The sequence below is a fragment of the Pholis gunnellus genome (assembly GCF_910591455.1).
Source record: "Pholis gunnellus genome assembly, chromosome: 6".
NCBI lineage: Eukaryota > Metazoa > Chordata > Actinopteri > Perciformes > Pholidae > Pholis > Pholis gunnellus.
The window spans coordinates 6,617,334-6,756,819 of record NC_136532.1 but is presented as its reverse complement, the minus strand read 5'-3'; the positions used below and the strand labels follow the sequence as shown (position 1 = coordinate 6,756,819).

The 139,486-nt window shown below is 43.6% G+C and overlaps 13 protein-coding genes across 18 annotated transcripts in view; 6 read left to right on the top strand and 7 right to left on the bottom strand.

Moving 5' to 3' along the window:
- commd10 (COMM domain containing 10) overlaps positions 1-21,602 on the bottom strand; it is a 60,322-nt gene extending 38,720 nt beyond the window's left edge. Inside the window, exons 1-5 of the mRNA XM_079160982.1 lie at positions 21,485-21,602; positions 19,983-20,073; positions 19,242-19,352; positions 18,446-18,601; positions 15,314-15,424 (exon numbers count right to left, since the gene is read on the bottom strand). Of these exons, the coding sequence (XP_079017108.1) occupies positions 15,314-15,424; positions 18,446-18,601; positions 19,242-19,352; positions 19,983-20,073; positions 21,485-21,513 (498 nt within the window). The 5' untranslated portion in view covers positions 21,514-21,602. The remainder of the gene's footprint in view (positions 1-15,313; positions 15,425-18,445; positions 18,602-19,241; positions 19,353-19,982; positions 20,074-21,484) is intronic.
- Positions 21,603-22,824: 1,222 nt separating this feature from the next.
- Positions 22,825-34,641, bottom strand: ap3s1 (adaptor related protein complex 3 subunit sigma 1). Of its 2 annotated transcripts, XM_079161450.1 has the most exons (7): positions 34,360-34,641; positions 30,634-30,725; positions 29,911-30,022; positions 29,408-29,479; positions 28,522-28,629; positions 27,059-27,100; positions 23,802-23,911 (listed from the first exon to the last, which is right to left on the bottom strand). In XM_079161450.1, the coding sequence occupies exons 1-6, from the start codon at positions 34,426-34,428 to the stop codon at positions 27,065-27,067; spliced, it is 489 nt and encodes a 162-aa protein (XP_079017576.1). In that variant the 5' UTR covers positions 34,429-34,641; the 3' UTR covers positions 23,802-23,911; positions 27,059-27,064. The 2 variants fall into 2 exon arrangements, with proteins under 2 accessions (XP_079017575.1, XP_079017576.1); XM_079161449.1 differs by lacking the exon at positions 27,059-27,100 and having other exon boundaries at positions 22,825-23,911.
- A 2,713-nt stretch (positions 34,642-37,354) lies between these two features.
- Positions 37,355-42,980, top strand: cdo1 (cysteine dioxygenase, type I). Its single transcript, XM_079160757.1, has 5 exons — positions 37,355-37,602; positions 38,911-38,988; positions 39,645-39,802; positions 40,755-40,924; positions 41,917-42,980. The coding sequence occupies exons 1-5, from the start codon at positions 37,433-37,435 to the stop codon at positions 41,944-41,946; spliced, it is 606 nt and encodes a 201-aa protein (XP_079016883.1). The 5' UTR covers positions 37,355-37,432; the 3' UTR covers positions 41,947-42,980.
- Positions 42,981-46,814: 3,834 nt separating this feature from the next.
- cep78 (centrosomal protein 78) lies at positions 46,815-55,428 on the bottom strand. Its single transcript, XM_079160882.1, has 16 exons — positions 55,308-55,428; positions 54,353-54,621; positions 54,003-54,178; positions 53,737-53,809; positions 53,544-53,647; positions 53,250-53,424; positions 53,006-53,119; positions 52,596-52,660; positions 52,392-52,494; positions 51,602-51,719; positions 51,329-51,371; positions 51,034-51,192; positions 50,843-50,920; positions 50,401-50,582; positions 48,944-49,118; positions 46,815-47,926 (listed from the first exon to the last, which is right to left on the bottom strand). Exons 2-16 carry the CDS (start codon positions 54,612-54,614, stop codon positions 47,342-47,344), a joined length of 2,412 nt encoding a protein of 803 aa, XP_079017008.1. The 5' UTR covers positions 54,615-54,621; positions 55,308-55,428; the 3' UTR covers positions 46,815-47,341.
- A 1,350-nt stretch (positions 55,429-56,778) lies between these two features.
- lifra (LIF receptor subunit alpha a) lies at positions 56,779-69,560 on the top strand. The gene is made up of 18 exons (XM_079161770.1): positions 56,779-56,901; positions 62,368-62,558; positions 62,730-62,866; positions 63,290-63,443; positions 63,622-63,897; positions 64,114-64,240; positions 65,146-65,282; positions 65,408-65,550; positions 65,810-65,963; positions 66,571-66,635; positions 66,892-67,117; positions 67,286-67,471; positions 67,584-67,685; positions 67,826-67,972; positions 68,132-68,269; positions 68,408-68,501; positions 68,622-68,688; positions 68,851-69,560. The coding sequence occupies exons 2-18, from the start codon at positions 62,477-62,479 to the stop codon at positions 69,538-69,540; spliced, it is 2,925 nt and encodes a 974-aa protein (XP_079017896.1). The 5' UTR covers positions 56,779-56,901; positions 62,368-62,476; the 3' UTR covers positions 69,541-69,560.
- A 4,023-nt stretch (positions 69,561-73,583) lies between these two features.
- spef2 (sperm flagellar 2) lies at positions 73,584-88,447 on the top strand (the record flags this gene model as incomplete). Its single annotated transcript, XM_079160676.1, is given in 38 exon segments — positions 73,584-73,641; positions 74,288-74,390; positions 74,501-74,753; positions 74,941-75,030; positions 75,275-75,427; positions 75,881-75,954; positions 76,090-76,303; positions 76,434-76,622; positions 77,456-77,643; positions 78,656-78,827; positions 78,954-79,176; positions 79,311-79,384; positions 79,602-79,668; positions 79,828-79,862; positions 80,096-80,199; positions 80,364-80,611; positions 80,752-80,824; positions 80,917-81,071; positions 81,303-81,494; positions 81,867-81,895; positions 81,897-82,013; positions 82,288-82,415; positions 82,930-83,068; positions 83,181-83,318; positions 83,486-83,635; positions 83,637-83,657; positions 84,170-84,229; positions 84,339-84,456; positions 84,675-84,813; positions 85,289-85,361; positions 85,553-85,709; positions 85,797-85,903; positions 86,064-86,246; positions 86,540-86,632; positions 86,972-87,142; positions 87,323-87,538; positions 88,042-88,164; positions 88,391-88,447. Coding segments are annotated over 38 exon segments (4,884 nt in total).
- Positions 88,448-89,583: 1,136 nt separating this feature from the next.
- LOC306697712 (UDP-glucuronosyltransferase 3A1-like) lies at positions 89,584-93,104 on the top strand (the record flags this gene model as incomplete). Its single annotated transcript, XM_079161741.1, has 10 exons — positions 89,584-89,691; positions 90,112-90,213; positions 90,345-90,465; positions 90,681-90,844; positions 90,999-91,163; positions 91,478-91,686; positions 91,815-91,960; positions 92,133-92,218; positions 92,529-92,748; positions 92,837-93,104. Exons 1-10 carry the CDS (start codon positions 89,610-89,612, stop codon positions 93,102-93,104), a joined length of 1,563 nt encoding a protein of 520 aa, XP_079017867.1. The 5' UTR covers positions 89,584-89,609.
- A 3,903-nt stretch (positions 93,105-97,007) lies between these two features.
- Positions 97,008-100,086, top strand: pdxp (pyridoxal (pyridoxine, vitamin B6) phosphatase). Its single transcript, XM_079162034.1, has 2 exons — positions 97,008-97,753; positions 99,049-100,086. Exons 1-2 carry the CDS (start codon positions 97,156-97,158, stop codon positions 99,402-99,404), a joined length of 954 nt encoding a protein of 317 aa, XP_079018160.1. The 5' UTR covers positions 97,008-97,155; the 3' UTR covers positions 99,405-100,086.
- A 101-nt stretch (positions 100,087-100,187) lies between these two features.
- Positions 100,188-103,227, bottom strand: kgd4 (alpha-ketoglutarate dehydrogenase subunit 4). 2 transcript variants are annotated; one of them, XM_079161600.1, is made up of 6 exons: positions 103,202-103,227; positions 102,901-103,007; positions 102,533-102,631; positions 101,469-101,532; positions 101,016-101,206; positions 100,188-100,743 (listed from the first exon to the last, which is right to left on the bottom strand). In XM_079161600.1, exons 3-6 carry the CDS (start codon positions 102,584-102,586, stop codon positions 100,726-100,728), a joined length of 327 nt encoding a protein of 108 aa, XP_079017726.1. In that variant the 5' UTR covers positions 102,587-102,631; positions 102,901-103,007; positions 103,202-103,227; the 3' UTR covers positions 100,188-100,725. The 2 variants fall into 2 exon arrangements, with proteins under 2 accessions (XP_079017726.1, XP_079017727.1); XM_079161601.1 differs by lacking the exon at positions 103,202-103,227 and having other exon boundaries at positions 102,901-103,149.
- Positions 103,228-104,254: 1,027 nt separating this feature from the next.
- Positions 104,255-107,829, bottom strand: LOC306696818 (betaine--homocysteine S-methyltransferase 1-like). Its single transcript, XM_079160525.1, has 8 exons — positions 107,716-107,829; positions 106,669-106,801; positions 106,378-106,490; positions 106,044-106,235; positions 105,792-105,939; positions 105,233-105,415; positions 104,822-105,050; positions 104,255-104,730 (listed from the first exon to the last, which is right to left on the bottom strand). Exons 1-8 carry the CDS (start codon positions 107,731-107,733, stop codon positions 104,553-104,555), a joined length of 1,194 nt encoding a protein of 397 aa, XP_079016651.1. The 5' UTR covers positions 107,734-107,829; the 3' UTR covers positions 104,255-104,552.
- A 332-nt stretch (positions 107,830-108,161) lies between these two features.
- LOC306697867 (betaine--homocysteine S-methyltransferase 1-like) lies at positions 108,162-113,768 on the bottom strand. Of its 2 annotated transcripts, none has more exons than XM_079161950.1 (8): positions 113,684-113,768; positions 109,925-110,057; positions 109,716-109,828; positions 109,429-109,620; positions 109,166-109,313; positions 108,898-109,080; positions 108,578-108,806; positions 108,162-108,467 (listed from the first exon to the last, which is right to left on the bottom strand). In XM_079161950.1, exons 1-8 carry the CDS (start codon positions 113,711-113,713, stop codon positions 108,284-108,286), a joined length of 1,212 nt encoding a protein of 403 aa, XP_079018076.1. In that variant the 5' UTR covers positions 113,714-113,768; the 3' UTR covers positions 108,162-108,283. The 2 variants fall into 2 exon arrangements, with proteins under 2 accessions (XP_079018076.1, XP_079018077.1); XM_079161951.1 differs by lacking the exon at positions 113,684-113,768 and adding an exon at positions 110,902-110,982.
- Positions 113,769-119,041: 5,273 nt separating this feature from the next.
- On the top strand, positions 119,042-131,459 carry LOC306697193 (LHFPL tetraspan subfamily member 2a protein-like). 3 transcript variants are annotated; one of them, XM_079160963.1, is made up of 4 exons: positions 119,042-119,209; positions 121,260-121,303; positions 127,577-128,223; positions 129,859-131,459. In XM_079160963.1, the coding sequence occupies exons 3-4, from the start codon at positions 127,824-127,826 to the stop codon at positions 130,113-130,115; spliced, it is 657 nt and encodes a 218-aa protein (XP_079017089.1). In that variant the 5' UTR covers positions 119,042-119,209; positions 121,260-121,303; positions 127,577-127,823; the 3' UTR covers positions 130,116-131,459. The 3 variants fall into 3 exon arrangements, with proteins under 3 accessions (XP_079017089.1, XP_079017090.1, XP_079017091.1); XM_079160964.1 differs by lacking the exon at positions 121,260-121,303; XM_079160965.1 differs by lacking the exons at positions 119,042-119,209; positions 121,260-121,303 and adding an exon at positions 121,349-121,376.
- Positions 131,460-131,901: 442 nt separating this feature from the next.
- Positions 131,902-138,392, bottom strand: LOC306697176 (secretory carrier-associated membrane protein 1-like). Its single transcript, XM_079160941.1, has 10 exons — positions 138,262-138,392; positions 136,875-136,955; positions 136,532-136,645; positions 136,377-136,388; positions 135,975-136,086; positions 135,590-135,718; positions 135,129-135,288; positions 134,689-134,790; positions 134,486-134,603; positions 131,902-134,393 (listed from the first exon to the last, which is right to left on the bottom strand). The coding sequence occupies exons 1-10, from the start codon at positions 138,316-138,318 to the stop codon at positions 134,232-134,234; spliced, it is 1,047 nt and encodes a 348-aa protein (XP_079017067.1). The 5' UTR covers positions 138,319-138,392; the 3' UTR covers positions 131,902-134,231.
- Positions 138,393-139,486: the final 1,094 nt, after the last annotated feature.

The following is a 139,486-nucleotide window of genomic DNA, read 5'->3' as shown; positions in this document are numbered from 1 at the left end:
AACAAAGGCTCTTTCAACGCCGTGTCATTTTGCCCTTGTTGTGACAGACACCTGTAATCCCCCCGCCCCACACACACACACACTCACTCACCGGGAGGAGAAGCATGTAATATTTAGAAACCCCGTCGGGAAGATGCAAGATTCATAACCGGCTGGCTGTTGAGGTTCGTCTCATCTGCTGCACGGGCTGAAGCTTGTCGAATAAGTCATATGCACCACTCTTACCTAAAGAAAGACTTTCTGGACCATTTTCTTTCCAACTTAAAGGTGGGTAGCAGTCAAAGATATTTCTATATCAGTGAACGGACACTATTTTAAAGCTCTGATAGAAAGGAGATTCAAATTACTCAGTGATACTGAAATGATTGTGTGATCAATTCAACATTCAAACCCACAATAACTTGATTTGTTTTAGATTTAGCGGCCCAAAGACAACGCTCTGAGAGCAGCGAGAGTGAACCAAAACAGTAAAGCTGTGGGCCTGACTGCTAAACAAAGAGCTGAAACTCACTATAGAGCTCTGAAAAGGTGATTCAGGTGATGCTCGTCTGTGTACACCGTGACACTGTTTACATTGTCGTCTATCATCTATTATCGCCCCTTAAATTCCCAACATTCCCTTGAGTCAGTTGCGTTAGAGACACAATCATTTGACGATCTGACAACCTGGCAATCGTCCAACAAACACGTCAACTGGTTGAGTTATTTTTGTAAATAATCAATGTGAATCTGTTACATGCTCAGACGTATTGTGATGATAGCATACAAACTAGAGAAGTCATGGAGAGCCAGAAAGTCCGCAAACTTCCTCAGCAATGTCAGCTACACAGAAATACAGCATCTATGTGAGGTTTGCGAACATGGTCGTACCAGACCAAATAAGGCTGCTGCAGCAGAGTGTACTGTATGAATATGAATTTGCACTTCAGATTTTGGACGATTTTGTAAAAAATAATCAAACATCTGCTGCTTCTGGCTTCTGCAATGTGAAGGTTTGCTGCTTTTCTTTGTTTCACATCATTGTAAATTGAATTATCAGACAACAAAGAAATAGTTTGAAGTCACTTTTGGAAATTGTGACGGCATTTTCACTCATTCCTGACATCTAATATTGAGTCAGTAAATAAAAAAAAAAATGATCTTCGTTGCATCCCTAAACCCTGTATCGTCACTGTTTAAAGGAGCAGTGTGTGAGATTGAGTGGCGTCTAGTGGTGAGGTTGCAGATTGCAAGCAGCAACATAACCTTTAGAATATTACTCCCACTAGGAGCTGCTCTTATCAATACTCGGTTCTCTTTCATTACTTAGTTTAAAAACCAATAAATTCAGAACAGGATTAGAATTTATTTATATTTTGCAAATAACTAAATGTAGTTTAGCAGCAACAGTAAGGTTTACAACAGCAAAGTCTCTATATAAAGTCATTCATATCTCACGGGAAACAAATCTAAAAAGTCAATATAATAAATAGCATTCATGAGTTTATAAATGATAATCAATAATGAAGAAGTCATTCCTCCTGGCTGCTTTGGCTCAACCAGCAGGGAAGTTACGAGGAGTTTGGCCGGGCTCTCGCGCCGGGCTTGTGTGTAAACATAGCGGACAAAGTCGAGTGAATTAGGTTTCGCTTTTGTTTACATGTGTCTCCACTGCAGCCTCTGAACGCTGACTTCGTTCTGTGTGTTTGTACGTTGTGTGTATGTGTGTGTTTGTGTAGTTGGAGGAGCTCAGCCCCGACAGAGAGAGCAGAGGAGATGCTCGCTGCAGCGCGATAATAAATGACACCACAACACTAAAGCGTACTAATATAAAGCACCAGTAACGTCGGTGCTTATCAATACGCCGGTCATTAAGAATTCAGCTCTGGTGCCCTTTTAATACGTAGATTCGTTTCGCATCCTTAACTTTAGGTAATGTAAAAAACGCAAAAGGCTCTCGCTAGAGACGAAAACATAGTTATGCATATTGTATTCCATTTCAGCCAATTAATCCCCCTGAATGTTACACACCGTCCCTTTAAAATACTGCATACCTAATTCCAACACGTTAATATATAAAGCTGCGGCTCTTAATGGTGACATCAGGTGTCAGTTTCAGCAGCATTTGACAGCCTCATCACACATCAGATAACGCCAACGGGACGCGCTGCAGCGTCTGTGTATTCAGTGTGCATTGAGATGTCACGACGGCTCCACGGGGCCCTTCCTTACGTCTGCTCCTGTGAGCCTCGCTTTCAATACCTCCATTATCGGTGGGACACGCATAATGAAAATGTTACATACCGCTAATAGCAGGTGACACATGTGGTGCTGTAAACACATAAATTGTCATGGGCCCCGGCTATCAATGTGATGTTTGCTCCAATTATCACAAAGACAAACGAGCCAAGCCGATTCCGTGTGTGTGTGTGTGTGTGTGTGTGTGTGTGTGTGTGTGTGTGTGTGTGTGTGTGTGTGTGTGTGTGTGTGTGTGGGGGGGGGGGGGGAACAACAAACAAACAGAGGAGAGAGATGGCAAAAAGAGATAAATTGAATATTGAAAACATAAAGATGACAGATTGTAGGGATGGCTAGATAATGACACAAAGAAATGGTACCGAGGTGGCAATGACGGAGTGGGAAAAGTGGCCTTTCGTAACTGATGGAGGGATCATTTCTTATCTATTCATATGTCACACGGTGACTCATCCTTTAGAGCAGCCAAAAATAGCTTTCCCACCGACTGCAGACATACACACACATACACACACACACATACACACAGTACGTCTCTCCTCTCATTCATTTTCCTCAACTGAAACACTGAGCAACAATCAGAGGATGTGCAGCAGAAGGGGGGGGGGGTGAAGGAGGAGTTATAGGAGTGTTATAGTGCACAGGAAATAAAGTGTCAATATGTTTAATGGGGAGAGAATTACGTTTCATAAATGGCTGCATGTTCCTAATAGAGGCCGGAGAGCTTACATGTACTAGAACGGTATTGTACCTCGTACAGAAGATATGTCATTGTTACTGCTCTGTTTACAAGAAGGCACAATGTAAACACAACTACTTTTGTTATAATATATATATATACACATATATATATATATATATATATATATATATATATATATATATATATATATATATATATATATATATACACACACACACACACACACACACACACACACATCACAACAATAAGTGCCTTATGATAGTTATAGACATCCAGAAAGCCTCACTACAGCGATATCTTGACTAAAGAAGGAAAAGCAGAATCAGAGATGGAATATCACAAGAGGCCCAGTCCAACAGAGGAAATGATCAGCAAAGAAATAGTACTGAGGGTTTTAAAAGCAACGTGTACAGTATATTCTATTTAAATGGCACCTGACTAAGGAAAAAAAAAAGAAATGTCTGGAAATAGCGCGGTGCTTTCACTTTGTTTGTTCACACCTCCCACACTTCCTAGAGGGAGGGTGCAAACACTGAAAGGAGACAAATCACATTAAGCACCTTAAAAAACTGTGGAACCCTGAATTGGGATGACTGGAGCTGGCAGTTTATCCGTGGGCAGAGGGAGCTCTGCCTCTGCACACTGTTTATCCGAGGCTTACTGTTTACAAGACTTCCAGCTCAACCCCCCAAGCCTTTCAACTCTTGTATTTAGGCCATGCCCACACCATCGAGGACACATCAGAAAATTCCGCGAAACATGTAAAAGCGGGTTTCTGGCATAGAAAGATAGAAAGAATATATTCTAGTCTGTTTCTAAAAGCTTGCTGTTTTTTTAAAAAAAAAGGAAAATATCTTCTTTCTTGAGCACCTGTGCTTGAGTCGGACTTAGGAAGAGGCAGTGGTAACAGAAAGTTGAGTTGACAATATGTTTCCCTATACAAAGCTGTAGAGACAAACTAAATGGAATATTCATACTTAGAAGTTGATGTTGTGTGTTTGGTATTCACAGTGCATCGCCTTTTATCAACCAAAAAGAGCTGCAGTGCTCTGCAGTGAAAATATAAATATGGTTATATTTATAAAAATATAACCATATTTTTCACCCACGCACTGATCTAACATTTCCTTAAAAAAAAAAAGTCATCCCCGGGTATCTTCTTAAACCGAAAATAAATCTTCCTGTTTAAGCGCCTCTAAATCGGGACGCTTGACGCTGCAGAGCCAGGCAGAACGGAGACACTCACCGGCTCCGGCGCCAAGATAAACAAGCCAAGCAACACAAGCCGTGTGTGAGCCATAACACGGCGATTACGGTCGGCTGGTGGTTTATACCGTCGCCTGATACGGAGAAAGAGGGAAAGGTGCCGCGTCATGCCAGGCCTCCGCTGCCAAGCCCGTAAACTCTGTCGGTCATCCAACGGAGCCGGGAGACGGTGTTCTGACTGACGAGCAGACGCCGTGGGAGAGCTGTGACTGTGCATTCTGGCCTATCCTGGTGACGATCAACAAGTTCATCGAAGTTTCTTCCTTCAAACTTCACCTCAGAATCTGCGACTTGGGGGAAAAAAAAGCTGCTTCGACCTTTAATCTTCTAAATGTGCGCGGCGAGTCTCAAACAAGAAACCGAGGCTACGGCCAACGTGTAGTGTGAGCCTCGCCGAACCATCGGCGTGCCAGGTTTCTAGGATAAGTGGCACTCAACCCCTTCAGCCGAGGGCTCCTTTTTTTCGAAACAGTATGCATTTTAATGTATTGGCTTGGCACGCGGTTGGAGTGCGGGGGGGGGGGGGGGGGGGTTGGGTGTCACGGGGCAACAAACCGAGCTGTGTGTGTGGGGGGGAACGCGGCTCGCACAAGACGAGTAACGGCCGCTATTCACGACTGTAAGGCCCCGTTTTTTCCACTGCGTGGCAAAACTCGAAGATCGCCAAGGCAGCCAGCCTGTGCCCCCATGGTATGTAGACACTGTCGCTCTCATGCACAAGGACAGAGGACGAGGGAGGGGGGGGACGGTAAAATGTGTGTGTGTGTGTGTGTGTGTGTGTGTGTGTGTGTGTGTGTGTGTGTGTGTGTGTGTGAGAGAAAGAGCGTTGAAGAGAGAGAGAGAGTTTACAGTACAGCTTGCAGGAGACAACGTCCGCTGCCCCTCTGATAAAGCAAAAAACGTTTCATCACTAACCGACAGACATAAACATGGCGTCATCAACAAACACACTGTAGCTATGATAAGAGACTGTGACGTTTTCCACCTCTTTGCAGATATTTATTTATGTATTTGAATCAGAATTTAGCACATTTTTTGACTGTAAGTTTGTGCTCGTTTTAAGTTTGGTTCTTTTTGTAATATGAAAACAAAGTGTTTTATAGAAAATCCTGTTTATAATCCTCACAATGAAGTCTTGCATACACCGCTTCTATTCAATTTAAATGAATACAGCCGTCCACACAGGCACAGTATTTCACTCGCGCTTTACACTCACAGTCGCAACCAAAAATGTATTTATTCTTTACTCTTCGAGACTTTTCCTTTCCCTTTCATGTGCGTAATGAGAGGGATACTGAGGACTGAGGCGGCTGTATTGTAATGAAAGACGCGGTGTGACGTGTCGAAAGGTATCGGTACCAAAAAAGCGATACCCAGCTCGACCAAACACTCTGAGCCTGGAGAGCGTTTTCTAAAGCAATACTTTAACTTTCAACTAGACAGACGACGCTAAGAGGTGGGGTGTTCAGTGAGACGCTGGTGACAATTTGTTGATACAGGCGGAGGAAGCTCTCCGTGCCCTATCATTGCATGTGGGATGACAACAGTGCCAGGCTCCAACCCACTCATTATAATCATTATTTCAAGGACGGGAAGAAGCCTAAAGCTCATATCCTTTCATTGCCATTACACCCCCATCTCAGCGGGATGCAAGCAGACAAAGACGACCGCCGTCAAGATGAATTGCAGCACAATGCAGAAAACAAAAAGAAAGCAGCGACGATCAAAAACCACACGAATAACAATGCCCGGACCTGCTAATGATGCGAACATATATCTGCAGCCGTACAAATATTCTGCATTTAGATGAACCAACAAAAAAAAAAACAGCTTTTTTTTTTTTTCCCATCAGCCAACTTTCACTGGAATGAATGGAGGTGATTTGGCTCCGTGCTTCTGCAATCAGCGCGTCTTGTTTAAACTGAAATAGATTTCCCACCCCGGCATAGTTCAGCCAAGAGGCAGAGCAGCCTCTCGGAAATGAACTCCAACAACAACAAAAAAAACACACACACACACACACACACACACACACACACACACACACACACACACACACACACACACACACACACACACGCATGTACATCTGAAAATCGGAGTCTTGAACACTCTTTTACCAGCGCTACCGGCTATGGCAAAACGGCACCACATTATCAGGGGATTAATGATTACTTCACAAGACAAGTGTGAAACAAAACAGACTGAATCACCCCAGAGAAATAAAAGCTGATCACAGGACTGGAGAGATGTGGGAATAAAAGGAGGGACGTTAAATCAATGAGATTTAAAATGGGAGTTGCAGTTGGATTTGCGGGGTTGATGGCCTCCCTATCTGGGTGTCAAGGCATGTATCGTGGGTGTGCTGAACAACATCCAAACATCCCCAAATCCCCCAGGCGCCTTTTGAGAAGCAAAAGAATCTGGGAAAGGGACTGGCTGAGGGAAAGCAGGAGAGGAGGTAGAGGGGGGGGGGAGGGGGAGAGGTAGAGGGAGATATAGAGAGTGTGTAATAGGGAGAGAGAATCAATGGGTGCCATGACATCATCGTATGGCAAGGAGCAAGGAGCGGGGTGCCGAGGAGCAGGGGGAGAGAGAGAGAGCGAGAGAGAGAGACAAGAGCACCCACAGTCGCCCATTCCGCCTCTCGGGGCCCATCCTCTGGAATGGATAAGAGGCGAACAATGCGCCCCCCAATGAATGGCATCCCAAATCCCACAGGAGAAAAAACAAATCACCAGTGGGAACGAGGGGAGGACGAGGGGAGAGAAGGAGAAAATAGACGGAGTGAGAGATGGAGAGAGAGAGAGACGCTTAAAAAGATGTGCACACAAAGCAACAAAGCATCTCGGGACATGTAGAGCAAGGCAAGTAGAGATTGAGGACAAAGCTGCCTTTGTCCCTCCAGGCTGGTGGGTGGCTCGGTGGAAGGATTTGAAGGCGGCAGCGTTTACATTCGGAGCTCTCCGATATATTGATCGGGTCGTGTAATCCCTCAAGCGATCAATGGGAAAAGGTTGGATGGACTCCGGGTGTTTGTCGGGTTTACATGACGGGGGGCACGTGGGAGGCGGGAACGGGGCTTCGCGCCACTCCTCAGGGGCGCTTCGAAGTTACGCTCTCGAAGTTTTGGCCCGCCGCTCGAGATGCCGGTTTGACGGAGGAGGCGCGGGGCAGGGTGGGATGTTCAGGGACCCCTCCCATCACAGCATTTCCTCGCGGAAGTCAAAATGGGATGTTTAATTGCATTCCTCATCACACGGCGTTAATAAATAAAGTCACAGCCGTCACTGGGAGGGCTTGATTTGTGTGTTTCCACGCAAGTTGTGTGTGCGCGTTCAAGACAAAGAGCTTCCGCTCCTCCGTGATTACAACAGTGGCGCTGGAAGCCAGAACAGAGAAAATAAATTAGAATGACAAGAAGGGAAGTCTTTCATGTCTGATGCTTTGATAACAAAAAAACAAAAAGAAAACAAGCAGGTTCCCACAAACTAGCATAAGTTGGCTCATGATTTCGGAGCTAGCTGGGGACAACTTGACACAAAATGGAAGCTTCGCTCATGAATAAGTCACAAATGAAAGAAGAGAAAGGAGGAGCTGCGTTATGACATTTATTTTTGGGATCAACAACAACAACAACAAAAAAAGGAAGATGCTGTAAAAAGAGGCAGAGCATGTGTTGAAGTAGAATAAACGTGAATGTGAAGGAGTCAAAGAAAGTGATAAGGCTCTGATCTGGCAGAAATGTGATCTTTCTGACAATTCAGAAGCACTTGTGTATGAATGAGCACAACTAACAGCAGGGCTGCTGTGATGTTTCCTCCTATGAGAAACGCTTTTATGAAACGAGAGACAGCTGGAACGCCATTTAAAGCAGACGCTTTACTGAAAGCACGCTGAACTACTTTGGCATCCAAAAGGTACAGTGAGGGGGGAAAAAACACTTGTTTTCTTGTTTCTTGGGCTGCAAGAAATCAAACTAAGGTTTTTGTTTTTCAATATATCGATTTGGTCGTACAATGTGACATTTAATAAAAGAACTGCGTGCAGTTAAGACGCAGGAAAGTTTGCTTTTTAATTTCATTTGTAATGGGAAAAGTGGAGACGAGACATTGACCCGAAGTCCAGGACACAGGCCTCAGAGAGAATAATCATTGCCTGAACGTATACTGAAATAAAAAACTTACCTCAGTGTAAAGGCTGCGGCTAACCTCTGACATTTATTTTTGAACAACACATGAATCAATTGGTCCACAAAATGTTGCTCGTATTGTCCAGCTAAAACAGTCCCAACACCCACACATATTTCATTTGATACCAAAAAAATACAAAAACTGCGAATCTACAGTCTACAAAGTCATTCTCAAGTTAATTATCAGTTTTAGCGTCCTATCCAGCATCTTGGGGACTCCCGCTCTGGGAGAGAGCCGTCTTTGTTGGCAAATTTTGATTGAATGTTCGAGGGAGAAACACAAGAAAAATCTGTTTGGGATTTGGTCTTGAAGCTAGATTAAGTTCACTTCCCCCTTTTGCGGTTTGAAACCCAAAGGAGCTTTGCAGTATCAATTCTCATCAAGTCGGTCTACAGCTATCAGTTAAACATTTCCTTTGAAGTCTGAGCGAGCGAGTGGAAGCTACATCAGCTCACTAGCTCTTACCCCGTCCCTTTGTGGCCTAGCGTGTGCACGATAAATATTGAAATCGGCGGCGGATGCCTTGCAAGTGGATGCTCTGTATTATGAATGTCACCCTGCTCTTGTTCGGCGGAGCAGTGGCTCACTCTAATGCCACAGGACAGAGAGAGAGAGAGAGAGAGAGAGAGAGAGAGAGAGACGACTGGCGAGGGATTTCAACTCTCAGATTCAAAGCGACATCAGAGTGTCTACTTGCATGTTTATGAATAAAAAAAGAAGATGGATACTGAGGGGAGGAAAAGAGGGCGAAAGCGATAGAGTGAGCCAGCACTCCCGTGTCACCAAACGTTCAGCGTGCCCCAGAAGAAGTGGAAGTTGTCGCGACGTCACCCATTGGTTTGAGGACCGCCGTTTCGATGCCTCGAGTTCGGCATTTTAGCCATCGCCATCTTGGGTTTTCGCAACCAGAAGTGATACTGGAGGGTGGAGCCACCGAAGTACAAACGAACGCTGGATTAGGTCATTTTGGGTGACCAAAAACTTTACAACTTTTGCAAACACACACTGTGAAAGGGTTAAAGACGAGAACACAGACAACTCCAAGACCGGAGAACGCTGTGGTAACGACCTGTCAATCACTGTGTAGCCCCGCCCTAAAGCATACTCTGCTTTATGGTCTATTTGACTCTAAATGGACCAGAATTTACTAAATGAACATCATGCTGTGTGGAAGGAGACTTGAAACTAGAGATTGAGACCATAAACTCACGTTCACAATGTTTACTGAGGTAATGAATCAAGAGAGAAGTAGAGTCATCTTCTCATAGACTTCTATACAATCTGATTACGTTACGTTTTGCAGGAGTCGCCCCCTGATTGCCATTACATAGAATGTTAATCACAGTGTTTTACATACAGTAGCATACACAAGAGTACAGTAGACTCAAAGGAGTCAAAAAAAGGAACAAAAATTATGTTTTTTGGGGTGTAATCTGTTTTTTCTGTTTAAGCTTAAAGCCATTTAGATTATCCAAACGTGTTGCTTAAGGTGCTGACAGTAAGTAGAACTATGTAACCTCTGATAAGGGGTTTTGAGTATACTTAAATGTCTCGTTTAACCCTGAGCTAGACTCCTTCTGACGGCCCCTGGTACTGATGATATGGGAAGTCTGCCTGTTGCATATTTCTGGAACAACGTCGCTCTTACGCTCTTAATGTCAACCGCAGTCCATGACGGTGCCAACTACCATATCGTCTGTCCCCGTAAATGATTTGTCAATGCTAGGCAGTGTTTTAAAAAGACACACTGTGCCAGCTGTTTTAAGAATATGATACCCACTCATTAACAGCCTCCTCATTATCTCTCCATCAAACACTGAATCTGTTCTTTTCTTCCTGTCTTATAGCAAACCTGGAGCTTTCTACTGCTCACAATGTATGATTAATGCTGCTGATTCTGTGCCCAATATCTTTGAAATATGACTAATGGCACTTACGCTTACCTTGATCATATATTAAATGTTTTATTCATAATGTCCCTCTTATTATCGTCGTCTTATTTTTAGCTACTCTTTGCTTGTTCTCCTCAGGCTTTTGTGTTTTATGTTGCATGTTAATAGAGTTAAAGAAAAAGTTGATCACAAAAGAACGTTGACTTTCTTAATACCACTAAATACATGTTTACGACATGGCTCATTCATCTGAAAATGTTAGCAGCTTAGTCCGAAACACAGTTGTAAAGACTTAAATTGCTGTGCACTCATTCAGGCTTTCACCACTCAGGTTTCTTCTTCAACCCCATGTCAGATAATTGTGGCGTGTGTGCGTGTGTGTGTGTGTGTGTGTGTGTGTTTCTGGGCAGAGAAGCAGGCATCTTAACCTACAAAACCAATGATTTTTTTCTTCCGTAATCTTTGTGCATCATATTCTTAGAATCTCCTTTTCCTCCGCAAGAGAGTGGAAGATATAAAGTGACCGATTAACTACACAACAACATAAAATGTTGTATTAGTGTGTGTGTGTGTGTGTTTGTGTGTGTGTGTGTGTGTGCTACACCTTCCAGCAGGAAGCCACGTATTGGCGTTTTTACTTGCTTCTCTTTGAGCACACCTTTACGCCTCATAATTAAAATGGGTAGATTGTACTAGAACTAGTCTTGATAGTGTGCTTAAAACACAGATAAAAGCACAGATTCTTGCTGCTGCTTTAGTGTTTCAATGAAAGGGAAACTCTGCACATTGATACAACTGTAACTGCCTGAGGGGAAGAGACATTCCATCCAGAACATGCTACTATTAGTACTTCTACTATACTGCCATTAATCCATAAATCACATCCAATTATAAAGCTCTCTGTCTTTCCAGATGTCTCATATCTAGAGAACCATTGATCCGATCCACTTCACATTTGGCGGGTGTTTAGCCGGGGACCCGAGGGAGTGCTTCTGTCAAATTTGGTGCAATTTGGACACGCGATGTGTTCAATATTAAAGGAACTTTGAATAAGCAAGCGAACAGTGATTCATGTCGGCTTCAGGGCTCCAGCATGTCATCCGCAGCTTGCTTTACAACCGAACTCTTCTTCACTTCCCTGGAGACAACACCAGCGTATAGCCAACAGGAAGCAGAATCAAACCAAAAGCGCATTTCCCCGGTGTAACCGTGAGTACTTGGGTGACAGTATCTTCCACAGACAGTATCAAGTCTTACAGCAGGGAAATACAAACTTATCACACTAATAACGTTACCGCCAGCAAAATAACTCCGCTATTTAAATCGCTGCTCTGTTTGGAGATAATCTCCACTAAGTGGATTTCACCAATGTTTGTGGCGAGTCAGATCACTGACTTTGGGTTTTTTCCAGGTGCGTCTTGCTTTACTCTTTACCCTCTCTCTAACTAGGAATGTTGGTATTGGCACTGGTAGAAGAAGTAGACCTACTCAAAACATTTTTTTAATGCCACACAGTAAAAATCTTGCATTACAATTTGTACTCGAGTGAAGAGTGAAAGAGAGGCATTATCAGCACAATGTCCCTTCATTTACTGAGCGTCTGTTCAAGGTGGAGCCTTCAATTCTAATACGATGAGAATATTATGGCTCCACATTTCAATTGGGATATTTTTAAAGGCAAATCTGAATCTGCAACGTAACCCCGGAACATTTCTCTGTCAAGTAAATGTAGTACTACAGTGCTTCCCTCTGAGGGAGAAGTACAAAGAAGAAGTATACAGTTGAGTTGCATATTGTTTTTACATGATGTTGGGCCTTTTGTAAGTTATTTCTGGGTACAATGAGTAACAAACTTCAATAGGTTTCATATATAAACATCATAATAAATGAGGTTGCCTACATTGCCTGACGGTAAAGTCTTCCCCAGGTGAACAGAGTGTATTTCTCTGGAGTATGTAACCGTGAGCAGCCACAACCTGAGCATGTGACGCAACTATGTCATGGCAGGTGTATTCCTGAGGACCAAAGGAAGCGCAGTGTTGAGTGTGAAGTTGTCTGTATGAGCGGTTCAGCCATATTATCAACGGCACTGCTCTAGTTAAAGAAGGACATTGACACAAATCCCCCACGTTTTATTGTCGTTGTTGTTGTTGTTGTTGTTGACGCCTATACCCATCCATCTTTTCATCCTTTCCCACTGTCATCTCTCCGTTGTCATCCTCCAATTTTCCTCATCCTCACTTCTATTTATTCTGCGTCCTTCCCATCACCTTCCCCTGCATCCTCATCTTCTTCCTTCAATTCCATGCTCAGATCCTTCTAATGCCTCAGCTGCTTCTCCTTTGGGATAACAGACGAGCTGTGCAACAGGTCTCGTGTCAAACCTACAACGATTGAGGCCATTCCCCCCCATCCTTACGGGGATAAACTGGAGATCTCACCCGTGTAACATTAAGGGGTGAGGGTGAGGACATTCACCATGGCGTGGATGTACTGCAACTCTCCACAGAAGCCGATACAAATTCAGTTTAGAGACACAGCAGCTCTCCTGGGTGGGGTGTTATACGCCGACTGCTGCACGGCAGCAGGAACGGTGATCTATAATTTCAATATATGTTGCTTTGGAGGCGGAGGGCGGAATTTTATAAAGAAGAAATCCCCGCCGACAATAAATGCTTCGATGAAAACAGAAAACAAAATCTAAAACATGAAAGCGGTCCCCTTATTTGTCCAAATATATCGTCCAACATCTGCTCCACTGTACTGTGGATATACTGTGTGTCACATGAAGGACATGTGAAGCTCCCTGCAGTCCTCTTCCACCTCCTCCTCCTCTTCCTCCTCGGGGAGAGTGTTAATGAAGCAGGAGGCTGGTCAGATGGGGGAGTCTCTGACTCTCCACCTCGGTTCCACGGAAATCAATAATATACAGACGGCCACCCTCGCCTTTTCCTCTCCTCTCCTTCCCTTTCCTTTATCCTCTTCATCCCCATTATTTTACTCCCTATGTGTTTTCACTCCATCTCCCTCTCCCCTCATACCTCCCCTCCCCTGACCCCTGTCACCTGTTATCCTCTAATTTCTCCCTTTTTTCCCCAGTTTTGCCCCCCCCCCCCCCCCCCCCCCCTTTTCTTTTACACTGTTGGCAGTGAGGATGTTGTAAATCTGCCTTGTAATTAGCATGACACTGGCAGCTGAGTTTCACTTGTATTCGCAGCTAATTTACTCCTCAGTCATGGGAGCAGCAGTGTTTTGACAATCCGGAAGCTGCGCCGAGCAATTCTCAGAGAGTTTGGTAGGAAACAAACTTACTGTCAGGAAACTGTGATTTGAAAACACACCGGTGGAAATGGAAAAAAATAAAAACCACGCACGCTCAAACCGCCTTAACACAAAGTTAAACGAGGTATCCTATCCATCGCTCAGACACTTTACTGCCCACGAGGGGCGCTTTTCGGACCTGTGAGGCAACAGTGCCCCCTGCAGTTCACCGGAGGAGGTGAACCCCGTCGACGCTCAGTGAAGTTGGTCCTCTACACTTTAAACCAGCCTTGCTTTAGCCCCCCCCCCCCCCCAGCTATCTCCTCCCACAAGGGGAATTGTGTAAGTGGATTTAAATAAATTAATGCCTCTTCTGCTAGCCTCGGGAAAACACAGCAGAAAATAGTCCAAAACAAAAACAGAAAAAAAAAAGAAATTCAAACTGCTGTCACATTCGCAAAGATAAAGAAGAACATATATATTTTTTTCTAGCTCAAGCCTATAGGGCCCGCATTTTAGGACGGCAGCGATTTGAATATGTCATGCCTAATTCCACGTTTAGGCTGAGCCGGCATTCTCTGGGGACTGAATACAAAGCAGCCTGCAAGAAAAGACACTTGACTAGTCAGCTGGAACAACGCTATCCAGGCTCGGGGCATAATCAGTCCCACCATTTTCAGACCAAAACTGCTTTGAAAAAAAAAAAAAAAGCACCCATAACTCAAATTATTTCCAGCGTCCAAGCCAACAAACAGCCGCCATGTGCAGCATTTACAGTCTACAGAAAACAATTCAAATATTTGTCAAAGCATCGACGAGGGCACTTGACTCGTGTTATCTGGCTCAGTGTGTGGGCACATTTGAGGTCGTTGGAAGAAAGGAAACATTAAGTCATAGCCTGGTGAGGTCTCACTCCTTCTGCTCCAGCAACAGAGCAATGCTTCTCCCAGTGGAACAGAAAGAAGGGAGTGAGGGAGGCTCATGAGGTCTTGGCTATTAGAGTAACTGCACAGCATTAGCTAATTGGGATCCAAACAAACTCCCCTGAATACCAATGAATGGGAACAGGGAACCGCTACAGTCAAAACCATATTTGTATCATGGTCCTTGGTGGGGTTTTTTCTTTTCATCATACAAATATTTAGGGCAAGGCTTCGTTAGGATGCTGCACCAAAAATCCTTTATGTAATATGCTGCTTTAAATTGACTCCATGCAAAGACTCAGTACTGAGAATATAAACCATATATATAAGCATCACTAATAAGGCACACAGACTGAATCTAAAACGTATTGTCAACAAGCCTGGATACAGTTCAAAGCTAGTTCCCCCCCCCCCCCCTCTCAATGAATGCATATACTGTCCAATTGTAGCTATAGAGAAAAGTCTCCCGAGAGAACAAAAACACCCTGGAGGTTTCCGATAACAAGCTCCCGGATCTCTGGTCTTTACACTGCAGTTACTCTGCAGCCAGATGTGCGTCTACCTCTGGGTCAAGACAGACACCAGCGGGATTACCATCCATTAGCAAAGAAAGAGAAACAGGTTGGGGATGCTTCTCATTTGGCATAAACAGGGAACAGCTCTCTGTGACCACTCTGGATAATCAGTTGTTTTTTTTAAAAGTAGTTAGTGTGAATGGTATTAGCGAAGCAGAGCAAGAAAACTAATGACAGCTGTGTAGTCTGTGTATGTACGCATGTGTGTGTGTGTGTGTGTGTGTGTGTGTGTGTGTGTGTGTGTGTGTGTGTCGGTTCACACCTCAGAGTCTTCATTGCGTAGCCCCAGTTGGAGGACAGCACTGGGAGACTTCAGTCTGGCTTGGCTGGACTGGGCCATCTGCAGGTTCAACTGCCAGCCGACATACTCCAGCTGCAACACACAAACGGAGCCAGTTAAGTCAATTTAATAGATGCCCTCGACACATTTGACTCTATGAAAAGCTGTTTCCCACAAAATAACAGCCCAAGCAGAATTCCTAATGAAATATATGTATATTTATGAGTATATTGATATTGCATTAGGGCTTTTTTTCCTCAAGCGCTCACCATTTGACGTAGATTTTTCATCGCTACTCAATCATTAGTATTGTTTCATTCATACAAAGCTCTTTGGAATCGTTGATTTTGATAAGCACTATATCACTTAACTTAATAACATAGTTATCATAAATGAAAATAGGCAGATCAAACTGTTAAATATAAATTATAGTACTCATCATTTCACAAGATAGTAGAGTACACGGTGATGTCAGCAACAGTCCCAAACACAAACGTATTCAATTTACTATAACGTTACACCACAAGCAGCAAATTGGCACATTTGACAACCTGGAATCAAATGTTTGGCCTTTTATTTTTGCTTGCTCCATTATCATAATAGCTAAAGATTCATTTTTCATTCAATGAAGGCTTATTCACGATAAGTTGGGACTTTCTCACGCTTGTGTTCCTATTTTATGAAAGACGAGACAGCAAACCAAGACCTAAACAGGAACACATTTCACGACTTATTACCGGCTCGTTAGCCGACCATGGACTGACCGGGTTGACCTCGAGCTAAACTCATCATAAGCAGCCACTGCATTACCACACTTATGAATATGGTAATTAGCATAGACATTCAATTTAACTCTGTAGAACTTCTCAAAGTTTTAAGCCACCTTGTTTCCAAGCTGCCTGTTGTCAGACTATACCTCCCAGCCAGCTGTAGCAGCAGCGTGATAGATTAGCAGCACTGAGTCAAGGCAGGCCAGTTAAGTGTTTTATGATGCAGAGAGAGGCCGTAATAATAAACCATGTGTGACTTAATGGGTCTGGATGCTTCCGCGGCATCAGACGACAGGTGTGAGGTGGGGAAGGGCTGGGCCACATTAATACCACAATACTCATTAGCATGAATAAACATTGCAGCTCAATGATGTCTTACTTATTTTCTGGGAATAAAATAAATGGAAATCCAGACTGATTTATGTCTGCATTTCCTTGCTCCGTCGCGTTAATATTTTTGTTGGGTGTGTTGTGTGGCACAATCCCAGCAGCAGTTCACTCATTTAGAAGAAGAAGAAATCAGGGAACTAAAAGGTATCCTCACTGTTCACCGCAGACAAAGACAAATGTCTTCATTCTCCTGAAAGCAGCAACGTTGATTAAAACGGCAGCGGGGCTAATCAATCAGGCAACTGGCAGTGGGCAACATAAAGAATAACGTCCTGTCAAGTCCAGCCGGGAAAAGGTAATTCCAGTGAGCAGCGCACCTCAACGAAGATCGTTATGGAAAGACATTAGTCTCTTTAGCGTCAAAGTCTGGACGTCCGAGTCTTCCGGCTGCCCTTTAAACGCAGCACGCATTTATGGATCGGAGGCTGTGAGAAGAAAACGCCGCGCACAAACGCAACCGAACCCACAAATGTCACGTGACTGGTGCAATAAATAAATAAATAAAAAGTTGATATGAGTAGAATACTGATATTTGTTCAAGTTGGGTTGTATTTAGGTGTTGTATTGTTTTGCATTTGTTCAAATCAGTTGGTATTTGTTTGTGTATTGGAAAAAGAATTTGTTAAAAAGCAACCAATTACCCACAGAACACAATGTTAAATCTTGTTTTTTATTTGTGGAGCTAGAAACTGATTTGTCCCCGGTACTGAGAATAATTTATCTCCATAGTTAAAGGGATAGTTCATCTTAAAACCAAAAATACATATTTTCCCCTCTTACCTGAGCTATTCATCCATCTAGATTGTTTTGGTGTGAGATGTCTAGTTTTGGAGATATCTGCCGTAGAGATGTCTAACTTCTCCCCAATATAACAGGACTATATGGCACTCGGCTTATGGAAACTCAACAGCAATGTCATTTTCCAGCCGACATAAAACTGCTCACAACAAGTTCTGTGGATCACCTTGAGAAACCGGTTCATGATTTCTGAAACAAACCCAGTGCCATATAGCCCCGTTATATTAGAGAGAAGTCAGACATCTTTATGGTCGATATCTCCAAAACTAGACAACTCACACCAAAACAATCTGGATTGATGAATAGCTCTACAGGTAAGAGGAAAAATACGTACGTTTTTTTGATTTTGGGGTGAACCGTCCCTTTAACCTCTAGTTTGATCGGTTAAAGCGTCACTTTTGGGACAGCGGCTGAGAATTTCATGACACATCATATTCATCTAATATGCGGAAGTTGTTATAAGGTGGCAAAGGTATGAATCCTAAAAAAAAGAGCCATTCATCCTACTCAAAGTCTCAAAACCCTGCTTTCTATTCAACAGAAAAAGAGGATTAGAAAAAATATATACATGTAAGTTATGAAGTTAAAACGTAGCAGAGGTTTTTTTCCAGGATCAATGGCTGTCACGGCCTTCTGCTGGCAGCAACAAATCCACGGGGGAAGAGAGAGATGACTTGCGAGACCCGGGCAGGTGAGAAGTCTGATGTGACTGATGGTTACACGCTGCTTGCTTACTGGCTGTTAGATCTTAATTCCCTTGACTTTGTAAGGAATGCCGTTTGATGTGTCAGTGCTTAATCAACTTATAGGGAGGAATTTAAAAAATGGATGTGACAACTTGTGAGCTGCGAAGGAACTCTTTGTAAGCCAAAACAGCTGGAATGAATTCACACAAAATCCGGTCGGTCTTAATATGGATCGCGTTGATTCTCAATTTAGTATGGAGTGACTATAATGTTTTCTCGCTGAACAGTGCTCCGCTCAAAGGGATGAAACAGTGTGAAAAATGAAAGCTGTAATTACAGAGTGTCTGGCAGAGGATTAATCGTACACGTCAGCAACATGCTCATGGTTGAGGTTTGCGCTAGTCGACGGAGCCAAAGTTCAGAGCTACAGCTGTCTGACGGCAACAACGGCCGTTGTTCATCAGCCTCACCTTCTTCGGAGCAAAGGTGTTTTGCTTTAGTTTCTCCACCAGCTCGGGTCCGGCCGCGGCCCAGGTTTGAGAGAACACCTCGGCCTTGTCTGGGTTTAGATGAACCGCCTCCAGCTGTTGCTGCAGAGAGGCCGGCTTTACGTTATGATACACCGCCTACAGACGAGAGGAGATACGGGTTAGAGTGACTTTACACATCATTAACCGTGTCTTAACAGTTCCCTCTCACAATCGCAGTCCTATTCAACTCTATACACTCAACATGGCTCCAATACAACAACTCGTGATGCAACAGTGACCCCAGCTGGAGAAATGGGCTCACAAGGAGATCCACACTAACACAAATGCTACATGCCAATTTCTACCTGTCTCACTTTCTTTCTGAAAATATGCACTTAAGCAAAGTAGCAATAGTAACTTTGCATGGTCATTTACTCAGTCTTTTTGTTTTCTGATGATTCTTCTCAGTTAAATGCTTGTGTGTAATGTAAACAAGCCCTGCAGGTAAGTGGACAGACAATTCTGTCGGCACTGAAACAACATACTTAAGTGGGTTGAAGTCATGTTATTTCTTTCCCAATACCAAAGCAATGTAAATCCTCATACAGAACTTTTTTTTACTTACTTGACCTCCTCCATCACATCTAATGTTGAACCCTTCTATTAATTACATCTAATAACTAAATATTAAGAATGAAAGAACAATCATTTTTTAAAAAGAACTCAAACCTAGAAAAATGAGATGAAACCCTAACAGTGCCCCCCCCCCCTCTCCTCCCCCTTCTCCTCTCCTCACCTGCTCGAGTATAAACGCAGCAGTTTCCAGGACTAGATTGAGAGCCTGTTTGTCCAATGAGAGAGCAGCCTGAAGTTTCTCTTCCTCCTCGTCACTGAATGTCCGCTCGCCCTGTGTAGAAGACATGGTTTACTCTGTGTTTTCAAGAACTGGAGAGAATAGTTGAAATGCTGATTTCTGATTGAGAGTCAACAACTTTTTAAAATCTAAAATATGAAACATTTTTAGAGTAGATTGTGTGTGTGTCAGAAGCCAGAATACAATGTTTAACAGTTCAAATTCTATATAATCTGACATTTGAAAACAAACACCGTGGAGTCAACCATCACAGATTAAACTAATAACATTAACAATGGCTCTACTTATTACATGCAGCAGGAAGCCATACCAGTGAGGCAAACCAGTTCAATGTAGTTGGTTACACCTGTGCTTTTCAGGCTTTGACATGTCTATGTGTCTTTTATAATTATTCTCATTAAACAAACTTTCTCTCAGCAAATCAAAAAAACTGAACTCAACAGACGAATTGTTCTTAGCATCAATGACTGACACACCTCGACAGCCCGCTCAACAGGGCCAGGCCTGCGTGTGCATTCATTAGAGCCGAGTGTGACTGATGCTCCAGTAAGTCATTATGCATGCACTGCTCTCTCTGGCACTACAGCTTTGCAGCAAAAGCCTCAAAAGCCTCAAAAAGCCTCTTGTCTTTGGCTCGGTTAACAGTGTGCGCAGTCTCCGCACCTTCAGATGAAGCTTTTGTATGATGCGGGAGATCAGCCTGGAGAACTTGTTCACATCAATCGCGTTGATGAAAGTCACCGCTTCTTTGATGCTGTTCGGAGAGAAGAGTCGCGAGCGTTAATGACGGCGGCGCAGAAAGCGCTCAGATCTTTGAGTTAAGAAACAGAATCACAGGTTCACTGCCAAGAGTATGATGTCATACATGAAAGGTGTGTCACGCGGGCTGTCATTGCATTTCAAAAGGCACTTCTATACATTGACAACAAAACAGACATTAGCTATAAACAATACAGCAGTGACAACACATACAGCATCAGCAAATAGAAGTGTCTGCTATATATTGCAATAGGTTCCACGGGGATAACAGCATCAGTATGAGGGTGAAGAGTGAAGAGAGCATCCTAAAATAAGGTACACGTGTGAACATAAGTGTTAAGACTACTACGCACACACAGACATAACAGCTACTGCAGAGTAAACAGGCTGTATGCTGAACGATATTAAAAATATATCTAACTGTGATTATTTGGACTGATATTGTAATAGGGATATGATTTACGATATTAGAGGGAATGATACTTTTTACATAATTGTTCTAATTTTGATTGAAAAACAAATTAAAATGATTATGGTTTGATTTTTGTCTGTACCAAACAAATATGTTTTCTATAGATATGTGTAGGCCAGGACGTCTCTGCACCTCCTGTGATTTGAAATATGCAGCAGCCCATAATGAAATGTCAATAGAATGCCAAATAATTGTGCAGCCCTACTGTTTTCACAGCTATTTCACTAGCTGTACATGTGTGCATTAAAAACTAAGTTAGTAATACCACAAAGCTAATACACTGCATCAGAAGGGAGAAGTCCTGCTTGAGTCAAGTAGAAGCACTACAAACATTGATGCAATACAAATTACCAGCTCTGATACATTTGAGACGTTTTCACACACACACACACACACACAAAAACACTACATTGACGTTATTATATTAGATCACACATGGCGTGTGTTATATTTCATTGGAGGTGGTTTGATTGCCCAATGCTACCTAGTTAACCTAGAACAGTGAATCATAGCTACATGTTTTTGGAAACAAATTGTAAGTCGAAAACCTTTTGTCTGCAAAGTGAAATGTATCCTTTAAGATTTTACTTAATTTACATTTCCGTCTGAAATATTGTGGTTGATTGTACAAAGTCTTAATAGAAGCGGAAACAGACTAAAAGGACATTTCCTGACACGTTAAATGTTACTGTGAATTAGAAGTAAGAGAGCGAGAAAACCGAATAAACACACAGCTTAATGAGGACAGCAGTAACGTTAGTCATTCCCACGCTAGTGTGACATGTTTGCTAAGGTCCATGTATGCACCAGATCACAATACCGGTAACTTTGAGGATGCCTTCCTTTCTCGGGATTTGGCTACAGGTATCTTTACGTAAGATAACGTTACTGGAAGGATTTATTTTCTGTAAATAGAAAAATAAAAGCTGCTTACCTTTGTGTTTCTTTTAAAAAAGAAGTCATTGTTGTCTGTTGCTTTCTGAAAATGAGAAATTAAGAGTTGAAAAGTGTCAAAGCAGCAGCATCCTCTCTGTTGTCATTCCTTCTTCCTGATGTCACGAGACGACTCACGTGACAGTCAAAGCTGCGCGATAATGCGCAGTAAAGGGCAGGATAGAGACAAATAAATAAACTATGAGGTAAATGAATGCAAGTTTAAACGTATGTCACTGGTGTATTCTAACACAACAATGTCGACAACAACTGTATCTTAAAGCCAGTGTGGCCGCGCAATAGAATTCATTGCACCGTTAAATGCATAAAAGCTGCGCACGATAAATCTGCTACAAGAGTCACTACGGAATAAGCGATGGACAAACAGAGCTGGCACCAAATGCGCGACAGCAGAAGCATCATTGTTGTTTTAAAGCCATGTTTTAAAAAGGCTAGGTTAAGTTACACTTTATAATCTCACTGCTAGTAGATGTACCGTACATCATATGTTATATTCTAAAATAATAATACTCCATTGCAAATAAAAGTCAATGTTAGTAAAAAGTACATAAGTATTATCAGAAAAAGTGCTCAAAGTAATTGGACTCATTATGTAAAATGGCTCTTTTCAAAGTTTATAATATTTTATTTAGTTTTTGTCACTAACAAGCATTTCATTGTTCTTGTTCGACAATGTGGTATTTTACGAGTTTAAAACAAGATTTTTATTAGAGTCGTCATATACATATACACATACATGAAATTTAACTTCTGCATTTAACCCATCCCTAGCTTATTGGGAGCAGTGGGCTGCTGAGAAGCACCCGGGGAGCAGTATATTAGTAGTATAGTACTGCATCCTATCAAGTATGCACATCATGTCTTTTACATGTAAAGGTGTGCCAAATAACTGTGGCAAAGTAACAATTACAACATTTCCATCATAAATGTAGAAGTATAAAGAAGCATAAAATGCAAAGACTTAAGTGTGTACTTAATTCCACCACTGCTTACTAGTACTTCTCTCTAATAGATCACCTTTTGTAAAAGGGCTTATATGATAATTCACGCTTGTTATGGTTCATAAATGATTTATTAATGCCTTATAGGTCTATGGAGACATCAATAAGACACATTATGGGTTGCCAGGTTATTACAAAATCCCCATTTCCTTTTGGATATATATATATATATATATATATATATATATATATATATATATATATATATATATATATATATATCTGTTGATCTGCAACAGTAAATGTTCATAAGGTGTTAAACAGATCATATGCAGCCCTTTTCTACAAGTGTGGAAATGGGCTGACCAGGCAAAGAGCTTTCAATCTAAAATGTATTCTTAAGAACTGCTCATAACAGATGTATAAAGCATAAGTGATGTTTAATTAATTATTAATACAGTCATCAGTGGAGCATCATCACCAGGGACGACGTAACGACATCCTACATCTCCAGACATACGGCGTGTTAAATATACCATATTTGACACATGTTGACAATATGAAAATAGAAATTACCAAATAAGGCAAAGACAAAGGTTGAATTCTGACAGTTTATGTTGAAAAAGAAGAGGAAAAAAAAAGTCATGCACACATTAAAATTAAGATAACTATTTGATAAGACATGATGAATCATTTAAAAATATTTTGCGTACAAATAAGAAAAGAGAAAATCATTTCAGCATATATATATATCCATGTTTCTGTCACACAGCAGATCTGTAATACAATAATATTCTTTGCTCTGATTTTACAAACGAGCTGTAATGCAGGACTATCAATACTGTGGCAGACCTGTTTCCATTTGGAATTCGAAATAGTTTCATGCTCTTTCCTCCACCGATTCATTTCTCTGGTCTGGACTAACCAAACCAATAAGACTGTCCCACAACGTCACCACCCGCCACGCTCTCTCCTTTAAGTAAACACTTGAGTCAGTGAAATCATTTGAGTTACAAACCGACACAGATCTGTACTGTAGCAGCTGAACGCCGAGGGCCAACCTCCATCGAGGCTGAAGGAATGTACCACAAATAAATAAATACTTCATTTTTCCTTCTAACAGAGAGAACAAACAAAACACGTAAAACCTTTATTTTTTTTCTTTAACAGGAAAAAAAAAAAAAAAGAGATAACACCAAAACAAGGAGTGTCAAAATCAAACAGTACCTTCAAGCTGTATAGTTTGGATAAAAGTTAGTAATTTGAGGTTTTGGTAAACAGATTGCATCGCGGTAAACATTGGCTGACATCTGCAGCTTCACGGTCTCTTGCTGCCACTACTTGAAGGAGGGTAAATTTGGCACTTTGATGCTGATGTCACCAATGTTGATGTTTCTGGGCATTTCCGGCAGGTTCATGTTCTTTACAGCTGACACGGCACGAGCAGGCGCTCCTGCAATACCGGCCTGTACACACACACACACACACACACACGCGCGCACACACACACACACACGCGCACACACACGCACGCACACACAGGCACACACACACACGCACACACACACACGCACACACGCACACACGGAGGGGTTGATAAGATACAAATCAGTGAATTAAAAAAAAACATGTTACACAACACACTGAACATCGGACACACGCACACACTGTGCTACACAAAGCACTAGACAAAAAAAATAAACAGTCAACTGCTGACAAAATGCAAAAGCACTGACAGCGACTAAGACAGACAACGTGTGCAAATGTACATTCAGATGCCTTCATAGCTTCATATGCACATGCATTAGTTGGTTCTATAATGACTTGCATCACAACCAGAGGCAATTATGAATCAACTGTGAGGACACACTGTACTAGACCATTCGCTAAAGTTTGATGTATTGAGAAGTACTGGACATTCATCCAATGGACAAACGGCTGCATTGCTTTGGAAAGTGAACCCATCGGACTCTCGAGGACCGATAAGGGCAAAAATGCAAGGAGAGAACTGGGTAAAGAGGAAAAAAATGGATTTGGATGTGAAGACGGAAATGATGTTTGGATAGATAGGTTTGTATAGAATGTGTGTGTCATATTTTGAAAACATGTCAACATACTATTAGCCATAACAATACAGGTGTTACGGTACTTCTAGTGGGTTCGATGACTTCTGGAAAAGACTACACACGACTATAGCTATCCCAATACATATTTGTGAGTGGAGGAACGAGAATATTGTGCCATTTACACAGCTAAAGTGTTAACTATTGATGACATGAGGAGGCTGTGAGTCTGGTAGTACTAAAGTACAATGGGAAATCTATTCTCAGGGACAGAGGGGGGCACTTCACTCTAACACAATGAATCTCAGTATGCAACCATTGAAGAGCAATTGAGCATTTTTTTAAAAAAGGAAAGCATCATTTTTTTTATTTAGGAACAATAAAGAACATCCGTGGAGAGTGAATGATTTGACGTTTTCGTCTCAAGTGTAAGTGCAGACATTTGAGAGTCACTGTGGTTAGAGATCCCCCGAATGAATCTTCAGCAGACAGACCCAAAAATGACCCATAGGGTTTAAGCCACCCTAGAGAGCTGTATGTTCTCATTGCCTCCGTTAGGAGCACATTCGAACGAGCAGCCCCGTAAATCATTTAGTGATATGACGCACAGAAGCTATGTCTAGAATGTGGATTTGTCCACTTCACTTGTTTTCACAAGGTTATTTCAATGGACCGCTTGTCTTATGGGGCATTCCTCCTTCTGCCAGGAATCAAGGAGACTTGTGTTAGAGGGAAAGACGACCGTGGCGTATACCGGGTGGAATGCCGATCCAGCACATGGGCTCAGTATTCAGGAGTCAGACTCGAGATATATTATTTTTCCTCACAGTGAGGTAGCCTGGAGACCCACTGTGCACGTCTATAATACTGGGTTGTTAATCAAACGCTGGGTGAGTAATGTGTGCAGAAATAGCAACGCCAGCTGTGTAGCACACGACAATGGCTTGATTCTCTGGTATATGTAAGTTACAGTTATAGAATGCTTGAGCATCACTCCATCTTCTGTCTGTGAGAGAAACCGGTGCAAAAGAAAAACGGGATAAAAAGTCTACAGTAGAGGGGTTATATTGTTGGTTTGAGGTAAACTATATGTGTGGTTTAGAGGGTGAGGCCTTAAAGGAATAAGTCATCATTTTGGGTGATGTGCTAATCTGCTTTTTAGCTGAGAAGCTTCATACCACTCTTGTGGCGCTATCGTTACAGTTACAGCTAGCTCATCTTAGCTGAGCACAAAGGCTGGAGGAAGCAGATATCTTCTTATCTACCTAAGCTAACTAGCTGCAGCTACATGTCTGCCATCTACAATATATTCTTATCTACCTAAGCTAACTAGCTGCTAGCTGTAGCTACATATCTGCCATCTACAATATATTCTTATCTACCTAAGCTAACTAGCTGCAGCTACATATCTGCCATCTACAATATCTTCTTATCTACCTAAGCTAGTTGGCTGCTAGCTGTAGCTACATATCTGCCATCTACAATATCTTCTTATCTACCTAAGCTAACTAGCTGCTAGCTGTAGCTACATATCTGCCATCTACAATATCTTCTTATCTACCTAAACTAGTTGGCTGCTAGCTGTAGCTACATATCTGCCATCTACAATATCTTCTTATCTACCTAAGCTAACTAGCTGCTAGCTGTAGCTACATATCTGCCATCTACAATATCTTCTTATCTACCTAAGCTAGTTGGCTGCTAGCTGTAGCTACATAAACATGTCCTGGTTCGGACTGCGCGAGCCGCTTTTGTGCTGGTTCGGATGCATCGGTTGAGAGGCACTATCTGGTCTATTTTCTTCAGAGATCACCATCGAACATTAATTCAGACATATCAAAGAAAATGACAGCGAAAAAGTCCATCTGTAGCTACATATCTACAATCTACCATATCTTCTCATCTAACTGCAAGAAAGCAAAGGAGCATATTTCCCAAAATGTTGAACTATTCTTTTTAGGCCAGACAAGTTTTGATAGTGGCACAGTCACAAGCTTTTGCCACAAAACAAGACAAATCTCATTAAATAATTATCATATTTTTGTTTTAAAAAATGGGCTTAAGAACAATTAAGGATCATATCAAATTAAAGTAACAGAAACCTCTCAAGCTTGTTTATATATATATATATATATATATATATATATATATATATTTATAATTCTTTAAACTACAGTGGGTGGACAATATAATAGGTACACCTGACATTATGTACAATGCACTGCCACAAACTACAGCTTCAGAAATTAGCATAGAGTTGAAGAACCGTCTCTATGACACAGTCTCAAGTAAAAGCAGCTCAACATTACAAACTTTATAGTCTTATTATATTTATTTATCTGTTGTAATAGACTGCATTATACTGTCAGCTGTTTCTATTATCCACCACCTGTACAGTCAAAACATGTTTGGGTCTGCCATAGAAGATTCCTACTGTATGTTAGTGAAGTCAGCTTGCTTTTACATGGAGGGCCTTTTGGTGAGTCTCAGGGTGCGGAGGGGATAAACTTCAGTTAAGGTTACAGTACTTGGTTGTAAATTTAGCAGTACCTGTGTCTACCTGTCCTGCCTGGTAGACTGAAAGATAAAGGTCTGTAAAGAGAGAGAAGAATGGAAAGAACTAGACAGGGTCAGGAAAAAGAGGAATGAGGAATGTTAAAGCAGATTAAAGTAATTACAGTTTATCTCCACAGGAAGAAAAATGATAGGACCTATCATAGACCACATCTTTTAAGCCAAAAATGATCTGAAGCTTTGCCCACAATCAGTCTTATCGCCAGAAATACAGATAATAATTAAGAAAGTTTGGTGAAAAAACCCATGAATGCCACTTAATGAGTCTTTGCCAGTCTGGAAGTGGAACAGCTCATTCCTTGTTCCCCCAGACACGGCCCTCTAAAAAGGACAATGCCATTTTGAATTAGCATCAGTGTGAAAAACACACACTGCGGTCTAGGGTAGGTCCAAGAGGGAAGGACGGAGCAGCTCTGATGATTGTAGAACAGTAAAGGACTCTGCTTACAGAACATCAATCAAAAAGAAGATTGGGTGTCATTAAAAGCACACAATGCAGGTCAGATTGTTAGGAAAAGTTTACTTTGTTAGCCCTTAAACTTGAATTCAAATGTTGGAGTGCACAAGTGAGGTCAGCCAGTTAAAAACCTGACAGTGTAACCCTTCACCTCCTTGTTAATAAAACACATTTCTACAACTTTGTGTAAGCGTTTCTCGATGCAAAAGTTTAAAAAAAAAGGACTCCCCAATAACTCTGCCTCAATGTTTAGACGTCATCGCAGTGCTTTGTGAGCAATTTAAAAACAAAGCCACTTAAGCTCGAGGACTGTCAGAGGCTAAAATCCATATTAGGCAAAACAGAAATGATTTCATGAAATTGTCTCTGGCTGTCTTTCTGATTAAAACGTTCCAATAAGTAAAGGAATGTTTATCTGCTCGCAGAAGCTGTATGGAAAGCAAAGCCGTGTCCTTGCATAGAGCAGATGTCTAAGCAAGGACACTGGCTTATAGATGTAACAAGAAGACACTGGGGAAAGCATTTTCACTCCAACAATAAAATAAATTCACATTCTCCTCTAGAATGATAAGAAGCCTACAACCAGCCTGTTTTCACGAAGATATGTCAAATCCACATCACTAGAAGATGGTGATTCAGTGGGTCACAGCTTCTGCACAATGGTACAGTTAAGTCTCCAATGACATATGAAGCTGTATTTCACACTGAGGGATACAGGAGAGGAGATGTTGAGTCTTGACCTGTGTTGAGAGCAGTGCAGCAGCGAGCGGGGAGGCCGAAAAATAAAAAAGTAATAAAAAGGAGCACGAACACTCAAGAGAGGAGGTGGAGAGAGCATCCACAAGGGTCACGACTGGAGAGGAGCATGCAGGTTGCAGCATACACACATGCCCGCATACGGTGCGCGGTAACGGCAGAGAGTACCGGAGGTGGGGTCAAGTCGTACAGAGCATACAGCGGACGGGGGGAGGGTCAGGCTTACCTCAGACTTCTCCATCTTGTTCTGGGAATCCACCTGCGTGATGATTTCGTTCATGTTGGTCTCCAGCACCATGCCGCCCATCACCATCTCTGCCAGGATGTTGTGGACCTGAGTATAATAATAATGAGCAATGAGCAAAATAAGCATTCATGAATTAGAACGTCTCTCCCTGACATACATTTTATAGCATTATTATTGTGTTTTACGATACCGACATTCATCATCTATTTAGATACCAGACTGTAGTTGTGGGTGCCCACAGCAGGACTTATAGTTGATGACAAATACATTAATAAACATTTATGGCTGCTTACAAGTACATTAGTGTGTTTCAAACCATGGAACACATTTCCTATCCTGCTTATAAATGTTAAATGAGGAATTGTTTTTCTTTAAAATAGAACAACATGTATTTAAATAGCTGATTTTGTGCGAGCAGCGTGAAACCCAGTGATATTCAGTTCACATCAGATCACAGAAGACAAAGAAAAGCAGCAAATCCTCCTGAAGGTGAGAATCTTTGCCATTTTTGCTTGAAAAATTACCAATACTACAAAAGAGTTGCTAAGTAATAATTCATTTATCAATTAATGGGCAAATTCACTCAGCTCTACATTGCAGCGTGTATTTAAGTTGCTTGTAAGAAGTCTCTTAAAAGATGTACAGTCATTTGTTAAACCGATGATGACTGGGCCAAATGCTCAACCACAAAATCTGGGAAATCACTGAAAATCTGTTACAACGGTTAATCTGTGACAGCACAAGCCATCAGATAAGTGTGACGCTGTAATATGAGGCAATAAAAACTCAAACTCAATCAAATATTCAAGCGGCTTTGTTAATGTGCAACACAACAAAGACAAACTGTTATAAAAGCATTTCCTACCTTGTCTACGTGGAAAATTAAGTCGAGCTCACAGACATTCTCAAAGCATTTGTCCAGCGTTTCCACAAATACCTGAAAATAGAAAGAATTTAATGTCAAACTGCAATTACTGCCTCGCAGCTGTACGCCTCCGCCAGCCAGTCATGTTTCAGTTTATATCCATGTCTTCATCACTTCATCCTATTAGATAATTGTGTCATATACATATACATACATTTTCATAATCAGCATATGAATTATTGAGTTATGGCCCAAAAAGGGGATGTGTGAAGTCACAGTGACCTTTGACCATCAAAGTCTAATCAGCTTAACTTGAGTCCAGGTGAACGCTTGTGCCTAATTCCTTCAAGGCATTCCTGAGATATTAGGCTCTCGTGAATGGACCGAACGGACGGACAACTCAAAAACATAACGTTCACGGCTGTCGCTGGCACGGAGGCATTAAAAAAACAAAAAAAACATGGAAAGTGTGACAGATACACTTTGGTTTGTGAAGCTTTTACCTGGATCAAGTCTAATATCCCGAGCTCACTCTCTGAGGAGTCCACACAAAACACAAAGTACAGTGTGGCGTAGTGTCTGTAGATCAGCCGGTAGTCCGATCCTCCAATCAGCCTGAAACACAGGGGAACAAGGAAACATCACACCTGTCCTGAGGGAATACATTACACGCAGGACCATCGGGTCGATCACCGGCAGCTGCGCATCGGCATGAAGACATGCGTCCGTGCCATTAACATGCCGTAAACATGTTATGACACAGATGTGTTCAGTCATGAGTCAACGCATGTATAGATAGGACACAGAAAAATAACAAGATATGAAAGATATGAAAGCTGGTTTGACCTCAGTGACTGTGGACATGTTGTAACTCGGCCTAATCCTGTGTAATCACACAAAGGGAAATGTGACTTAAGGGATTTTTGGTGGCTGTGATAACACTCAGTAGTTGCCTAATCCTTACACTATAATAAAAAATAACCACGTGGCTTTGCTATGGCCCAGATGTTCCTCGATAGAGAGGGGAAATAAGTGCAAGAGGAAGAGCGAGCGGTGACGTTTCCAGAGGGAAAACGACACCTACTTTGTTCCTCGTTCATGAATGATGGATGGACGTTACTATCGACTCTCATTCATAAAGCTTTCCTTCACAGCGCAAAAACGATCCAGTCGAGTATTTACTTCCAGCCATGTTTAGAACACACCGTTACCGTTGCCATGCTTACATTCCACCTTCGAGGAAGTTGCAGACGTTCTCGTCTCTTTTCGAGACCAAGTGGAAGGTTTCCCTGATGATCTGCTGCTCCGTGTCTTCACTCTGCGGAAACAACGAGGAAACAGAGAGGGTCAAAACAAAGAGGAGCTGCTGAATAATGAGCTGTTTGTGCACCTAATTGCTTCCAGTCATTTTTGACGGTTGGCGGTTTGAATAACTTGGACCCCTGGCCTCTCTTTTTCTTGAACATATTAGTTTTGAGTGAAAAAACATAATGTGTACACTCAGCGTTCTCTTTATCGTATCTAAACATGCACTAGTGCCCACAGGCTACACAGGCAGTGATGCCATTGTGCCAGCTGAACCGAGGCAGGCTCATCTTATTGTTAGCTAATGGATGAGATTAGGTTAGAAACCTCAAATATCGTCGGGCTTGTTTGCAAGCACCAAACAATTTCCTGAGCTAATAAAAGGCCAAAGGATTCAAGTCTCATTCGGTTTCTAAATGTCAGAGTTCTGCGTTATGTCATTTTGGGGATGAAACATACTGTAGGCAATAGAAATGTAAGGGGAGACACCACAGGTGAATACATTAAATATTTTAACTCATCGATAGACATGAAAATTCAGAAAATACAATAAAAAGACAATTATTGTCTGTATTACAAGTTTTCTTAAATGGTATGCTTAAATATGCAAATGAGGCAGTAGCTGATTAAACATGTGCTACGGTGCACATATTTCCATTAGAGATATGTGAACATTGGATAAAGCCAGGTTCAGGTTGTGTCATTTTCTCGACATATTACAGTCAAAGGTTATAACAGTATAACGGAGGGATTTTGGGATATCTCGGTGCTAAAATAATCAATTTCTGTCTCGTGTTTTTAGGAATAAAATGAGTCAGGCTAGGATTTTTGCTTTTTGTGTGTTTTTCTTAAGTAATAAAACAAATTGCTTTTCGCTGTGCAACCCCGTGTTGTACAACAATATCTGAAACCTTGGACCTTGGGGGGGAAAAAAAGAACAAACCAATCTGCAAAAATACCTTCAGAACATAGATAGTAATGACGCTGGAAAGTTTGGTGTATGCAAGAGCTGCTGGAGTGCAGATTTCTGGCTCAGAGTCTGAGCCTTTTAAAGATATGTTTTGTAAAATGACATTTTTTACAAAACACTACAGGGGAATAGGTCCATTTTGTTTTAGATCAACTCAGATATAACCATGGAACATTTCTAGTTCTTTACTTACATGATTATTATTTTTTTGTATTAGAAGTTTGACATTTTAAGTTTAAATATGCAAATGAGGCAACTTTAGGAAGTTGTAAAATAAAAAGTAATAAAATAAAAACCTAAATGTTTATTTTGAATGTTTTCTTTACACCAGTCTAAAGGAAGACATGTTATGGAGGCAAAATAGACAAAAATCTCCAAATTGTTCAACGCACGAGGAACAATGTTTTTGTCGGGGGCGTCTCGCCTTAAATGAAAATGCACAAACAAGTTCTGAGACGCAACAAACACGCAGTCTGAGGCTTTTAATGTAACCTTCAAATCCTCAACGGGTGTTAGAATCTGTCGTGTGTGTGCGCGCGCATCTGTAACACTGCACCAGCCCCACCAAAGGGTACCAACGTCCTGTCGGGGTGCAGAACAGGTCAGCGAGCGCGAGGAGAGAGGAGGCGGTCCAGCATGCAGCCTGCTGGAAGGCCGTGCCGGTCATGTGACTTGTAGCATGGGACCAGCAGGGATACGGCACTCATAGATCAATGACAGGGACCGAAAAAAAACAGCAGCATCTTTTTAGAACTTCTCGAACCGATGTTTCTGGTGGTGGGGCCTCATATTACCACAGGAGATATAGTCCCTTACAACTTCATTATAGTGCGTTACAAACCATGTAGTTGTTTGTATACTGCTTCTGAATACTAAATAAGGGGATTTAAATAAAGTTACAGAAGTTCAAAGCTTCACACAATATTCCTAACACTAATATTTGCAGCTCTAACCTTGTCACTTGCTGTAAATATTGGATTTATTTTTGCAAGTTACTGCTAAAAGAAGTTTTCACAGCTACTAGAATGTGTGAAACATTAGACCCGGCCAGCCAGAACGCCGACACCTCGGCTCTTAATACAACAGATGGTGTCTACATAGGCTGCTTATAATCCAATCACGTTCAATGTATCCTCCTGAATCTCAATAAGTAGATATTAAACCACGCTAGATGAAACAACACTGTTCACCCTCGTGATTTTAAGTGCAGGGAATGTGCCTGCACTTTTTTTTTTTATTATAAATAATTTGTTCATGAAACAATTGTGACAAATTCCAATCACTGTGTTCTGACCTGCTGTCTGAATTCTAGACCAGACACCGTGCTATTCTAATTGATTCATTGTATTGCAACACTTTTTGGCTCCAGCTTCTCAGATGCAAAGATTTGCTGCTTTTCTTTGTTTTGTAATGAGTGAACAACATATTTAGGTTTTCTTAATAGATGTTTGGACAAAATAGAAAGATGTCTCAGAAGTTCAATTGATAATTAAAATAATTGTTAAAAAATATATTTTCATCTTACTCACATAAATTCAGTGGTGAAAGAAGTATTCATACCTTGTATTTGAAAAAAGTAGCAATATCTTAGTGTAGACGTACTGCTACAAGTAACAAGTTGTTGTAAAACTCATGCATTCAAAGCAAAACTAATAGCTACAAAATATAATTATCTTACCCTTTAATAATACTTCATAATATGTTTGTTGATTTTGTACTACAGTATCTGCAAAGATACTGGTAACTTGAGTTATGAAATAAATGCAGTGTAGTACAACAATATTTCCTCTAAATTGTAGTGGAGTAAAAGTATAAAGTAGCAGAAAATTGAAATACTCAAGTTACGTACAAGTACTTCAGGATAGACCTCAAGTACAGTACTTGGGTACACACAAAGAAACCTCAAACCTCGCATTTGTGAAGTAGTTTCTTAAAGGACATCTAACGGTTCACACAGTTGCTAATTAATCAAGTTGCTATGTCCAAGTCACCTTGCTATTGTGGCAGCAATATCAAAGAACGGGCCTGCAGCCAACCGTGAGATATAAATCCAATTATGAGAACAAGCAAACGCAGCTTGCCCAACAAAAGGATATTACATAACCTGGTATATAAGTTACCTGCTCGTCGGCGGAGCAGGTGTGTAAACTTCACTCCAAGCTAAAGATAATGGAGCTAATTGAAGCGCTGAAAGGCCGCTGGTGAGAGCACGAGACCCTCACGAGGGAGTTATTAAAGTCATGTGACACAAACAGAGTGACCTCACTTCGCTGGGTTTCACCAGCTGCACTTTACACGATAATTTGGCCACAGTCCTGTTCGCACAGGCTCCATAAGGAATGCGATAGCTTCGCTTCGGCTCGTGCGTGTTTAATTATTCATATATATTTTTTTAAAGGGTTCAGACTGACATCTTATACACGGGGGGGCAGTCAGAAACAACAGCACATCACGGGGCGCTTGTGAAGTAGCCTGAACACACCTTCCCATTCAAACAGTGTGCGACAACATGACATGAACGCATTTTTTAAAGGTATAGCCTATCTACATCCGCCTCGCTTTGCTTTAAGAAAACATAAAGTGTCTTAAGCCACAGCTCGCTATTTTTTTTATTCACTGCCGCCTGTCACAACCTCTATGAACGATAAGATGTGTAAATAATGAACATGTTACTCACATAATGCTCGTAGAATTTAGAAAGCCTCGGTTTCCCATGGTTGTTGAATATTAAAATGGCTTTAATCATGACTGTAGCTGAGTGCAAGGAGGCGGGGGGAACAGAAAGGGGTCAGTCTGCGGAAGACTGTAGACCGTCGACTCCCGTGAACCCAGATCCGAATGAGGGTTCAGGACTAAATCCCGTCTCGATTTAAAGGTAATACGGGATAGCTTCGAGCTACACGCTGCTACTCCTCCATCGTCTCTTTACGGAAATATTCCACGTCAAAGGACCAGTCATGCTCTCCTCCTCCTCCTCCTGCTGGTACGGCGGCCGCGGTGGTTCAAACCGAACCTCCGTCTGGCGCTGCAAACCGCAGAGGGGAAATGTGATTATTTATTGCTGATGATTATACTGATGATACTTGGATCACCCATGCAGTGGTTTGGGTTTGACTGTGTCTTTGTCTCAATTTCATGTGTTTTGTCAAAGATGTATTAATTCTTATTGCGTCCCCTTGTTCTTCTTAATGTTTTGATTAGGTCTTATGTATATGATTTATGCTACACCATTTATTTTTGTTCTTTATTTAATTTTAAGTGGCAACTAGTTTTGACCCCTAAAATGTGAAAAAAAAATGTAAAGAACAATTACATTTTTATTCAATTTGCCCATGTATAGATACCTATGTGCTGTTGTTTGTTTTGGCTAGTTAGCAAATAACACCTGCAGTCACTTTATTACACTATCAATTGATCCTGTTCCCATTCTAGTATTTAATAACACATCAATTTCAACAATTCAAATGTTTTTTCCAGAGTTTTTTGTAAACACAGTGAATATTGTATGTGTGAAGCATGCTATGGTAATATATTAGTAAGAATAATTATCATCATCATCTAACATTGCAGAATAGGGGAATACGCAAACAAAAGTCTGAATTCACACATAATAGCTCTAGGATTGTATTTAATAATACGGTAAAAAAAAAGAATAATTATAAGGGAAGTTTTTCGTGCTTTTTTGTTACAGAGATGTTTTAGAAATACTTACAAAATAAGAAAAAGTCTGCAGTTGGGAACATTTTTTGTTCTTTATTTATGGAAATATTTCCCCAGTCAGACGAAAACAACACGTGGATTTAAGCAATCTATGAACATCAGCACCTCATTCATTTTCCACATTAAAGTTACATTAGTTTTTTGGAAAACCAGTTTAGATGTAATTTTCCATCAAACCAAGAGCATCAGTTTAATATCCACCATCAGCGGTACTAAATGGGTAGAGTTGGTTTAACTTTTAGCCACAAGGTGGAGCCTCAGCACATCTGCTGTTGATGATGTGGCATCTTAGAGGACAACTTGTAAAAACCTCTGAGGCAAAGAACATTCTTTACTTTTTCTGCAGTCTGTTACCATGCAAGACCTGCATGTCTTCCTGCAGCCAGAAGGATTTCCCCCCGACTCAAGTTGAGTTTTAACAGTGGTTTGGACCCTAACCTGTGGTCACCAGTAAAATGTTGATGATTTAAATTCATCCTTTTCTGAAAAAGGGTGAAAAGTGTGCAGCTCTCAAGCAAACACTATATCCCTCTGATTACTCTAACATTCCAAAGTGTCCTCGAGCAAGACATTGCACTGAAAGTCTCACACCTGACACCCTGACACCTAGAGTGATATTTGATATATTTCTGAGCAACCACTGGTCCACAGCTTGGAGGAACAAAACACTTTTTATATCTGCACCACATGACCCACAGTAACCTCTATCAAATACTGTGGAAGTTTCCACTGACATGTTGCATCCCTTCAGTCCTCGTCTGTACTTTCAGCGGGTGGAGCCCCTCAAACGACCCCGTATATTTATGTGAAGGAATCCGATGTATGAACGAGAATGATTTATGATTCAGTGCAAGCTGAGAGAGCTGGACTGGTTGACACACGGTGCCAAGACAATGCCCAAAACCGTGATATAAAAAAAAGACAATGCACAGGATCATCTCTCCTTGTGTCTGACTGCCCGTCTGCGTCTGATTTACTACATTATTCTGTCCCAAAGTTACATTTTTAACGTTACTCAGTTTGTCTCCTGTTGCTTACTGCTCTCAGGTCAGTGATCTGGGGCTGAAGATAGAAACGGTGCAATGATACAGTAATAACTACCCAAGATGCAGCAGCTCCAATGAGGACTTTTATTTCTGACCCTTGCATTTCACTGATAGTGGGCTATCCCTTTCACTTTTTATTTGCTCCTTTCATTGAATTGGCTTTATTAGTATTGTTTACTAATGTTTCCCTCACACCCTGCATGTCTTTATGGAATCATCTCGTTCGTCAAGATTCCTAAGTGAGGAGACAAGGACAAGGACACACGGGCCAGTTCCTATTTGGATCTAGCAAAGCATCTGCAGTGTTAATCAATCACTTTCCCATTGTCCTGATCTTCCCTTTGTTTTGATGTGACACCATTCAACCTTGTTCCCACCCCCACCCACACACACACACTTTTATTTTTCCAACCCCACTTTGTTTGTGAGCCTCACACACACCTTGTGCAGTGTGTCGATGACTGAGTTTCTGGAGGAGAGGGCCCACAAAACAACAACACAAAACGAGACTGGACATCTATTGTGGGAGAAATGGCTCAGGGAGAAAGAGGGAGAGAGGGAGGGGGGAGGGGGGGGGTTGTGTTTGTGGCAACGTGGTGGAATTGGACTCAGAGAGGATTAGTCCAAGTTGCCTGCAAATGACTGCATATGTGTTTGAGTGAAAGCATGCAAAAGAAATGTATATAGACAATATGTTATTTCTAGTGAGCGAGTGTGATGAAGAGGCATCCGCGTTTATTCTATTATCGGCAATATTTCATTCTGCGCTCATGATGAAAATGTATTTAAATTACACTGCGTGCTGTGGGCGTCTACCTTCTCCCATAATGGTACAGTCCAACACCAGCTCGCCCCCAAATTGCAGCCCCAGCCTATAAAAAGTAAAGGACTCGGCCGAGAGTTTGTATAAGAGAAATCTGTTGTTTTTAACTGAGGAAGAACTATCTGAAACCAGTACCCCCCTCCCCCCCACTCCGCAGAGAGATGGAGCACACCGAGGTGGTGAAGCCAGAAACTCTGGACGACCTGATCCAAACCCTGCACAAAATCTTCGAGAGCGACTGCATCAACGTTGAGGAGGTCCAAGACATAATGGAAGCATATGAGAGCAACCCTCAGGAGTGGATGAAATATGCAAAGATTGACCAGTACAGGTAAAAATAAAAAAACAGAAAACAAGCTCGCGATTCGCAATGCTTCGGGTATTGTTCAGCAATTTACGAATCAGTTATTACTCATGTATGATGCAGCTGCACTTTGAACTGTCGCTGTCTGTCACCTTGGCCTACTGTGCTTTTGTTTGAACTATAGTCCAAATGTTTGTTTGTTTCCCAATCATATATTTTACTTTTGTTCTTATTGTGTCTGTATTTTATGCCTGCTGCTTTTACTTTTGATTGGGGGGGAAAAAACACTTTTTTCTGGCTGCTCTAGAAAAACAAACTGCCCTTGATAAAAAAAGGGAATTTATTAGGTTATTTATATTTATAACATTGATACTATCAGTCTAAATGTTTATAATTACATAAAAAAACATCGTTCTTACATTTGAATGAAAACCATCTTGTGGTTGTCATACAAAATAGCAATATGGTCACATGTTATTTAAAGATAAGAGAGAGAGAGAGAGATAGAGAGAGAGAGAGAGAGAGAGAGAGAGAGAGAGAGAGAGAGAGAGAGAGAGAGAGAGAGAGAGAGAGAGAGAGAGAGAGAACTAACAAACTGAATTCCTATTCAACATTGAGCTGATAGCCTCAAACAAACCAGTTTATTCTAAATGTGTTATCTCCACAGCAGAGTGGCTTCTCACTGCAAAATATGGGTGCTCTGTTCGGACGTGTTCAATGGCTCCAGTGTTTTGATTAGTTTCGGGGAGGGGTGGGGGTTAACGGAGGGAGGGTGAGCGGGCGCTCCAATCAACACCGAGAACGGACGCACACCCGCGATGACTGGGACCCGGATGACTGGGACCGCCTGTTGTCCGCACATTGAGCCGCAGCTGCCTCGAAAACATTTGGTTACTGACGGAATAGCACAGAGTAGGAACAAAAATACCAATATTTACAGTCCGAGCAAGGACTGTCCGATGACATTTTGTTGTCTGCTAAGTAATCCCACAATAGGTTCACTGTGTGGAATACTGGAGGTGGCTCTATAAATGAAAATCAAGTTTAACATTCTTATCAAATAAACCTCATGATGGTTGACTATTGGTGCTCACATTGATAGTTTGTCCTAAAAACGAGTCAACATTATTGATTATTGGAATTTATTATTCAGTGAAAAGCAGCATGTCAGCATAATATGTGTTCCCCCCTCATTTAACATTAACATTACCTGAACATTTAATTAACATTTTGGAATGAACGCTTATCTCTGGACTCCTTTGAGACTTTGTTATGAGCCGGATGTCTCCTCGTTCTTTTGGGGTTTTTTTTTGAGCAAATCGTCCTCTCTTGCAGGTACACAAGGAACTTGGTTGACGAGGGCAACGGGAAGTTCAATCTCATGATTCTGTGCTGGGGAGAAGGCCACGGCAGGTGAGACGCTCATTTATTACAAAAATATGATCACGCTGTGTTTTTGTCATCGCAATAAGGAATCAGCAAGCTCTCACAGATCACCGCCAATTAAAACCTATTATGGCCGTTGCATAAAGCCATTAACTCTTTATCTTCTGTGGAAATTCAAGTCGATAGAGATAAGACGGGGCTGTGTGCAGACAGACTGGAAGTTATGTAAATGTTATTTCATGATATCTGTCGCATGTCTCACTATGTCAGCAAACGCCACCTGAACCAAACGCCTGTAGAGACGCACTGATCCATTTAAGTCTGTTATCATGATAACATCTATGTCTTTATATGATTGACTACATAGTATTTGACCAGCAGATAGCACTAACAGGATTGACGGTTACACACATGGCCGGTAACCACAATTCACAAGAGCGGCCAGAAAAAAGTTATGCAATTGTTGACTCATTACTCAAAAAGATTATAATGAGACAGCATCTGCCGCTCTGGAGGAACAACGTGCATGTCATGACACAAGGAAGAAGAGATCTGGAGTTCCTGAAAAGGGTCTCACCTTGTGTCAGAATCCCATAAATGTTTCTTTTTGGTCATAAAGAGAAGTGTATTTCTTCTCAGTGTTCTGACACTGTGTTCTTGTGCGTTTTCCGTACGATTTGCAGCAGCATCCACGACCACACAGACTCCCATTGTTTCATGAAGCTGCTGCAGGGTCAGCTGAAGGAGACGCTGTTTGACTGGCCGGACAGTAAATCACAAGGGGACATGGTCCAGAAGTCACAGAGGATTCTCCAGGAGAACAAGGTTGCTTACATAAACGGTGAGAAACCGGACTGTGCGCTGATTGTGTCTTTGCTTTTTGAAGAGAGAATCACCCTTCTTCAGAAATGTATGCATCTTGATTCTGTTACAGTAATGCTTGTTTGTTTGTTTGGGGGCAAGGTGCGATAGTGATTCTTCATAAAGTGCTGCAGGGATGACGTATTCTTTGTAGGCCGTAACCGGAAGTTAGCACCGCACCGGTTCCGTCGACAAAAATCCGATGGCACATTTCCATTGGGTTTTGGATTATTTCAGAAAATAAACTCTGTGGCAATCAAACGTTTACGTTTTGTTCAGCAAGATAACCGTCACAGATGAATACGGCTTTAGTGATTTTTGAAGCATTAATGCAGTTGTCAGAAGTAAAAAGCTAACATTTAGCCATTTAACCGCCCTTTTTCAGACACGTAAAAGCCTCAAAACCAGCGAGAGGGGTATTTACTGATGTATTTTGTTATATCGTAGAACAAAACGTTAAAATATCTTGAGCTTGTGTTAACCGCAGACCAGGCAAAACCCATTAAAAAAACCCATTGACTTCAAAACAAAGGAATACAGAAGAAATGCTAGCATACATTTCACATTATTATATGTTCAGAACAATGAAATAATTGTTCTTTACACGTACTGTCCCACATGAGATATGTATTATCTCTGAAACAGTCGGGACTAAGTGTGTCACTTTTTACAGCGCAGAGTGATACTGAAGTGTCCTACCTCTGCAGCTTGTCAAAACAGGACTGTAACCGGAACAGCGAGTTCTGACTTTGAATAGTTGGTCTCTCTCTTAAAATCTCTGCTGACTTGAGTATTTCCTCAAACCCATCAGAGCCCTGGTGGGATGTTTGGTCTCACTGCCAGGAGCGGCCCGCAAGCCAGATTTCACAGCATTCCAGTGGCAAACGCTGTCTGAATATGTTTGTCCTTGTTCGTGCGTTTGCACATTTCAGACTCCATTGGCCTGCATCGTGTGGAAAACGGCAGCCACACAGAGTGCGCAGCCAGTTTGCACCTGTACAGTCCACCCTTCCAGACCTGCCAGACCTTTGACCAGCGGACGGGGCACAAGAACACGGTGAAGATGACTTTCTGGAGCAAATACGGAGAGAGGACTCCATTTGTAAGAGACTTTTTTTTTTTATGGCTTTGATACATATTCAATGGGAATGTACAGTAACCAAAGAGAATGGTTTCTTGGTCTTTGGACAGCCAAAGCTTGCAAAGTCAAATTCTGTAGGTGGACGTTATGATTGTGGGAAGTTAAACCCAAAGATGTGTGATATTACATACACAGTACAAAACAAACGTTTTAATCATAGCATTGCATGCAAAACACTGACAGCCTAAATGTATATATTACTACATACGACCACCACACACAGGACCACTCAGACGTCCTCACCCCACTCTGCCTCATGAGCAGGAAGTGGGAGGTTTTTATGGCATGTTGATACTCTCATTAAGCACGGCCTATGAGCAATTAAAGCAGCACCCTTTGGAGATTTAAGGATTTAATAGAAAGTTTCCATTTGCTATCCATGACATGTGTTTCCAGTTGCTGCTGTTTCAGCAAAACTGTTGCTTTGGCAGGCAAGAAATGGTGTCGCCGTTTAAAAAAACAAATGTTTATGTTCAGGGACAAAAGAATGAACTTTTTAGATATGGTGTTTCCTTTTGAAATTAAAATTGTTGTGAAATGACGAATGAAAGTAGCACAAGGATGTGAAAACAAGAGCGCCTGCGCTATAGGACCTCCGCCACCGACAGTGGCCTTATCGGAAACATACAGGTTGTATAAGCACACCTTGCCCAAGTCAGTGCATTGGATTGCAACACCAAACAGAGGAGATAAGATAGCAGAAGTACTGTAAGGGAGCACACAGCGAACTTAACTCGCGATATACGCCCCTCGCTCTCGACAGCGGTCTGAGGTTGCTGTTGTTTTTCTGGATGGACGAGCGATTAGGTGCCGTATCACATCGGAAAACGTGAGGTCCAGATTAGGAACCTGACTGAATAACCCTGTTTTGGCTCGGGCTTACTGAAAGGCGAAGGGACATGTGTAATTCTGTGACTAATGATCTGACCTCTTGGTCTGTTTTTTCTTCTCAGGAATCCACAATCTCACAAGAGAACAACTAACGGTCACCAAAGGAGGCTCCGGGTGGCGAAGGCATTTAAAATGACAATGTTGTGAAATTGATTCGAGGGGAAACTGCTGGGGGAGGCGAAATGTGGACCTGCTATGACTAAGCAACCCATTTAGAAATCAGGAGCGGGCCGGTTCAAAAGGACAACCCAGTAATTAGAATGGCTTTATCGCTTGCCCAGTGTGAGCTTGGCAAATACTGATGAGCACAGGACGAATGCATGAATAGGCTCGGACATGGATTGAATCTGCCTTTTGTTTGCTGGGCCTGAGGAGACCCTTTCCCAATAACAACATTCCTGTTTATCCACGAACCTGTGTAACCACACTTTTGTAAAGTTATGGCCCATAGTCAGAGAGTAGAGCTTCAGCATTTAAAAAAAAAAAAAAAAAAAGTGTGTGTGTTTGGGTGGGTGGGGGTGGGGGGGGGGATATTGCTGTTATAGTGTTTTACATAAAGGGCAGTGTTTTACATTTTATATCTCAAGAAAAGGAAAAAAAAACAGTTCTGCAATCAACAGTTTTGTTATCGATGGAGCACTTTTATAGCTGTATTTTACTGTCAATTTATGCCACTCAAAATTGTCTTAACACCTGTTGAAAATGGTAAAGTGTAACATCGTTTGTATAACCCAATTACAAAGAAAAAAGTTTGTCCCATTTGCATTCGGAAAAAAGAAAATGTAAAGCTTTAGAGTTGTGATGTTTTTTGTGCGATGGTTGTAATTTATTTGCAGGAGAGAGAGAGAGAGTTTAAATCGGCACGCCTCTGTGTCACTCCTAAATGTATTCATACTCTGACCAGTAGGAGCCTTTTTGTGTTACTAGCGGACGACGTGTTTCGATGAAACTCAAACCTTTTCTCAGGATTTTGGCATATTCTAATTGTAGCTGTATTTATATATAGTGCGTAGCTTTCACAGCATGGCGCCTCTCGTGGCACTGTCAAAATGATTTCCGCGATGCAGTAAAAGGATAACTCTGGCCATAACTGTTGACCAATAAACACCATTACCCTTTCACAGAACCTCATGTTGTGTTGTCTTCATTTGTTTGGTCATGAATTCTATGTGTCTCATACCGTGTGCAGGGAGCACATGACATGCATGGAGCTTGTTTGTGCAAAATGCATGCATTCATGTGGGCCTTCTGGTGTGGCTGCTGGGTGTTATCGTGCACATTTGTTAGCTTTAGCACCTCTCACTGATATATATAAATGATATACTATATATAGTAAGTGCTGGCTGGCAACCCCTAATGGTTAGTTAATAGTCACATAAAAGTACATTGCAGTCATTGTGCAGCAATTTATCTACAGATAAGCCCCGTCTGGCTTCGGGCTGGCAAGCATGCCAATGCTAGTGCATTGCCCTCTGTACTTTGATACCGGGAAATTTTGATTGTGTGTGTGTGTTAGTGAATGATTTTGAAATATAGGGCGCAATCGAAGACAGGCGAGCATACGTGCAAAACTCCATTTCCCTGCACAATTTACACATTCTGGTTGCCAGCGGCTCCGGTGATATGTAGCCAATACTTTACCTTGTCCCCCTTTCCAGTTTTTCATATCCAGCTAGATTGTTATCACCACACAGGAGAGTAACACTGTATGAGGTGAGAGGCACATGATTCAATTCCTATGTGTTGTGTTTCAGGGTTTCCACTGTACAAACCGATGCATTTTCCATTTTCTTTGCTGTTTGTATATGTGTAAAAACAGGGGAAATGCACGGTGTAGTCAGTGGTTTTTATAAATAATCTAGCTGTAAATGGCCTGGGAAGTTACTAAAATAAAGTCAGCAGTGACCACAAGCCAGTGAAACGGAGTCAGCCCAGCTCAAAGGAACCAGTCCACGCATCCAGTGTGGCATTACAAATGTAACTTCTTGCGCAACCCTTGACTTGACTGCCCTTTTATCTGTGTTGCCTCTTCCTGATAACATCCAGCCTCTCGCTCACTCGGGCCCCCCTCCGAAAAAAGATGGACAGTTTGGTCACGCAACAAACACACGTCATTGGTCACATTTCGACACTATTTGCCTTCGCTCAGAGCACACGGTGTGTGTGTGTGTGTGTGTGTGTGTGGGGGGGGGGGGGGGGGGGGGGGGGGGGTTTGTTAAATAAATGTCCTCAGGTTTTTTTCCATAGCAGGTCAAACGTGGGATGGCCTGCGGGCCAGAGTTACGCAAGCGCCTAGATTGCCCCAGCAATACACCTGTTTTATTAGAGCAGTGGATTGCCGTGTGCCAGGCTGAATGGGCTCATCCAGGAGACCTTTACCTTGATATCTGTCCCGTCAACACAGTGATAGTGGTGCTTATCGGAGACATCCTTTTATCAAAATGCAGGGGGGGGGGGGGGGGGTTTATGTCCAAGAACTCCATCATTGATCCCCTTATCAATAAAATGCTATCTTATTTATCTTCCCATTTCACAGGGCGATGACAAGATGAGTGTAAAAATGATTATGGCCTTCCGATGAATACGCAGCAGAGTTTGACGCTGGGACAACTTTTAGAAAACTAAAGTGAATGATTATGCATGTATGTACGTGTTTTAGTGATGATGATGATGATGATGATGATTGTGGCTGCCATGCTTTACTTACCAATTATTCTTCTGCTGCACTTGAATCAAGCCATTGCATTTGTTGTTAGCCAATCACACCTGTCCTCTTTTACCTTCTATCTTTTTTTAAGTTGATCACTCTATCTTATGTGTCGTCCGTGTTTCAACTGACATGGGCAAATACAATTTTTCACGTGCGAGTGACCTCTTCCTTTCACTTATCCGCTGCTGTTTGACCGATGCCCATGCAGTTCAATGCACTGATCGTTTGGCGCCACCGGAACTCACGCTGAGCGGACGCTGACTCAGACACATGTCACCCACAGGTACAAGTTCAGGCACAGTTTGCATTTCTGTGTTACCTTTTCCCAGCGACCTGTCGATCTTACAGAGTTTGAATATCCCCACAACGCGTGTCATTTTCTCATTGTAGACCTTGTTGACCTTGGACGATGTGTCTTGTTGGTCCAGATAGGAGGAGGCTTGGCATGAAGTAGCCACTGTTTGTCTTCCCGAAATATTTGGATGTGTCAGTTTTCATGTGGCGTCAGATTCCCCCACCTACATACACACACTTTCCTTATCCGAAGAGAGGGTCTGAAAGGACAGAGGGAGTCTTAAAGGCCCCCTGAGGCACATTTGTGATAATGGGCGGTATAAATGAACTTGTCTTGTTAGCGCTCCTACGATAGTCTCCGTATCCATGGAGCGGCTGTCAGTTATGGTAGAGATCATAAAACATGTCCAGCAGTTTCTCACACTGTTTGATAACCCGTCGCTTTGTATGAGATCAAAAGTGCAAAGTAGAGCCTGGGACCGTGTGCCACGACGATAACAATAAAGCCAGTGTTGTAGAGTCTTCTAGGACACAGAGAGAAGCGGAAGAGCTTTGATAACTCACTTATCGAGGCGGCCTCATAGACAGCGGTGCTATCTACAGCGTGTGGCAAGGCGACCCATTGTTTCATTCCACGGGAGTGATAACACCAACCCGGCCTGCACCGTCTGGGCCTTTCAGCTCCCTAATTCTACCAACCGTGTTGTTTATTCACATGCTTCGACATTTAGATTTTCAGCTGTTATTTTTCTAATATTTCCTTTGGTCGCTTTTTCCAAAATGGTTACTCATGAGACGGATCTAAACTGACTATTTACACAGGAGCCTCCACAAGAGTCAGAGTCATTCATTACTCCGTCACTAAATCCAGTGTAGAACATAAAGAGCACCACACCCGGGGTTTAAAAAGCAGTACTCAAGAGTCTTCAGCTTCCTCAGTGTTTCCATGAACACAGATGTCACAACTCTTACTTTGACAAAGTTAAGTTCACTTTCATTGTGACTCTTTTCTTATTCCTGGTATGACTAACTTAACTGGAAAGTGCTAAAACTTTGTGTAACAATAACACAAGTAGAGGAATATCGGTTATAGAGCAATATCTGTCTAAAGATTGCTAACATTAGCCACCATGAGCTAGTGGTCATACCAGACCAAGCATGACAGTAGAAGCAACAATGTATGAATTCAACTCTTTGTTTATAACGGGACATTTTTTCTTTCAAAAGTGACACAGTCATGCTTTAAATTGAATTAATGTATTAACAGCAAGCATTATGACATGTTACACAAGGGCCTCACCTACATAGAACAAGATGAGGATGATTGTACTGTACATGAGGGGTCTGCATGGCCAAACCAGTGACGTAGCTTGCTGTAGCAGCTTTGCATTAACTGTGAGGTTAAAACTTAATCACGCCCTCAAAGCATCGCAGCCGGCTGTCACACATTGTCCGTGCACAACACAGTCCAACTCCGGCTGATGTACACTCGAGGGCGCACAATGTTACCGGCTGTTGTAAGTACACACAAACAAAAGCCGACGAATGACAGCTTGTTCATGTAAAACTATCGTTGTACTGGATATCTCTCTGTGAGTCTCTAAAATGTCAGAACAGTATTTGCAAATATGGTGTCCAAGGAAAAAAAACACAAGACCGCCAGAAGTATAAACGGTGAAGTAACACCGAGAAGAGATCGGAAATGAAACTCTCCTAATCACCTTTGCAGAGAGCTGTACTTTTTGGCTTTTCTTTTTTTCCCCACTGGTCAAGTCTGAGGCTCACTTGTAATGGAAAACACGCAAAATAAAACATTTGCTACATCTAGAAAGTGAGCAGACACAGGTCCAGAGTGGTTTTTGGCACAATTTCACCCACTGACAAGGTGCATTGTGTAACATGTTTATTTAAAAATATTAGGAACAGCAGCGTAACCCACTGAAATGTACGCCAAAAATGGACAAATTACACACATATCAAAAACCTCTTAAAACAATATTGTGTAAAACAGCCATAAAAACAGTAATAGTACACATGAAAAAGCTACCAAAGGATGATTGTCCTCTGAGGTCTGATGAAACAGGATCACATTGGAGGGAACTTGATTTGTGGATTGAAATTGAGACTTGATTGGTGGTGCGGTTAGCTTGAAAACCCTAATATCTTCTACCAAACGCTTTTCTGTACGTATCCAAGTGCAAAATGCATCTGCTAAACTATAAAAATACAGAACTGCTACAAAAATATACATTACATCGCACCTTTGTTTGACACCTTTGTCTCAATCTGTAACTAAAATAAAACATTCTAGTAGGATATTCAACTCGGTCTGTGCTTTGGCAACAAGGTGTTCAATCGACTTCTCATGCTACAGCTTCTGGTCTTGCCTCTTCCAAAGATTTCAGAATAAATCTATAGTTCACAACCAGAAGGCACTGAGATCACAGAGAGGCGGAGCTCTTCCCATTTCTCTGGTCGGTGGGTCAGAAGGTCTCATCGTCTGACTGCCCCCCCAGAGACCTGATCTGCTCCACAATCTCCCTCCCAGGATAGAAGCCTCCCTCTGACTCTGCCTGACCGACTGTCACTAGCCTTCCCTTTCCCCTGTTCCTTGACCCCACCGACCCCGACATGTCACTCATGATGTCACTAACACTTGATCCTACGGACAATCCCCTGTGAGACCCGCTGCTGTGGGAGGAATGGCCGGGAGCGTAGCTGCTGCTGTAGCTGTGTCCGTGGGAGCCGTTGCTTCTGTGGGAGCTGCTGTGGTTGCTCTTGGGGCGGCTGGACTGAGGCTGAAAAGTCTTACTGGAGGGAACCATGTCGAAGGAGTTTTGGCTACGGAAGCTGCGCTCAGAACCTGAGTCATGCTGGCTATCAAGCTTTGAATATTTGTCGGGTTCCTCTTCTCCACCGACACCGGGGTCTTCTGCAGGCCGGGAGGCCTGACTGAAGGTCAAATCTAGCAGCCTGTCGTCACGCAGAAACTCCCTGACAGAGGACGGAGGTCTGGGGGGGATGGTGTCAGCCGGTCTACCCGGGGGAGCAGGCAGGACGCCGCCTACCTAAAGACAGAAGTTGGAGGTTTGATGAGAAAAATGGAGCAACAGACAAAGTATTAAAAGAACCTCTTTAGGAACTATTACAAATCACCAGAAGACACCATAATACAGGCAATACTCAAAACGTGAGTTATCTGTGTAACCCCGGTTCACCGAGTAGCATGAGCGACATTATGGGATACGCTCCCTTAAGGAGCCATACTTGGTGGCATCAAAAATATAGATCTTCAAATTTGAGATTTTTATACAATATGTCAAATGTATCTCATTTCATAATGAATCAATATCAGTTTTTTCCTCTATAATGAATATTATGAATGAATATTACAAACATATATTATTGATTTATCAACAAGCTGCATGAGACGATGTTTCATCTGCCTATGGCTGACATGTCGCAGATACGGAGCGACATGAGTATCCCATTGGAGTCGTGCATAATGTCCACTATAAAATGTCCACTAATCCTTCGTCTTGTAGCTCTGGTTTGGTCCACCAAGTCCTGAAATAAATAAAATATGTGATTCTCTTTCTAGATGTTAAACTCATCCGTCGGGCAGGTAGCGCTCACTGTGAGCTTATTGGCTGCCTGTGGGTTTTATGTTGGGAGTTCAGGGCGAGCTGTTGGGAGTCAAATATACAATCTTTATTAAAAGCTCCGATAAAGGAACATATGAGAAGTGAAAACATTAACAGTAAAATGAAATCCAAACAGCGTTGAATGGGAATTGTGTGAGAACGAAACTCTATTTTGATTCGGGGTGAGTAACAGATCACCGGGTGGGTTACGGCAACACGACACAAAGAAATGATGGGAACTGACCAGAGATGCATAATGAAACTGAAACACTCTTTAAACTCGATGCAGTTCAGCAGCGTTGCAGGCAAGGAGGCAAGTTTGTGGTGCTGTTAGAATGCAACATATGGATTTTTGGGGTTGTTAACAAACTCAATGCGAACATGAAACTGAAGGTATAACACCATCACGTCAAACATCTCCCAATCATCGCCTTTGCATACCCTCATTGAAGACGGCGCGTCAGTCTTTGCCTCCCGATGCTCGAACCCTCCAGGCAGCGACGCCGCACCGTCCGTACCGTCCACATGCGGTCCTACTGTGGAGGAGAGCTGAGGTCTTCCTGGAGGGGGGAAATCTGACTTGTTGATTCCAGCCATTGAAGCGAGCTGACCAAGGCTACAAAAAAAAAAAGAAGAGGTGAAGTCAATTTAAGTTAAAGTAAAGGGCATATAAATGTCATTCAGGCACTACTGAAGTGTATGCCGAAATAATCCGAGAGGGTGAGGCTACCCTTTTCCCATGTAAATGGAATGAGAGGAGGAGGAGGAGGCCAGAGCCATTAAGATGAAGTACTTGAAGATATAAGTGGTAGTAGATGCCCTGGGAAGAATGGCATCCATAGCTACAAGCCTATTTGCGCATTTTTGGCGTGCTTATACTGTAATATTGCAGGATTATAAAGCAATAGTTTACTAATACAAGCTTTCCTTATACGTGTTTCCAAAATGAGTATGAAGCGCTGCTGACTAATGAGCAGGACTGCAAGGATACTGGTGTGATTGTGTTCACTGAATAAAAAGAAGAAGCGACTGACCCCCACCTATTTACTGCACCTTATGGTCTCGGTTTCACAACAACTCAGCATCCTTTAAAGGCCATGGACCATGAAACAGGGTGAGCCATCATAGAAAGTCATTCAAATCACAATAAATAATGACAGAATACAGCAAAGGACAGCGGTGGTTGTGTCACAGTGAAACTCTTTTGAACTGGACCCAGTGCCAGGTTTCTAACTGGAGGCAGCCAACCGGACCAGAACAAACAGACCGGTGTTTTTAAAGGGCATCTCAGAACGAAACAGAAATCCTCCATCTACAGGAAAGAGACAATGTACAAAAGGTAGCCCAGCCGTTTGCCATTTACGCTCAGTCACATGAGAGGCTGTCCTTTTCATGAACTATACAATCTTTGTAAAAAAGAAGCATTTGCTACTTCTTTAATGTAAAAAAAAAAGAAGAATGATATGATTGTAAGTTAAGTACCCTCAGCAGTTTTAATGAAATGAGCTTTCTTAAGGCATCACACCGAACTAAAACAATGACAGGAAAATAGATGAATGGATGATTACAATTGTTACGGTCGTCCTACAATAAATACAGTTAAGTATAACTAACTAAGTTAGATAAAGGAAGGCGGGATGAGATAAACATTAATAGTTTTAATTGAATCCAAACAACTTTCTGTTGGGGATCCTGTCGGCACAGGGTGAGTAACAGATCACCTGGTGGGGAAAGCAGACGTGAGGATGGAAAAACTGAATGACCAGAGAGGCATAATGAAACTGAAAGTTGTAGAGTCGAACAAAGACGCTCTTTGATCCACCTCAACCCAGACCCAAATCTACACGGTCCGAGTCAAAAAGAGAAATTTTGTTCTGGCCTGTTTAAAGAAAACCCACCCGGCGTCCTTGAGGAGATCCAGGAAAGCGTGGAACTTGGTAAACGAGCTCTCAATGCTCTCGAGGACCGCTTCATCTTCAAGAGCGCTGAGAGCGGGCGCTGCTGATGCAGAGCCGGTGGCTGCAAGCGCCTCCGACAGGGAGAGGTTGTTGTCACGAAGACGGGCGCTCTCCAACTCACACTGCATAGAAACGACCAACAGACAGAATAAAAGGGCGTCTTGAAGCCAGGCTCTCGTTTCTTCATTTACAAAAACACTGACATGAACATAATGCAGCACCGAGAGATAAAACTAACATCATCATCCAGAACCCGCTTCAGTGTGGCTGACCCACCCTCAAGCTAACTAAAGCTATGACAATAAACTGGTGAGACAAGTAGCAGTGGAGGAAAACAGAAGAAAAATAAATCATATGTTAGTGTCTTTGAAATGATCATCACCTCCATGAGCCTCGACTCAGCTTTCAGTCTGGCTCTGCGCTCCTCTGCCAGCCTCAGACGACACTCCTTTAGCTCCATCTGCAGGGCGAACACACACACACAAATACACGCCACGCTCCAAGTTCTTCAAAGTCCCAAAGCGTTGCCTTTTTCCTGTACACAAACCTCAAAATGATGAAGATGCAACTCACCTGCATATGATTAAACTTCCGCCCGGTGATCCTGTCCTCGAGGCCAAGAGAAGGTGGTCCCTGCTCCACCACCACTTCTTCTTCTTCTTCTTCTTCGTCTTCCTCACCCTCCTCTCCCTCTGAATCAGACTCCACAGTAACCTTCACGGTAGCTGCACCCTGATGAGAACCATGTATTTTCAATAGATGGTGGAAATACAGTTTGGCTATACTTGACAGGGTACTGATCCATTTCTACAAACGCTTTCATTCATTTCTACAGTAACACACTGTCCGTAAACACAAGAGAACTCACCTGAAAGCTTTGATCCGTCACACAACCTCCAGGAGGCATACCTCTGCAACAAAGGCATCCATCAACGCAATATCAGTCTTTGATTCTCTGAGAGACACCTGGTGAAAGCTTTGTCAATAAAGGAGGAGTAATCGTGTGACATAAATGGATAGTATGTTCTATTCTGGATGCTTGTGGAGACGTGTTTCGTAAATGCAGCCAAAAACTGTTTTAGAAATAATAAATACGATGTGTTATGAACGGAGTACATTGGTTTCGCCGGCAGCTCCTCACCTCTGGCGCCCAGCTCGTGCAGCAGCACGCCAAGGCACATAACCGGAGGGGGAAGAGGGCTTCTGTGTCTGCGCATCGCCTGAACGATGTCCTGCAGGAGATGTTCCTTTACGAGCAGCTGCACCAGAGAGAGAGAGAGACAGAAAGAGAGAGGGAGGGGGAGAGAGAGATAGAGAGAGACAGAGAGAGGTATTAAGTTATGAGACAGCATGGCTCTCTTCATCTTTTCATATTTACTACAGGGTATCTGAACCAAAGGTATCTAACATTTTGACATTCTATTGAAGACATCTAAACCATATCACACACTTTCTTGCACTGGCCAGCAGAGTTCTTACCATGTCTCCAGATGACTTAAAAGCCAAGAGGTGAGAAGTCAGAAAGAGACAATTTGAGTACGAGATAATAGACACGATCTCAAACAGCTCGAACGCTGAAGCTTGTGTTCACTTGTGCACAGGCTGGAGACATGCGGATGTGCATTTCAACTTTGTTGAAATGGAAAATCAGAAATCCTTTAAAGTTCGCAACTTAGACAGTTTAGGTCAGCGTGGGAAAATGAACCTTTATAGACACTTACAGCCACAATATGAGATACTTTATGAGCCTGGTGAGGAGCTGAGGTAAAACCTTTCTTTATGTTGATAAAAAGACAAGATATATATTTCTATAGGACGATTATGTGGCCACCATCACAAACTCAATATATTTTGTCTGTCTGTCTGAAATCACAGACAGGTGTCTATAATGTAGCTTTGAGAGAAAACAAAACAAAAATGTGTACTCCTACCGATCCTAAATGTAGTTTTTCCTCTGAGTGTGCCGGGTAGTGCTCGCCTCTTTGGACCAGAAGCTCTCTGTGGCTCTGAGGCTGCAGGCTTGATCCAGCAGTACTGCAGCACAACATGAGGAAGACACAACTATGAAGCAATCACGCAAGAACACCACTCATTCCTTTAGACTCTGAATGATGGCATTAGCTCAAGACACTCACCTCCGATGACTGTCTGTCAGCATTCATCAGCACTTTCTCTAGTATAGTTTGGATTAGGACCCTGTCTGTAAAGGAAAAAAAATGTTTTTCTTCACATTTTTGGGTTTTCAGATACGTGTCTGTACAGTATTGAAGTAATTACAGAGTTATGGAGCAATAATAGCATTTTGCCAGTATGAAAACAGTACTTTTGAAACTGGGTTAGAATTAGAATGGAATAGGGACACACAGATAAATATAAATCCAACAGTGCGCTAGCTGCACCTAGAGGCTACAATGTTTATTACACCCACAATTTCAAAAGTGCTGCGTGGAACAAACAACGTACCGATAATGCATCACATTGGCAGAAGTTCTATGCCGTGTGAACAAAAGGTGGAAAATGTTTTGAGCTTCAGGCAACTTCTTACCAATTAAAGGGTTACTGCGAATATCCAGTACGCAAAGAGCAGTGTTAGTTTTCAAGGCTTCCAGCAGACGACGAGCTCCTTCGTTGGACAGACCGCACCTCTGCAGGTCCAAAGCTGTTCAACCAAACACAAAACAGACACAGAAACCCTGAGAAAAAAAATCCTACGACGAGGACAACAGCGACAAAGACAAACAAACTTTTTTGTCTCGTTGCATTTCTTTCAAACCCCCACACCAACTGACCTTTAACCCACAGGTCCTCTGCCACTTCATGTGCAAGCGCAGCGGCACCCCGGTCCCCGATCAATGTGTTACAGTTCAGGGTGACGCGGCGGAGACCTCCCATTCCCTCAAACTGTGGCTTTCGATACCTCAGAGACTCGGCCCATGCAGTACCATGCCTCTGCATTCCCTGATGCTGAGAATAAAAAATGCATTCTTATATTTATATATATATATATATACACACACACATGTATAGTCCAAAACGCATTAAAATAGTATGGTTGGTAAAGTCTTAGAAAGTACATATCACACCTTGATGATGTTGGCCATATGCTCTGCTCCTCTCCACGTGAGATTGCATCCTGTAAAATCTACCGTCCTGATGCTCGTAGAATACTTCACACTTTGGCAGATGACTGAAACATATGGAAAATGGAAGGTACATGCTCACACACAGTACAATCCTTTGAAGGCTTTCGGGAACTAACACTGTGAGTATACATACCCTCTAAGCCCTCATCAGAGATCGGACAGTTAGCCAGAGATAAGTTTTCCAAGACAACACTTTTTGAAAAACCCTGAAATAAAAACAAAACACATATTTTTAGTTTTTACCAGATTACACAGAGATATGAAGAGAAAAGTATTTAGAAAATGCTAATGAGCTTATGATTCTGTGCCCGTCTCTCTAAATAACTAAACAAATAACAATATAATGGTGTAAAGGTCACTGTTTGCACTGCCGATCACATTCTCAAGCTTTCTTTTTACCTTTGTCAAGGTGACGAGGTCCCTCTCCCTCAGTGGAAGTCCATTGAGCTGCACAGTCTTGAGGTTGGGAGAGACAGCCAGACACTCTCTCAGGGCCTTGCACAACTTAAATGTCATGTCCTTAGAGCGAATGGCTGGGATCCTCTTCTTGAAGCTAGACTTATAGTACCTTCTATCTGAAATGGGTGGTGATATGATTACTGTTTGATATGCAGAATTGGCAAATTATTCCAGTTTCAAGGTTGAACATTCTAATTCTACTTATCCTGTACTTTCAATAACATGAGTGATATAAGAAACAAAAATTCCCCACTGTTGCTTTTGGTATCAGGTTTATTTTCAGGCCTTACCTGTGTCTCCAGACGCCAGACTAGCTTGGTATGTGCTACTTATTGCAATGTGGTGAAGGTGTTTGTTGATGCAGATGGAGCTGAGAATGGGAGGCCAGTCTGTGAGTTTGACCCTGTCTCCATTAAAGTCCAGCATCCCCTTGTCAAGGTTCACCTTAACAGCCGGGAGAGGGACCGACTCCTGTCTGGCACAGGCAAAGTCATAGTACGCCATGAAGTCCTGGGCACCCCGCCGCCGAATCTGAGCACTATCTTGAATCATCTTTGACCTAGGGACAGTAATATTATGGAACAATATTATATGAACAATAAGAACAATTCATGGTTAATAATGCCATGATGAGATATCATAGACTTCTTTGGTGCTAATGGGAAAACTGCTTTAAAACATCGACATTTCAGGTACTTATACTGCCACTTCCAAAAAAACATTTTTTCTGGTCGTATTAGTAAATATTTTTATATCTGTTAAAAAAGATGGTGTTTCGATATACAGGTAGGGTAATACAATGTGATAGGTGTTACCTAAAATGGTAGAGACTAATATAGGCACATATGTTTCATAGCTCTGTTATTAGAAACAGATAGTAGTGATAGTCTATAGCTGTGTCTGTAACGCTACACCTCTCCTGTCACTGCCTTTCCTCCATAGCTGACCTCCCTTTAAACATAACGGGCCACATATTTCAGTGCATTTCCACGTCAACGTTAAACCTCACATCAATTCATAAGCTGAAATTAGTTTCCCGTATTCATTAGAGACGAAGTAGAAGTGCACTGTGTAGTAGTCAGCGGTAGCTAACGAGTGGCGTTAGCAAGCTAGGCTCCTAGCAACCGTTGGTAGTGGAGGAGAGTAGCAGACTCTAGCTGCTGTCGAGCCCCGTACACGGTCATGTTTTAACTGTTCTTTCATGTATTATTAAACATTGACTCCAACTAAAACGAATTATTTTACCTTCCACGTATGACCGAAGGCTGTGTCGTCGTAGCTCTGCTCCCTCGGTGGTCCTTGGCCACAGTTTGACAACTTTTGTTATTGTTGACGATGTGCACGAGCGCTCAAAAGTGGCGCTTGTTGTGTCAGTGAAGCCCCGCCCACATCTCTTCTTCACTGTGTTCTATGTGAGTTCATCCAGAGTACTGCCGCCACCTACCGCATTGGAGGTATAAGACTTCTACGATATCAGATGTGTTTGAGTGGAACGTCTTGTAAAATGATGGTTTTAGTTTTGTGTGGCAATATCAGAAAAGTGAAAGCAGAAGGAATGCTCAAGATGCTCTGTTTAAAACTCATTTAAATGTATTTATGGATGACAAGAAAGTGTACAATAGATGTTATATGCTAAATGAACCCATAATGTATTCCAAGAGTACAGGCATTATTTATAATCAATTTAATGGAGATATATAGTATCCTAAGAAAGAAAAAAAGATACTTGGTAAGTGCTATTATTAAAGCGTTAACCCTGATTATTGGTGAACGCTGACTTATATCACCTTTGATAAGCTTTCAGGATCATATGATAATTATGGTAATATGATTCTATATTATTTCTGCACATGCACATTTGCATATATATTTGCACAATGCATATACAATATTGTAATCTACTGTAGTATATACAGTAGTATATGTGCTTTTAAAAATGAATTTCCTTATTTATTATTCAATTGAATGTCTTTTATTATAAACAGTTCTTAGTCTCAGCCTGTTCTTGCGCTGCAGTAACATGTGAATTTCCACCAAAGGGGATCCATAAAGACTTATCTTAGTTTATGTGTTGTCTAGATTAATACATCTATTACTATACAACAACAAACAAAAGAAAGAGTTTGGTTTCATGTTGGCCTAAATTATAAAAGTGGAACATAATACGTGACTTTTAACATTAGTATTCATATCATAATAAGGATTTGAACCATATCATCAAGCCCTGATTGTAAATTCCGTAATTATTTGGCTGAATTATTTGGGTCAAGTTCATCATTGTGTAGTTTATTAGGTATCACAATCAATTGGTTAAGAGGTGCATTTAGATGTAACGTGTTATGGCATAGAAAAGTTTACATGTTAGAAATAATTACAGGGGTTCGTTGTATTGCAAATGAGCACCCCGTTTAATTTCACATTACTCTAGTTAACGACTCTGGCATTGGAAGCCACACAATCGGTCAAATCGTCTCTAGCAGAGTCCTGACGAGAGGTTTGGACTGGTGTCGTGACCGTGGTCGTGACCCTTATTAATGGAACCGTCTTTCCGGTCTGAGTTTAATGCGGCAGGACTACGCCCTCTCCCAAGTGAAACAATCGTATAGTGGAAGCCCATTGGCCAGCACAAGTGTCAATCAAACGCCTGGTTCGCTCTATTCCAGTAATCCCAGCCTCCTCTGGATTCATTGGGAATGGTTTTACTCATAGCTTTTACTACACAGCACGGGAGACCAGCACGGGAGACCAGCACGGGGGCAGGATTTTAAGAACTTGAATATTGGATATATTTAGCCGACATATTTGACAGCACTGAAAAGGATTTCTTGCTACATCAGAGGTAATTGTTGTGTTATTTGTGAACTTTTAACGGGGTTCCGTAGATGACAGCTAACATTACTGAAGCTAACGTTAGCCGTGTTTTTCCAAACACCAGTGGCCTCTTCTGCGCGTGTGTGTGTGTGTGTGTGGTGGGGTGCTGGCTGACAAGTGAATTTTAATAATTTTTTTCCATTTAACCAAGCCCGTACAATTTAAGTACACTGCCTCCTTTGATAACATGTTGTTGAAATGATGGCTAACCGAGTGTTCTCACCGTCTGTTCGTTTACGATAAGACGTGTAACGTTACCCATCATGCTGCCCGGTTGCTAATGCTAATGATGCAAACTGTTTTGTGATGATGCAGTTTGGGATACCTGCTGTATTCGCCACTTTTTTCTCCTGGGGGACCTTAATCAGAATTGGAAAAAAAAATAGCTATTACATATAAACAGCTAATAAGTGTTGAGTAAACAGACCCGTCTATTATTATGCTTGAGTCACGTTAGTTGGGACCCCAAAGTTGTGATATGACAGTATGACAACGGGATTTTTTTCGTCATCATGGTTGTTTCGTTCAGATAAACTAATTTTCAATGATCATGTTTTAATATTTTGAATGCTACAGCATAGATCATAGGCTGCTTGCTCTCTCTCTCTCTTGGTCTCAAGGACCATGTTACACTATGGTGTGCGGTCTGCATGCACAGAAGAGGAGCTGTTCTTCTAGTTGTACACATAAAGTGTGTTCTGGCACAGAGAACTAGGTGGTGAAATGATCTCTAATCTAGATTACATCATTTAACATACCCTACTCAATAGTTGGCTACCTTTTACAGTACATACTAATTATTTGAATATGTTTTAATTAGGTATTTTTAGAACGGTACCACTTTTTTAAAACAGAAAAATAATAATAAAAAGGAGACAGTTACGGTGTCTTAGCAATCATTCCTAAACAGGTGTTACCCTTCAGTATTAGAAGGAAGAAAAGTTGTTTGTCTTGTTTTTTAAGGAATAAATCTGCCTTAGTCCAATATGGGGGTGAACTGTAAAAAACAGGTTGTACGTTTTTATGCTAAATAAGCTCATCGCAGTATTACTCAATGCATGAATCACTGAACATTAGTCATAACAAACTGTGATTAGAAGGTGCCGACCAGTACCTGGCAGGACAATAACCGCCCTGTTTGTGTGTTTTAGTGTTTAGTGAGTTTGTGGATTTCTCCCCGGGTTGGACTGGAATGCTTTTGACTCCCAGTGTGTGTGTATGTGTGTGTGTATGTATGTGTGTGTATGTATGTATGTATGTATGTGTGTGTGTGTGTGTGTGTGTGCGCGCAGTTTAATTATCTTATAACAAGCAAATTGTGTGACTTTTCATTTTTGTTATTTTTTTTTTACTCACTTCCTGTTGCTTTCAAGATTTACATTCATTAAGGATTAGAGGGAAAGGCAAGGAAGGAAGGAAGGAAACGACACACACACACACACACACACAGGAATGAATGTCCCCTCTCCACTGAGGTCAGAGCACACACTCATCCGTTAACTCTCCGTTTTTTCACTTAATCTCACTTGCATCCGGTCTCCTCTCTCTCGTCCCATCCGAGGGTCAAACATAATTAGCAGCCACTTTAGCTCATGTTTCAAAACGTCACCGCACTTTCTATAGCACACTAGAGGCACTGTGTGCTTATTTCTTCTGGCCGCGGTGGTCATCGTATGACAGCGTAATGACAGCGTCGCTGAGTGGAGGCCGAGAACATACAGTTTGGCTTCAGCTGCCACCCCACACGGTTTTAGGAAAGACAACTGTATATAAACAGAGGTTTTATTCTTAGTTTAAAAAAAGTGGTTGCGATAGTGAGCTGCTGAAAGGTTGGTGGCTGTGTTTATTGTGTAAAGATAACATCTCTACTACGGCAAAGTGCATATGAAAAGCTGAGGTAATTCGGAGTAAATTTGGCTGCGGCTTCAATTCGTTTTTTCAATTTTTGTCCTGGTTTTGGCTCCAGCGGGGATAACATTCTACTTTAAACTTAACTTCAGGATGTTTTTTAGACTGAAACTAGTGCTTCATCAATAAATAGGTCGACAACATGTAAATAACTGACTTTTTTTCCCCTCAAAAATATCAATAGATTAATCCACCATTAATTCCAGGGCAAAGCCAACATGCATCATATATGCGCACGGCAGTCACTGATTGTTTTGTGACTTGCACAATCCCCGACTAAATGCTGGACCGTGTGTTGCACGTCCTGACTGAGAGTGTTCAGTATTTGACGACCAGTTTAGCTACTGTGGAAAGAGCTGGGGACAAACGAGGCCTTTCGCACTGAGCAAAGTTCAGGTTCCGAGAAACGATTGCATCACAGGGCGGTCAGTCGTCCGCAGTATATTCTGTGTATGTACACTTGGGACATTTTCCACGGCTTACTCCGAAAGGCTGCCCTGCACAGCTGAATGGTCAAATAGAACAGTGGCAAAGTCCAGTGTGGAGCGAGGCGGTGTTTGTTAGGTGAGGCTTTTCTTTCTTAAAATAGAACCACTGCAGGCGTACGGATGAGGCTTGGCCTTGGTTTTTTAAGTAACAGCACCCTCCTTGTGGATTTATTTTTTTGTAGTGTGTGGTCACATTTATTACCGCTACAAGGACAAGGATCAGAGCCCAGCAGAGACATATTGATTTGCGTGTTTGTGTGCATTTGTAGCTATCAGTTTCTTGGTGAAATTTCCCAGAATCTGTGCCCCCCCCTCCACACACACACTTCCCATCAGTGCACTATGTATCTTTTTCTTTTTTTTGCAGGGCTCAGACAGTATTGGTATATATTGGAGGTTGTTAAATGTGTCAGTCTGGTGCTGAAGTTGGAAAAATCGTGAGGATCCAGGACTGCTCTCTTCATGTGGGGACCCGCTCGGCACTGCAACGGGCTCAGAAGCCCCTTTTTGGTTCAGACACACACATGTGTGTGAAACATTGACTCCACACAGCTGTATTTATGTTGAGCCGAGCCTCTGAATTTCATCTGGAGGTGAGGTTTTTGAAGCCAGCAACACACCAGAAGACTTTTAAACACCCCCCCCCCCCCCCCCCCCCCCCCTCCCCTCAGCCGAATGAGAGGCTCTGCAGTATTTACATAGTATTAATAGCAGCAGCAGCAGGCCGCCGGCTGTTACACTAGCATAACAAATAAATACAAATTTGCATTGAAAACAGGAACCTCAATGGAGGTGGCCTTCAAGTTCATGCGTTTAGGTTTAATTTGCTCTTTCAAGAGCATATGTGAAACCGCTTTAAGAGCCGGCAGTAGAGTCACATTCCAGGTTTGAAACTCCTCCCTCACTCCCACTGCTGCGAAGTGGTCTAAAAGGAAAGAAAATGTCCATAGTGGACCACATAAAGGATTCTTAAGATGTTCCTTTAGACTTCATAAACAGGCCGTGTTCTGTCATTTAGCTGTTGTAACTCAGTTTTATAATGTTTTTTTTTTACTATTTAGAATACTTGTCTTGTTGTACCAAAATGTTTTCAATAGCTCCTAGGAATACTTTTTTATCTGACCGACACACACGTCAGTATTTGCAGTAGCCTCTTGTTTTTATCCTTGCGTTTGAGCTCTATCTGCATTCTGTCCCCAGAGTCTTGATAGAAATGAAACGAAAACAACTGGTGGTTTGGAACGAAACTGAGCAGTTTAGTTAGATAAGCAGGCTAAAGAAAAAAAAACACATAATGTAAGCTTTCTCTTTCCTGAAACAGTATTTTGTTCTGCACCGTACACTGGCAGCATGTGGCACCTGCAGCAGCTTGTTTTGCTTGTTTTGTTTTGCACTGCAAAAAAACTGTTTCTTTTGTTTTTTTTCAACTTATCTACTAGCAGACACTGACTTGTCTGTTTGCCAAAGACGCCTCGGGTTTGGGATGGTGAGACTCTTTTGTTTAGTTATCCAAAAACGGGCTTTGCTGGTGCGTTTGTGTGTGTGTCTTTGCGTTGAGGTTGTGTTGTGGCAGTAATGGGCTTGGCGGCACTTGAGAGCATTGTTTTATGGAGCTAGCGAGCTGTTCGAGGGCCTGTGCCAGCCTGTCCCAGGGGGGAAACCAGACAAACTGCACTGCAGCTTCTTGTTCACAGTTAAACACACAATAACAGAATTAACAGACACTGAACATTCACGCGCAGGCTCATCAAGCCGGAGGCTGATTTATTGCAACATGTCATTTTGTTGTAATGTTTGTGATGTAATCGGGCATCTTGTCTTTCTATTTGTAGAGAGAACAGCGGTCACATCCACTACAGGTTGGACATTGACCCGACCTTGTATTCCCTACCGAGATGTTTTTGCAGTAAAGCAATGACAATCTGAAACACTTTGTATCTTGTTCTAGTCCCTTTTTAATATGGTTTTGTTGGTTCCATTATTACGCAATTATTGCATGGCAAGTTTTTGATCATATTCCGTGTCTGAAAAGTGAAGCCAGTGCAGAAGTGCCTTAAACTCTCGTTCTTTCAGATGGCCGGCAGGGTGGTTGCAAAAAGACGTCTGGTTGTATAGAAGTCTATGAGAAAATGACTCTACTTCTCACTTGATTTATTCCCTCAGTAAACATTGTGGACATGAGTTTATGGTCTCAATCTCTCTTCTTCAATGCATCATGATGTTCATTTGTTAAGCGATGGTCACATTTAGAGTTAAATAGGCCATAAAGCAGGGACTGCTTTAGGGCGGGGCTACCTTGTGATTGACAGGTTGCTACCACGTCGTTGTTCGGTCGGGAAGTTGTCCGTGTTTTTCGTGTTTCAACTTCAACCCTTTCACAGTGTGTTTTCAGCTCATAAAAAAGTTAATAATAACCTAAAACTGTCTCATTCAGCATTTGGTCGTACTTAACTCCACCCTCTCATTTCACTTCTCTTTGCAAAAAAACAAGATGGCGACGGCCAAAATGCCAAACTCGAAGCCTCAAAATGGTAGTCCACAAACCAATAGGTGAGGTCACGGTGACTACGTCCACTTCTTACAGTCTACATTTAGTACAGGGGAACTGGATAAGGAACACAGGCACGCTCTGTATAAACAGCATTGTCTTACTGGTGTGTTTCCACATCTGGCCTGAAAGCAGCTGCCTGAGAGATGTGTTTTCTTGTGCTGGTGTTGGATTTTCCTGGCAGCTGTGCCTCTGACTTTGGCATACATTCGTACAACAATTGGGAGTTGGCAGGGAATCATTGCAGGCATTCAGAGTGCTGCAACAGAATGCAGCTCTTCCCCACAATATGATCATTGATACGAGCAAACTGTCCAAACCTTGAGACATTTAATGAGGTTAACGTGTGCGTGACCCCAACTTCACAGTTTCACAACCCCGCAACACCCGCCCTCACCACGACGCCACAAAAACAACCCGAGCGTTGACAGCCTTCGGGACAGGAGTTCAATTCAATCTTTTTCCTCTCTTCCGCTGTCTTTTCCCACAGGGCACCCTGCGTCTGTGTCGTGCCTCTTAAATGTCTAGCACGGTGTTGCTGTAGTGGAGAGGACCTCCACCTCAGGATCTGCAGACAGGGACTCGGCCAGTTGACCGCCATGCCTCGCTCAAAGCCTAACTGGAGCCCTCTCTGGCTCACCTGTGTCCTCCTGGGCCTCACGGCTGTACACGCCATAGACGGTAAGGGCCAAACTACACGCAGGGAAAACTTCTCAATGCTGCGTGATGTTGAATGTGTATATTGATGTAACGTAGATGTAACATGGCCCGCGTGGAAAGGTTGGCTCTCTGTTTCTACGGGTCTGATACTAAAACCATTTAAATCCCATTATTCTTTTCTTCTTCTTCTAGTCATTACTGTACCCCAGCAGGTGAGCCTGTCCGCTAACATGTCTACACAGCAACTGTCCATATCCTGGCTGGGAGGAGCAGCGGCAACCTTCGACCTCATGATTCTGAGAACTGAATTCAATACAACTGTCTTCTACGTAAGAGCACTTCTCTTTCATTTCATGCGTTCTCGTGCTTCTCTCATTGCACAGCTGTGCTACAAGTCGGTTTCATTCTGGCGTGAGAGGAGCTTTAGCCCGACCTGTTGATATGTGAGCGTTTTAAAAATCTAATAATGATATATCCTCTGTTATAGATTTCATGCCACCCACAACAACATAATAATTCTCATTAATTGGCTGATATACGCTGGAACCAGACATGTCTGCAATGACCTCATATTGGCCGTTATATTTAGTTTATTTGCCTCGGTCGCACATTTTGCTTTCGTAGCTTAATTGGTATGATAATTATTCAGTACAATAATAATTATTTTCATGCTCGAGCTACGCGACTGTGATCACCAGCGATCGTCCACCCGCTTCATGTTTCATCTGTCCCTCACGGTGTATTGCCTGCAGGACACGGTGTCCGTGACGGTGAATCAGGAGAGCGGACGGCACCAGTGGGACTGGACCTCAGTCGAACCTCTGGAGTGCACATCGCTGTCCGTCAGAATCCGCTCAAGAGACGGACAGACGACGAGTGACTGGAGCCACACTCAGATCCTTCAAGGTCAGGGGGGCAATATTTACGCCCGTATACATCATAGGACAGCGATAATTTGGGACGATCATTCAAATTATTTTTCTCTTTGAAATCTCTTCCATAAACCAAAACAAATATAGATCTCTATTTATATCTCCCTCTCCCCTTTTGCCTCACTTCTTCCTCCCTCGCTCCGTCTATTCAGGAAGCGATCTGCCCAGCAATGTGAAACTCCAGGTGTACCCCCAGGACAGAATCGTACCCGTGGGGGCCAACACCACCTTCTGTTGCATTATGGCGGAGGGCAAGCTGTTCGGTACCTTCAAATACGTCAAGACGGTCATGCACGAGACGCGACTGAGTAGGCGAAGTTACGTTGCTACGGCTGTGAATCAGGGACTGTCCAGCCCGGCGGGAACCAACGTCATCTGCGAGGACAAGCTGAAGAACGACATGTGGGGATCGGTGGTGTTTGTCGGATGTAAGAGGATTTACTGTTCGGATAAGAACTGACGTGTGAATGGTCGTCATATGGAAGATGGGTGAATGTGCAGGGAGTGACAGAGAGAGGGAGTCGGCACAGAAGTAAATATGATGTGGTGGCTGAGACATTTTGACATTTTCTGTCTATGTGAACTTCATTTATGTGTGTACATGATTATGCCATTGAGTGTCTACACGTTGTCCCCTTCCCCAGATCCACCACTGCCCAGTGACTTTGTGTGCGAGACTCATGACCTAATCTCAGCCGTGTGCCAGTGGAACGAAGGACGAGACACACACCTGTACCGCAAACGAGGAACAAGCTACACGCTGAACAACAGGTACCACAGTCACACCCAGTCGATGGTGAAATAAAACTCAGCAAGATGGCTGTAACCTGTCCTGAAACCTTGTGCTGTGGTGGAAACCGTAGGGCTCGGGGGTCGAGTAGCAGTACTGCAACACACTCAGGACACAAAAAGCAGGCTGCAGATGCTAAAATCCATGGAGTAGGACACAAGCTCGACACATCACTGATTCGGAGATCTGTTTCATAACAGCTCATGACCTGCAAAAAGGATTTAAAGCTTTTTAATAGTCATGCTAAACTCCCATATCTGCTATCACAAAATCTTGTGGCTATAAACAGCCAAACCAAAGTTCAGTTGCGTCCGCGTCACGTAAATTGTCACCTAAAGGAAGCAACGAAACAGGTTACGTGTGAAAGCACTAAGATATTTTCACGGTTGTGGACACATTGGGAAAAAACCAAACCTAAACGTTCTGTTGTGTCTGTACCTGACTAATGGTCCAGGACAGAGGTGGTAGAGATGGAATGACATTGACAAGCCAGGATGTGGTTTATTGTCACTTTTCTTCTGAGAAATGAGCCCTGCATTATTTATGATTGCCTTTCTCTAAAAAAAAAATGTCCAGCCCAGAAAGAAAAAAAAACACCCGAGAGAGCGAGAGAGGATGACAAGAAATATAATGCACTTAGTCTAAGTAACCACTTGCTGCTTGCGTGTGTCCATTTAACATTGATAGTGTATTGGCTGTCTGCCAGACCTTTTACAGGAACCGTCAGACGGCTGTTACATTATGAGTGCGTTTGTGCCTGTGAGGTTATGTGAAGTGGTTACATTTTATTTTCCATTCAATGAAATTGTTTTGATTTTCACATTCTTACCGAATCTGCTCTTTATTTTATTTTAATCTCTTCATTTTTTTTTTTTTTTCTTTGCAGGAAATGTGATTTTAGCAGCACGCAGAAGAAGCGTGACGAGTGGCGTGTGGCCCAGTGGGAGGGCAACTGGACCCTGGTAGCCGAGAATGATCTCGGCCAGCACGTCCTCACTGACTCTGCTGAGCTCATGCACAGAGGTAGCTGTTTCACCCTCAATGGAAGAATTTATAGCATTTTTTCTTTTTAAATTAAAGGTAAACCTGGACATGAAAATAGAAAAAACATCCAGCACACCGATTGTTGTTTCACCCTTTCTCCTCAGTGCGTCCAGTAGCACCAGAGAGCCTGTACTCTGCTGTCCATGCCTGGAACGCCACTGTGCTGTGGGGGTGGAAGTACGACATCTATTCCTCTCTGGCTCTTGACTGCCAGGTAGAGCTCTCCTCCCAAGGGTACAAAACAATGGTGAGTTGTCTGCGTGCATGCTAATGTTTGTGTGTTGCAGGGGAAGACCACTGTCTCAATGTACAGGTTTTAGTTTTTTGGTGCATATGCCAGTCAGACAGATGACTTCCATTGTTCTACCACATTTCCATTACAACGCGCAAACGACCACCAACCACATCACTCTCTACGAACGCAAGCTTGTATCGGCATGTTCTCTCCACGGGTGCGACCCGTCGATGTACCAGACAGTAACGAAATCTCATCCTCGTGTGTCCAGCGTAACTTCTCCGGTCTGGGCCTGCGGTCGGTGGTCCTGTCAGACCTGCTCCCCGATGAGGATTACAGAGTTCGAGTCCGCTGTGGTGTCCAGCAGAATTTCTGGAATTGGGGAAGCTGGAGCAAGCTGCTTTCCTTCAAAACCAACACTTATGGTAAAGGGTTTGTTTGTGGTGGCTCTTTAATTTTCAGATCAAGTCTTTGAATAATGGTTTCGTCTATAAAGGTTTTGCAAATAGTGAAACGGTCACATCACAAGTTGTCAGAGCCCAAAGTGATGTCTTCCGATTGCTTGTTTTGTCTGAGCAACAGTCCAACACCCCAAAATGATTAAAACAAAACAAAGAAAATCAGCAAATTCTCACATTTTAGAAGCTGGAACAGATCAATGTTTGGCATTTGTGCCTGATAAAAAACTGAAATGATAAATTGAGCATCAATCAACAATCCACTAATTGTTTCTGCCCTGTGATAGCAGGTTCATGTTTATTGACTTGTAGCTAGTAAACCATGTATAACTAAAGTATAACTGAAATGTAGTATTTTCAGTTTGTCATTAACAAAAGAAGGTAGACATTTTATTACTGTAAAACCCACTGAGTGCAGGTGGTCATATGGGGACGTAAGGAAGTGGACCCTGCTATTTCCAAGATCAATAATAAACTTTCAAGCTCAAGAGATTTATTTTTTATTTTCAGTGTTCATCCTTTGTTGCTCTGTGATTTGTTGCCAGTGTTCATTTTCAGATGTTTTTTCTCTCAGCTCCAGATGCTCTTGATGTGTGGATGTGGATTAACAAAGACGACACTGCGCAGGTCATTTGGAAGGTACATTTTGGTAGTTTTTTGTCTTTGACTTGAATTGTTCTAGTTTTTAATTGTAGATTTACAAATGATTTGTTTTACTGCAGGGAGCACAGATTTACAGCATGTTCACACAGACCACAATCAGACGTTGCAAGTTCCTGCCGGGGTTCTTCTGTTTTAATCGTTACGCTTTGTCTCTGGCTTTCTTTCCTCTTCCTCCTTTTACTCTCTTGACCGGTTTTCCTGACTTCCTTCCCCTTCCCTTGATTTCTTCCAGCCTCTGACACGAAGACAAAGCCATGGTCTGATCACACGTTATGAAGTTACGTTCTGGAGCCCCGAGGAAAATCGACAGCGCACAGAATTCTTATTACCGAATACTTCTGCTGTAGTCATCAACCTCACACAGATCGCCAACGACAAGGTCACGGCAACCGTCATTGCGAGGAACGCCGCGGGGGTGTCTCAACCTGCAAGTGTACATATACCACCACGTCTGACAGGTACGTGGAAATGGAGTGTGTATATATATATATATAGTTTTTTCTGCAACCTTTGGTTCCACAGTCATAAAACACTTTTCTCTTGAAAGCAGCAGTTACTACACGTTATAAATGAACATGGAGACACACAGTTTATACATTGCTGTATACATATTTTCACCTTTCCAGACGTGGAACCCGGTTCCGTGTCCAGGGCCGTTTATACGGACAGAGGCTTCCCTCTGTTCTGGCAGCTCGACGACAACGCCACCTGCCCTTATGTGGTGGAATGGTATGAGGCCTCCTGCAAGTGGAACTGCCCTGTGGGGTGGATCAAGGTGGCCGCCGGAACCACCAACGTCTCCGTTGAGTCAGGTATGTCGTCATCGATGCCTCCTTGTTTTCAGCGTATTTCAAATGTACTGTACCTTGCTATTTTTGGCCATGGACCGTGTTTTAAACCTGTTTTTTAAATATTTGCCTTCAGCCGACTTCCAGCCAGGCGTGAGGTACGACTTCTCCCTGTACAGCGTCACCTCGGAGGCACCAGAGCTGCTGCAGCGCTGGCAGGGATACATGCAGGAGCTGGGTAAGTACAGCACGGCGTGTCAGCGGAAGCATTGACTTCAGAAATCGCACTCTGCATTTTTGATTGCTGACTCTCTGTTCTGCCTCCGACCCATCTCTTCTGTTCCCTCTCTCTTCCTCCCGCCCTCTCGTCTCCCGCAGTCCCTTCCGCTTCTGTCACCCTGTCAACCACCCAGCAGGGCTCTGACGTTCTCCTGACCTGGGGGGAGATCCCGCTGGTCGACAGAAGAGGCTTCCTCCTGGGCTACAACGTTTACGTCAGTAGCGGCTCCCAGCTCACGCTTCTCGGTAAACGTGTACAAATGCATGCGTGATTCATGATGGCATTCGTCGAAAAGCATTTCTTATCTTGTTTAAACTCACACATCCTCATTTCTCTCATTTTTTGTCTCCCTTGTCTTTCCTTCCCTTTCCTCTCCGTGGCGTTTCACCCTGTCCTTTGAACAGCCAATCTGTCAGACCTAGGAAGCAGGGATTACACAGTAAAAGGCCTCTCTGAAGGCTCCTATAAGTTTACTGTCAAGGCCTACACCTCAGCAGGCGAGGACACAGGCGTCACTGCCTCCATAACGCTGGAGCCATACAGTACGTGAATGTGTAGTTATGTGTGTCTAGCTCTACAACCATTACTTTTATTATAGGCTACAAAATATTGCACCTATGAATAGATGTTCTACTGCTTAAAGTCTATTCAGTACTATTCCTACTGTCTTGTCCTGACAGCTGATTGGCTGATACTGGAAATCTTGGCTTCCCTGGGAATCACAGCCGTATTCCTGGTCATCGTCACCTTCGTTTGCTACAAGAAAAGGAAATGGTGAGTGTGTTTTGCTGCGTTTTTTTGGGTTGTCTGTCTGACTGGTTGCTGGAGGCATTCAACCTGAGACGGTAGTTCTAGTTGATGTTATTTTAAAGTAACATTTTGCTCGGTCACCAGGGTGAAAAAGGCGTTCTATCCAGACATACCCGAGCCCAAGCTGCCCGGCGATTGGTCCAGGTCACAGGTACAGCATGAGTCTAATTCAATATGACCCTCACCACTAAACTCATCAAGTGCTAATTCTATTTAAAGAACTTACAACTGAGCGTTCCCTATTTGTTGACGGTGGTTGTCTCCCGTTGAAACTTACTCAGTGGAGTGTTTGAACACCCGGTGTGTCTTACAGGGGCCGCTGGATGTGAAGCCATCTCCCCACAGTTTGGTCCACATGGTGGAGAGGCCCGAGTGGGATTCTAGCAAAGAGGTGCTCGTCGTCATTCCCGAAGAGGAAGAGGATGAAGACGGGCTGGGAGACGAGCCAGCTGACACCGATGAGCCGGCCTCATTGCGCTACTACAACCACGTGGTAGACGAGCGGCCCATAATGCCGCGCTTCCCAGACTCCTCGGCTTCCTCCGCATCCTCTCTGGATTCGGCGCGCACCGATGTGACGTACACGGGGATCCAGACCTCGGGGTCCTCCTTGGGCTTCCAGCTGGATCCGCAGGGCTCCTCCGAGGACAACCAACCCCAGGCTGATCTGTCCTTCTGCAGAGGTGGAGGAGGAGGAGGAGGAGGTTACCGGCCCCAGATGCAATCTAGAGCCCCAATTGACGACACGGGCCTAGCGTCACCCGAGCCTTTCTTCGAGGCCCAGGCTGCCAGCTCCGGGGGCTACAAACCCCAGAGCTCCTGGCATTTGGACTCCCCCGTGGAGGCCGGGGAGAACGTCGGCCTGGCACCCTCTCTCGGGTCGCCCACCTCAATTGCGTCCACTCAGTTCCTCCTCCCTGACGGAGAGGAGCACGCAGATGAGAGGCGATCATCGTCGGCGGCGACGTGGTTCACCAACCTGCTATCATCCACTAAACCATGAAATCATCTCATGCTCACTGCTAGCAGTCAGACCGGGGAGGGGGTGGGGGGAGGGGCGGAGTAACATAACACTTTCTGATTCATTGCTGTTACCAGTGTCATGCATCAAAACAAGCCTCACCCATACAGTGTCGGTGAATGTAGCACTACATTCTTACAGTTGCACTTTGGAAGCAGCTTAATCATGCTATTTAAGGTGTTTATTCCAAACATACAGAAATATTGTTGATTTTCTCCGTCATGCAAATATCATGAATCAAAACCTGTATATTTATATATCAAATCCGTTCTATTCTGACAGCAAATCTCTTTCGTCATACCTCTTTTCAACCCATATTTACTCCCTAGAACGGGCATTTAGCAACGGCACATCCTGTGTTTCAGCTGGCTGTATCCACTTTTTATCTTGCATTTCAGATGTTTTTATTTCTTGTCGATGTGAACTTTGCCACACTACAGAAGAAATCTCAAAGCAGGAAGTTTTCAAACCTAATGACGGATCTGTAAAAGTAAGGGACGTTCTTTTTTCTTTTTGGAAGAACACTACAAAAGAACAGTTTGGGTGGAAGGTAGCTAAGCAGACAGTATCCATGTCTGCTGCCGGTCCGCCATCGGGATGATCTCGCCTGTTTTATGACAGCTGATGAGCTACTGAAAGGAAAAGATGATTTTAAAATGTATGTTTAGGTGGGACTCTCCTGGGTCAGTACCAAGGTAGCTCCTATCATTGCAGATATGATCTATTTTTCACAAATCACTATGAACAGTGAGATGTCAATTGAAAGATGTACCTGTGAATGAGAGCAGTGATTATTTGAAACATACAGGAGTGGAGCTGTCTGGAATTGTGTGGGTGATGAGCCCCCGTGGATATATACACTGATATAAGCTAGCACACGAATACAAACTAATGTAATTCAATTAGCAAAAACACTATTATGTTACTTTGGGCTGTTGTTGTTGTTTTCTTTATCCAGTAAAGGTTTTTTGCAGTATTTTTTTTTTTTTTTCTTGTTGAGTAATACATTTCACAGTCAGGCCAGTGTCTTCTTTTTAATGTTGCTACGTGTCGCGCGTTATAGCGTTAGGCGATTGGTATTGAGCAAAGTATGAGAGTTCACTTGGATCTTGATAAATGTAATGCTTCCAGACATTTGCACCATGTCGGCCTTGCTCCTAAATGTTTATGTATCATTAAAAAACAAAGAATATCTTACAATAATGCAGTTCAGAAATGCATTTTATCGGACATACAGTTCCCACTGGCACTGAGCGTCACGTACAAAGGATGTCCGTTTGAATCCATTTTAGCAATCTAACCGTTGGTTACATTATATTTGTGTGCTTGTGAGAAATGATGTTTCTTTGGTCGCTTTATGTTCAAGCACAGAGAGGTGGCAGATAATGCATTTGATGTTGATTTGCTGTGCTTGAATGCTCGTTTTTAGGGAGATCTTAGTCTGCTCTACATTTTACAGTTTTTTTTGTTTTGTTTTTCATTTCATTTCAGATTTTTCCTGAAGCCTCCTTATACATTTTGTGACTGAAAAAAGGGACAGTGGAGAAATCATATACAGGGAAATTAATAGAGAATTTCCAGAAATGCTATCACTTAGTTTTTGTTTTGTTTGTTTTTGACAAAAGTGTGTAGAAATGACCTTGTAACTATTGGTCGCTCGACAGCACTTTGGCATCTCCGTTACGGTGTGAAACACAGGCCACTAATAGCCAAAGTAGACTCCACATACTCCATTTGCTCTCCACTCGCGTGTACATTGCGGGCGTCGAGGATGCGCCATTGGCTCGGCTTCCCAAAAGCATCATTATGCAAAGATGACAACCTTTTGACATGGTTAGCCAGCGGTAACCAGGATGTTTATTTTCTATTTTTCAGAGCCAGTTTCTTGCTGGCCTGTGCGGCAGCCTGTGGTTTTATTGTTTCTCAGTGCCTCCAGACAACAAGCTTTAAGTAAAAACTACTGTGACAGGAATGATGACTTAGACGAACTTTAATGGATGGCTTCACTGATAAACTGACGACAGGCAGGCAGTCCTCTTTGACTACTGGGGGAAATGTGTTGCCTCTTTTTCTTTGTCTTGTAACACTGATCATGGGGGGGAAATGTGGTTGAAAGAATTGTACACCTTTCGCCTTAGTAGAGAGTGAACCAACCAGCTGCATTGTGAGATCAGGGGTCACTTCAAGGCAGTGGTAAAGGGTGAAGAGAGTTTAAATGTGCCTGCAGATTGTTTTCCTTTGGAGTCTGCTTTCTCAAACAAGCACGTCTTTGGAGAGTAACCTATGAACGCTATGTGTTACATGCTTTTATGTTGATTTGGATCAACGAAACGGCACCTTTTAATTTTTCCTCTAAATCTTTGTTTTTATACAACCAACTGTACATAATTGTCCATTTATTTCCGTATACAGTACAAAATGATATTCCCCAGGCTGCAACAGGCAGTCAAATGTTGACCGAACAGCTTTCTCGAGAGAATAAAGGCGAATGTTTGTGTTGACACCAGATGCATAGAGTCCTACCAAATGTGGAGGCCTCACACTTTGACTGTATAATGATCATTGAAAGATCGTGAAATTTGAATTGTGATCCCGTCCTCTTATAGTAGTTCAGCTTGCTTTGCATCCCGATCTCATCGCTGCAGTGTCGCTTAGCCAGACACATTGTAAGCAGGACTAGAATAATCACCACGCAGGCTCAAACGTGGCAACTGCTGACATGCAATTTTGTATTTTTTTTTTCCATTGTCCCATACATGTTTTTAATTGAGTTCATATTTCCTCTGTAGGACATAACAATTCTGTGCTTCATACAGCAGTGTACGCTTGCTACGTTACACATCTTCATCTCTGGCCTAAGATGTTTTTACAAGTCGATGCATGTTGTGTAAAATACTACTAAGAGAACAGCGGCTCATAAATCCTTTAAACTCCATGTTTACGTTACCCGATAGCTTTAAAACACTAACACAGACTAATGTTGTGCATGGCAACATGACTAGAGTATTGCGCACCCGAGAAAGGCTTTCATTTTCTGAAAAATGCTTTAAGATTCAATGATATTTTGCAGAATACTTTACTATTGATTGAACGACGTTGAAGTGCTTCTGAGTTCACACGTGAATGTTAACACTAATAACACTAATTGAAATGCTACTTGTTTTAAGGCAATAAAGTTATCTGTCTGGCCACTTGTCCGTTTCTCAGTGTTTTCCTTTCCACTTCTGTGCAGATGTGTGCAGGGGTTGGTATGGTGTTGAAAAACCTGAAGAAGTAAAGACATTTGAGATAGCAGATTCCAGGCGTGGATACGTCTTGGAAAATATTGCCCCACAAATTTCAGTTAAGATCGACTGAGAAAAATGTATATTAAATAATACTTTAACGATCGGGCAGCTCAATTAAGTCAGTTGATGTAACGTTTGTTCTCTGCGTGGGGTCAGACCCTAACCTTTTATTATTATGTTTCATGTACCTACTATATACTGTATATAAGAAGGTATTCACAGATGTTCCAGTGAATGCTGTGCGGCTGTGAACATTTGTTACACAGCAATCGAAAAGTCTTTAAAATGAATAAAATATATATGAACCCTGCATTTAAATAACCGTCTGTTTTCAGTCCAATAATGTTTTGACTTTCTGCCCTTCTCTAATTAGTGCAATGACGTGTTGCTAAAAATACATTCGTCCCTGCTGACCTTCAAAAGTGCGGAATTCTGCTGGTTCTGGATCAGTTTGCAGTCATTTCATCCCTATGGTTTTAATTTGGGAGCAGAAAATAAATCTGGTCCACGGTCAGCTGGGCCCGCCCACTCCCACGAGTGTGTGTCCCCCTCCCCCGAAGCACTCATCCCTGTTGACGTGTCACCATGACAACAGTGCACCTCTGGGTTTTCCTCCGCTCCTTGTTTTTCAGCCGTTATTAGCGAGCTTAAGAGTCACAGTGTTAACTACTAACACGGCAACTATTGTCATGTAACGGGAGTAACGTTATATAGTCTGAGTTGAACTGAAGAAAGAAGATGTCGGATATATTGTGCAGGTGGCTGAACGAGGAACTCCGGCTGTCGAAAGCTGTTGGTGAGTGAGACTGAAGTGCCTGCCTGTCTCACGTTACTGCCTGTCTCACGCCAGCGTGGCTCATTATAGTTAACTGCTAGCTTAATTATGCTAACTCGGTGGTCTGACGTTAGTCACCGATAACTGTGTCCAGCGTCACGTTGGCACACTAAAAGGTCAAATGCATGTGACTTTACAATTCTAACTAACGTTACACATTAAAGTTGATAAGCAGCTGTTAACTTATCAACACAGGCATGTTATTTTAAATGGTAGGAACTTAGTTTTATTTAAAAAAAACAAAAAAAACTGTTAGCTAGCTCCATAGCTAGGTTTGTGTAAGTTAACATTTCCAAACTAAAATTGTTCAGACAGGTGTTCAAACTTTAACGCTAAATATCTTTTTTTTAACCTACTTTAACGTTTGTCCAGTATGTTTTCGTAAGAAACACACATATAGTGTTGGAAATGTCACTGTTTGCGTAAGGCTTAAGGCGAAGCGAGTTTAGCTTATTTATAAAGCACATTTCAGCAACAAGGCAATTCAGAGTGCTTTACTGTCTTAAAACATCAAAAAGCATCGAGACAAAGTGCAGAAGAAACACACCACAGAAGGACACTTGAATACAAATACAAACGGTCATAAGTTACATGTTCCTCTTCACAGATCCAAAGAGCTTTGCCAGGGATTTCTCCAGTGGTTACCTGATTGGGGAGGTTCTGCACAGATATCAGTTGCAGAATGATTTCAGTATGTTTATGAAGAAAGAGTAAGTTGCACTCTCTCGTTTTCTAGCTATATCTATCCATTATCCTTTGTTTTCTTTTTGTGATTTAGAGTCTTGATGAATATTAAAGTTCACCACACTTTTTTTCATAGCACCTCCATCTCCAGGCTGAATAATTGTACCCGTGTTGAGCCTACTCTGCGGTTGCTGGGGATCTCCTTCGACATAAACACAGCCCAGGAACTGATGCAGGAGAAGGAGGGTGTTGCCACACGCCTCCTCTACCAACTGTACGTGTCGCTCGAAAAGAAGAAGACAGCCGAAGTCAGCGGCACGTTGATGGAAATCCTGCAGCCTGCAGTCAATGTTGGCCTGCACGAAAATGAGCATGAGACCTACTCTGATGTAAGTAGTACAAACAAAATGTCATATATTTTTGCGGTTAAAGTTTACGTTATTAACTCAACACATCGTCAATATCAACAAGCATCTTACTGTCTTTGTTTTGACGTAGCGACTGCATCAAGTGGTAAAACATGATGCAGAGCTGAAGCTCCAGAAACTCTCTCGGCACTATGAGGAGAAAAGCCAGCAACTGAAAGACAGGCTTGTTGAGACCCATTCCATCCAGCAAAAGAGACAACTCAGAGTCCAGGATGAGAAGAGACTGAAGAATATTGAGACGGTACTGGAGATATCGGATATTATCATGCAGTATTGCAATACATTCCCCTGTATTCTTTTAACATAAAAGAACGTGAAATGTTTGACCAAAGGTTAAGGCAGTCTTCAGATTTGTAATCCACTTTTGACATATTGTTTCTCAGTCCCAAATGTCACACAGCAGCATTTTGGGTGTTGGACATTAATATAATACTACTAATGGAAAGGTCATGCTAACTAGTGGGGAACTGGTTATGTTGCAGCTGTGGGTGAGTCGTCAGAAGCACAATGACGTCATGACTTGTAACCAGGCCACCATTGTCCAGGTGCCCAAGCCACCTCCCTACACTTCACAGCTCAACCTGAAGAGGAGGCAGCAGCAGCAGCAGCAGCAGCGCAGAGAACAACAAGTGCAGGTGTGATCCAGGTTAAATAATGATGAGATCATTTACCGACACAGGGCCAGCTATAAAGTGGTGCCCACAGAGTTGGTAGAGGCTGATGCTGGCTGACAATGAGCCTTACAGTAAGTTTACAGTCTTTTAAAAAAATATCCCTTCGACAATTTTAGATATTCAGGTGCAAGAACTTTGAGTTTGTTCTTTGTCGTTAGTTGTTCCCAGGTCTTCTTCAGACTTGCTGTGGTTTACAGAGGGAGGTATTCATTCAAAATCAATTTCTCTGCAGAGGTATTCCCAGGGATTTTCCAGATTAAGTAGGAATTTTAACTGATGACCCTCCGTATACAATACTCCCTATAAGGCAACCATGCCTCAAGTTGGACAACGATTAATTGAATTTCTCACAACACACACAAACAACACATGAGTAACGTGTTTATTTTTGGTATCTGTTCATTTTGTATGCAGATAGTCCAGACTGAAATAACCCAGTTTGAGACCAGGAAGAAACTGGTTACTTATGGTTTTGCTTCCTCTTCAAGGTGAGAGAAGATCAAACATTACATTTGGTATCATGTTGTATAAATGTTTGTCCTAGTGGTGTTGTATTGCTTAATAAATCATCATCATCAAACGTTAGGTGATTGAAAATGTGATTTGAACCTTTTAAATTCTAGTGGTCAGCCGTCCTCCGGAAATTTCCCCATAGCTGGCATCAGCCAGGGCTTTGAGGTCCCTGGAAGTGGAGCGAAGCTGACATTACAATCTAACAACAAGTATATACAGGATATCCGACAGAGGCTGGAGGAGAATGCAGTAGCTCGCGAGCAGAGAGAGAAAAGACGAGACAGATTCCTGATCGAGCAGGTCAAGGCCCATGAAGCTCAAGAGGTGCAACTTTAAGTTTAAACATATGAAAAACACGTTTTAAATAAATCTCACACATCCTACTCTCTTTGACCTCACAGTCTGTTATTTGGCATTCATCGTTTCTAACCCCAAAAACCACCTCACCCTGCAGGAGGCACAGCGAGAGGAGCAGCTGGTGAAGCGTCTGACGCGTCAGACTCAGCAGGAGCAGCGCTTGGCGACCCAGCTCCTCCAGATTCGCGTGCAGAAGGACGTGATCCGGAAGAACCGCCAGTTCAGAGAGCAGCAGTACCAGCAGCGGAGAGAGAGGGACTTCCAGGAAGCTCTGGAGAGGGAGGCGGTGAGATAGGATGAATAAGGAAGAAGAATAATTCACTCTGTTGTCGCTTTGTATTAGGCTGCATCAGTGATAAGCATGAGTAGTGTCATAGGGAGAGAGAGGGCAGGGTGGATTTTGGTAGTTTGTAACAGGGTATGAAGAGAAAGAGAGCTAGGGGGACTTTAGAGACAGATCTGTTATGTCCTTCAGGTGATCACACCCGTAGAGTAGGCGGAGTTGAAATGAAGGCAGATAGTTGGATAAATCAATGCCTCGCAGAGGATACAGCCTTGGTTCAGCATGGTTTCAGTGTTAAATATTCAGTATGTTGTTGTGAAGTGTGGTCATAGTGTTATTGTCCCAATTTTTCAGGCAGATTGTCGCACTGTTAAGTCTCATTTTCTGTGGTTATTTGCCATTTACTCCTAAGAGTGAAATAGTCTTTCTTCAGAGATGATTTAGGGAGAAAATCACACGATTAAATGTACATGCTTATGAAAGCTTTAATAGGGTATTATTGATATTGTGTCTTTTGGCAAACTAGGAAGCTGTATTCATTGTTATCTGCTGTTTAACATCAGTTATTCAGTATTATAGCAGGTCAAAAAAAAAAATCTTTCTTTTTTTTATGCAACCTCCAACATCAATAATGTACTGATTCCAAAAAATCATGTCTGTTAGTTTGTTTCTCCATCATTTTCCACAAAAACACTTAGTCATGTGTTTTGCACAATAAATGACCTATGTAACATCTTTCATCTTCCTTCATTACTTGCACACTGTGGTGATTAGCAGCAACATGTATGTCATGCCTTCTCCACTCACTCCATCTTTCTGGCTGGGGCCTGGTCTAGGCTCTGGCTCAGCAGGCTAAGTTGGACCGTGCCGAGGAGATCAGAAAGGAGCTTGAATTCTGTAACAGGATTGCTGCTGAGCGAGCTCAGGGCAGATACAAGAAGCACTTTCAGACCTGCAAGGACATTTTGGAGCAGATAGTGGACTTGGCCACCAAGGTTGGAGAATATCGACTGCACACTGGGAAGTACGTGACACAATATTGCTTTTAATGATACAGAAGTAGAAACATGCACACTGTATTTGGGCTTGAAACCTCCAAAAGTGACTCATGGTCAGTCGATTAATGAACATGAGGAAAATATAAAATGTGTTAGAAGCAATCAATGCAACAGGAACGTTCAGCTTTACTTAGCTCAAGACACGCAAGGGTCAAAACCAGGGGGAAAGGTTCAAACAGGAAGAAAAAAAATGTTAAAAGTTAAGCAACGCACACTAGCATCTGGCAGAGTGTAAACGAAACTAGACTGGTATAAGTACATTTGAGACTGATGAGGGAATGAGCTGCAGGTGAGGAAGCGGGAATGGAAAACCAGGTGAAGGGAATGAGATGATTGCAGAGCAGGAGGGAGTTACAGGGTCTGAAATGAAACGAGAGTTAGTGAGATGGCATGGAAGCAGAACAGATGAAGAGATAGACTAAGGTGGGAGGGGTCGTGGCAAAATATGCTCTTTCAGTCTCGGTTTGTCGCTATCGTTCATCTTGCTTCGTCATTTCTCTTTCTTTTCTCTGGGAAGACATTTCAGGAAAGTATTGAAAAAAACAGAAATCTGACTGAAATCTTGTCTGTAATGTTGTTTATAAAGTGAAGTTCTGCTACGGCAGCGGTGCTAATACAGATGGGAGTCAAAAACCTGTGAAAACACCAAATACCACTCTTGGAAACATTCTTGTGCAACTGACCAGTGGTCTAATAAAGTCAGGAGATGTCAACATCCTGTCTGCTCCTACTCACGATCAAACACATAATCTCCACAGATACCCTGCTCAATATTCACTTTGTGTGTGTCCTGCTACCTAGGTCTTACATACACATTACATATCAGCTCTTCTACTCATGTTTGGATGAAACATATTTTCAAATAGTTTGATCATTTTTAAGGCTGAATTAAGAAAACAAATTTGATTGACTTTGAATACATTTGCGCTCATTAAATGTAGCTTTGCCTTGTGTCATTTCTTGTGCTGTCATGTCCAGTCTGATTCCAGAGAAGCCGTTGAGAGAGTGGAAGGAGCTGCTGTTCAGTGGCCTGCCTCTCTATGAGCCGATAAAGTGCCAGCAGCCAGGGTTTGAGCTCTCTGCCCCACTAGACCCCGTAGAGCTTCAGAAGCAGGAGATACTCAAAAACCAGGACTATGATGAATACACTGTGAGTTTCAAACACGCGTGCAGAGTGTTTTCAAATCATGCTTGCCCACACGCCCTGAACTGAAGCCCTGAACTGTCTTGAGTGCTGAAGGTCCTCTTTGTCTGAGCCGTATGTCGTGTTTGTCAGAACATGGTAGGTGAGTGGGCGTGGCCAGAGGAAGCAGGCGAGACCAAATTGCCCCTTACCAACAACAACATCCTTGGACACGTAGTCCTGCGACTGAGGAACGTTGTTTGTCCACCCGTCATGGAACCCTCCCCGCCCTCATTTCCTCACTATACCATCAAGGCCTGTGTCCTGGGCAAGTTTTGCTCTGGGAAGACCACCTGCCTGGCCAAGCTTGCTGAAGGTACACGGCATGCAATCCAAACACAGATGCAAGCACACGCACAAACACAATTCTGCACCACCTAACTGCTGAAATGTGGAATTCGATTGGATGGCTTATTTGTTGCTGAGTGTGTGTGTTGTTTCCTGCTTCAGCCCATGACATCTACGTCTTATCAGCGGACTCACTGATCGAGGAGGCGCTGAATGCTTACCACAATGGAGAGGAGGTTAGTCAGGTACAGTAGAACAGGATAATAACTTCACTAGTATCCCTTTTTCTTTTATCTTCTCGGATTATTTTGCTTCAAAATGACTTTTCAGGAACATAAAAATCTCACTAGTCTCTCCTGCCAGAGCCAGAAGTGTATAAACCGGTAAACGCCGTAAGAGGTCCTCAATGATCGTGAGCATTTTAAAACATCCCTCTTTGGACAACAGGTACAGGTCACAGAGCAGCAGGAAGAGAAAGACGGCGAACTACTGCTCACATCCTCCACATCACCGAAGCCTGGTGGGTTACTGGAGCTAGCGTGATTCTATTTTATACTATGTGTTACAGTGTTGTTGCTGTTTTTTTGCTTTTGATGAAAATGCACTGCATATTACGTGTTTCACACAGCTGCTCGTTTGATGTGAGATACCTGTCACTCATAATCTCATTGTTTTTCAGATCTTGACACTCAAGAGGAAAGCAGAGACAGCTTTGTAAGAGTAAGTGTTGTTCATGATCTCCTGACTCTATTTCATATTTATTTATAGGTAATGTAACCTGTACTCAATTTATAGCACTAACCAACTTGATTAAAAATTGCCATTCCTTGCTAATACAATTTGGGAGAATGTGATAATTTAAAATGTTGAGTTATAAAGTTTTTTTTAATTTTATTTCCAGAATTGAATACTAAACTCTTTTTACCTGCTTACATGTGCTTATGCAGCTGTCTACCCGGGCCATGCAGGGAGCAGCTGCAGAAAAAGAGCTGACGAAAGGCAACGCCATCCCTAATGAGCTGTTATTGGACATCATGGTAGAGGCTATCAGGTGAGCACACAACCTGTATTGCTACGAAATACTTTATAGGAGTTGTTTTATCTCAGTTTTACCATAAGCCATTCATTTCACATAGTTAGTATCCCAACGATACAAACGGCAAAAAACCCACAATCACTCTCTAGACAGTGAAATATGGTTTGTGTCCTCGATAGGCAGGTTCCAGTTCAGTCAGGTTGGATCCTGGATGGCTTTCCAGTGGACATCACCCAGGCCCACCTGCTAGAGAAAGCCCTGGGCGGGTCTGTAGATGAAGGGAATGACGCTGTAAGCAGCAGGACAGAGCTCGTTGCTGATCCTAATCCACCCAAACCTGCACCACCCCCACCTCCTGTGCTGGATCTGGCTCTGCTGCTGGACGTCCCCGATGAGTGTGTGGTCAGACGTCCGTTCAGTCAGACGGGTACGTTGTACTAGTGTGAGTTTAACGGTATGTGTCCGTGTTCACCCAAACGTTGTGTGTTGAGCTGGCGAGTAACCAGTCAAATGTAAATGATGTGTTGGTGTGTTTATGTGGTGCTCTTGCCCCCAAACCTGGTGCAGAAACGGATAATGCTGCTGCTACAACCTCCCATCCCACAGACAAGAACTTGTATCTGGCACAGATTCCACACAGGTAAAAAATAAGTAAAAGAAGAATCAAATAATCAAATACATTACTGCTACTGCATGTTTGTCAAATATCTAACATCGTTTCCGTCCCTGAAGGATCACAGCTTTTCAGGACACCTGGCCAAAACTTGAGAAATGGTTTGGAGGAAGGCAAAACATTTTGGTCCGCGTTGACGCAGATGTGGACGAGGAGGAGCTTCACAAAAGGGTGGAGTCCGTCCTGCAGCGAGTTATGATGCAAACACAAGAAGGTGACTGGTTGTCATTTTAGCGTTAAGCGAAAGTCTTGTGTGTATTCAATGTCTCGCTCAGAATCAAGTTCTTCATAGTGCCATTAGATTAGGAAACATTTTCTGTTCTTATCAAACACTGGTGATGAGATTCTCTCTGTTTCTACCTCAAATGATGTATAGTAGACAATTTGCCCTCCCTGAGAGAAATGCAATATTTACTCACAATATTCCGAGATGTTGCCTCATCAGCTTTTGCCGCTCTTCCTGGTGACGATGTAGTGTTGGACAGTGGGGAAGCTCCGGACTCTTCCTTTTCAGCTCCACCTCCACCTGAAGACCAACCTCAGGGCCTCACAAACAAAGCACACGACGACGCAGAGTCCGATTTCAGCCTGAACAAAGAAAAAGCCCAAAGTGCGTCACCGTCCAAATCCAACAATGGTTTCATCAGTAGGCTGTGGATTACACATTCATAATTATACCTACTGATCATGATGTGGTTAAGACATGTTTTCCAACTGAGAATGAGTGGATGGCACATGTGTTTTCTTTACGTACATGATATAGACTTTATGTTTTCTAACGTGCCAGACTGATATATTAAGTATTTGGATACAAACGTCACCTCTGAATCCACTGAGTCTGTTTGAATATAAACAAAAGGTTTTTTATCTTTAATAGCATTCGACTAACTTGACAGACTTGTTTAAGGTGATTTAAATATGATTATATATTATGATACTGTTATTATTGATAATCATTAATGTCTATTCATGATATTCAATGAATATGAATCATTTCACGTTAATATAGTGAGGACTTATGCACTTTTCTTCTTGTTAATCAACTCACTCAGTGGCCAATGAGGACTCTCAGGGAGTCCCCGAGAACCCACCGGAGTCTGCCTCTCCCTGCCCAGGTTCATCCGGCTGGGTCCATGTGGATGAACCTTTTTCTCCAGTAGGATACAACTCCTTTTTATTTTTGCTTTGCTCATCAGAGTTGGAAGAGCACTCCTAATCTCTTCCTTTCCTGAAAAATCTTGTCGATGACATTTGGACCACATATATGACATTCAGATGCACTCACTGGGGGTTGCCACAGGGTGGCCCTCTAACATGATTCAACCCGTGGACCTGTGGTTTTCTACCAGTCTGTTTATGAAAATAGATGTCCGCTCTCCAATGCCCCCTGCTTTGCTCACATCATCTCCCCTCCCCATCTCTATCTCCAGGAGCTGCCAGAGTTCTTGTCTTCCCATTGGGACACGGTGTGCGATTCGTACGTGAACAACGTAAAGACGGTGATGCATCAGCTGCGCTCAAAACGATCTGTTATTGACCTTCATCTGTTCAACATCAGGTATTCTGCCTTTATAAGTAGTGTGAACATGGTCCTGGTTCTGGTCCTTCCCTTCAGAGGGCCCAGCAATACATTTCAGACCCAGTTAAAAGTTCCTCACAGTGACTTTAATGCAGTGTTAGTACAGGTAAGCACATAACGAAGCATTTGCTGAGTGGACACCTTTCTGTGCCTGTCATTTCCCCATCTATGTTTTTGATATCTATCGCTGAAGATGCATAAATCCCTTTGCCACTTTACTATACACTTTTTGCCAAGCCACTACTATTTTGTTAGCTACAATCAATTGACGCTTTTTATCCTTTTAATACTAAGTTGTGTCACGTTAGTTTACAGCTGCAGATGCAGAATGGAAGTTGAGTATTTATATTTAGCCTCTGAATACAGTTATTTTTGGATACAATTGAATATGACCCAAATGTTCATACCATAAGAATTAGAGGACATTTATGTTCATAAAATAAATATTACATGTATTGCTATGTAAGTATTACCTGGTTCCCCGTATCTGTAGAGAGGAGTACAAGCAGTACTTGGGGCGTCCAGAATTAAAGCAGGAGTTAGTGTCTCATTGGCAGAAGGACTTCAACAGCATAGCTGATGACATGAGAGAAGACGAGGATACCAAAGCAGAGCTACAGCTGAGGCTGGATGTGAGAACAACTTCTAATATAATACAATGCAAATATTCTTAAACTGATCATGCTGGCCCGCTTCAAAAAGTTTAAATACTAAATATATGGAGACGTTTCGGTATGTGTACAGGAACTGCGCGAACGTCTGTGGGACATTAGTGACAAGCGTAAGGAGGAGGACGAGAAAGAGAGAGCTAATCTCATGGGTGACGGCTGGTTGGAGGAAGACACTGCCGTCCTCGTCAACCACCACTCTGTCCTCGTGCAGGTAACGGTTCTGTTTCTGTGTCACCATCTGACTGAACAAACAGTAGTTTATAAACTACTTCCTTTTGTTGTGTCGCTGTGTTTCTGGCGTAAAGGCATGTGTGTCTTTTATGTGCTTCTTCAGTTTGACTTGCAAAACCATAATGTTGGATTGTTTGTGTTGTCCAGGTAGAGTTGGACCGTTTCCAGGACACACTCTGTATTCTCAGGCTCTACTATTTGAGCATGTACACACAGGTGCTACCTGAGCTTCCCTCCATGTTGGATTGTATCCCTCTACTGGACCACACAGAAGTTAAGCACCAGGACGAGAGGCAGGAAAATCACTATTAATAGCAACATAACTAAGTTGCAACAAGATAATATAGCAAAATGACAAACATTTTAAATAGTTTATGGATAATGAGTGCGGAAAGTGAAAGATTTATGTTGTTCCACCAGCACTGAGCCAGCCAGTGTGTCGAGTCAGATGAATGACGGAGAGGACATGAAGAAAACTAAACCGTAAGGGAGAGGCACTACGAACAGTTTTCTGCAGTCTGTTTGAAGATTAAATGGATGCTGTCATTTCCTCATAGTCCAAATGCTCCCCAGCACAAACATACACTCACACACAAGCAATTTCCTCCTCTTCTCCCGTTTTCCCCTCCTCCGCAGACATCCTGACTCCAAGACGAAAATCCAGGTTCAGCCTGAATCCGTCAAGGTCGTTTAAGCATTCTTAACAATGTAGTTAAATGTGTAATTGTGCCTCAAAAGAACAAACAAAACACCGCCACTTACATAACATTTTAATGACGATATGCCGATAATCTAGTAAGAGGTATTGACTCTTTTCATTGTGAACTCTAGCCACCCCATGAGAAACTGATGTCCAACTATGAGGAGGCACTCGCAGCAATCAGCCAATTGGTAATGCTTTGTGTGTGAGAGTTTGCATGAGCATATTATTGAGGTTCATATACATTTAGATATGCGTTTCTTTTTATTCCTGACATGTATGGGTTAAATATGTGTGTAGGTGTCAGCAGAAGCCCACCAGGGGGAGACGCAAGAGCAGAAGGAGGAGCACCAGACTCATAATCAAGAAGTCATAATGAGAATACATAAAGAATATGCAGCCGCACTGGATCATGAGGGTATGCACACACAGAGATTCACTATTTTCTTCATATCACAAGATATTCAATCATCATATGGATGTACTGTCAATATTCTAAGTGGCTCTTTTTTCTAAGAACTGTGTCACATGAGATATACATCACGTGTATCCATGTTTGTACTTTTACATGTAAAACATTAATATGCTTATATACTTGTGTTCCTGTGTGTGTTTGTGTGTGTGTGTGTTTTCCAGAGAATGCAGCAAAGGCGCGCATTGCGCTGGTGAAAGGTCATGGTCTGGTGATGGTGCAGTCCCTGCAGAGCAGAGCAGAACAGACATTAAGCGACATGCAGAAGTGGTTAGAAGCACACTATCTTGCAGGAATGAAGAGGTATGGCACAGTAAGAGTGCACGGTCATGTACGGCACAGTATGGTCTGGCTCGTGTGTGTAAATAAATAGAGGGACTTGAATGTGAATGTAGCAGCCACAGTGTAACACTGCACTGCTGTCCCTGTTCTATTAGTTGTTTTTGATTAGTGTGTCACGAATGCTTTCTGTATTTTATCTCCGTGTCATGTCACAATGGTATAAATGTGTGCATATATGTGAGCCCCCAGATATAAATTGTTGGACTGGCGGTGTTACTGTAAAGTTCTCTTTTTAATTCTATTTATTTGTCCAAAAAAACAAGTCCCAGAACAGGAGAGATTTCTTAATTCATGACAGCCGTTTAAGTGCTCTTGCAGAAACTGTTATACAATATAATATTGAAACACACAGCGCTTATGAAAAACAGTTTCAGTCCCTAACTATACATTGAAGACATGAATGACGTTTTATCTGTGCCTCTCTCCTTTTCTCTAGCATTGACCAACTGGCAGAAGTGGTCGGCCACCACATAGACGCTGGTGCTAAGTTGCAGAACGAGCTGGTGTTGGTACGTAACAACCTTTTAATTGTATTGATTTTCTTTGAAGTATCTAACCCAGGTAGGTACTGTATAATGTGGTGCTCACTGGTTGCAGGGTGGCTACTGCAGGATGACATGTCGAATGTTCTTCCAGCATGTGACCAGTCTCCTTTAACTCACTCCTCCCATTTTAAGATTCCCTAAATTCTCTTCTCCAGCAATGTACTGACTTCTACTTGAATGGAGACTGCCAAATGGTGGCCAGCCCGGCTCCGCCTCCCCGTCCACCTCCTCTGGAGAAACCCACAAGGTCCACGCCGACCGTCACTCAGCTGGAGTCGCTGCAGCGACAGCTATGCGACGTCGCTCCATCAGGTTAATACACGGGAGACAAGTTGCAATGTTATTGGGTCTATTAATCCAGCTATCCAATGATCTTTTCCCTTCCTTTCTGACTTTCAGGCCTCATGTCCAGTGCTGATTTCTTTAGTTTGCTCATGGATATCATCTCTGTAAACATGGGCAGAAACGTCTTGCCTGAGCTCTGGATGAACAACAATGAAGCACAGGTACTCTTTAAGCACAAAGTAGAGTAATCATTTATTTTGTCTTCGCCTTAAAGCACCAAATTGCAGAGTAAGCAACATTCTTGCACCATAGTGTCCGGTTACCATGAAAGAAACATTGCATGGCTTACAGGAGCATTGTCCTTTTCTCTTCTGTCCCCAGTTGTTGGAAGTTGTATCCCTCGTGACCGACGCCTATGAGTTGATAGACTGGCGTCAGTTTCTGCTCAGTGTTGCCCTCCCTTGGCCGTTTCCCTCCTTACCACAGCTGCTGGTCGTGCTGCAACGTTTCAAGGCAGCAGATACTGGCGACACAGGCTATGTTAACGAGGAACAGTACCTACAGGTCTCTACTGTCACTATAAATTCAGATTCTCTGGTCAGACACTCAAACAAAAAAGTCCAACTTTGGATAAACCTGTATCTTTAAGCTATCTATCCACTCTCACAGCCCCTCTTTGCTCTTGTGGCTTTATCATGCACTGGGACCCTCTTTCTACAAGCAGGCCTGGGTTCAAGTCAACCTAACAACACATTTAGTGTATATTGTACACTTTATATAGTATAAAGTGGAAACTGTAGCTTCCTAAACGTAAAAACAAATGTTTAAGTTGCTCCTCTTGACTCCTTTCTCGGCAGACAGAGTTGTGGTTTTCCAATGAGAGTGTCCAGCCCGTCCCGGAGGACCCCGCTGAGCCTCTTCCTTATGACCGTCTGGCTAACCTGCGCAAGGTAACTAAATTCCAATGTAAACTTTCATTACGTCTGAAATGGAGAATCAAGGTCATGGTACACAAACGATTTAAAAAGGACATAAAAACAATTGAACAAAGACAGAAGAGACATGAAAGAACATAAAAAAGCATTACCCAACTCTTTTAACCGTTACTATGAGAGGACTTTTCAGATATTAATTGAAAACACAGACTTATAGAGGATACCGTCATCACAATGCCATCAAAGGGGTCAAACATTAACATCTTGTGTTTACTGTTCATCCAAATGAACTGCACTGCAAGTACTAAATCAAATAAATTACCAGTAACATTTGCTACTGTTCTTCCTTCTCAGTTCTTTTTCCAGTTGTTTGCCGACCGCTCTGTCTCTCCCCCTCGACTGGATTACGTGTGCATGCTGCAGTACTTTGCGGCCGACCCCAACCCCAGACAGGGCTTCATCAGAGCACTCAGTGTCGTGCTGGGACAACATCTCAAGTACTCCTTCCCGGACCATCTTGTCAAGGTGAGTAAAGTAATCTCCAAAGAGAAGTGAATGAAACTTCCACTTCTTCATCTCCTGTCATAAAAAGAGTGATAAAAGGAGACAGGTGGTAGGATTTATAATGCCAACAAAGATTTTGTAACAGTTGCACATCAGCAGGGTAGCAGATACCAGCAATATCATAATACGTTGTGTGTACAGTCTATGCCCAGCATAGAAGAGGCTGCCGAGCTCAGCGCCTCAGAACTCGATGGAGACTACAAGGAAGAAGACACTCCGTGTGCATCACTCGCTTCGTTGGGGGAGAAGGAGGTGTCCATCCCTGCTCTCCTTGCTGTCATCTGCCACAAAGTCACCAAGATGAGAGACGGCAGCCCTCTTCCTCCAGGCTGCCTGAGTCAGGAGGAGCACACTGAGGTAAAAGCCCTGTGAACGTTCAAAGTTTAAGGAAATAAATGAATGATGAGGATTCACTTAGGAAATAAATTGTTGACTAAATGTAGTAAAAATGTAAGATTTAATCTTCAGTTCTGCACAATTAGTTTGTCCTCAGCAAGGTTTTTTGGTTTTCTATTATGCCTTCATTCTTTACATCAGTGTGCATATAAAGGCATGGCCTTTCTTCTAGTTAAACTTCAAAAGTGCGACTGATAAAGCTGACGAGCAAATCTTTCTGGGTTTCATGATTAAAAGGTCACTTCCCAGACTTGTGTTACAGCAGTGGGTGTTTTAAAGGGACAGTGTTGGGGACAATCCGTGAGGGGACAGTCTACACTTTTATTTGCATAACTAATAGAAAATAAATGAGACAAAAAAAAATACCGAACCCCCCCAGTATACTATAGAATCCAAGCAGAATTCTTAACCACATTATTAAAATGAAACTCACGGTAACACTCTTAATCTCTGCTGGCCTCTAGCAACTGGTGCGTTTGTTCAGAGAGCTGGACTACGAGCCTGAGGACTGCGCCCCCTTCTCCGTTCTCTCTCAGCATCCTTTCTTCCAGCACCTGATGGAGACCTCAACACACTACCAGCTTGTAGTAAGTCTCTCCATGTCGACTCGTCTCTTTGTTTGTTTTGTTCCCCGACAACACCGTCCGTTAGATGAGAATCTACTTAATCCCTCGATGCTGTGATCAGTCCCACATACTTATCATCCAAACTGTTCACCATCGCATGCGTTACCATTCTCAAACCTACACGAGGATTCACCTTTATCTTTCATCTCTCTCTCTCTCTCTCCCTCTCTCTCTCTCTGCCTCTCAGAACATTCATAGAGTGCTACTGGCCCATCAGGATGAACGAGAGATTCCTGAAGAATGATATAAGTGTTCTCATTACTTTAAGTGTTTGAAGTGTTGAATAAATCCATCCGCGACACAACTTGTGTCAGCATGTAGGCATGTCTATAACTGATGACGGTTGGAGTGACACCATAATTGAAATGACAACAATAAAATCAATGATGGCAGGATTGACCCCTCTTATTCGTTTTTTTTTTTTCTCCCTGACACACTCCAGCAGTTTTTCTGACTGACTTGTTCTTCTAATGACCTCTCTGACACAGAACAGCATTGGTCGCGGTCACAATGAGCACATTGTCCAGGATAACCTACATGTCAAGCCTGACTTGCCAGCAACTGCCTGCCAGGGCACCCGCAACCCTATGACAGTCCATTCAGCAGCGATATGTCCCGGTAGTCACTGCTCTCTGTCCACCAGTCACGTTAATGTGCATGCCGCCTTGAGAGAATGTAACTCCCGTTAACATTTGTCTAATTTGATACAACGAGGGGCTTGGGGAGCCACCCCTCTGACCCACCTCCCTTTTTCTCCGTCCCTCCCTTCCATGATCGCTGCAGGTCCGAGGCTCTCGGACCTCTCAGTGTCCGACTTGTAGAGAAAACAGAGCCGCTCACATGTGTCGCATAGACAGACTCGTACTCGCAGACTTGCATCCAAAACCTCCTGAATGATAAGGAATAAATCCGCGCCTTATTGTCGGAGCTTTTACGTTTGTTGCGTGAAAAAGCAGACTGAATACATTCTAGGTACATTGAACAAGGATTTTGTTTTTTTCCCCCCCTGTGTCGACGTGACACTGCAAACTGTATGAAGGAGTGTTCGTGGCTCAAACGGACACCAGATCAAAAAGAAGACTTTCAGGACTAATTGTGGTGCACTGAAAAGAGGATTTTATCAAGAATGTTTAATTTTCTCAGTTTTACGTTGGTAATCCCGCGTTTTCTTTCCGGCTAATATCTTGTGGGAAATTCTTCATTTGTCTGGATACAACTCCAGCACCAGTTACTCCCTGGATTCAACTTTGTCACTGTATTAGTGAGTTAAAAGGGCAAACTTTTTTTTTTTTTTACAAGGAATCCAGTTCACGCAGCAAGGTTTTCATTCCAGTTTATTTTGGAATTGGAAGACTATTTTCGGAGGACTCTGGCTGCAGGTCAGTGTGTGGTACTCTATTCACGACATGGGGATTGTATTCTGGATGTCTTCTCTTCTGGCTCTTCCAGTGCTTCAGTCTGCCAAGATCCTGACTGTCAGTCTAATTGGTGAGTAGTGGAGAAGTGTTGAAATGACCTTTACTGATAATAATAGAAACATTCATTGTGAAAATTTGTTTAGAAATATGAGAAGAATGAGCATAAGTCCTTGCCGGACTGGTAAGCGAGTGCAGTAAAAGGTAGAGGTTGCTTAAAGAGTTAAATTTGCTCCAGTATGATTAGAAATGCAAATTCATGTGTTTTGTTGCAAACTGCGAGCCATATTGTGACATTTTAATATTATATAGGTGGAGGCTTCAAATAAGCCCAGAGGACTTTCTGCCTCTTCCTACACTCTGATATTATTTATCTCTGTTATGTTTGTGTATTTTTTAAATTGTGCAAAAAATAAATAAACTATAAGCTATGTGTTCAGACAGCATTGCGACAGCACAGTCATTTTGTTTTGTCGCTTCTTCTGCCCTCCAGGAGGAAGCCACTACTTGTTATTAGATGAAATTTCTCATAACCTGCACCAGCACGGCCATGAGGTCCGCATGCTCTTGCAACTGGGAAACCCTGTTATTACAGGTAAACTGTACACACAGTACACACACAAACATACATATACAGAAAAGATACTTTCTTTCTCGTCTTTTTCTCTGATGCAGTCACTTTAATCTTCATGCAAATGACTTCAGATTCCGGTTGAATTCTCCCAGGATTTTCCTATGCAGGCCGTGCAGACAGTTACCAGAGGAGCACCTGGTCCTTAGGAGAGAAATACATCAAAGAGTACAACGGCTGGTTCCTGGAGCAACAAACACAGTTTTTGCTGGGAAGGTATATTGGGCAGACTCGGTTACATCGATTGAATCATGTTAGGAAGTCTGGTTGACCATCAGCATTTTGTGGCGCTTTAATTTATCCTAATATGAGGCCCAATTTGTCTCTGTTTTAAGCTTCTGTAGTTGAAATAGTTGAAAATATTTGTATCACACTCCCCTTTGCCTCTCGGTTTGTCTTTCTCATTTTCCCTTTCTTTCTCTTTCTCTCAGGGACAACTTGAATAACTTCCTAAACTTCATGGGGCACCTGTCCTATCAGTGTGACAGGCTGCTAGGGGACAAAGAGATAATAACTTTCCTCCAGAGGGAGCGCTACGACATCGCCATCCTTGATGCGTTCAACCCCTGCTCCTTCATCCTGGCACGCAAACTCGGTACACCGGCTGTCCTTATCACTTTGTTTTTTTGTCATAATTACCATCATCCTTTTAAATTTGCTTTTAAATGTGCTAATTCAGATGTATAGAGTTTTATTCATTTAAATCTGGCTACATCAGTTCCATTCCCTCTACTCTTGATTTTCTCCAGGTATCCACTACATAGCTTTCTATCCTGGCACTCTGAACGGTCCTCTGTCTGTCGCTCTCCCCAGCCCAGTCTCCTACATCCCAGTCTTCAGCTCCCAGCTGTCCGACCAAATGAACCTTTTGGGTCGAGCAAAGAACCTCTTATATTCTTTCTTGGCTCCCATCGGTAAGAATACGTACATAGGAGATCACATATTGTCAAGGGGTATTATCTGGCTTGCTTAATAACACACATCTTCAGTGTACAATGTAAAAGCCCCCCTAGACATGTTATTATTCTAAAGGAGCACTTTATTTCTTCTCATACCTCATTCTCATCTCATATGTAATATGCCTAAACAATATGTTCCAGAAAGAATGTCTGCAACTAGCCAGTGTGTGGTTTATGTAATACCCACTGACAATAAATGAGCTATAATAATTCAGTCCGAGTGGCATTCAAGAATGTTGGTAACTTTTTAAATGTGTCTCGTATCGAAGTCCAGGGACATGTATGGTCGACTTTTAGGGAAGTAGCCGAGCACCACCTCGAGTCAGGCTCGCCCCCTGGAGGTCTGGAGGAGCTGCATCAAGGAGCTGAACTGTGGGCCTTCAACACCGACTTCTCCCTGGAGTTCCCCCAGCCTCTCATGCCCTACACTGTGCTGGTGGGAGGTCTGCTGAATAAACCAGCGAAGCCTCCAGAGCAGGTCTCTTCTCTTGACACACCTATGCGAACACATCCGGGAGGTTTTCAAACTACACAACCATGTCTCACTCATCCTGCCGCACTCAACCTCGCAAATGTCCCTTTTTGTGTATTTCCTCTATTGCCCAGGATCTTGAGTTGTGGATCTCCAAATTCGGAGAGGCGGGTTTCATTGTCGTGACTCTGGGGTCGATGGTCTCTTCGGTCTCTGTGGACGCTCTGCTTGTGGAGCTGGTGGCTGGCTTCTCTAGGATCCCTCAGGGAGTGATCTGGAGGTAAACGCATGGCACAATTCATACAGGCACTGTTAGCATGGTTTGTCACAGATCTCGATTTTTGAAAATACATAGAGGGGGAAAAATCTCACATGAAATATACATTTTTTTCAACAGTCATGAAAAAACGAAATGTCAGGATGTTCTTAAGCCCGCAGTGTTTTGCCTGCAGGTATGACCCAGAGAGATGGCCGTCTCACCTGGAAAGACCTCCCAATCTTAGGCTACTGGACTGGCTGCCTCTCAATGACCTGCTGGGTAGGAACAGTCTGCCTCTCTTATCCGAACCCTTTGGCACAAACATAAAGGCGGGTTACAGTGAATGGTAGACTGTCAAAAGGCCATTACAGGTGTTACAGGAATTGTGGGAATTGTCTAAAATAATGAAGACACTGGGCCAAGACTGTAGCAGACAGAGACTGGGTCACTGCTGTACTGCAGCTCCATTCTCCCCTCTTATCCTCTTCATATATAAAGAAATACCACAAGACTCCAGTGTATTTATCAGTCTGTACTACCTCCAAACACTCAGTGATTTTGTTTTTTCTCTATTTCCTGTTTACCGCAGGCCACAAAAAAGCACGTGTCTTCATCACCCACGGTGGGCAAAACAGCCTGTTCCAGGCAGTGTACCATGCTGTTCCTGTGCTGGGAATCCCTCTGTTTGGGGACCAGTTTGACAATGTGGTGAGGGCTGAAACAAAGGGACTTGGCCTCACCATCAACCCCACACACATCACCAGGGAACTGCTCAGCTCCACCATTCAAACACTCATGCAGGACGTCAGGTACGTGGACGGACATTTGTGATGCCAGTAGAGCACAGAGACGTCCGTGACCGCCCTCCTCTTCTCCTAACTGTGTCTCCGTTTCTAGGTTCAAGTCTTCAGCTTTGTCCCTTAGCAGGATCCACAAGTCCCATCCTGTCCCCCCAGCCCTTCGACTCACCCAGTGGGTGGAGCACGTCCTGCACAGCGGAGGTGGAGCTCATTTAAGGCCGGCTTCACTGACGCAGCCGTGGTACCAGAGATACCTGTTGGACTTGGTGCTTCTTCTCTCCCTGGGGCTTCTTGGACCCGTAGTTCTTTGCTTGACTTGCTGTAAGAACAAGAACAGCAGGGACAAACACAAAAAGATACAATAGCAGTGCTGTACTAAGCGTTTCAGATGTATACCTCCGTTCTGTGTTACTCGTTTATCTTCGACTTGAATACTGTACCGATATGGGAACTTAAAAAGAACAAAAGAAAGAATTCTCGCTACCCTAAAATAGTGCAGATGTTCAATAAATAAGCAATGCTTGTTGTAACTGTTTCATACAATTCACCTTTAAATAAATAGAATAAATAAGACAATTACCAAAAGTGTAAACATGGTTTCAACACAAGTTGCCTTTTTGATCCCATTAACACTGTTGCTCAACTTTGCTTTTCATTTACAGCATTTTTTTTTTTGTACACGGCAAAGATTTTCACTAACTGTATTTTCACAGTTTCACTTCAGTGGAAAAGCTCGAACGCCAAGTGCCCTGACCTCTCCCCTCCCAGCGCCTACCAGACGTCTCGTTTGTACTGCAGCGCCACATTGTCCGAACACCTCTGTGCTGCTTTGACCTGGCCGTGCTGCAAGCAGCGGTGGTTGACAGTACACGCGCAAACACGCACATACACCCTAACTAAGCATTGCTTTTGTGCTTTTGTGCTTTTGTGTTGTAACGAGCCACGTTGGGGTAGATGAGTGCACGTTATTGTGTGCTGCTTTGCTTGTCTAGTTTGGGTGTAGACAAGGTTTTGGGTCATAGTCATAGAATATACTGTAATTCTCATAAATACGCTCTACCTGCAAAAGTTTGTGTGCGTGCGTGCGTGCTATGCTCTGCTGGCTCTTCAATTATTAACCACCTGCAAGTCTCAACTCTGACCCCCACACCCTCCTCTCGTGGTTTCCACTGAGTCTGCTTCCCCTTTTCTAAACAAGACACAAAAGCGAACAGCGATGTTTCACGGTCAGCGCTCAAGCCACAGTTGAGAGCAGACCAGGCCTTGGAGGAACCCCCCCCCACCCATTCTGTCCTCCCTCCCACTCCTCACATCTGTGTTGGGGGTTAGCAGGGAGGAAAATATAGATTAGCAAGGAAATAATGACCAATTAGGACGGCTTGTTCTCTGTCCATTCAGCTGTCCATTCTTTCATTCCTTTCCCTGCATTTCATTTGTCTGTTTGGCTGGCAGTTGCAGGTGCCAGTGAGTCTTCCTCTGTCTCGCACGCAATCCAAAACAGACGGGGCAAAGCAGCCAAAGCATGACGGGACGGGACCACTGTGAGAAAGAAGAAGAAAAAAAGACAGAGGCGAATAAAAGGAAACTTTAATGAAGCAGAAGAGGAACACAATGATGCAAAATGGAACACAGGAAAGTCATAGAGCAGAGAAGAAATAGAAACAAAGCAGAGACAAACAATAATGGTCCGAATACCACTCAATGAAACAGACAATGGTCTAAAAGGTGATAGGCTGTGTCACTTTTAGTCATTTTATTACCGCAACTGCATTTAATTTACAATTTTGCTACAAATTTTGGTCTTAAATTTGAATTTCAATCACTTATTCTTATTTTATTTACAACCATGAGTTCAAAACCGGTTTGCTTCAGGTATCCTGCAGTGACAAGCATAATAAGATAAAACATTTAAATAACGTCATTATAATCGCACCACAGAGCCATGTAAGCTGCAGAAAGGGGACGTTGGTGCAAAGGTTGTGTCCTTGAATCGAGCAGAAGTGAATTAAAAGCTCCCTACACATTTTGATTGTGCGACATTTTGATTTTGCACAGTGATCTGATTCAGCCACAAACACATTCATCACTCAGGTGATTCAGAATCAATCTGCTCTCGAGTTGGCCCAATCAGAGCAGAGCTGAACGACAACGTCTGGTGCTCTCACGCGAGGGGCAGAGCACGCCTCTGATAGGAAAGGAACTCGAAACATCAATGTCGATTTAAAAGAACAAATTAAGAAATGAATCATATATTATGTGTCTAGAAGAGCAAATAATATATTGCTGTTTTCTACTTTTTAATGCATTTTTGATATGATTATATTTAACAAATGCTTGTCTGATATTGATCTCAGTATTTTGTTCTTCACAGAGGTGGGCTCTGCCCCCCCGCACCCCCCCATGTGGGAGCACCAGACCGCGCCGTTCTGCTCTTTGCTCTGATTGGGCCAACACAAGAGCAGATTGTCTCGCAATCATGCCGATCACAATCACGTCATGATGAGTGTGTTTGTGTCTTTATATTGCTGGTTCTGCCTGGTGATGGTGGTTTGATAATGCCTGACGAAGATCTCTGTTAGATCGAAACGGCTCACAGTTAAATTACTCATGGCCTTTAATACAGTGTGTGGAACTTTTGTTTGATTCTTGCCTTAGTTATATATTGACACCCTTAAAACATGATTAGTTTAACAAGCTTTTTGTGAAGCCAGAGAGAGAAGCAGGGGCTCTGATGTGAATTTTGTACAAACGTGGGCAAAAAGGATGTTCAAACAAACCTGTAGCTGGCATTAGAAGATACACAGCTGCACACTTGTCAAACGGCTCATCAGAACATTGTCCAGTAAGTTCAAAGAGGGAATAAGAAATCAGTTTGATAGGTGTCTATATGAACCTTTCCTGTTGGCTCTGTGAGTTCCAGTGAGCCAAAAGGGGAGATAGAGGACGCTGTAGGGGTTTGGCTGCATGAGTGTACTCTGTTCTGTGTGTGTTGGAGTTCACATCTGTGTTGTTTGTGGGTTAGAGCCCCATCTAGTGACCTGAGAAAAAGGGAGACTTGTGCCTCATAAATCATGGCTTCCTGGACCAGAATTAAGGCCAATTCCAGAAATACTCAGCAGTAGAAAAGGGGAGGATATTTATTCAAATACTCTTATTAAAAGTTACAGCTTTCAGGATCTGGTACATTACTACCAAAGTATCACTGTAAATATTTGTTTCTGGCTGTACTTGGCTTCTTTGCAGATAAATATTTTACAAAAACATACACACAGCTGCAGGTTCCTGAAGTCCCCCCAGTCTAACACAACAGCTCTGCACTAAATCCTACCGCCATGAAGGTTATGATGCTCTGATTCAACTGTACGATCCTTTTGGAGGATGTAATTGTATCGCATTTTATCAAGAGGTGTTTATTAGTCTATTCTCATTTATATAGGGGTGGCCAAAATATTAAAAACACATCTTGTAAACTCAAAAAAATGAAGCATTACAATCTTCATAAAAGGTATAGGATTTATTGAAGCAATTTTGTATTAGACTGTTTTTTTAGCTAGGTGTAATGATAATAATAAACAGGCAACTGAATGTATGCTGAAGTAAAGAGTACTTTATGCTAATTTATTATTTTGCTTAACTCCACCACATTTTTTCCTCCACTACATTTATTTCAGTTAGGTAACTGTTATATCACAGATAGGATTATATATGCAAAAATACGAAAATCTTATAAAATATGATGCAGTTTTATACATTAAGCTACCCAACATGATGAAAATGAGTTGAAATTAGCTCCACCTGAACCAGCTATAAGATCATAATGCTGTTTACACATTATCGCCTAATAATCCAGGGATATACAACACTCTCAGAGGGGCCATTGTGCATAATGCATACTTTTATAATTGACTTTTTTGGGTATTTTGAATGCATAACTTTTACTTATAATAGAGTAGTTTTAGTAGAAGGCACATTACTACTTTTATTCAAGTAAAGGATCTGAGTACATCTTCTACAACTATATATTTGTATTCGGCGTAGTTACGTAGCGTTTATGTACATAAAAAAAAAAAAACATAAAATAAAATGCCACATAAGCGTCCAGTTGCCAAGAGGGCGCAATGTAATTTTTAGTGGACGTTGGTTATAAAATGCTTGTGACATACACGCGCCTGATTGGTTAAAGTGCTGCCGTTTGATTGGTCAGTGTGGACACAGTGGGCGTGGTTTAGCGTCAATGTTTATGTAGCCCGCTGCCCGTGTATGTAACCGCACCAAGGACTCTGCAATGTGATTTGATTGACCATACATCTGTTTTCGTACCATTTCACCCGCGGTCGTTAGCACATTATGCACCAGCCGTCGACATGGGGGAATACTAGCAGGTGAAACACGGAGGAAATCCAGGAAAACGCCGGAATGGCAGGCGCCTTTGGCTTCAAAGGCTGCCAGAAAATTCGAGGTCCGCAGATTAGGAAACTGCTCGAGGCGAAGGACTTCATTCTCTTCGACTGCGACGGGGTCATATGGCACGGGGAGACGGCAATAACGGGCGCGGCGAAGGTGGTGAGCTCGCTGATACGGCACGGGAAAAACGTCGTGTTCGTCACCAACAACTGCACCAGGCCCCGGGAGAATTACGTGCACAAGTTCTACCGGCTGGGCTTCACCGACGTGATGCTGGAGCAGATCTTCAGCTCGTCGTACTGCTCGGCTCTCTACCTGCGGGACGTCGTCAAGGTCCGCGGCCAGGTGTTCGTCATGGGCTGCGACGGAATGCGCAGAGAGCTGGAGGAGGCGGGCATCCCCTGCGTGGAGGAGGCGGACGAACCGGGCGCCACCATCTACGACTGCGCCCTGGCTCCGGACGTCAAGGCGGTGCTGGTGGGACACGACGACAAACTGACTTTTCTCAAACTGGCCAAAGCCTCGTGCTACCTGCGGGACCCGGACTGTCTGTTCCTGGCCACCGACAACGACCCCTGGCACCCTTTGTCGGGTGGAAGGATACTGCCAGGTAATGGTGGTGATGAGGCTGTGACTGTTGAAGCTCGGCCCCCTCCAGTGGGGTGTGTGTGTGTGTGTGTGTGTGTGTGTGTGTGGGTGGTGGTGTGTGTGTGTGTGTGGGTGTTTTTGTGCCAACCATGTATAGATCAGTGACCGGGCACAGGCCCAGGAGCCCGAGAGGTCAGTGTGATGCAGGGGCGCCCCCAGTAATGTTTAATGGGGGGGGGGGGGGGGGGGGCACATGGGGCCACTGAAGTCAGTGTCAATATGAGAGTTAAGGAAATCCATACTTTGGTTTTATATTTTCCAGCTACTAATTATCTGAAGTGCAAAGACAAAAAATAGTTCCCCCAATAATAATAATAACTCCCCAGTTTTAATCCTGTTTCCCTGTTCAATTGCTCATATTTCACTTGTTATATACTGAATATACCATACCTACAAAAAAAAATGTGTGATGATCCTTCAGGGGTGTTTCCCCCAAAACAATCTAAATAAAATCATCCAATCAAATGAGACTTTGGGCGACTAGCTAGCTACACTGGTCATATAAAAGTGTAATGTATGTGGGTCGTACTCGTAGTAGCTGACGGAGCAATATGGAGACATGGGAAGAGATGTTTTTATAATAAGTGGGCAAAAAAAAAATTCTGTTTTCATTTCCCAAACCTCATTCGTTCAAGACTTTTAAGGTTCCTTAAATGGTTTCCTATAAAATATATCAGCTGCAGTGTGCTGTATGAAACCATTGGAGAGTGTTCATCTCCAGCAGGAACCAAACAATAGAACTTGATGTTCACCTGCTCGTTCTAGCTGCATCTCTGCTGCGGCAAACATTCTATTCTGTCTAGAATACTGCGGTGGATTAACCATGGCTGAATTGAGCCATTCTTCTGGGCCCCACCGTTCACAGAGCAGCTTTATTACCGTCTACAACCCAAGTCACTGTCCGGTACTAAACAGTTTTGGAAGTGTCACAAGATCCGGTGATAATGGTGTTTTCACATTTTCAAGATGGCCACCCTTTAGTCCCAATGACCCCGGTTAAAGTCCACTCTGGTGCTTTCGCTGCACGTCATCCCTCCTCTCTCTCTCCCTTCATTTTCCTACCACCTCCATACTGTCGCTATAAAGACAAAAAAAATGCTTGAAATATTAGTTTGTTCACCGATCATCAGACTGATCATAGGCTAAACGATGCATAATACAGAAATATCTACATTTTACCCGGGTTGGAGGAGAGGAAGTGATTCACTCTGCTCTAACCTTTTTGTATCATCTTTACCCCCCCCCCCCTCCCGGAAGGTTCTGGGGCCCTCACTGCGGCCCTGGAGGTGTCCTCGGGACGCAAGGCCACTGTGATCGGCAAGCCCAGCCGCTTCATGTTCGACTGCATCTCCAGCCAGTTCCGGGGGGTGGACCCCGCCCAGTGCCTGATGATCGGGGACCGCCTGGAGGTGGACATGCTGTTTGGGTCCAACTGCGGCTTCGACACCATGCTCACCCTCACCGGCGTGTCTCAGCTCAAGGAGGCCCAGGAGTACAGGGACAGCGAGCTGCCCGCAAACCACCGCTTGGTGCCCGACTACGTGGTGGACTCCATCGCCGACTTCCTGTCGGCTTTTGAGGAACAGGAGGAACAGGGGGAACAGGGCAATTGACGGGAGTCCCTTCGCCTGGCATCCATTGCTTCTACTGCATTTCCAACATACCTCACCAACAAGGGCGCTGTTCATGACCAAGACACGCATCGGACAGAATATTCTCCCCCAAAAAGAATCAAGAGTAATCCAGTGCATACCTCGGTGTTTCTTCTCGTGTTGTGCCCATTTGTGACTTGGCAGTTGCTGTAGGTGTTAATATTAATCTATGAATATACTGCACTTTCTTCTCCATAGAGCTCACCGGTCGTGTTTGATGATGGCTTTTGAGCATCCAGAGGTATTTTTGTAAAACCATGAATTGTTCTATAACGGCATTCATGCGTTTAAATTCTTTTATTTTTTTTGCCAAAAGGCAGACATGTACTTACTGAGGCAGAATTGTGTTTCTCATGTGTGTTTTGAATCATGACGAGAGGAGATAATAAAACTGTGAGAGCTTTTCTGGGCTCTGGTGGAGACTTGAGATGACAATCTGCCAGTCAGACGAGGTGAAGTGTTCGCTCGCCTCTCCGTCACGTCTGCGCCGCTTGTGTCAGTATTCATCGGAGTGCTAAACGGCTTACTGACTTAGTTAGAAGAAGAAAAAAAAGCACCACAGGTCATACTGCACTGTTGTGAAATGTCGATGTTGTTAATGTTTGCCATATAGAGCATGCCAGCGACGGTAACGGCAATAAAACACCTGAAAATGTATCCTAAACATGTCGCTCATCTGTTGGAAGACCATCTTGTCCTCTTCCTCTGTGGTTTTCTACATCAAGCACGATAAGAACGCCACAATCAAAATACAATGTTCTTTTAATCATTTCACATGAACTCAACACCATTCCACTCACGACTACTGCAACTCCATATCCAGCATCTCCGAACAAACACATCAGTTAAGTGTATTGTAGTGAAATGCACCGTCCCATTGTCGTCTATGTAGCAGAGCTTCGTGCTTTCATTCAGGTGTGGGGGCATTGCAAGTGCAGCCCTAACATTATAATATGTATAATATATATAAGATTACAAGTGTTGAGCTGTTAAGTCAAAATCAGGAAAGCTGTTGGGAATAGTTGCAGTAAATAAAGAAAACGTAGACGCTACCCGCGTAGCTTTGCTGCGTGTGAAACTATGAGGATGTCCCTTTAGTATGAACTTAAAATACAATAAAGAGTTAACATCTAAAAAAACAATAAAATCAGCATTATATACATTTTAAGCGGCTTTATGCAACACTTTATTCTACATCATGTCTCATGTGGCAATAGGTTGAGATAAAGACAGACTGTCACACACATAAGGACTTTGGTTGCAGTGATCGAGTCGCTTCGTGTCATTCTGGTCCACCACGCTGTGAAGAAAGAAGAGAGAATACTGATCGGTAAAAAAACACATGTACGGACAGGAAACGTGACATAAAGGCTCCTCAATATTCACACAGTGGATACTACTTTATTTAGGTTTAACCTTTCAGCTTTTTGCAACTAGTTCATAAGATGCATTTCTTCACATTTCAACCATTAAAATCGACAGGAGTTTAAAGTCCAAAGGTTACAACGCAGGTTTATCTTGAGTACAACGGTACTGTTCTAACTGATACCTGAAGTCTAGAAGCCTTCTCACCTGGATGTAGTCCATCTCCTCCGCTGCCATCGGTCTCCTGCGGTACCTCGCAGGTAGCAGCTGAATAGAGGCCAGCGAATCTGGCGTGCCAGAAATTGGGGTCAGAGGTACGTGAGGCCGTGATGACGGAGGCGGCGTCGGGGCGCTGTGTGGGGAGAAGTTAACCGCTAACGTTTTCAAAGCCTCTTGGGCTAGGAAAGGAAAGAAGGAAGAAGGAAGAGAAAAAAAAGGTCACTGATGATAAAAAAGTCAACTCATGGAGCAGGAATCCTCAATGACGAAATGCTAATTTTCTAGAGCAACATCCATTCAATCCTCGCTAAATATTTATCATTTACTCCATGAAACAACAAAAGGTTACAGTATCAGTTACATCATCAACAGCTGTTTTTAGGGTGGGTTCATAGGTCATCAAGTGACTATCTGACCCTCACGCACTGTCTTCATGCTCACCATTGGGCCGTGCCACGTCTAGTCTTAGGGGGAACTTGATCAGAGGAGCGTGAGGCCGAACTGCCTGCAAACAGACACACACATTAGATCACACAGCTGTGTGGATTTAACAATTGAATGATAAAAAGCACGACCACAAGGTTCATTTTGTGTGTGATTGAAGTGATGACCGCAGCCTGAGACTGACAGGACACTCGCACAGAGTGTCTCAGATAACAGCAACTTTGCTTCATACTAACTAACGATCAGAGTGAAAAAAACAAGTGACAGACTGAGATGAACACTTAAAGTCTTGAGGCACGAGCAAGAGTCCTGGTACTAGCTTCTCACGTGCAAGATTTTCCTTTTTAATCACTGATTAGAAACTAAATGCAGTTATCATAGCCACCAATATATTTGGGTTTTATACTGAACAAAACTAAGCAAAGGTGAGGCATTCTTTTAAAACTATTTTCAGACTAAACAATGCATCAACTAATCAAAGAAGATAATGTAAAATGATTGGATGCAGTTCTAATCCGCACAACGCTAAACATTGTTTTTTGCTGGGCTACAAATGTAGCCTACTAAGTAAAAACAAAAAAAGTCTGTTAGATCAGTATCTTGAGCGAGAGAACCCAAAGTGACAACATTCACTGAGTACAAAGTTAACTGACAACAAGTATCTCTCCTAACTTTCAGTTCTTTTCTGAGCTCCACTTCTTCTCTGTACAAAGTTTTCTAACGCGGAGCTAGTTTCCCCCTGAACACAGAGGACTCCAGCTAACAGCCATGACAGACTGAGCTCACAGCACATCAGCCAAACCGTTTAAAATGTCAGTAACTCTTCATGTAGAACTAGTCAGTGAACGACTTGTTCTGCTGCTTCTGTCTCAACACAACATATTGCGGTTAAACAAGGACATCAACAAGGGTACGGCGGTGTTTGTCACCCACAAACGGCCTCGCTAAAAAAGCTTATCAACTGTAAAGAACGTCGGAAAGGCGACGTTTTTAATTTCCAACGTTAATCTGACCTCAACACACCGATGTCTACGGTAATTCAAATTGTGGAGCGCTGTTACCTGGATAACTCGGGCGGCGGGTGCTGCCATTTTGGAGCTGACTTTGCTTCCCATGACGACCCCGCGGGTTCACTTCCGGTATAGGGACGCTCCGTGCAACTGCCGAAAGACACCACAAGATAGCGCTGCTGTTATTGTAAATTGTTAAATCTATACCATAACACGCAGAAGTGGTCCAGAGGATGCGGTTCATGGGAATGGTGCGGAGGGATGAAGGGGGATAAGATGCCTCTGATAGTTTAAAGCCTACAAGAATAGCATCAATAACTTTTCAGTGACACACCAATAATGCGAGTATTCTAAGGCTATCATGTTAATGTATTTCACTATATGGGCTAACGTCACCTTACGGCTAGCCATGTCTTTACCTCTCTGGCGAAGCGGCCGTCAGATATATTGACCCAGCGGTTGTCCTTCGAGGTCAAATCCTCAGGCCATACTTCAGCCTTATCATTCCGGGTTGTGAGTTAGCCTCCTGTCAAAAAAGGACATACAAAAATAGACGAATAAAAGACCTTAATCCGCTCTAAAGCACAACCAGTCGAGGTCAAATGAGGCTCTAAAGACTTTTTTTCCCCATTAAGCTCCTAAAAGGCAATAATATTGTCTGTGTGATACCTAAAATGTCAATACAAGACTACTGTGCTAGGGCAAAGACAAATATCTCACCCTATCTCTGATTCCACTCCGTCTTGATAAAAAAAAACGGTCAAGGAAGGCTTATCCAATCAACGACGAGGAAAGTAGCAGAGATCGTTTATAATTTAAGATGTGTCACCAGCAGAAAACTCACTGTCAAGCACAAGCACGAATCTCTCAAGCTGCATTGCAAATATATAGTAATTACATATAATAGAATGGAGGTAGACGTAAAATCATCCCACTCTATGATTACAGCTCAAAGAATAGATAGTATAACCAAATGTAGCGTATCATCTTGTCCCTCTCTAATGTTAAAGAGTTACAAGAGCGTTTTCAAAAAATAACTGGGATGGTCAAATTCAAAGCAGCGGAAGTTGGATTCTTTCAGTATTTGTCCCCTTCACGGATCAAAATGCTGCATCCTAAATCTCCATAATGTAACTGAATATCATTTTTCATGTCTTCTAAACTCCATGTTTATGTAACATAGACTCAAAATGAAATGACGCTGATGACATAAATCACTTGTTAGCAACTGTTTTCTGACTATTCCCATGAGGAGTAACATTTTAATTTATAATTCATTCATTGTTCTTTAATAATGTAATTCAAATGATAAAACCTTTGAGCAGTTACTACTTGTTACCACTACTGCTAGCTAGTGGAGCATCTCTCCTATAAGGCTCTTTGTCCATGCGGTCAGTTTCATGTGGGCCATGATATCAAAACACCGCCATCTACTGGATCCCTCATTCATGTTCATGTCTTTTAATGTTTGCTGAAATTCCACATTCACAAACAATAAAGCTCATCCCCAACCCTTAAACCACAGTGTGAGATTAGGGAATTTCACAATCTTGATGCCAGTTTCATTATATGACGTAATGTTGCCTCACTAATTCTGGCCTAATAATCACATTGTACTTATCAATGTATTAGAGCTTTGCACCATTTCGACATGGTAAGTATATTTGTTATAAATGTTTGTGTGCATGGTGTCATGATCATCACATATCGATGGAACTGATAAACATCCACCCACCCACTAACAGCAAGAAACCACATTTCAACAGTCGCGTGGCCAATTCACATTTTATTAGATCTTCTTTTATTAAACAAACTGGTCCAGAGTCATGGAAAACAAAAAGGTCCCGATCTAAACATGGGCGGACTCCTAACTTGACACCACCCCCGTGGCTGCGCGTACTTTTTTACGACAGATTGCACGGTACAGTGGCGGACTCAAGTGAAGATTCGGCCCCTGGCGCTACACTTTCTTAGTTGCAGCACAGTTTACAAATATAGTGCATGCCACTATATGTGCAGTGTCAGTAGCTGCGCGCCACGGCTGTTTGACCCAGGCCTGTGTGACTGAGACTCAGTGGCTCTTTGACCTGTCGAACAGCTGCTTGAGTTGGTCCTCAGAGGTGGCCTCTTTCTGCTGCATGAGATCATTGTGGCCCTTGGTGACACCCCAGCTGTCGGGGGCAGACATGGAGGGACACAGGGGTCGACCAGAAGCCGGCTTCAGGTTCTCCCAGTAGTCACGGCGGGCTCTAGAAGAGACGAAGAGTCACACCAGTTAGTATTCATTCACACTTTAGGGTGCCATATTTATGGTATTCAGTAACAAAAGTCTCCTCTGACCTGGCTCTGACCCAGGGCTTGGTGTGCATCTCCAGACCAGCGCCCCAGTTGCCGTGTTTCTCTGACGCGACTGGGAGGAAGCCCCTCTCGGGGGCCAGCTCCTCTGCAACAGCCCTGATGTGGTAGGGCTCAAATCCACAGCAGCCGCCGATGAAGTGGATGCCAGCGTTGAAGGCCTCTCTGGCGTACTTGTGCATGTCCCAGCGGGACAGGATCCTGGGCTCCAGACCTGACAGGGGATTTATACACATTAGATCCCATAACCGTTATTTTTGGGCTACCTTGCAGCTGTGGGATGCAGTGCACCAGCCGGAGGGCGTATGCGCATGCACACTGAGAAAGCACTTATTTTTTTTTTTAAAGGTGTAATGTTATATGTTTGAAAGAAAATGCAACGCGGTGTTTGATTACCGAAGGGGAATTCTGGCAGGTCGATGAATCCCTGACAGTTGCAGTCGGGGGTGTGGAATGCCAGGGGCTGCACCATGTAGTGAGCCTTCAGCCCGGCCTTCTCCACTCCCTCCTTCATCATCTTGACAGCTTGCACACAGGTCAAGGGGTCAAAGTGGCAGTTGACGCCAACAATCTGGGCACCTACAGGGGAACATGCATCGGCGTGAGCTGGCTGTTACTGACAAGAGGAAGAAAAAACAGGTGGAAGAGACAGAACCGACTGTGGTTTACGGTTTTATGGTTTGGGTCAAATCTGTCTCTCAAATCTCATATTTGGCTGATTCCCTTTTAGATGGTTTTGGCACGAAGGCTGGTCCCAGTTATTCATTGTTAATACCAGTAGACCACGAACAGTCTTATCTCGTGTCTTGCCCTTGCCACCTCGGGAAATACTGCTAGTCACACTACAGAGAGGTCATGTGAGGAGAAGATGAGTTCATGAACCATTCTAACCATTTACTTTTGGCAACCAACTACAGGTTGTGCTCATGGGTGTAATAAAGAACACTGTACCCACCGGCTTTGACCAGCCTGACTGCACACTCTGCAGGTGAGACGCCGTGCATGTCTCCGTCCGGTCCGATGCACATGGAAGCAGCCACAGGCTTCCCTGTCTCCTTCAGCACCTCCACGGCCCACACGGCCTCCTCCACATGCTCAAAGTACTGCAGGACAGAGACATTATGAAGATCCACGAAAAAAAAAAGAAGCTCAATTTGATAAATTCAGTTATGGTTAAGCGATGTTTTTCTTCTTCTTTAATCTCTACCTCAGCGATCAGGAAGTCCACGTTCTTCTTAATGAACACGTCCAGCTGTTTCTTCAAGATGCCCTTCACCTCTGTCTCACTCTTGCAGCTCAGGTAGGACGGAGTCTGACACACTCCACCGGCAACCAGGGCGTCGCCCTCGTCGGCGACCTCACGGGCCAAATCGCAGGCGGCCTCGTTGATCTGAGCTCCCTGCGGGTCAAAAAAAAAAAAAATTATGGGCGAAACTGAGCTGAGAATCGTTTGTGCCAGTTTTCAGCGCACAGACAACCAGCCACCTGCGGGATGTTCTGCTTATTCTCATGAAAGTGGCGCGATGGCCAATTGGACTTACGGTGTAGGTGAGCTTGTTGCCCCTGTTCTCCAGTTTGTCGTCGCTGGCGTAGAAGGTGAAGGTCTGCATGACATTGGCCCCGGCCCTCAGGAACTCCCTGTGCAGCTGTCGCACTGAAATCATCAAATAAACCAACGCACGATGAAGCAAACATACAAGCAAATCCATCTAAACTGTGACACACGACGCACAAGCAAAGGTCATTTTGCAGGGAACCAATGCAGAGGATAATGAAGCAGCCGTTTAGAGTCCAAACAGAGCATTGAAGTCGGTACAACAGCTCGTTCTCACCTGCTTCAGGGTGCTCTGCGGCAGCTTCAGGCGTCCAGGGACCGGCCTTCACGTAGCCCCTCTTCTCCAGGGCGAACACGAAGCCTCCATCGCCGATCACGACCTCTCCAGCGTCGAGACGCTCCAAAATCCCCTGTGGTGACGGATCAGCGTGAGCTCAGAATGATGTAGATTGAATGTGACTGACATGTCAGGCTGGAGATGAGCCACTGAGGCCAAAGAGTCTGTAGGTTTATGTTCAACTTGACAGCAGCTGACACCAGCACACCACTTTGTAGTGTAGTCCCTGGGCAGCATCCCCCCCCCCCCCCCCCCCCCCCCCCTTCTCTCAGTGACCCTGAGAGTCATCAAGAAAGCAGCACATGTCAGAGAGCAGCTGCACGGTTCCCATTGACTGACAGACCTGAACCTTTTGATTCCCACATGCTTGACTCTCAAAGTGAAGTTAAGTGAAAGTGAACAAACTCTTTTCACTTTCGTACACTTGAGACCGGGGTCTGCAAAATGTATTTGCATCCACACTCTAAATGCCTAAATAATAGCAGTCACTGTGATGGGTTTGAATTCTCTGCCCTGGCACTAAATAGTTTCTAGTTTTTTTTATTGTATATATTTAAGTAAAGTCCCGCCCGGTGTGTGCTCATGTCATGAACACGCACCAGATCCCCATCGGGTCAAACCACACCAAGAGTCAGATTTGTCCATTATATTATTTGTTTATATTTGCTTTTATATGTATTTGTCCTTTCATTAAAACATGACAAATTCTGGAATTTGTACAATAATAAAACAACAATTTTAGAGAAACTCCTTCACTAATTTCAAGAAGAAATACCTCACGTCACTCTTAGAGATTGTTATGATCACCATCTACATCATGAGCTGAAAGGAAACAAAACTGGTCAGTTTAGTTGGTTCCAACTCAAGAGAGAAAACGAAGCATCGAGAAGAGTTTTAATCAGTTTTTCTAAGTCACTTTCTATAACTTCTTACATACATCCACATCCTGAAAGCCTAAACAGCCTTTAGACCAAAGTTCACACATACCTTCTTTGCTGGTGCCATAATCCTGCAGCTGTGCGGACCCCTGACTGCTCAGACTTTGAGAGGCTGAAGAGACATTAGAGAGGAGCAGGAGGCCACTATAAATCTCTCTGAAGCAGGGGAGGGGTCCAAATGGGAGCTGCTCTGATTGGCAGCGGGCAAATTACACAACTGCAATGTTTACGCGTTCCCCTCCCCTCTTTAACTGAATGAGAGTATTGTGAATGTCCCAGTTAAATATGGCTGTTGGTCTGTTTGTCTGGTTTCTGTTTTTTTGGACCCTGAATAGACGAGTCCAACTCAATAGTGGGCAGTCACCAACAAGGGTTGAGTCCCTTCTAAATCGGTGCATATGTGAAATGTGCGACGCATTCATGGTTATATTTTGATGCGGCAGTCCAATAGCACTCATTCCACACTGACAACACGTAGCCGTGAAATTAGGTGACACACTGAGGTTTATTGTTTGGGGTTTACAGAGTAATGCTCCACAAGTGGAGCATCGCTGTTACAAGTGCTTTTTCCATCTTCGGACTGAACTCGGAAAGTCTTCTTCCCTCCGGCCTCATGCTTAGGACTTGGCCTTCTTCTGCATCTCCAGCACGTGCTTCATTTCCTGGCTGCTGGTGGCCTCTTTGTGCTGCAGCAGGTCAGCGTGGCCCTTGGTCACGCCCCAGCTCTCTGGCGTGGACATGGACGGGCACTTGGGACGACCGGATGCGGGAGCGAGATGCTCCCAGTAGTCCCGACGGGACCTAGAGGGGGCGGAGACACAAGTTAAACACAGAGGAAAAGATGCACCGAGTAATATACTATTCTTTAACGCGTGTGCATTTCAGTGTTTTGAATATTTGGGCTGGTTTACCTGGCTCGGACCCAGGGTTTGGTGTGCATCTCCAGACCAGCACCCCACATTCCATGTTTCTCTGAGCCGGGGGCCACGATCCCTCTCTCGGGGGCCAGCTCCTCTGCTATGGCCCTGATGTGGTAGGGCTCAAACCCACAGCAGCCACCGATGAAGTGGATGCCAGCCTTGTAGGCCTCTCTGGCGTACTCGTGCATGTCCCAGCGGGTCAGGATCCTGGGCTCCAGGGCTGAGGAAGCAAAAAGGAGACAAATGTAAGAAGCTGAATACACAAATGTTGTTGTTTTTTATTTTTTTTATGTCCGAGCAAATTATATTACCGAAGGGGAATTCTGGCAGATCGATGAATCCCTGACAGTTGCAGTCGGGGGTGTGGAATGCCAGGGGCTGCACCATGTAGTGAGACTTCAGCCGGGCCTTCTCCACTCCCTCCTTCATCAGCTTCACAGCTTTCACACAGGTCAAGGGGTCAAAGTGGCAGTTGACTCCCACAATCTGGGCACCTGGAGAACAGAGGTAATTTGTGTATTGCCGTATCAGATAACACAGCTGACTCTCAAGTAAAGAAACATGCGGGTAATATCGTACCGGCCTTCACCAGCCTGACGGCACACTCTCCGGGTGAGACGCCGTGCATGTCTCCCTCCGGTCCGATGCACAAGGAGGCAGCCACGGGCTTCCCGCTGGTCTTCAGCACCTCCACTGCCCACACGGCCTCCTCGACATGCTCGAAGTACTGCGGTGAGAGAAACAACACAGTCACCACTGAGCGCTCACTCGCTCCACTAATCCTATTTGAGATTGAAGTCGCTCCAACAACGACCAGACTTGGAAACGAGAAGTGGATCCACCTCAGCAATCAGGAAGTCCACGTTCTTCTTCATGAACACGTCCAGCTGTTTCTTGAAGATGGCCTTCACTTCTGTCTCACTCTTGCAGCTCAGGTAGGACGGAGTCTGACACACTCCACCGGCAACCAGGGCGTCTCCTTCACCGGCTACTTCCCTTGCCAGGTCACAGGCTGCCTCGTTGACTTTTTCCCCCTGAGAGAATATCGCAGTTGATGGAAAAGGCCACAATCAGTACGGGAGAAAGCGGTATTGGCTGTAAATGTTGGGTGATATAGTTGGCCACTCACACTGATTTTCAAGTTCTGACCCCTGTTCTCCAGTTTGTCGTCACTGGCGTAGAATGTGAAGGTCTGCATGACATTGGCCCCGGCCCTCAAGAACTCCCTGTGCAGCTGCCGAACTAATGGAAACACACACGTTTGAAGCATTTAGGTTTGTGTACCTTCCCTCCATGTGGTTTTAGAAAACAGCATGTGAGTGTCCGTGTCTGTCTTACCGGCCTCAGGGTGTGTGACGGAAGCCTCGGGGGTCCACGGCCCGGCCTTCACGTAGCCCCTCTTCTCCAGAGCGAACACGAAGCCTCCGTCGCCGATCACCACCTCCCCAGCATTGAGGCGCTCAATGATACCCTTTGGGAGCAGAGAGATTTAAGCCAACACATCACTTTTGCTCCATGCTGAATGGCTTATAAACGTTTGCTGTTTTGTAGGTTACCTAAAGGGACAGTTCCAAAAACATTCCAAAATCCTGACCCGGTTACTCAAGATAATCCACAGACCCACAGTGTTGAGCTGTTACATGTAGGTGAAATGTATGGTTGAAATTAATAGTTCCTACAATTGCTGTGGATTATCTTGAGCGTGACTTCTGGAGATAGAAATTGCTGTTGACTTAAGTGCCATGTAGTCCCATTATATATATATTATTTTGGGGAAAGTTAGACATCACTATAGCCGATATCTTCCAAAACTATGCAACTCACACTATAAATAGCTCTACAGGTAAGAGGGAACGTGTATTTTTCAATTTTGGGATGAACTGTCCCTTTAATATCTCTACAAATACAACAGGGAAGAGAGACAAACGCCAGGCAGACAACATGTTACTGATTTAAAGACAATACAAGAGCGTTTGACAACGAGAGCTGTGTTGCAGTTTGCAGCAAAGTCATGACAAATGTCTGCAAAGAAAAAAAATGTTCTGATACCCGTACAAAGGTGCAGCGATAAAAGCAGTTATCACCCTGAGACGCTCCAGCAGTGACTGCTTTAGTCTGGTTGTTTCACAAACATGCACGCTCGCACATAAAACCTGCACTGACAGCATTTTCCGCAAGACAGCGCGGCCCATGGACCAACAGTACAACTACAACCCACAGTAATTACATGCCACAGTTTAGCGTCAACAGAATCTCTTTAGATTAAGAAGGCGGTTAATATAAATGCAGTATCGTCTGCATAGAGCTTTATATACCTTCTTGACAGGAGCCATCTCTCTTCTTCCCGGTTTCAGTTGAAGCACTAAGCACTTGGTAACAGCGAACCCCTTTTTTTTGCCCAAAGAGTGCAGAGAGTCGGCTCTCACCAGCTTTATACTGCCGGGTGAATATGGGAGGATTTAATTTCCTTGCCAAATTCATGTATAATTACCACATCTCTGTTTGGACATTGTGCAACACAGTCAGGCTCACAGATCAATGATGAAGGTACGGGCAGCAGTTGGTTCAGGTGAGACAGGGACATGCTTCTAGAAAGAGCTATGTGCCTGTTTAATGATTATATTAATATCTCCAGTTGACCACTAACCATTCGTGCTGTGTTATAAACTACAGTTTAGTTAATTGTGGGTCACTGTGGAGTGTAACACGTCAAAGAAAGGGTCAGTTTAAAATGTGAGCGTTTACTTTGGGAATGCAAATTAGTTTCCTGCAAATGAGCATTCGGTAAAATGTTAACATGTTGTTATTGGTTAACCAGCCTGGTTACGTCAAACCAAACCCTCCAAGGTGTTCGTCTCCTTTGTGTGACCTTGAAAACGTCTGATGCGATTAAACCTACGGTGTCCTCACAGCTGGAACTGTCTGCAAAGGCCTGAAGAGATAAGCTCGCATTGTGCACCTCGGTCCAATTCCTGCTAGTCTTGAGAACCAAGACTGATAAGGCTGGCAATGGTCCGTGCAATGTGAGGTGACTGATTGCAGCTTCTATATGTTGTGGATTTATATGAAGATCTCATAACAGAAGGGAGGTTTGTGTATCTTAGTCTTGTGCAAAGAAGCTATTGCAGAACTATAACTAAAGTAATTTTCAAGCAGAAATGTCCTGCACTACAGTAAATTCAATGTGTTTGGGCTTTGTACTGTTGGTTGAATAAAACAAGACTTTTGCTGACATCACTTTTGGCCAAAGGACACTGCGATGGATGTTTTTAATCATCTCTTTTAGACAGAGCGATAAATCAAGAAAAGAATCCACAAATCATTCAGCTGGTTGCTGCTCTTTGTTTTAAATACTTCAGTCCAACATTTCTGAACCACATTCTCTTAAACAACAGAAACCAGTATAAAGCAACACTGCTGCATGTAGAGTTTTCCAGGTTAACCAGTAACACCTCCTTTTCTGCCCACAGACATGTGCTAAAACGTGTACAAATAGGCACGGCCACAGACAGATACGGGGGCATTGACCTTCGGCGGAGCGCCGGTGTGTGGCTCTGTCAGCTCTGGGTCGAGCCAGTTTCAGGGGGAGTGAGATAGGCCTCCCTAGGGTGTTTATCAACAGAGTCAAAGTTCAGAGAAACGCCTCCCATCTATAGTTCACAATAGGGTTTCATCAGCATGTGTCAGACTTGCACAGATCCTGTTACCCTCTGCGGATCGAATGGAACTGTTCATAAAAGTGTTACATCCTAAAAATGGATTCCCGCACCAGTTTGCAAAAGTCTGCAAAACTATGCCTTTAGGGAAATAGACGGTTACATCACAGGGCAGCCCAAAAGTTACAAAGTTATAACGGTTCCTCAAACTGGTGGGAAGGCGATGGCTCTCGGCTTACGACCCAGTCATTCATCAAACAGAAAAAATAGTTCCTCCACACAGTTAACTGGCTGTATTAAGAGCGGAGTGGTCTTTTTTACTATAAGGTGGAGAAGTTTCCCTTGCAGACGCAGCGCAGCAGGACCAAAGGGAAGGTGTTTAAGTGTACATGTGTGGTGCACATGTTTGTTTTTTTAGGGAGCGATTGTCCACACGTTTGCGAGTGTGTGTGTGTGCGTATGCGTTTGAGTGTAGGAGCAGAAATAGCTCAAGTGTCACTGAAGTGCTGAGTGAAGCAGCAGATCTCCACGGTGGAAGAGACCCCCAAAATCCCAACAATCCTGTTCTGAAGAGAGCTCCACCAAAGTGAACGCTGCACACCGTGCCCACTGACTGACCCAATGGCTTGTGCAAACATACAGTGAAGGGACCAAAGCAGCTTGGAATGATAAAATCGATTATATAAAGGGACTTCTTTCTTCCAGTGATCACCTTTTGGATTTAGATCTTTGTCTCTTTTTTCCAACCTCTCCTTTGCCTGTGAGGTTGCACCATAAATCCAGCTCTGTGAAATCTATATATCTATCATATCCCATTTCTTCCGAGGTCTTCCAGCTATTCCAGTTCGGAGTATCTGGCGTTGACCAGCAGCTGTACTGAGTGACTTTTATCTCTTTGCAGCCACAACTAGTTCTCGCAGGCTGAGGCTGGATCTGAGGCCGTCCGTGCAGTTGCAACGGGACCAAAGGCTGAAGCAGAGGGTGAAGGGAGAAGGGGCCGACGGCCAACTGGAAAGGGGAGGGGGGGGGGGGGGGGTCTCCACAGTTGGGACAGAACTGGAATGGTTGGAAGCGAGGCTGGCTGGGAAAAGGGCCAAATTTGAGGAGGCATGAGAGAACGGAGGAAGAGCGTGCGCAAACTTTTGCAAGGACGTGCAAGCCCGGCTCTTTCTGTGGGGAGCCACATTTGTTGTGTGAAGGACCTCGGTTGACACTGATAAAGTCCAAATTAACTATTACCTCAGTGTTGCTCTTTTGGTCCGGTGGCAACACAATTAGGACAGAGAGAAGTTGGTGAACCATCCCAACATGGGTTAATGTTTTTGAGTTGCGTGCCCAATTTCTTCAGTCTGGTAACTAAACGTGCAGAGTTTGTGATAGTTGGGCCTGAAGGCAGTGAACCTCATGTGCATCGTAACATGCAAAAACAGCACTGACCCACCTCTACTCCCTCTACATAACCTGCACACATGGTCCGTTGTCCGCGTTGCTTCACTCTGTCCCCCTCGTTCTACAGGGACTCCCTGTGCCACTGCAGCCCCCTGTTTACCTCCACCCCTTCCTCTGGTCCAATCACGGCTCAAGCTGAGGAAGACATTCTGCTGACACCGGCCATTCTTTGCGGATTTGTGGGCCACAGAGCGACAGATAGGGAGAGAGACGCTAAGCGGGAGACAAAGAGAGCGGGAGAGCACTCTGTGGCTTTCATAAAGAAATAGCATCTGGTTGCACTGCACCAATCATGACTTCTTATTAGGTTTTAAAATGTTTAAAATGTACTAAACAAGAAGAAGCCATTACAAATGATACAATGTCATACTGATTTAGGACACAAGAGGGCCCACTAGTGCACTTCCTTCAGTTAGTGCAGTGGCTTCTCTCTCTTATGCACACTTGAAACAGGTTGCACTGAGCTGTCCACGGCTCGCCTCCTTTTTCACTCTATGTACTTGAATTTGTCACACCTTCACATTTTGTATTTTATATTATAGTAACAATCACCTAAGTGACACATTTTCAGCACATCAGAACGCGCAGACTGATTTGTTTTCACAGCTACACCAGTTGCGTCACATACATTTTGTGACACACGTAAAGTTAAGCGAGGGATGGTTTGATCCGACCGACCTGTAGCTCACTGTAATGAAGCGGCCGCGTGGCTTTTCATAACATTCTTCTTTTCATTGCTTCTTGGTGAGAGGCCTCTACGGAGGGCTTACAGCGCCTTATCTTTGAACGGCTCCTTCTAATCTCATGACAACTCAACAGCTGGTCCTTGAATGTATACAAAAAAAGGAGAATAAATCATCAAATATCAGTCAGATGAGTGGAAACAAAATCCCGGGCTGGCATGTATGCAGATCATTGACTTGTTCTGTTTTTTAAACCACGGCCGTAGGGTTATGAAAAGCATTCTTGGGGAATGAGCCTCTTCAAATATCAGATTGAGTTAGCTGGTGTGCGTTGTTGCCCTTTTGTTTGTTAGCAACCACAGACGTGTTGTCCAAACACAATTCATGAAGTCACCTTCATCCAACAGGTTGTGTTTATTTTGGCAAAAAACGAACAGCAGTGTAACGCTGCTGAGTTAGGTTTGAACGCTCGGTGTGATTTTACGGGATTTGGGTCCTCCCCCCGTGTCTGTGGCTTGATTAATATGTTGAGATTAGTAGAAGGGTTTGTCAGATAAATAAAATTTGGATAAGCAAAGAGTAAAAAATATTTGTACAACATGTGTACACCAAAGTACAAAATCACCAAATAAGATGATCTCTAGTTTAGGTATTTATGACTCAGACACAGATTGAATAGCTTGCTGTTTTTGTTTATCCGATGAAGTCAAATACAACTTAGTTATCTGTCATGTTGAAAATGTGTCACGGCAGAGACATCAGAGCATTTTCTGTCTTATAAAGTCTTTATTTCCAAAGACTGACGTCATGCTCGGCTTGTTCCAGCAGGCTCTGTTTGCTGTTTGAGTGACCTAACTCGGTTGGGATGCTCTGCTTTGCTCTGTTTTTGTGGCACAAAGTCTTGTGTCACCTTTATGTCACACTTTATTTGCGTCTCATGTGTGACCTCATTTCCAACAACAAACCGTATACTGCTGGGAAATCCCTCCCAAAACAAAAATGGAAATGATGGATTCTCCTATTTTTTTCTAAATGCCAGGTCTCTGACCACACTACTGCCTACTGTATGTTTATGTTTACCTCACTGGACTGAGATATTTTAACCCATAATTAAGCGGATTCTTTCTTCATCGGCTGGCAGTACATTCTATTGAAGTTTATGAAAACTGGACAAAAATGTATCTGTTTTGTCATTATGGTTATATGGTGTTACTTTGCTAATATTCAAGATCTCATTTATAGTGTAGAGGCCTTGAATTCTACTTATTTTACTCATTTTGCGGCTGGCTAGTTAGCCAGCTACCTTGTCAATGCCACCATGCTTCCATGCTAGCGTTACACAGGCCAAAGAAAACCAGCAGAAAAACAGCAGGCTGCTGGCCAGCAGCAGCAGTGCTAGTCTATGGTCCCTTTGCCTCACTCCTTGCCGCAAAGAGGCCCCTTTGTTGGGACAAAAGCATGAAGGGGCTCCAGAGACTAGCTAACCAACTAGCCAGCTCTGGAAATGGACAATTAGCTCGCTAACTAGCTAGCTGTCGCGGTCCTGGAGGGTGAGTGGTTGTACATAGAAACTTGTATTTTCGTCATTCATTATAAAAAAACAAGAACAGCACTTGCTAGCCAGCGTTAACTAACGTGTTCAGAGAATTATTCTGCCTCCACCTACCTGCCCACAGATATACTTCATCATGTTTACAAAAAGTTTGTATTTCTTTTTCCATCCCATCAATCACTTTTTGACCTCTCAGATGTATCTTGTGATCCACTGGAGGGTCCTTAAGCTCAGTTTGAGAAGTAGCCTACTGCTTTATACTGTGTTATACATTTGTTCATGTGGAAGCTTTTGAGGCATCTGCTAAAGTCTGTTTGTGGCACATAAACCAACTCCCACATAAACCTACAATTATTGTGTCACTACTTTGTTCGCCCACGCAATCCAAATACAAAGCCCTTGTTCACACAAAGGCCACCACTCGCATATATCTATTGGTAGCTTTAGAATCTGTACAGCTATATATTTAAAGCATGCTCTGCTGTTACGACAATTATACCAGCCCTTATTTTCACACACAAATACATTTCCGACATGCACCAGGAATGGCATCATCAAGAGAGCATTACTTCCTCCCCACAGCCACTAACCATCAAACCCAATCATCTCTCCCAGTGTCTCTTAAGTCTTTGCATTTCCCCATGGTGTTGCCCTCAACATCTTCATCGCTCTGCAGACCGGAGGGCTGTGGTAACCACACTTTTTTTTTATTATTTACAGACTTTCATGCCTCCCACGGTGTTCTCACCAGGACGACACACACAGAGACAGATCTTGGCGTGGAAAGAGGAAGTCCAGAAGGCAGGGCCGTCAAAATGAGACAGTGGCACCGTGTGAGCGAGGAGACAAAACTGTGAGTGTATGAAGCTTGAGGCCGTGAAGAATGTCAGGAGGGTGGCGTGAAGAGCTGCACTCAACAAACTCCCACTGCAGCATCCCACAGAGGAAATAAGAGCTGGTGTTAACAGGCTGGGAAGAGGAGTTGCTGTGCTTTTTTTTGTTTTTAGGATTCTGTAGACACGTACAAAATATACACACAAAAAAAAACAGCATGCAGATAGTATGCAGTAAATACCAATGTGGTGAAACTTGTCTAAAGTGATCACGAGTAGACCCCCATCAATGTTGACACTTGATGGGATCTTTGCTAACATCATTTATGATAGTCTAAAACGAAAGAGCTTTACCCAACATGAGTCACGTGTGTTGAAATAAATCAGAAGGTGAAATAATCACATGACAAGCTGACTGGACTCATTATATTTATAAAATGACTGAAAACTGCTCCAAGGAGACATTCAACATTTAGTCAGCGATGAAGCATGTTTATTAGATTCGGATGCATATTCTCTGATGGGATATCTAAACAAAGAGACTGAAGGCATGAAGCTGAACAAGTGTTCATTAAGACAAAGCTCGAGGATCATCCCTCCACCATTCTCTTCTCGTGAGAAATTGAAAAGAAAAAAGCGGTCTCCCAAAACACACCAGAACCAGCATGTTTTTCCAAACCTGTCTGTAAATGATACCTCAGTTACTCAAGTGACTCTTAACAGAACTGCGTAAGGCCTTCATCAATCTACATGGACTTCCTCCAGCAATTTATCACCGCCACCATTTAACATTGCTTATAAACCACACAAATCCTTCAAAACATGCAGTTGGGGCCCCGGCGTCGTTCACTATTCCCCGCTGTCATGTATTTCCCCCACTCAAATATTCATATGGTCCCAGTGTGACAGTCAGTCCCTGAGTTGTCACCGTTCCACAGACCACATTGTAATAAATGTGGTTTATGTCTCTGGCTCAGCTCCCTGAGTGAGAAGAGAGGAAGGAACACAGTTTCTTCTCTACAGGAGCAGAAACAGCGGGCAGAGGGAAGCTGATCTGAGATCTTTCCTGGAGCCTCCCGTGAAGAAAACAAGGACGGAGGTTCTCTTATTACTTGGTGCTGCCCGGTAAAACAACGCAGAGGTGGAGACACTGCTGTCTATGTACGATTACATCTAAAAAACAGAACAGAAAGTCAAAGTTGAGTCTCTAGTTATATAAAGTTCTGCATTGTGGTAAATATGCATTTTTGCATTGTTGAAAAAAAGTTTGATGAGGTGATCAATACCACCACTCTAGTGTGTAGAGTAAATTAACATGCAGCCAGCAGCCGGTTAGCTTAGCTTAGCATAAAGACTGGAAACAGAGGGAAACAGCTAGCATGGCTCTGTCCAAAGGTAACATAATCCACCTAGAAGCACCTCCGAAGCTCCCTAATCAACGTGTTATTGTTTGTTTAATCTTTACATAAGCCAACGTGTAAAAGCCACATGTTTTTGGTTTAGCGGTTTGGCAGATGGATGTATTTCCAAAAGTGTAGAACTATTCCTTTAAGGATAAATCCAAGCAATAGAGGGGGCCAGTGCCCCAGTAGCCTAATATTAAGCCTGCACTCACTGTAAATTGGGGTTTCAGTATCTTGCCAGAGGGCACTTCGATAAGTGGACTGAGGGGGCCAGGGATCGAAACACCGACCTTTTGATTAGTGGACGACCACTCCTTGCTTGAAATATTAGTTATTATTATTTGTTTTAAATCAATATAAGGAAAATATTATTGACTCAATTTGTAGGAGAAACATGTAAATCGTACAATAGGCTCTTAAATTATGCACATTAAAAAGATGTGTGATCAAATTGTTAACATGTTGATGGGTACATGTGTTAACCCAATTACATTGTTATAATTATATATCTATAATTATATTTGCATATTCCACATTATTATTTTCAATTGTCAATATCTCAGAGTGTACCCTACGTAAACTGTGAGAAAAAAAGCTTTGATACACGAAAGTAAAGAAAAGGAGGAAAAGTTACTTGAAAGTAACTATAAAGGAGAAGCGTGAATAAATGAGTTGTCTCCACGCGTTTATTGTTGGGAGTTTATGGGAAGCGGAGTCAGAGTCCAGGAACTCGTCATCATCTCTGACACTTTTCTTCTTCTTCTCTCTGAAGACAAGCGGAGCGGGGGGAAGGGAGAAGGCGGAGGGAGGAGAGAGGAGAAGAGGAGAAGAGGCCGACGTCAGACGGCGGTGGGACGGCTTTACGTGAGGGCAGAAGGAATGAGAATAATAACGTCCTGAAGAAAGGAGACTCGAGTGAATGAGAGCGTGGAGAGCTGCGCCGCGCGTGGAAGACAAACCAGCGTTTCAAAACAAAGGACAGCTTCTTCTTCTTCTTCTTCTTCTTCTTCTTCTGCGCCTGCAGAAATCTCTCCACGCCGACTTCCCGTAAGTAGAAGACAATGCGACAGGGAAACGTGTAGCGTAGCTGTTTGAAAGCAGTGATGTCACACATCTCCTGATCGGCTGGCAGGTTTCATGTTGCCAGAAAAGTGTCATTAATGTAACGGTTGTTGTTGTTGCAGGAAAGTCTCGCTTGTGGGTTAAAGTCCCTCTAACTGTCAGGAAAAGACTATCTTTTCTCAGAACCAAGCGTTTCATTGCACAAAGCTGAGTTTAATGCCAGCTGTTAGTAAGGAAGTTTGCATGCAGGCATTGATTCTGAAGCAACCACATGAAGACAACCCGAGTGGAGATGTGTTGTTTTTTTTAGCATTTCTTTGGTGGGATGTGGACTGGGAGAAAGTGAGGCATCTAAAGGTGCAGCTCTGTGGTCCCACAACATCTGGCAGCAGCTGAAAATCACAGCACAGTGTCTTATTAGAGAAGTCACCTCCACCAGAAGCCCAACTGCTTATTACACAGCTCTACTTTATTATTTTTATAAATTGTTTTTACATCCCAATCTGTCTTTCACACGCGTCCGTGCACGCAGCAGCTCCTCTGTCTCTCTCTTTCCACCGCAACCCCACGTCCTTGAAGTGCATGGAGGAGTTCCACCCATGTGAGAGCCACCCATGGAGCTCTCTGGCCCGATGCAGGCTGAGAGGGGAAGTGGCTCCACATCTCAAACTAAACAAAGCCAGGAAAACCGTTGCGTGTTTATTCTAGCCCAGTTCAAGGACAAACTATAGTGACATGATGAGTGGAGGGAGTCGCCGCCAACTTTCAGAACTTTTACACTGTTACAAAATCTGATTTTTCTTCAATGCCTAACACAAATATTCCAGGAGTTATAGTATGCTGCTATTATGCTGTAATTGACTTTTGGTGTGATTGCCCTGACCCTGCCATCTTCTCCTAGATTGAGTTTTGGCCACCGCCCGGGTAACAAGTGCAAACTTGTTTCGTGTCACTGGATCTGGATGGAGCAATGTGATGGCGATAGCTAAAGGAGATTTATGTTTTGAGTGGTGAAAAAGCAAGTTGTGCTTTATAGTAAACGCAAAAAAACTCCTGTCTTGTAAAACGTTCTTGTGGCTGTATGTGATCTGGTTTATACGAGACAGAAGAGAAATGTGTACCGGACTCTTCTGTGATTGATTTCAATCTGTGAACATCAGCAGAAAGTTGTACGTCTAGGACCATGGTCAGTGTTTTATGAGTAGAACTTGAAGAGGATACGGCTAACTAAACATACAGATAGCCATTTCCAGTTCGTTGCATTGTTGCTTATCGTAGCTTTTTAGCTTATTTGATGGATTCTCTATCTTCTTGGAGGCCCACTGTTCCCCATTCAATTCCCCAGAGTGCAAAAATCATCTTGTAAACTCTAAATAACCCAGTTCTCACAGCGCAAGTAGTGACTTTCCACGACAAGTCCACTGATCTTGTGATGTAAAATCAGTGAAGTGCCCCTTTTAATGCAGAAAAGTTGATAAAATCTCCAAACTGCTATAATATAAAGTATACGCAACTATTAGTCATTAGTCAACATCCTAAAGCCTCCCATGCGGACCCTCAAACATCACTGTGAAAGGGACAATCTGGAGCTGTTGAGAAGAAGCAGAAAGTTTGTGTGCATCCATCATCTTTATAGAAACAAACCATTGAGCAGAAGAAGTGTGTGGGGGGGGGGAGAGTACAGCGTAGGCCGTGTCATTCCTGACTCTTTGTGTGAGTGAAATGTGAGGGTCACTCTGGGGCTTTTGTGCGTCAGAAACTTTGGGGCCCCTACGGAGTCGGCGTGGGGAGCGCGGGGGGGCCGGGGGTGTTGCACAGATTGAATAGGTTAGGGGGGGCCACGGCGGCCGCTCTTTGAGGACCGGGGAGGTGCATTCTGGGCCAACGGTGGCATGTCTTTTGAGAGCTGAAGAGCGAGCAAGGGGTGGGTGGTGGTTGGGGGGGGGGGGGGCGTCGGCATGTCTTTGTGCTGCCTTTGTTTGAGTTGAGTGGCACCAGATGAAGCGGGCCTTCCCTCTTTTTTTTTGCACTTCAGGCACATGCACGCACAGACGGGCCTCGGCCGACGCTCTCCTCTGGGTAAGTCATGCGCTTTGATGCAATTACACCCCGGACGAGCGAGCGCAGGCTGCCACCGGCTCACAGTTTACGGGTGTGTATTTGTTTTTGGTGTTTGTGCGTCAGTAACTGTATTGTTTTTCAGCACGCTGTGGGAGGTGGTGGGGGGGGGGGGGCTCGCACTGTTGACTTGCTGTTTACATTTCTGGGGCCTCTTATTGTCGTCGAAACCTCTGCCCCCCCCCCCCCCCCCCCTTCCTGGTTGTGTTTGAAAGCTAGAGCTGCTGGCATGTCTTCACTCCAGTCGGGGAATGACATTTAATGTGTTTTTTTCTACAGCTTGAATTGCTTTATAGCGTTTAATCTGGGTCTGTAAAATAAATCTAGAGCGCTAAACTTGCGTTTCATGGCCGCCTTCACTCAATGGCTGGAGTCATGGGACGCAAGTTGTGGCGAGTGCCTATCCATGGGAAACATTTTCTCCACTTGCAGCTCTTTCATGCTCTGTTTATGCAGGACTACCAAGGCGGTGGCTCACGTGGTTATGGTTAGAGAGAAAAAGGCCCTTGAAGAGTGCGGATCCGGGTTGTTTCACAACGTTTGGGAGGATTCGAGAAAGACTCGAGGAAACCAAAGAAGCTGAACTCGTCTTTGTGTCTCTTTTTGGAACACCTCTCCTCTCCTGTTCGGAGCATGCTGGGAAAGCAGGTGGATGTTCTCCCCCCCCCCCCCCCCCCCCCCCCCCCCCGAGGCTACAGGTTTAGGTGTGACAATCAAAGGGAGCCACAATGTACAACTCATTAGTTTTGTGTGTAAGTTCTCTCATTTTCTTTTTTTGTTGGAAAAGGCTTTGTTCTCTCGTCGTGGTTCGGGTTTCACAAGGTCACAAATCTGCCATTTCAGACCGCCTGGGGGTGGGGGTGGGGGTGGGGGGGGGGCAGGCAAACAGGAGCTCGGTGTTGATCTTTTGCTGTTCGGTGGATGTAAATGGAAATTTACGAGGCATTCGCTGGAGGGCGTTGGTGTGTCTATTCCGGCAGGTGTTATGGCTTGCCCGCTGTTCTTGCACAGAATAGAGACTTGATGACGACTCATGAAAATGAAGAGGCGATTGATTGAGAATTGGAGCGGTTGAGAGGGTACGTTCAGTATTCAACCTACTGCTGTTGCTTCATTCTTCGTCACTTCGCCTGGAGCTCGACTGCATTCTTTGATGAAAGAGGGATACGTTTGGTCCTGCCCAACTCCGACTGGTATCGCACTAGTTTCATATCGCTTGTTACTTTTTTTTGTATTCTCCTGACTCTCTTTTTGGGATTTCCTCACTGTCCACATCTTGTTGGAGTAGCTGTGTGTAGCCCTGAAGATGATGAAGCAGCCTCTTGTGTGGTTTATGGTTTGAGGGCCTTCCTCCTGGCTGGTCCAGATGCATGACCAGACCAGACCAGACCAGACCAGACCAGGCCAGGCGCAGCAGCTTAGGGAACAGATTGCCTTGGTTTGAGGTTGCTGGTTCAAGATCTGTGGATTCCTCCCAGCCCAGATCAACTGGAGGGGGAGGGGGGGGGTCATCAGATCTGGGTGGGTGATCTAACGGCTCAAATATGCTTTCCTAAACTAGACACGCACCGATCCCCCACTGATGCCAGTTTTCATTCCCATACTGACTCAAATAGCCGGATCGTGTACGGGTTATAGTGGGTGGGTCTGGGATTGGACACTACTATTTTAATAAATAACAATTCAGTGCATTTATATCTACTTATTTATGTGATGCCTGACACATAAAACCGTGATCCCAGCCACTTCCACACAGTGAGGCATCGAGCTTATTAATTTAACACTGGTATCCGATCTGTACTCGGTTTCGGGCCGGGCGATATGGAGAAAATCTAATATCCCAATGTTTTTTTTACCAAAGATCTTGATATTGCAACAATAGTGTAGGGTTGACTATTGGTACAATACATTTATAGATGAATAATCATCAGTAATGTGGATATAATGACTAAGTGGTTGAAGGCAAATTATAGAACGGCTGGCAGAAAATCACTTTACTTTAACAAACCTGGAAAAGACGACACTTCCGCCATATTACGATATCCAAAATCTAACACCACACCTGGACTCACAATCACAATATAATATATAATATTGATATGTCGCCCGGCCTTAGCCCAGGTATCGCTATCGCGACTGAAACAGTCAGATCGGTGCATCCCTATCTGAAACATTGAGAAACAAAAGCAGCTTTCATTATCTCTCTCGCTTTTTATATTCATGTAATCTCCAATTCATGCTGTGTTTGACGCTGTGTTTATAGAACGATCCGAGTCAGCTTCAGATCTCTCAACCACCCACCTTCGGTCCTCGTTCACTTTCACTCTCCAGAACAGACCACGGCGGCCAGCACTCATTACCTCAGCACCTTGGCATGCTACCAGAGCCTTTTGCTGATATCTCAGACCAATTACTCCAGATTTACTGCTCGGCGGGCTCCTTTAACTAACGGCCAACTGACTGACCCACATACGCCTCGTGTCCACTGCTTCGTCCGGGGCTTTGACGGGGCTCGGCTCAAAGCGACGCTACGCTTCATTAGTAGACATTTTATTGAGCCGACGGGCTGCTTGGCCAACGCGTTTTCACTGCCAAACCGTTGGCCCGTGACACCATGAGAGAAAGTTTGTCTCGCTAGCGGCAAGGAGACTGTTTGGTGTTGGCTTGCTGAATGAAGGATTGGGAAACTGTGTGTGAGTTGGCCTCAGGCCTTCACTGCGTGCACGTAATCCTGTGGGGCGGGCTGGGTTTCTTGCTTCAGGACCGGAGAGCAGTGTGGGAATGAGCAGGTCCAGATCAGATGCGGAACGGCGTCGCTGCTTTCATCTTGTGGCGTATCTGCTGTATCATCGGTCGAACTCGGCATCGTGGGAGGATTCATGAAAGCGCCAGGATACCCCATGATCTGTCTTTGCTGGTGTTGATGCATATCTATGACGGTGGACTACGGAGAGAGCTTGCGGTAACAGAGATCTGACTGTTTGAAGATGCATATCTATCAAAAGCAAGTGGGAGGCCGAGACCTCTCGGTCATGAATAAGACATAGCTCTGAGCGTCTGATGTGCCGCGAAGTGTAAAAACGCACAAGAAGCCCCCCCGACCTGGCCAAGGAATAGCTGCACAAGCTCTTTCCCTGAAGTCTGTTCAACAGCCAGCAAACAAGCGGAAAGCGTCCCTCAGTTTCAGGATGCGGTGACCTCTCCGCAGCGCGCACACGTGCAGATCACCAGCTGTAAAGACTTAAGATCTCAAATTCAAATGACTGGAACATGTATGATCTAGTGTTAGAGATGATCTTTTTAGTATGAAGTAAAGATGAGATCAGGGTGGCCGTTATATCAGTAATGTTCACTGTCAAACTAACCAGACGAGACGTTTTCACCTCGCTCTGAGTGCCGTCCTTACCGAGACGACGGAGAGCCGTGATGAGGTATGAGTAAAGGGATTTCTGGGGGGGGTGAAACAAGGTGCCCGCCGACTGCCTCGACGAGGCGTGTTCAGGCTCCGTCCCTGTAGTTTCAAGAGGCAGAGCGGCTAATTTGAGGAACATCGCAGTCTCAACAGTCAGCGCCATGCCCGGCCTGGATGGACTGTATAATCAGCTGTAAACAGAGGATTCAAACTCCACGGAGCAACCCAAAACTGTAGCCTGGGTGGCTGAAACCCATTGTAAGTACTGCAGAATGGAAACTGTGATAGCAACAAGGAGGGCCATGGTTATTGTGAGGAGGCCTGGAATGAACTCAAGGACTGTAATAAAATAGGGCACACCCCAAACCATCGTCAAAAACACATAAACACGCTTGCAAATGCATGTTCCTTTGTCGCTGTAATTCCCCTGGAAGCAGAATCACAAACTTCAGACATCACCTGGAAAACCCCTGTGTGACGTGGTTTAGATTGACAGAAGGTAGTCGGACGGATCGTTGCTCACGAGGCTGTCGGACGGACACTGATGCTTCCTGTTAGCTTCCTGTTTATTTCTGCCGTTTCCTTTTCTTTTGCCGGCTTCTTTATCCTGCTGCTGCTGCTGCTGGTCGTTCAGCTGAAACTGAAATTCGCTCCCTCAGTTTATCTTCGGGCTGGCTAATTATAGACCCGCGCATTTCGGGCTGAGGGTTCACGAAATCTCTAATTAGGTTTGCGAAATTGTGGAACGAGAAAACATTTTGAAGCGGAGACGTCGATGTTGCAGATTTAAAGCATCACACAACCGTGAACTGCAGACACGACTGAGCGACACCCGCATCTCAAGCGGTTCAAATCCCATTCCTCGGCTCCTCACATGCTGTCATGCCTGTGACTTTGTTGTTGTGACCCAGTTCTGCTGGTTTCCACTCGACCTCGGATGAATCAGTCAGCCTTTTTGGCCGCATGAGATAATACTTTTTATTTTGTGATGCTTTCGCCTTGAACCGACTCCGATCGTATCAGACAGAATACAGCGTCAGTGTTCATTCCCTACAGATGTGGTGGAGTGATTTACCATCCCGAATGGAGGCTGGCGGGGAGGTTATGTGCAACCTAATACCGCAGTAATTTCCCTGGGACTTTTCATCACCAACACAATTAATAGAAACAGTAAACTCTTATCAGTTTAGCCTCCCTTCTCTGGTATGTAAAAGTTATAAATCTATCTGATTTAGACTCTTTCTAGAAGAATTGTCCCGTTACAAACCTCGCTGTCAGCAGTTGGTAGGGACTATTTCTTCAGTAGAAAGTCGTTCTAAAAGAAATACTGGAATACATTTTCTTTTGGGGAAAATATATCTTTTAATAGAACCCTAAATCGCGGTTCAAGTGTCGGTAGGTCTGGTGTTGTGCTCGTTGACGGCTGTTGGAGAAACGAAACAGAGCTTAAAAAGCAGGATTGGGAGTAAGAGACATCATCTACATCAGCGAGATACCTAAATCCATGAAAGAAAACCAGCGACAGAAATGGACACCAATATGGCAACAAGAGCTGAATAAGTCAATACAACTATGCAGATCGTTTGAAAGTGATTTACGGAAGAACTGCTCGACCTCTGCCGCATCGCGTGTGTGATGCCGCTGCTGATTCGTCAGGACAAAACAAACTTCTACCCTCCGCACACAATGTCAAGCTGATTGAATGAAACAAAACATTTTAACATTTCACTCTTTGATTATCGGGTTAATAATGTGTGAATTAACAGTCATTTAACTCAGTTGTATTGGCACGGAGGCCCTAAATGTACGGATATCTCAAAACCTGGGAGAAAAAACAACCACAGTGTTTTCATGGTGAGATACCACCAGAGATAAGTTCGGATATTTTTCTTGTATATTTTGTGTATCTTGTTTGTGTGATTAGACCCTTTTGAACGTCTCGCAACCTTCTCTTGGGGGGGATCACCAGGACAGCCGAGTCCACCACGCTGTGTATTTAAAACCGGCTCCCTCATACTTTCCCGTGTGTGTCATCACAACGCTGGATCACGACACTCATGACATCAGAGAGCTTCTGAGAAACCCTCCGTGTTTCCACGAGGCCACGGCTGTGTCGAGGCCAGTGTGGCCACGGCAACGAAATCAAAACATAGACACAGCAATCGCAATCGCTTTGATTGAGACTCACACACGCTCGCTCAAACACACACACACACACACAAACTGATTCACATGCACACACAGGATTGAGAGCTCTGAAAAAATGTCATCTGTTAAAGTTTACAAGTTATTTGTAATCAAGTTTGGATTGCTGTTGAAAGATTTTTTTTCAGACTGTAAAATGAATTGATCTGCGCTGATCTGTGTTGACAGCCGCTTGGTTGCTAAACACACAAGGCTCCTGTCATTGCTCAGATGAAACCGATCGCACAAAGGCCCAGGGATCTGTGAGCGGAGTGACGACAGTATGAACTTGTGTGTGTGTGTGTGTGTCTGAGTCATCTTAACTGTTCCGACGGACATCTGGAAGTGTTGCTCACGCTGCACTCACAGCTGGCTGATAGTGAATGTGAAGTAGCGCTCTTGTGGGAAGATCTGGGGTCTGTTTGATGACAACGGTACAAGTGAAACATCCCCTGGGGGGCGAACACAAGGGAGCTCGGTGATTCATGGTGGATGGGAAACCAGTCGCCGTGCAGCCTTCTTGCCCCTCTTTTCTCCCCCCTTTCCCCCCGTCAGTTACTCCCACCTCACATGTATACAGATGCTGTGTGTCTCTGACCCTCTTGTGTGTCTCTGTGTCTGTGGGTGTGCCTTTACAGACGCTGCCATGGCCGAGGGAAGCTGCTTCGGTGCGCTGTAGCTGTTTGGCGTGACCAGAGCCGGACCTTGCCTCGGAAGAGGACAGAATCGTGAGAGGAGTGAAAACATCTGCTCAGAGGGGATCGGATCAGAACAAGGAATCTGCAGAAACCTTTCTGTTTGTAAGGGAAAGGAACTTAAAACTCTAAGAGGGCTTCATGATTTTTTAAATCATCGGTTGTTGCCATCTCAGACAGACTTGACGCCATGTGCCATGTTATTGTAACATGCCGCTCCATGCTGTGGACGCTGCTCAGCATCGTGGTGGCCTTTGCCGAGCTCATCGCCTACATGAGCCCCGACTGGCTGCTGGGATTCCCTCGGTCGAACTCCGGGGCGGGCGTGGACCCCGGGGGGTACCGGCCGTCTCTCGGCCTCTACAGCCGCTGCCTTCGCGTCGGGTCCCGGGGAGTGGTGAGCTGCGGGCCCTACGCCGGGACGTTTGGAGAAGTGGCCAGCGGCTTCTGGCAGGCCGCCATGTTGTTTCTGGCAGCCGGGACGTTAGTGCTGGGAGGTGTGGCCTGTATCTCCGTGTTCAGCATGTGCTTCCAGAGCATCATGAAGAAGAGCATATTCAACATCTGCGGACTGCTCCAGGCCATCGCAGGTGAGACATCATGACTGTGTTTGTTTAGCACATGTCTGACACACTAACTCAGGAATCAGTTTCACTCAAAGTGGAATGTTCTTTGAGTTTAGTTTTTATTCAATAGTGTAAATTAGAGACAGATGGGAAAAAGCGGAAGAGAGTGACAGAGATGATATGTAACAAAGATCCCCAGCTTGAATCAAACCGACGCCCCAAAGCACAGCAGTATATATTAATTGTAAATTTAAAAAAATTTGAAGTCAAAATTCACATTATTTATTTTTATAGTTAATTAGTTCTTATTTTCTAATACATCTTTTGAAAATATTATGAAAAATGACTTTTTCAGTGCTTGTTCACCTTTGGTTATCTGGAGTACCTGCCAACCTACATACTGTAAAAAAATAAGACGACCCAGTCAGTTTTTTGTGGATCAAAAAACATGGGATTCAACAATTTATTCAGATTTGATTCCCCTTCCTATATCACATGTCTGCTCATTAGAACGCGGCCAATCACAGCAGACTGGGCTTTTTCGGGAGGGGGATTTAAAGAGACAGGCGCTGAAACGGGGTGTTTCAGACGGAGGGTGAATACAGCTATATTCAGACGGACAGTATGAGAAAAATAAAGTGTTTTTTAGCATTAAAGCATGTAAACATGTTCTCGTAGAAACCCCAAATACTAGTATGAACCTTAAAATGTGCGGGATGTGTCCCCTTTAAAGTCATTGAATGCCTTTCTCCGTCTAAATAAAGGCTGGTGGGCTGTGAAAACACAAGACCAATGCTTTATTGTTATCCCTTACTAACCGATATATTGTATTTTTATAACCATACCATAATGCTGTCACTACAATGCTAATGATCTCTCCAAAATAGTGGTCTGATGTCAAGTAAAAACTGGAAAAAAAGATAAAATAGTTGAGTTAGCAAAAATAAATTTGTGTTCATGAAATGTGTAAGTATATTAAAAAGTATATAAAAGTATATTCACCCTAAAAAAACCCCAAACATTTACTCTCATTATTTGTCATTGCCATGCTTCCTCTTGGTTCACACGTTCAAAGTTCTCAGTTAAAAGAGAAGGAAATTGGAAGTTCCCACAAAACGAGCCCCCTCAGGGAAGAACCGTGGACAAACACCTGGAGCTGAACAGCTACATTTCACTTGCTACCGAAGCTAATGCTAATAATCCCAGTTTATAGTGGTTACACGCCCATGCAAGCCCATTACTGTATGTTTTATAATCATGCCATAGCCATTGGGGAATGCCTGTTGCTGTTGAGTTTACAAGTTGAGACATCAGATTTTATAAGTGGCGTGCCATCACACTTTTCCGAGTTGGAGGTTGGCTATTCAAACCTCGCCAAGACTTTCTACATGTTTCTACAGCAATGAGCTCCCACAGGTGTGTTTGGCCGGACAGGTCTGTCGAGCGGGTAATCTATCACTGTGTGACATCACTGCAGAAGCGGTCAAATGGGGCTTTTACTCGCATCACACAAATCAAACGCTTGTCAGCTGAAAAAACACACGTATTTCTTCACCAGATTTGAGTCACCAGCTGCTCTGTGATCTGTTTGTGCTTCCTCTGCCCCGATGTTTACGTGACTAAACCCCTCGTCTCATCACCTGCTCTCTCTCTCTCCAGGCCTGTTGCTGATGGTGGGCCTCATGCTGTACCCTGCCGGCTGGGGTTCAGAGAAGGTGATCGGCTACTGCGGGCCCGAGGCCTTGCCCTTCAGGCCCGCTCTGTGCTCCCTCGGCTGGGCGTTCTACGCGGCGATAGGAGGAACGCTGGGATCCTTCCTGTGCGCCGTTTTGTCCGCACAGGCCGAGGTCGCCACCTCCAGCGATAAGGTCCAAGAGGAGATCGAAGAGGGGAAGAGTCTGATCTGCCTGCTCTGAGCCTTTAGAAACCTTCTAAGGAAACTCCAGAAAATCCTCCTCGGCGTCATTTCCTCTTGTATGGACACTTGTAGATCTCAGTGCAGGGAGGACAGACATTTCTCTGAGTGATTTTCTTCACGATAGCCTGGATAATATCAGTGATTGTTGAAAAGATGGAAGCCGTTGTAACAAAAATCTTTCAGCTTCAGGTTGAACAGCCTAAAGGGCTGCGGTACAGCAGCAGGCCAATGGACTTTGCCTGTAGACCAATGTTTTTTGACCGTGATACTGTTTTATGTTTGTACTAATTCTCACCTTAAACAAACCACTGTGCTGGAATAGCAGCAGATTAGTCAAGGAAGTTGGTGGTGGATGCGTCGTTAGCGCTCTTGTGGACAGGTTAAACACTGCCAGACAAACAGTGTGTAGGTTAGTAACGCCATCACACTGTTCATTTCACACGGTTCACCTGCAAACTACAGCAAACCACTGAATACTTCCAGATGTGTCCACTAAGACTCCCAACAACAGCTTGCATGTGTGCGTGGGAGTGTGTGACAGACGTGTACTTTCGAGGTTTCTAAACGTCCGCTTTGCTCAGATTGTACGGCACAGCGGGACAGTAAGACGAGCTGACTTTACACGCGCCACTTAGCGGATTGCTCCCTTTTTAAAAGGAGTTTTCTCCTGTTAAATGGACCGTTTGCGGGCCATTTGCAGCTTGTTAACTGGCAGAGTGTGGGAAACGGTGCAGAAAAGCAACAGAAGCTCAACTTTCAGATTGCTCACAGGGTATAAAAGCAGGCTGCACCGGAACTTATTGTGGTTTATCTTGTGGCTCACCGTACAGACAAGGTCTGGCTTTGTAAAGACGATCAAGACACAAAGAGCGGGTAAAAACCGGTGTTTTTTTGCACTCGGCCCTTAATTCGTTTCACTTTGCTTCCTATTTCCCCAACCGCGCTTCATTAAGTCGCTGTAAAATGTAGAATCATGTGACCGCTTCGATTCATTGTAGATGAGATGTGCAATAATTCAACCGTAGTGTGTTTTGCTGCGAGAGTGAGCGGACCCAGAGGATGAGACATTTCTGGTCCGTCTGTGCTTAAATTAAGATGTTGACAGTCGGCTGTTTTTGTTACATTAACAAAAGAGTTGACAGCATCCGTGGCACATTGAATGATGCTGCATGTATGAGAGTTCCATGTGTGAGAGGAAAGATACAGTCCGTACTTTGTACTCAAATAAACCAGGCCTTCTTTTGCAATTCTGTCTGTGATTCGTATGTAAAACCTTTCTTTCACTCTGACAAGATCCTTCTTTCATGTGTCTGTCCTGTTAAAACCAAACCTCCTGAGGAAACACTGACACCTAGTGATGGAAAGAAGATAACACAAAACTACTTTCCACTTCCACTAGTGCTTCCCACGCAGGGTTGCGAGATACATTTTATTAAATACTGCCAGGTTTTAGTTCGTCCATTCTCGTAAACCTGTCAAAATTCAAGAGTTTGTCGAGTGAACGTCAACTTTCTGGTTGAACCACTCGCAACTCCTGTCTGTATGCAATCCGTGACCAGGGGTCAAGAGTAGACGTGGCTTCATGTTAAAGGTTCTCCAGCCTGGGAGCCACTGAACAATTTCTCTGTAAAAACTTTTGTTAAAGTAGTTTTTTGACAGTAATTTAGACTGATGACAATTAAGTTTCTGAAACCAATATTTCTTTCAAATTTTATTTCATGTTAATACCATAAATATACAAAACTCAAACTATTTCACATGCAACGAAGGCCAGACAAGAGTGCGTTACGTTTTCCTTTTTACATGTGACTGATAATGGGGATCAAATTTTCAACTTTACAAAATATACAAGTGTCCCTTTTTGAAGGAGTTTCTCCTCTGATTCAGTGAAACGACGCGGTCACAGGTCAAAAAACACCGTTTTGTGTTGGCAAACTTCCAATCCATCGCTCCGTACTGCGGACCAGCTCGGCCAAATACATCAAGTAATTACCCACGGTGGCATGGCTTCATTGAACAGCTGTTCAAAAAATGTGGATACATGGGAATCGTGTGGGTGTTTGTAGCAAAGTAAACTAATCTTAAAGTAAAACATGGCAAGGGAGCACATCACAAACTAAGATTTAAAACAAAACAAATCGATATGGACATTTGGTAGATTTCTCACAGCTTTTCAGGACAGAATAACACTTGAGGGAGTTTTTTGGGGGAATTTCAAACCACACATCCTCATTCATACACGCGCACCTCTTGCAGGGTCAAGTTGCAAAGTCATGGATCACTTATCAATCTAGCTGATGCTATGATCATGTCATCATAAAACCACACAAAACATAACACATAATGTAAAATCAAAGCAAACTAATTTGAAATGCAAACGACGTTAAATTACACCATAAATAAAAACATGTTTGCCAAAAGGTCGACGTCAAACAAGAAATGTGCAATGGATTTTAAAACCCAAATATTTCCAAACGAAAACAATACTGCCAACGATGTAGGCTTACTTCATGACCGATTACTGATCTTCACACTCGCAGGAGCATTTAAACCTCTGCAGAGTTCAGTCCATACATTTGTAATAACAGCAGCGCCAATCGTCAGTCGTCTATCACGCACATCTCCAGACGCTCGCCGCCACTACGAGGGGCGCTGGAGCACGACACAAATGTAACCCACGTTCCATATTTCACTCCAGTGACAGTAGTCTGTACAACTTGGTTCTGAGTAACACTGTTATTACGGTATATAATTAACGAATGTGCATCGCGTTCAATCCTCTGTCATCTCAATGCTCATTTTGGCTGTGACACGTCTGGTGCCAGTGATCCAATACTGACGAGAGCAAAAACAAATGGGCTGACTTTGTCTGTCTGTGAAAACGGACTGGTTAGTCTGTCATTTACACATTCTTTCTATTTCATGTATGCAGGTTAATCTCTAGAAAAAGCAGAGCTTTACCACTGTCCAGGTCATCTTCTGTGAGAAAAGGCAGGCCACTTCTCTCCCTATGAATGAATGAATGAATGAATGGTATCCCTTTTCAACAGGAAGCGGGACAGCAGGAGGCTACGACCCAGCGGCTCTCAGATTCACAGCAGCGTTAAGATTCAAACCAACAGTGACGGGCTACAAAAACAACTGAGATGATGCCACACAGTAGTCTGTTAATGTCATACATACATAAAGGAAAATGAGAATATTTCTTAACCTCTTTTGGGCCCCCCCCCCCCCAAAACCAGCTACTAACTCGAGTGTGCTAAACATGCGTGTCTTCGTCATGCTGTCAAATCGTAGCAAACCACAGAGATGCTGGCTCAGCCCGCGTTGTCAATCAGAGTAGCACACAAAGTGGGAACAGTTGCTCAACCGACAGGTGCCACTGGAGCACTGCTGGGGGGGCTGCAGGCGGGTCCTAAAATAAGAACGAACCGACATATTTCTACTTACAGGAACTACTGGAATGGTGTCTGTCTCAGAATAGAAGCACAGATGTAGGACAAGGAACAATTTACGCTTCAGATTTAAATGACCAAGCTCCGGATAAAAAATCCTTTAAGTCAGAGCCTCGATTCTCTTTAAGTGAAGAACACATTCGCACGGAGGGCAAACCTACACTGTACTTTGGGCATGTGACCAAGAAAACATACCTATGTGCAAAAACACAATGATCGGATCATCACTTTTCATAACTCTATACCGTATGAACCAGGCAGGTGTGCTAGAACTGCTTCCTCTGCCTGAGAGCGAGTGAGATGAAATCCCGCACACTACAGGGAACGCCTCGCGTCACTCGGTGGATGTTTCGGGGGATGTGAGCAGACATCTGACTGAGAAGCAGACAGGAAGAATGTCGGAGGGCAAACTTGATTTTAAGTGAAGGTGGACAACTCTGGTTACTGTATCTGACCAACGTCGCCGTTATTTCTGGCCTCTGACTCTTTGCACATTCCTGAGCAAAGTGTGCGGCGCGAACTTGGCGGGACAGCGTTCATAAATAGAATCAATTTGATCTGAGAGCCTGCGGGGGCCAGAGTTGTGCATCCCCAACTTTTAAGTGTTTTGTGTGTGTGTGTGTGTGTATATTTGTGTGCATGTGTGTGGTTGTGTCAGTTTATGGCTGAGGTTTGAACGCCCCGCGGGCAGCATTGGTCGCAGCATTAGCTGCAGCGTTGGCAGCCGCAGTCTGAACGGTCTTGTTGGACATGACCCCGGTTGCGAACTCCTGCTGAGCCTTCTCGAAGCTAGCACCGGTGGTGCGATACAGTGCGTGCACCTGGAGAGAGCAGGAGAAAAGAAAAATGAGCTGGAGTCAAGACAAGTGAGTTAAATCTACCGCGAGGCCTCGGGCACAGAGTCCTACAGTACCTTTTTAAACATAATGAGCGAGCCCACCGACAGTGCGGTGAAGAGAGCCGAAATCAGTAACATGATGATGCCCACCGGGATGCTGGTGTTCAGGCCGGTTAAGGCTGCGATCCAACCGCTGGCAAAAACAAAACAATGGCGACGGGAGTTGTCAGTGAGGACTCGTCGAGGCACAGATGCAGTAAAAGCTCAAAAACACTCACCACGTTCCCCAGCCAGTGATGCCAATAGATTGTAGAACGTGAACCCCAAACTGACAGATATAGATGAAGAAGAAGACAAAGAAGCGGAATGAACTGTCACTCCTGTTGTGGAGACAGAGAACAAGGTAGTGAGAGGGCAATGTGAGGGCAATAGCAGGTGAATTCCCCTGTGAAAGTCTGCCTTTATCCATGTCTTTACTTAGCACTCTCTTCCCATATGGCATTTTTTTCGGGGGGGGGAGGTGGGATTAGTAAGTGTAGGGTTAGAAAAGGAGAGGAGGATAAGTTTGAGCTTCTACAACCTCAAGAAATGTCAGCATTTTCAAAGTCAACTGGCCACATCTTTTTTACTTTTGCCCTATCAGAACACAATGCTTGTCCACAGAGACGCGTTTCTGCGTTCAGGTACGCGGTGGGATTTCTTTCATGCATCTGCTTACCTGAAAGCCCCGTAAAGTGGTCTGTACCAGCAGACGAAAGAACAGGGTGTAAACAGCAGGAACCACAGCAGTGCCAGGCCGAAATCTACACCGCGAGATGCATCCACGCAGAACCAGGCCAGGCAGCCGAACATGTTCACAAAGAGCGTGCCTGCGTGAACTGTTAGAAACAACAAAATAAAGAACTTTACGTGTCATTTCAGTACAAGAACACAGGAAACTATAATGTGTGATCGGCAAAGCAAATAAAAATCTCTTTGTTCTCTAATGTGGTAAACGAGCCGACAAGTGTGTCTGATGACAAACTGACTCTGCACATTATTTGATGATTCAGGTGGCTTCTCCTGCGGTGCGATGTGTGGGCTCGTCTTATGAACCCATGTGTGACGGGAATGTGTGAGAATGAAAGTAAATGACATAATATTCACGGGCACAGGAGGTTTGTGAGACGATCCACTTACACATCCAAAGGTTGTACATGATCTTGACGGTCTTTTGGAACTCTACAGGAATATCCACCGCTATATCGTGGTAGAAACACGGGCCAGCGGGGAACTTCTCTGGCAGGGGAGGCCAGTTGTTCTTACGCCCTGCGTGGACAATGGGAACAGCGTTTAGACGATGTATAGTGTCAAGAGTTTTTACCACTTAGCTGATATACCTTTGAAGCATACCTATATCAAAGTGTGCGCAAGAATCAGAACAAAAGACTGATTTACAGAACACAGCCAATAAAAAAAACATATCAATACAATTATCTTTTAGCTTTATTGGTCTTTGAAAACGGCATGGATATTCACTATCTTAGGTGAGTTAGTGAAGGAAGCGGGTGACTGACTGACTGACCTCCCGCGGCCCCGTGGGACTGTAACTCTCTCTCCCGCCGATCGAGCTCTGCCGCTTTCTTCTCCAGCTCCTCCTGCCTTCTCAACAACTCAGCCTGAGCGCGCGCTTGGTCCTAACACAGACATGGAAATGCTCTTAAAAATTCACCATCCTACATCCGACAGGAGTTATGATATCCAATCAGGGGAGTAATGAATGTATTTGTTTTAGCTAGTTTGAGAAGGGAAAGGAGAGGTGTTCCAACAGGAAAAGCAATCAGCTACTGTTGTTAACACACTTGTCTTCTTCAGTTAGCACTAAACTAGCTCTAATTTTGCACTGCAAGAAGAAAGCTCCAAGTGGGGAAAGTGAAGGAATTATCACTATTCAAGACAGTGACACGAAGGGGATGGAAGACAGTACCTCATTACGCTGCTGTTGGGCCATCAGAAATCAGATGAGTATGTGAAGGACAAGAGGAAACGTGAACCGGACACAAAGACAGAGAGTATCTGTATATGTGCTATAAAACTACATATGATTCAATATATATAAAAAACATGTTCTGTGTGTAGTACCTGAGTCTGTTGCTGCGAGTAAGCCGGCGGCTCTTCTGTGGGCTTCATGATGGCAGGTTGTGTGTTCTGCTGTGACGGGGCAGGAGTAGCTTTGGGGGCATTCCCGGGGGCCTCCTGTAAAGCAGCATAGACCTACCATATTAATATGTGTGCAATCAAAAAGACAGACCCTGAATCAAAACTGTAATTAGGTCATAGTCATATTTTGTCGCTGAAATCCTTTGTGACTGAGAGGTGGAGGAAGAGGGAAAGAGGAGAGTGGATAAAATGAGGTCAGAGACTCAGATGCACACAAACACATGCATGCGCGCACTCATCGATGGCGATGCTTAGTTAAGCTGACCGTTCTGGCGTCTGTGAAGGGGTTATACTCCTCCAGACCACCAGGAGGGGCAGACCGGGTCACCTGCGTCACCGAGGGATCCTACGGGACAGAGACGACCAATAAAGTGTTTTAAGGGGATAAAAGCTACAACCACAAGAACATATTAGTAGTTGTTAGCTATTGGTTGCATTAAAAACCAGAGCTGACCATTCACTGGGTCTATTTATTACTATGTTCTGACCAGTTATCATTGTTGTGTTTACAACAGGTAAGGTGGAAACAGAGGGCTGGATGTACATGCAGCACAATATAAATGCTAATAGTACTATATGTGGCATGGCCTTTCTTGTTATTGTGGCCATTTGAAGCACTGTGAATGGGATCAGGAGAAGGGGAACTGGAAAATGCCACTCATTAAATGCTTACAAGACAGTCTATGTTAGTCTATGGTGGCCCGCAATGTGCCATAAGGAGCCAACAGTTTGCAGGTTTTCGTCCCATCCAAGACTCCACCCACTAATTAACACACCTGCTAGTACAGGGGAGGGACTTAACATTTTAAATCAGCCACTCAGGTGTCTTGTTAGGACGACAACCAGCAGACTGTTGGCAGCCCCTGGCAATGGTAGAAGGTAAAATAGTTTACAAGGGAGAATGAATTCCTATGAACACAGCTGTAGCAAAAAATAAACAAAGTGTTGCCTGCAGCTAGCCAACAATAAAAAACAAACTAGCATTATCTTTACTGAGGATGTTGAACGTGTCCCTAGAGACTTCGGTGTTCTGTGTCACTCACTCACTAAGAAGAGTAATTTAAGAAGCTAATGTTTCTAAAGAATTTTAATGTCAGTATTTTGTGCAACGTGTGTGCGTGGAATGTATTAAATGAACGTATCTAAAGTTAAGTTTGTTTTGGACCACTGCTGTAACAATATACAACTCCAGTAGCACGTTTACAACTGGCGTCCCAGCGAGATAACTGTACACAGCGGACCTATCCGATGCTAGCATCAGTTGGTTAGCTAACTTATTTAGCTAGCAGGTGCCAGCAAATGTTTACTGACGGTGAGCAGAGCTAGCCAGCTAACATCATGTGTCTTTGTTCTTAGTTGGCATAACCGTATTTGCAACGTTGAAAACAAACATCCTCAGTAACAACGTACTAACTAATTCTTCACACCTTCATTAACAAAGTGAACAACCATATAATGTATCTATGATATGGTAGATGATGTGAACGACAGTTAGCTCCTCCGGCTACATAGCAGTACAGTAAGGAAAAGCTCTTGCTAACGTTAGCTGTCAAGTTAGCTACTAGCTAAGACAGTTAGCAGGGATGCTAAAGTAAGACTGGCCTCATTGGGCTCTTAAGTGTACGTTAGCTAACGTTAGCTCAGTAAGCTACCTGAAAGGGGTTGCTGAAGTCCGGGTCTGCAAACGGGTTGCTGTCAAAGTCGGACATTGTACAGCCTTTCTAATAACGTTTTTTTTGTATGGAAGAGCTTCCCGAGTAACCAGGGAAGGTTCAGTCTCTTGACTTGACTGCCTCTCTCTGCTTGCCAGCAGTCTTCTCCGCCTCTTGCTGATGGAGACCCCTTGCTTAGCAAGCTAGCCAGTAGCACAAAAATGGCAGGAGAGGATGCGTGATGAGCGGCACCGTCCTACGTCACTGCTTCAGCACCGCGGACAGCATACCGCCTGAAAGGTAATACCACAGTAGCTACATGTGAACCGGTATAGTGCACTGGGATGAGGAGCATCTGCCCTTTTAGTCTCTGGTGTATCACATCTTGTTTTTTTTATATTTGAGACATGAACACTGATGATTATATTCAAATGACAGAAATGAGTTCTTTATCATTCACTCATCATTTTTATTTGAGACATGGCCAAGTTAAATGTGTTGACCTCTCCCCACCATCTGTGAATGGTTTTACACAGCACCCAGAGAAATCAAGAAACTCCAGGTTACTAGGTTTTTATAGTAATATAATTAAACAGATATATACACAACACAGGGCCACTCTTTAGGACAGGGCTACACGATTGTTTAAGAACACAGGAACCGCTTTACTTGATATTGTACTTTAGTGGTGCACATTTTCTAACAATTATGCATTTATGCACATAACAAAACAAGTAAAACTCAACCTGAGGGGCTTCAGGGGACCATGGGGGTCCCTGCAGTTGCTCCCTTTGCCCAGTTGGTTCCAGCATTGAGTACAATTTTAAAGTATTTGTACCTTTATTTAGGTATTTCCATTCGTATGCTACTGTATACTTGTGCTCTCCTACATTTCAGAGGGAATATAGTATTTTGTACTACATTTATTGGACAGCTCCAATTAGTTTGAAGATTGAGGGTTCAGATATGAAAAATATGGTGAGCTTACAAATTATGATGCATTTCTTTAATAGCAATGTCCAACACTAATTCAATAAACAATACACTATCATAGAGGCACTTGATATTTTATTAGCCTACATTTTTATGGAGTATTTTTACATTGAGTAATTACAATTAAGCTCTGGACACTTCTGAATCCATGCATGCCTGGACTCAATATAGTGCTGTGAATTAAATAGTTTTATACTTTTTACTGTTTATGTTTCCATACCCCTAAGACGTG

Coding starts and splice junctions, on each gene's coding strand:
- cdo1 (XM_079160757.1), top strand. CDS start 37,433: ATGGAGCACACCGAGGTGGTGAAGCCAGAAACTCTGGACGACCTGATC. Junction 39,803..40,754: donor CAAGGTTGCTTACATAAACG/GTGAGAAACCGG, acceptor TGCACATTTCAG/ACTCCATTGGCCTGCATCGT. Junction 40,925..41,916: donor ACGGAGAGAGGACTCCATTT/GTAAGAGACTTT, acceptor TTTTCTTCTCAG/GAATCCACAATCTCACAAGA.
- LOC306697867 (XM_079161950.1), bottom strand. CDS start 113,713: ATGTGTGCAGGTTATGTAGAGGGAGTAGAG. Junction 109,621..109,715: donor GTCAGAACTTGAAAATCAGT/GTGAGTGGCCAA, acceptor ATATTCTCTCAG/GGGGAAAAAGTCAACGAGGC. Junction 108,807..108,897: donor TCTGCCAGAATTCCCCTTCG/GTAATATAATTT, acceptor TTGCTTCCTCAG/CCCTGGAGCCCAGGATCCTG.
- lifra (XM_079161770.1), top strand. CDS start 62,477: ATGCCTCGCTCAAAGCCTAACTGGAGCCCTCTCTGGCTCACCTGTGTC. Junction 63,898..64,113: donor ATCGGTGGTGTTTGTCGGAT/GTAAGAGGATTT, acceptor CCCCTTCCCCAG/ATCCACCACTGCCCAGTGAC. Junction 64,241..65,145: donor AGCTACACGCTGAACAACAG/GTACCACAGTCA, acceptor TTTTCTTTGCAG/GAAATGTGATTTTAGCAGCA.
- cep78 (XM_079160882.1), bottom strand. CDS start 54,614: ATGATTCAAGATAGTGCTCAGATTCGGCGGCGGGGTGCCCAGGACTTC. Junction 53,810..54,002: donor ACCTCGTCACCTTGACAAAG/GTAAAAAGAAAG, acceptor TTTTTATTTCAG/GGTTTTTCAAAAAGTGTTGT. Junction 53,425..53,543: donor ATATGGCCAACATCATCAAG/GTGTGATATGTA, acceptor TTTTATTCTCAG/CATCAGGGAATGCAGAGGCA.
- ap3s1 (XM_079161449.1), bottom strand. CDS start 34,428: ATGATTAAAGCCATTTTAATATTCAACAACCATGGGAAACCGAGGCTT. Junction 29,480..29,910: donor GGATATTAGACTTGATCCAG/GTAAAAGCTTCA, acceptor TTCTATTTTCAG/GTATTTGTGGAAACGCTGGA. Junction 23,912..28,521: donor ACAAGATGGAGAAGTCTGAG/GTAAGCCTGACC, acceptor GTGTGTGTACAG/GCCGGTATTGCAGGAGCGCC.
- kgd4 (XM_079161600.1), bottom strand. CDS start 102,586: ATGGGAAGCAAAGTCAGCTCCAAAATGGCAGCACCCGCCGCCCGAGTT. Junction 101,533..102,532: donor CCGCCGCCCGAGTTATCCAG/GTAACAGCGCTC, acceptor GTCTGTTTGCAG/GCAGTTCGGCCTCACGCTCC. Junction 101,207..101,468: donor AGACGTGGCACGGCCCAATG/GTGAGCATGAAG, acceptor TTCCTTTCCTAG/CCCAAGAGGCTTTGAAAACG.
- LOC306696818 (XM_079160525.1), bottom strand. Junction 106,491..106,668: donor CGCAGAGCACCCTGAAGCAG/GTGAGAACGAGC, acceptor TGATGATTTCAG/TGCGACAGCTGCACAGGGAG. Junction 105,051..105,232: donor CCTGCCAGAATTCCCCTTCG/GTAATCAAACAC, acceptor ATCCCCTGTCAG/GTCTGGAGCCCAGGATCCTG.
- pdxp (XM_079162034.1), top strand. CDS start 97,156: ATGGCAGGCGCCTTTGGCTTCAAAGGCTGCCAGAAAATTCGAGGTCCG. Junction 97,754..99,048: donor GGGTGGAAGGATACTGCCAG/GTAATGGTGGTG, acceptor CCCTCCCGGAAG/GTTCTGGGGCCCTCACTGCG.
- LOC306697193 (XM_079160964.1), top strand. CDS start 127,824: ATGTGCCATGTTATTGTAACATGCCGCTCCATGCTGTGGACGCTGCTC. Junction 128,224..129,858: donor ACTGCTCCAGGCCATCGCAG/GTGAGACATCAT, acceptor CTCTCTCTCCAG/GCCTGTTGCTGATGGTGGGC.
- LOC306697176 (XM_079160941.1), bottom strand. CDS start 138,318: ATGTCCGACTTTGACAGCAACCCGTTTGCAGACCCGGACTTCAGCAAC. Junction 136,646..136,874: donor CCTTCACAGACGCCAGAACG/GTCAGCTTAACT, acceptor GCTGCTTTACAG/GAGGCCCCCGGGAATGCCCC. Junction 134,604..134,688: donor ATCACTGGCTGGGGAACGTG/GTGAGTGTTTTT, acceptor TGTTTTTGCCAG/CGGTTGGATCGCAGCCTTAA.